Source organism: Carya illinoinensis, chromosome 15 (assembly GCF_018687715.1).
Source record: "Carya illinoinensis cultivar Pawnee chromosome 15, C.illinoinensisPawnee_v1, whole genome shotgun sequence".
Taxonomy (NCBI): Eukaryota; Viridiplantae; Streptophyta; class Magnoliopsida; order Fagales; family Juglandaceae; genus Carya; species Carya illinoinensis.
The window spans coordinates 6,353,615-6,474,175 of NC_056766.1; the positions used below are offsets into that span (position 1 = coordinate 6,353,615).

General features: G+C 36.1%; 12 protein-coding genes, 1 long non-coding RNA gene and 2 pseudogenes across 25 annotated transcripts; 6 read left to right on the forward strand and 9 right to left on the reverse strand.

Moving 5' to 3' along the window:
- Positions 1–13,240: 13,240 nt before the first annotated feature.
- Positions 13,241–16,042, reverse strand: LOC122297105 (heat shock factor protein HSF30). 8 transcript variants are annotated; one of them, XR_006238658.1, is made up of 3 exons: positions 15,627–16,042; positions 14,332–15,256; positions 13,241–14,233 (listed from the first exon to the last, which is right to left on the reverse strand). XR_006238658.1 is itself a non-coding variant. In XM_043106995.1 (3 exons), exons 1-3 carry the CDS (start codon positions 15,927–15,929, stop codon positions 13,971–13,973), a joined length of 1,203 nt encoding a protein of 400 aa, XP_042962929.1. In that variant the 5' UTR covers positions 15,930–16,042; the 3' UTR covers positions 13,241–13,970. The 8 variants fall into 8 exon arrangements, 6 of the variants coding, with proteins under 6 accessions (XP_042962929.1, XP_042962930.1, XP_042962935.1 ...); XR_006238657.1 differs by having other exon boundaries at positions 13,241–14,236; XM_043106995.1 differs by having other exon boundaries at positions 13,241–14,089; positions 14,476–15,256.
- A 10,326-nt stretch (positions 16,043–26,368) lies between these two features.
- Positions 26,369–27,482, forward strand: LOC122295660 (glutaredoxin-C6-like). The gene has a single exon (XM_043104744.1). The coding sequence runs from the start codon at positions 26,548–26,550 to the stop codon at positions 26,974–26,976; it is 429 nt and encodes a 142-aa protein (XP_042960678.1). The 5' UTR covers positions 26,369–26,547; the 3' UTR covers positions 26,977–27,482.
- Positions 27,483–41,582: 14,100 nt separating this feature from the next.
- Positions 41,583–42,774, reverse strand: LOC122295383 (annotated as a pseudogene).
- Positions 42,775–44,159: 1,385 nt separating this feature from the next.
- LOC122296600 (glutathione S-transferase T3-like) lies at positions 44,160–45,246 on the forward strand. Its single transcript, XM_043106402.1, has 2 exons — positions 44,160–44,579; positions 44,671–45,246. The coding sequence occupies exons 1-2, from the start codon at positions 44,160–44,162 to the stop codon at positions 45,244–45,246; spliced, it is 996 nt and encodes a 331-aa protein (XP_042962336.1).
- A 325-nt stretch (positions 45,247–45,571) lies between these two features.
- LOC122296601 lies at positions 45,572–46,819 on the reverse strand. The gene has a single exon (XM_043106403.1). The coding sequence runs from the start codon at positions 46,817–46,819 to the stop codon at positions 45,572–45,574; it is 1,248 nt and encodes a 415-aa protein (XP_042962337.1).
- Positions 46,820–48,098: 1,279 nt separating this feature from the next.
- LOC122295576 lies at positions 48,099–52,844 on the reverse strand (annotated as a pseudogene).
- Positions 52,845–54,325: 1,481 nt separating this feature from the next.
- Positions 54,326–62,568, forward strand: LOC122296262 (ATP-dependent zinc metalloprotease FTSH 4, mitochondrial). The gene is made up of 7 exons (XM_043105821.1): positions 54,326–54,589; positions 56,922–57,009; positions 57,551–57,814; positions 58,468–58,704; positions 58,791–58,915; positions 59,501–59,977; positions 61,300–62,568. The coding sequence occupies exons 1-7, from the start codon at positions 54,563–54,565 to the stop codon at positions 62,230–62,232; spliced, it is 2,151 nt and encodes a 716-aa protein (XP_042961755.1). The 5' UTR covers positions 54,326–54,562; the 3' UTR covers positions 62,233–62,568.
- Positions 62,569–63,113: 545 nt separating this feature from the next.
- LOC122297613 lies at positions 63,114–68,242 on the forward strand. Its single transcript, XM_043107723.1, has 7 exons — positions 63,114–63,315; positions 64,109–64,227; positions 64,493–64,575; positions 65,305–65,426; positions 65,953–66,117; positions 66,400–66,493; positions 67,387–68,242. The coding sequence occupies exons 1-7, from the start codon at positions 63,264–63,266 to the stop codon at positions 67,634–67,636; spliced, it is 885 nt and encodes a 294-aa protein (XP_042963657.1). The 5' UTR covers positions 63,114–63,263; the 3' UTR covers positions 67,637–68,242.
- An 866-nt stretch (positions 68,243–69,108) lies between these two features.
- Positions 69,109–73,157, reverse strand: LOC122296506 (UDP-sulfoquinovose synthase, chloroplastic). Its single transcript, XM_043106273.1, has 3 exons — positions 72,917–73,157; positions 70,134–71,218; positions 69,109–69,691 (listed from the first exon to the last, which is right to left on the reverse strand). The coding sequence occupies exons 2-3, from the start codon at positions 71,178–71,180 to the stop codon at positions 69,290–69,292; spliced, it is 1,449 nt and encodes a 482-aa protein (XP_042962207.1). The 5' UTR covers positions 71,181–71,218; positions 72,917–73,157; the 3' UTR covers positions 69,109–69,289.
- A 13,662-nt stretch (positions 73,158–86,819) lies between these two features.
- Positions 86,820–88,881, forward strand: LOC122297210 (acyl-lipid (9-3)-desaturase-like). Its single transcript, XM_043107190.1, has one exon. It carries the CDS (start codon positions 87,068–87,070, stop codon positions 88,409–88,411), a length of 1,344 nt encoding a protein of 447 aa, XP_042963124.1. The 5' UTR covers positions 86,820–87,067; the 3' UTR covers positions 88,412–88,881.
- Positions 88,882–93,702: 4,821 nt separating this feature from the next.
- On the forward strand, positions 93,703–97,161 carry LOC122295851. Its single transcript, XM_043105103.1, has 2 exons — positions 93,703–94,442; positions 96,943–97,161. The coding sequence occupies exon 1, from the start codon at positions 93,792–93,794 to the stop codon at positions 94,374–94,376; it is 585 nt and encodes a 194-aa protein (XP_042961037.1). The 5' UTR covers positions 93,703–93,791; the 3' UTR covers positions 94,377–94,442; positions 96,943–97,161.
- Positions 97,162–99,444: 2,283 nt separating this feature from the next.
- Positions 99,445–100,808, reverse strand: LOC122295377 (NDR1/HIN1-like protein 13). Of its 2 annotated transcripts, none has more exons than XM_043104384.1 (2): positions 100,664–100,808; positions 99,445–100,534 (listed from the first exon to the last, which is right to left on the reverse strand). In XM_043104384.1, the coding sequence occupies exon 2, from the start codon at positions 100,522–100,524 to the stop codon at positions 99,724–99,726; it is 801 nt and encodes a 266-aa protein (XP_042960318.1). In that variant the 5' UTR covers positions 100,525–100,534; positions 100,664–100,808; the 3' UTR covers positions 99,445–99,723. The 2 variants fall into 2 exon arrangements, with proteins under 2 accessions (XP_042960318.1, XP_042960317.1); XM_043104383.1 differs by having other exon boundaries at positions 100,634–100,796.
- Positions 100,809–104,301: 3,493 nt separating this feature from the next.
- LOC122297187 lies at positions 104,302–112,964 on the reverse strand. Of its 4 annotated transcripts, none has more exons than XM_043107162.1 (9): positions 112,605–112,946; positions 112,419–112,518; positions 112,211–112,331; positions 111,606–111,727; positions 111,369–111,490; positions 105,853–106,012; positions 105,422–105,536; positions 104,858–104,972; positions 104,302–104,766 (listed from the first exon to the last, which is right to left on the reverse strand). In XM_043107162.1, the coding sequence occupies exons 1-7, from the start codon at positions 112,756–112,758 to the stop codon at positions 105,500–105,502; spliced, it is 816 nt and encodes a 271-aa protein (XP_042963096.1). In that variant the 5' UTR covers positions 112,759–112,946; the 3' UTR covers positions 104,302–104,766; positions 104,858–104,972; positions 105,422–105,499. The 4 variants fall into 4 exon arrangements, with proteins under 4 accessions (XP_042963096.1, XP_042963095.1, XP_042963094.1 ...); XM_043107161.1 differs by having other exon boundaries at positions 104,858–104,977; positions 112,605–112,942; XM_043107160.1 differs by lacking the exons at positions 104,302–104,766; positions 104,858–104,972 and having other exon boundaries at positions 105,475–105,618; positions 112,605–112,963.
- Positions 106,645–111,362, reverse strand: LOC122297188. Its single transcript, XR_006238681.1, has 2 exons — positions 110,436–111,362; positions 106,645–107,270 (listed from the first exon to the last, which is right to left on the reverse strand). It is a non-coding gene; the product is annotated as an uncharacterized LOC122297188 (long non-coding RNA).
- A 2,732-nt stretch (positions 112,965–115,696) lies between the features above and the next one.
- Positions 115,697–118,013, reverse strand: LOC122295355 (pathogen-associated molecular patterns-induced protein A70). Of its 2 annotated transcripts, none has more exons than XM_043104361.1 (2): positions 116,983–118,013; positions 115,697–115,906 (listed from the first exon to the last, which is right to left on the reverse strand). In XM_043104361.1, the coding sequence occupies exons 1-2, from the start codon at positions 117,902–117,904 to the stop codon at positions 115,797–115,799; spliced, it is 1,032 nt and encodes a 343-aa protein (XP_042960295.1). In that variant the 5' UTR covers positions 117,905–118,013; the 3' UTR covers positions 115,697–115,796. The 2 variants fall into 2 exon arrangements, with proteins under 2 accessions (XP_042960295.1, XP_042960296.1); XM_043104362.1 differs by having other exon boundaries at positions 115,796–115,933; positions 116,983–118,011.
- Positions 118,014–120,561: the final 2,548 nt, after the last annotated feature.

Here is a 120,561-nt window from a genome sequence, read left to right on the forward strand (position 1 = left end):
AAGGACAATTTGTTCTGTGACCCTTGGACATTTGCAGTGTTTCGTATCTCTTGAGGGAGGTGGACTATTATTAGGCTATGATGATGGTAATTGATCGGAAAAAATAGCTAAATAAAATCTGTCAAGAGGACGAAATACTAAGATTGAAGGCGCAGAAAATGGAACTCGCATTGAAAGATCAAGATCAACGCATTATAATGATGAACGTGAGTTCCATGCCAGAAATGCATCGGTTATATTTCCAGCAACTCCAAAGAGAAATCATAGCAAGACGCAATACTGCAGCAGATTGAACATTGATTGAATATATTACCATTTCCAATTGTATTTCTTATTTTATGTTTCGGACAATGATAGATGTGTAAAAAGTAATGTAAATATTTTTCAGCATTTATTGTGGTATTTCTTGATACTTTTGTGTAAGTAAATTGGTCATTACAATTTCATAAACAATTAAAAATTACGTCAAATATAAAATACTGTTATATTCAAGGAAATACATTAATGATCTTTGATTACCATTAATATAGTCACTAATAATATTAAGAAAATGTAAATGCAAAACAGATTAACACAAACATAATTTAAAATAATATGAAGAAAATCTCATACTATAATGCGACATGCCTAAAGTTGAGAATATAATAGTCATTGATATTCAATTAGATCTTCTTGGAGCTGATGATGTGCCAAACTGTTTCTAATATGATGATGACCCTAGATAAAATCCGTAAGTTCAATTGTATGATTGCGCGACAATTCATTCAATGTTTGGACTCTCACTATCATCACGTTCGTCTTCAATGATCATATTATGTAGAATAACACATGCTTTTATTATATTTATTAGTTCATTCACTTTGAGCATTCAGAAAGGTCCATGAATGATAACAAATCGTTGTTGAAATATCCCGAATGCACGCTCGACATCTTTTCTTATATATTCTTATGCTTTCACAAAATTTTTCTTCTTATTCCCTCGTAGTGATAGAATCGTTTTCACAAAAATTCACTATTTGGAATAAATACCGTCAGTAAGGTAATACCCCATAATATAGTCGTTACCATTGATTGTGTAATTAATTGAAAGAGCACGCTCTTAGGCAAGTTCTATGAAAATAAAAGATCTCTCTAACACATTAATGTCGTCATGTGAACCTGGCACATCAAAAAATACATATCATATCCAGAAATTGTGATGACCCGCTTTTAAGTGTATTTTCGCTGAAATAATTGTTTTTATTTTAATTAATATATCAGATATTTTATTTTATTTTAATTGCGTTTTTAAAGTCGGTTTTTAATTTATTTTAATTTATTTGAGGTTGTGTTTTATTTCTTTTAGTTGTTTTTGTGGTTTTAATCTTTTTGGCGGTTTGTTTCTTTTCCCGGAGTGAGGACTGGACCTCATTTCTTTTTACATCTTTTTTTCTTTTTCTCTTTTTCCTTTTTCTTTTCCCTTCTTTTCTTTTTCTTCTTTTTCTTTTTCTCTTTCTTTTCTCTCTCCTCCCTCCCGCTCGACCCGGATACCCCCCCCCCCCGTGCTCTCTCTCTCTTCTCTCTCTCTCCCTACGCCGGCGTCACCTTCCCTAAGCCCTACCGCCGCCGTCCGGCCACCGTTCGGCCTCCCACCGGTCCCATTCTCTTCCTCTCCTTCCGGTCTACCTTCCCTCCAAAACCCACCCCCAACCGGCCGGCCATTTGGCCGGAAAAAGCTTCCAAAGGGCGCACGGATTTTGCTCCGATCCGCCGCCGTCGCTCCACCTCCGGCCACCATTTCTTCACCACTTCATCACCGACTCCTTGCCGTCCTAACCCACCTATTTCCGGCCTCCAACGACCACCGGAACAGCTCCTACGAGCTTAGTTTCCGTTTTGGGTAATCCGGCCATTTCCGGCCATTCCGCCGCCACCCACGGCCGTCCGTCACTTCCAATAGCTTCACAACCACCTCTAGACCATTCCCTATCAATTTCGTGACCTAGTTTGTCCCCGTTCAAAAGTGGGTTTTTCGGACCCACGGCCACAGTGAATTTTCACTGTGACGTTGCTGTTTTTCCGCCGTTTGCAACGCCTCGTGTTTTCTAAAATTGCCGTATAGCGCTGTAAGTATTTTCCAAACCCTATTTTCAGATTTTAATATATATTGCTCTTTCAATTTATTTATTTACTGTTGTTGGTTGTTGATTTCGGACTGAGTCCGAGGAGTTTCGGGGGTCGGATGGATGGAGGACGGAGTTGCTTGTTTATTTGATTTATGATCGTTGGTTTATTTTATTGTGCATTGATTTGGCATTACATGGTGCATGCACGTGTGTGTGGGTTTATGAGAAAAGCCTGTGTTTTGGCGTGAGTGTGTTGCGGGTGCGTGGGTATCACGAACCCAAGCCGGGATGGGTTATTATCTCGGTGGAGCTCCTCTGGTCACTCGGGAGCGGAATAAACTGAGTGATGTCCCCTGAGTTATCGAAAGCGATAATGGGAGCGGGACTAGGGGGTGCTTGGCTACGAACGCGCCGGGCGCGGAACCGGGCATCGGCCTACTCACCGACTCCGTGGCCCTTCGCTGGCGAGGGCTAGAGGATGCTTGGCTACGCACGCGCGGGGCGCGGAACTGGGCATCGCTCGTTGGGTGTCACATGCGTGGCGGTACTCTGCGGTGTGACACTGGAGCCAGGGTGTGCGGATGACCCCTAGGGGAGGTCATGGTGCATACGGTTAAAATTGGATAATGGTTTGAGATGTCAAATGTGTCTTTTGGCGTGCGTGGAAAACTTGTGTTTTACGGGTTTGTGCATTGGGCATGTTTCATGCATCTTGTTTGAGTTATATGTGTTTTTATCTGGTAGTGTTTGGGTTTTACTTACCTGCGGTACCATTCGTGGTCCCGTAGCTTTTGGTGCAGGAGATGAGGTTGAGGAGGAAGAGGCTGAGCCCGAGGATGCGGCTCCGCCGGGTTGCTAATGTTGTCTTTTTATTTGTTTAAAACTGTATTTGTGATATATGTAATATTTTATCTATGTATGTTTTAAACAGCTTGTACTACGTTAAGAAAAATTCTGGTACTTAGTTATGACTTTCTTATCCGCTGCGTGCCTCTCTGTACACAATTGCTGCCTTGCACACACTCGGCACCCGTCGATGGGATGGTGACCCGGGGTGTCACCATCCGGACGTCTCAATTTCCCCGTGTTCGGGCGTGGGGATTTTGGGGGCGTCACAGGTGGTATCAGAGCGGTTTGGCTCTGGGTAAAACCACAAGTCCCGTAGGTAGTACCAGAATGTTTTTAAAGTTGTGTTTTAAAGTTATGTTAAGTATAGTTGTTTTATTTGTTTTATTTGTTTATGTTTGTTTGCTTGTTTTATTTAGTTATGTTTTGGCATGCGGGTTTCTTTTGTTTCTCGCTGCGTGGTGCTGTTTTGTTTTGTTGGTTTTATGATGGTTTTTGTTTGTTTTCTTAAAGGAGGGTCAAGGGTGGTGTTGTGACAGAATTATGGGGAGACCAGGTAGACCAAGGAAAAATACTCAGGAACCGCAAGACAATACATCCAGGGATGACTCCATAGCCGAAGCAATTCGGCAGATGACGGAGTTCATGCAACAGAATATTAGGCCACAACAGGCAGGGCCTTGGCCACCACAAGGACCTTGGCCACCACAAGGGGGTCCTTGGCCACCATCAGGAGGGCCTTATCCACCATCAGGAGGGCCCTATCCACCGTCAGGAGAGCCTTGTCCGCCACAGGGAATGTATTGGCCACAACCAGGAGGTCCCTGGCCATATCAGGGAGGGCCTTGGATGTATCAAGGAGGGTCCAGTAGCACGGTGCAAGCTGGGTGCACCTATGAGCGCTTCTTGGCGCATAGGACTCCACACTTCAATGGGAATGAGGATCCACTTCAGGCTGGGAAATGGATCAAAGATTTGGAGAAGACTTTTGAGGTGAGTGGGTGCACTGAAGCACAACAGGTACTCTATGCCAGCTACCTCTTACAAGGTATCGCTTCTGATTGGTGGGATACCAGGAGGGTGATGTTGGAAGCTGAACTGGGATCTTTCGCTGCGGTGACCTGGCAGCGTTTCAAGAAGGAATTCAATGACCGCTTCTTTCCCGCATCGGTAAGGAAGCAAAAGGCAAGAGAATTCTCTAATCTGGTCCAAGGGGGCGCAACAGTGGAACAATACGCCCGGAGGTTCATAGAACTGGAGCGGTTTGCTCCTCATCTTGTTGCCACAGAGGAGCTGCGAGCTGAGCGTTTTCAGGAGGGACTACGCCCTGATATACGCCGTTTGGTGGTCAGCCATCGGATATCCACTTTTCAGGAGTTAGTGGATGTGGCCACCCTTATAGAGCGGGAAAATAATCTGTGTATGGGATCCCCTTCAGGGCAAAAGAGGCGGAGTTTTTCTGGTGAAGGAAGCAGCTCGGGTTCGCCTCAGAAGTTTGTTCAGCGGACTGGAACCCGATCTCAAGCATCCTCCAGTGTTCGCATGGGAGGACGTATGCCTGTTTGTGGGGTTTGTAATAGAGCTCATGAGGGCGAGTGTCGCACGAGTAGCGGACCCCAGTGTTATCGGTGCGGTCAAGTGGGACATATAGTTCGGGATTGCCCCGTCAGAGCTCAAGGAAGCCGTGGAGGTAGACACGGTGGAAGAACCAACCCGAGACAAGCAGTGCAAGCCCGGGTTTATGCTGTCACGCCCGGAGAGGTGGACGATGAGGCACCAGCGACCCATGATGCGGGAGTAATCACAGGTATGGATTAATTTAATCTTTTAAGTTGGATTTATTTTTGGTATATTTGGTTTCTTCGTTGTTTTTTTTGGATTTCATGGGTTGTGTGTTTGGTTCAGGAAGAGTCCGGTTGTATGAGTTTTATGCTTGTACTTTGTTTGATTCTGGTGCTTCACGATCGTTTGTGTCTTCCACATTTGCTCGGGTGTGTAACTTGGTCACGGAACCGTTGCCGAAGGCTATGGTAGTGGCGCTGCCCGACGGCGAGATGGTGTGGTGTTCCAAGGTTGCTTTGGGATGCCCGTTAAATTTTGAGGGAAGATTTTTGGATGCTGATCTGGTGGTATTCAAGCTGTTGGGTTTTGATATCATCCTCGGGATGGATTGGCTATACCGATATTCTGCGACTATTAATTGCAGAAGTCGGACAATTAGCTTTCAGCTTCCGGATGGTGATTGTCTGGAATTTGCGGGGAGTAGATTAAAAGAAAAGCCGATGATTATATCGGCGATACAGGCAAGAAGAGAGATTGCATGGGGAGCGGATGCATTCTTGGTTCAGATGGTGTCCACGCCGTCTGAGAAGAAGTCCTTGGCAGATATTCCAGTTGTGGAAGAGTTTCCCGATGTGTTTGTGGATGACTTGCCCGGACTGCCCCCCGTGCGAGAGATGGAGTTTGTTATAGACTTGGAACCTGGAGCGGCTCCTGTGCATAAGGCTCCTTACCGCATGGCACCAGCTGAATTGAAAGAGTTGAAGACTCAGTTGCAAGAATTAGTAGAGAAGGGGTTTATTCAGCCTAGTACGTCGCCGTGGGGTGCTCCAGTTTTATTTGTTAAAAAGAAAGATGGAACCCTTCGTATGTGCATTGACTATAGGGAGTTGAACAAGGTGACCATCAAAAATAAATACCCTCTCCCGCGGATTGATGACTTGTTTGACCAACTTCAAGGAGCAGCGGTGTTCTCAAAAATTGATCTGAGGTCAGGATACTACCAGCTGAGAATCAGAGAGCAGGATGTGCCGAAAACTGCCTTCAGGTCGAGGTATGGACACTATGAATTTAAGGTGATGCCGTTTGGGCTAGCTAATGCTCCTGCCGCTTTCATGGATTTGATGAATCGGGTGTTCCAACCTTATCTGGATTCCTTCGTGGTAGTATTTATTGATGATATACTGATTTATTCCCGAGATATTGAAGAGCATGTGTATCATCTTAGTCTGGTACTTGAGAAATTGAGAGAGCACCAGTTGTACGCCAAGCTCAGCAAGTGTGAGTTCTGGTTGGAAGAAGTTAAATTTCTTGGGCATGTAATTTCCCAGGGTGGAGTGGCAGTTGATCCCAGTAAGGTAGAAGCCATTTTGTCATGGCCACGCCCAACTACAGTACGCGAGATCAGGAGTTTCTTGGGGCTCGCCGGTTACTACCGAAGGTTTGTAGAGGGTTTTGCTCGTTTATCCGGACCTCTCACAGCTTTGACTCGGAAGAATACAGAATTTGTTTGGTCAGAGAAATGTGAGAGAAGCTTCCAGGAATTGAAGAACAGGCTGACGACGGCACCAGTGTTAGCACTCCCAGAACCGCATAAGCCGTTTGTAGTCTTCAGTGATGCGTCTAAGTTCGGTTTGGGTTGTGTCCTTATGCAGGAAGGACGGGTTGTAGCCTATGCATCTCGTCAGCTTAAGGACCATGAGAAGAATTATCCGACGCATGATCTAGAGTTGGCTGCGATTGTTTTTGCACTCAAGATCTGGCGGCATTTCTTGTATGGGGAAGCTTGTGAGGTATTTACTGATCATAAGAGCTTGAAGCATTTGTTTTCCCAGAAAAATTTGAATATGAGGCAGAGGCGTTGGCTAGAGCTAATCAGTGACTATCAGTGTGAGATCAAGTACCACCCGGGGAAGGCTAACATAGTTGCTGATGCTTTGAGCCGGAAGTCTCATTTGGAGGATGAAGCCGAACCGTCAGAAATGGATTCGTTACTTTATGGGATGAGAAGGCTCCTTATAGAGAGTTCGCAGCAAGTAGAGATTTTGTCTTCGGTTCTGGACATTCGGGTAATAGATTTTGAAGAATTGAAAGCTCTCCAAAGAAAGGATCAGAAGCTGCTGAACATCAGGAAAAGAGTCCGAAAATCTCGAGGGCCGTTGCACTATAGCATGGATAGTGATGGAATACTTCGGTTCCGAGATCGCAGAGTGATCCCAAAGGACTCAGATTTCAAGGAACGAATCATGGCGGAAGCTCATGCGGCCCCGTATTCAGTTCATCCCGGCAGTACAAAGATGTATCGAGACTTGAAGAAAAATTACTGGTGGGATGGAATGAAGAAGGACGTTGCCTTATATGTGGAGAAATGCCACACGTGTCGTCAGGTAAAGGCCGAGCATCAGAGACCTGCAGGTATGCTCCAACCCCTCCCTATTCCTGAGTGGAAGTGGGATGACATCACGATGGATTTCGTTGTGGGTTTGCCGAGAACACCTAGTGGGAAGAATTCTGTTTGGGTGATTGTGGACCGGTTAACGAAGAGTGCTCATTTTCTGCCTGTTAACAACACCGACTCTTTGGGTAAGTTGACCCGTTTGTATGTCAAAGAGATAGTTCGGCTACATGGCATACCAAAGACTATAGTGTCGGATCGAGACCCGAGGTTTACATCGCAGTTCTGGAAGAGTTTGCAGGCAGCTTTGGGTACTAAGTTGAAGTTCAGTACTGCTTATCACCCGCAGACAGACGGCCAGTCAGAGCGCACCATACAGACCTTGGAAGACATGTTGAGAGCATGTGCCCTGGAATTCCAAGGGGGTTGGGAAAATCATTTGCCGCTCATTGAGTTTGCCTACAATAACAGCTACCATGCGACCATTCAGATGGCTCCCTATGAAGCTCTTTATGGGAGAAAGTGTAGGTCGCCCTTGTGTTGGGATGAAGTTGGGGAGAGTAGGGTAATTGGACCCGAAATAATTCAGGAAATGCAAAGCCAAGTCCGGATCATCAGAGAAAAAATGGCGGCAGCTCAGAGTCGCCAGAAAAGCTACGCTGATACCAGGAGGAGAGAATTGTCATTTGAAGTTGGTGATTGGGTTTATCTTAAAGTCTCTCCCATGAGAGGTGTTAAGCGTTTTGGTAAGAAAAAGAAACTAGATCCGAGGTACGTCGGCCCTTTTCAGATTCTGGAGAGAGTAGGGTCCGTCGCCTATAGAGTTGCTTTGCCGGATTATTTTGGAGATGTTCATGACGTCTTCCATGTATCATCCCTGAAGAAGAGCTTTGGACAGCAAGAGCCACGTTTCGTCGACCCAGCAGGTATTCAGTTGCAACCGGATCTCACTTACGAGGTTGTTCCGTCGCAGATTTTGGATTGGAAGGAGCAACAGTTGAGGTCCAAGACGATACCTTTAGTTAAAGTGGCTTGGGGAGATCCGTTAGCTCAAGACTTCTCTTGGGAGCGAGCAGCGGACATGAGGGAGCAATATCCATATTTGTTTGAATGATGAAGGTATGTAATTTTAATCTTGGTCTCAGTTGGTTCATGTGCGTTTGTGTGGCTTGGTTTAAGTTGATGGTGATCTTGCAATTTCGAGGACGAAATTGTTTTTAAGGAGGGGAGGATGTGATGACCCGCTTTTAAGTGTATTTTCGCTGAAATAATTGTTTTTATTTTAATTAATATATCAGATATTTTATTTTATTTTAATTGCGTTTTTAAAGTCGGTTTTTAATTTATTTTAATTTATTTGAGGTTGTGTTTTATTTCTTTTAGTTGTTTTTGTGGTTTTAATCTTTTTGGCGGTTTGTTTCTTTTCCCGGAGTGAGGACTGGACCTCATTTCTTTTTACATCTTTTTTTCTTTTTCTCTTTTTCCTTTTTCTTTTCCCTTCTTTTCTTTTTCTTCTTTTTCTTTTTCTCTTTCTTTTCTCTCTCCTCCCTCCCGCTCGACCCGGATACCCCCCCCCCCGTGCTCTCTCTCTCTTCTCTCTCTCTCCCTACGCCGGCGTCACCTTCCCTAAGCCCTACCGCCGCCGTCCGGCCACCGTTCGGCCTCCCACCGGTCCCATTCTCTTCCTCTCCTTCCGGTCTACCTTCCCTCCAAAACCCACCCCCAACCGGCCGGCCATTTGGCCGGAAAAAGCTTCCAAAGGGCGCACGGATTTTGCTCCGATCCGCCGCCGTCGCTCCACCTCCGGCCACCATTTCTTCACCACTTCATCACCGACTCCTTGCCGTCCTAACCCACCTATTTCCGGCCTCCAACGACCACCGGAACAGCTCCTACGAGCTTAGTTTCCGTTTTGGGTAATCCGGCCATTTCCGGCCATTCCGCCGCCACCCACGGCCGTCCGTCACTTCCAATAGCTTCGCAACCACCTCTAGACCATTCCCTATCAATTTCGTGACCTAGTTTGTCCCCGTTCAAAAGTGGGTTTTTCGGACCCACGGCCACAGTGAATTTTCACTGTGACGTTGCTGTTTTTCCGCCGTTTGCAACGCCTCGTGTTTTCTAAAATTGCCGTATAGCGCTGTAAGTATTTTCCAAACCCTATTTTCAGATTTTAATATATATTGCTCTTTCAATTTATTTATTTACTGTTGTTGGTTGTTGATTTCGGACTGAGTCCGAGGAGTTTCGGGGGTCGGATGGATGGAGGACGGAGTTGCTTGTTTATTTGATTTATGATCGTTGGTTTATTTTATTGTGCATTGATTTGGCATTACATGGTGCATGCACGTGTGTGTGGGTTTATGAGAAAAGCCTGTGTTTTGGCGTGAGTGTGTTGCGGGTGCGTGGGTATCACGAACCCAAGCCGGGATGGGTTATTATCTCGGTGGAGCTCCTCTGGTCACTCGGGAGCGGAATAAACTGAGTGATGTCCCCTGAGTTATCGAAAGCGATAATGGGAGCGGGACTAGGGGGTGCTTGGCTACGAACGCGCCGGGCGCGGAACCGGGCATCGGCCTACTCACCGACTCCGTGGCCCTTCGCTGGCGAGGGCTAGAGGATGCTTGGCTACGCACGCGCGGGGCGCGGAACTGGGCATCGCTCGTTGGGTGTCACATGCGTGGCGGTACTCTGCGGTGTGACACTGGAGCCAGGGTGTGCGGATGACCCCTAGGGGAGGTCATGGTGCATACGGTTAAAATTGGATAATGGTTTGAGATGTCAAATGTGTCTTTTGGCGTGCGTGGAAAACTTGTGTTTTACGGGTTTGTGCATTGGGCATGTTTCATGCATCTTGTTTGAGTTATATGTGTTTTTATCTGGTAGTGTTTGGGTTTTACTTACCTGCGGTACCATTCGTGGTCCCGTAGCTTTTGGTGCAGGAGATGAGGTTGAGGAGGAAGAGGCTGAGCCCGAGGATGCGGCTCCGCCGGGTTGCTAATGTTGTCTTTTTATTTGTTTAAAACTGTATTTGTGATATATGTAATATTTTATCTATGTATGTTTTAAACAGCTTGTACTACGTTAAGAAAAATTCTGGTACTTAGTTATGACTTTCTTATCCGCTGCGTGCCTCTCTGTACACAATTGCTGCCTTGCACACACTCGGCACCCGTCGATGGGATGGTGACCCGGGGTGTCACCATCCGGACGTCTCAATTTCCCCGTGTTCGGGCGTGGGGATTTTGGGGGCGTCACAGAAATTATATGAAACAACTGCTTCTAAAATAATAGTTGGTTCACGAATATTGCCAGAGTACATACTTTTCTAGGCTACGGAACAATTTTTTCACTTCCAATGCATGCAATCAATGCTTCCCAGCATTCCTGAGAATTCCCGTTATTCACCAACTACAAGCAATCAAGCAATATCATTAGCATTTGAAGACCGCAGATATTCATATGAAAAAATACTTACTATTATCTTAGAGAATTTTTTGAGGCTCTCTATTACGATACTTTTACCAATATGTATGTATTCATTCATAAAATTTCCAGTAATCCCATACGCTAATATTTTAAGTGATGTGGTTATTTTTTACATACAAAATAAACTGAATCTTCCAGTATTATCTCTTATCTGGACGAAATATGGCTCGTAAGACTTTACCTCATTTAGAATACAAAGAAATAGGAGACGAGTCATCCAAAATCTCCTTCAAAATAAATTTGAGGGATATATTAAATTTTTTACAAAATAATCGTGAAATACGTGCTCATACCCCTAAATATGATCACATCAAATAAACTTACGATGACGATTGCCATGACACTTCGATGACTATCTATCGACCTTCTCATTAAGAATATCGTTATCATTTTCAGAAGATACGTATATCAATAATTTATGAAAAAATATACGAGCCATTTGATAAAAAGAGTGAGAGATCAAAAGATACAATACAATTTCAATTTTATAGATAAAATGAGACGAGTTTGTGAGAATGTGAATACTAACAATATACGTATTTATAGAGGAAAAAATTATTGTTACATATAAGATAAAAAAATGTTACTGTTTGAAAGAAGACAAAAAAAAATTACTATTTGAAAAAAAACAAAAAATATTATTTGTTAGATAAAGGATAAAAAATATTACTATTATAAAAATGACAAAAAATTTTATCATCAAATATGTAACTACGAATCCCCATTAAAAAAATTGATAAAAAGTACTAAATAAAAAAAGGTGACTATCACGTTAAAAAGTACACTAATTAAAAAAATATTATTTTTATACTACAAATTTTGATTTTAAAAAAATACTATATTAAATAGTTAAAATCATATAAATATTTAATAGAAAGTGATATTTGAAAAAAAATAATAAGACAAAAAAATTAATAGTTAAAATTATAAATAAAAAAGAGAAAAAAAATAGAAAAATATTATTTAATATAATAAAAATAAAGATAAAGAATAAGATGTAAAAACACTAACATTGACTTCATCAAAAGTTAATATATCTTTAAAATTTGATGAATATAAATAAAATTAAACTGCATTAGATTCGATAAACGTTTTTATCTCAAATTTTGAGTTACAATAATTCTTCCATTTTCTTTAAATTTGAATGACTACTATTATACCTTCATTCTTATATTTTATTATAATTTTAATATACAATCAATTTATTTTATTTCATCTCTCTCTTTTCCCTCCCCGCATCTTTCTCCCCCACTCCCTCCGCTTGCGTTTATTTTTTCTTATAATTTTCAGCACTTTTTCCTTCTTTCTATTTTCTTCTTCCATTTTCTACTAGCTTCATCGTGTAGACAACAGCTATAAATATAGCACTTATAAAATATTTTATCTTATCCTCATCTGTATCTTCGTCTGCTTCATTATTATCAATAAAAATCTTTTATACTATTTGTGGCTGGAAGTGTTTATTAAACAAGCACATACATATATATATATATATATATATATATATATATAATTGAGTGTGTGTGGATGTAAAAAAATAGTTGACAAAATATATTTGTTAATAATTAAATTGAGAAAAAAAATTAGTTAAAAATTAATAATTTAAATATTAAATTACATTATTAATATATATATATACAAGATTTAATTGTAAAATATGAAAAAAAAAATATTATTAAAAAATAATATTATATTATTATTTTAATGAATTCAATAACTAATCTAATATAAAATTATGAATATGAAAATTTTAAATTTATAAAAAATTTATACTTTTTACCAAATTTTAAAAATAACTTTGACAAAACTAATATAAATAAAGATGAATAAAATTTAAAAATAAATTTGACAAAATATGATTTTAAATTAAATTATAAAAATTTTTATAAGAACCTAAATGGAAATACTCTTAAAGATTTATAATTATTATAAATTAACAGTATATTTTTAATTTTTATTATTTTAGTTATGTGATGCTAACTTAGCTAAGGGAAATAAAATAAAAAAGTAATGCTGGAAATAGTTTTTAAGTCGACTCTTCTTTTTTTTTTTTTTTTATAAAAGTAAGTTATATTATTAAAAAATTATTTTATATTAATTTTAAATTTATCTACTTTTTAAAAAAAATATGTTCAAAACTTAGATATTTTAAGATTATAAATATCATTTTTTTTAAATATATAATTTAATTAAGAAATACTTAAACTTAACCAAAAATGACAAAAAAAAAAAATAGTATATACATGCGAAAATAAAATGTAAATGTATATATATATATAAAGATATATTAGTTTTCCTGATCTTTTAAATAGATAGGATTCGTTCATTTCTATTTTTCTATGAAATAAAATAATTCTTTTTATTTACAGTGTTTTTCCATAATTGCATCTTAAGAATTGGTCTTTAGCCCCAAGTTGGTCCAATTAGTTAATCTCTATTAACTCTTATGTAGTTTACTTTTATTTCTTATTGCCAAACCAAAGAAAAAAGAACTGGTCCTTTAAAGCTTGGTGCTTACCAACATTGATATATGCCTACTTTTCTAAGATCGAAGAAACTCCCCAGACTCCATTTTCTCGTTCTTATTCAACTCATATTAGCCCAATACCTTACTGGGAAATTGGGCTAAAAACAAGACCAATGCACTGCTTTATCATTATCCCCATCGGACTCATCTTCTTTTAACAGTTGCCATCACCAAGAAAACAAACAAGAGAAAGCCCAAACGGACTTTCTCGGCACATTAATAGAACTTTCAAGAAACTCGTTGCTTGTTTAAACGAGCAGCCTATGATTTAGCAAAAAGGGGACTTCTTTGTGTAAAAACTTCTGAAAATTCCCATCAACCACTCAAATCTTGAGAAGAAATTCATTCACACCAATCCATGGTGGGGTGTAATTTGCCAATTAATAGGCCAGGCTTTACTTATTCTCCATCCTTCTTATTTTCCCTTTTCATTGCAGAGAAGTTGAAGAGAAGAGGTATCCCCAACTTGAATCTCTGTTAGACTGTTTCTCTTTGGAACTTCCATGGCTTGTGTATTCTGAATAGCTGCAAAGAAGAATACGATATCCTGCAGTAGCTTGACCATTATGGGGAAAAATCTTACTCAAATGGAAGTAGGTGCGGCACGTGTATCCAACTAGGCAACAAGCAATGAGCTGAAACATATAGCTATAAGAGAGTGAAATGATCATCATGCAGCAACAACTGACCATACTCAGAAACCAAAATTAGTTAATTTAAAAAAAGGATAAATGATTATGAAAGCAATATTACGAATTTAAACCAGAAATTCTTAGTACATGGCTGATATCTACACGCATAGATATCAACCGAATCGAACTGTTAACTACTAAAGCTTGGAGTAATGGATCAAATAATTCATATATAAGCTGGAGACTGTAACTAAATCTTCGAGATGTGAATCAGTGAAGGAAACCCCTCCTTCGTAATTTCCCATGCCCAGTCCGCCTGCAAAATGCAGAAAAAGAAACAACAAATCACAAATTCGAGAACTGATTCAAGTGCAGCAGAAAAGTTAAACAATACTTGGAAAACTTAGTAAAGGATACAGGAGAGCTGGATATGTTGGTCTCTTAGCAACTCTCACCATCCCTGCTGCACGAGAAACAATAAATCATCCTCAATCATCCAGAAATTAAACAATGGAAAGCAACAAAATGACCAAACCAAATTTCTTGAAAATCATATACCTAAATGAGATAAAGGAATAGAGTTGCAGAGACCAACCCAACAAACAAAACACCACAACATCAATCAATATATCATTTATGAGTTTGGTCGTGTCTTCGACCTGAGATCACCCAGTTGATCTACAAGATCTTGCAAATCCTCACCCCAGTTGGCTGGTTGTGCAACCAAATCCTCTATTTCTGCTTCGATTTCTGATTGATAATCCACCACAGCTTCTTCTTCTGCATTTCCAGAAATCAAATCTTCATTCAGTAGCTCCTCCCATATTGTCTCGTTTACAAAATCCAAATTGCCGCCACTTCCTGTGGGAATTAAACTTGCAATTGGGTCTTTGATATCGCTGCTCGATTCATTGTCCCAGGAAGATAAGAGAAACGTCTCTATTTCTGACTCCATTGTCGCCAATTCGTCATGTTCTTGGCTTGTGTGGTCCACATCCAGGCCACTGCCTGCCGTGACAGACACCACTTCTTCCTGCAAATCCTCCGCACTGGGGCGTGCAGTCAGCCTCCGCTTTCGTCCTATTTCAACACTTCGCAGTTCTCTTCTCTGAGCAAATTGCTGGATGAAGGTTGGGTTGCTGAGTGCTTTAGCAAGAAAAGTCATCATCTGTTGTTGTTTCCTCTCAGTGGCTTGTAACCTATCCTCCATGGCAATGATTTCCTCCCTCGAATTCTGTTGCTGCTGTCTCAACTTTAGAATCTCCGCCATTAACAAACTTTTATCTCTCCTTAATGTTTCAAGATCGCCTTCCAAGCCATATTCTCCCAATTCGACACAAGCTCCTCCTCCTCCTCCTCCTTGTTGATTTAAACCTTGGCCGACATGTCTTCTCCGCTTGATGGTCTTCAATAAATGCCTTTGCCCTCCTAGAAACCCTTCATTTGCGAATTCCCATCGATCAGGATCAACCTTTCTGAAACCCTGCATCCAATTTTAACATTAAGGAGATGTTTTAGAGTCTTCGAAGCTAATTAACCTATACCAAATGGAAACCGAATAAGTGTAAACACGACAAACGTTCAGGAAAATTATCTGATCAGAATCACAGCATGCAGCCTAAAGAACAAAAGATTGTTTGACTACTACCGATGCAAAGAAACATTCTACTTTTGTAAACCCAGTAAAAACTCGAATTGATCGAAGCAAACGCAAAATGGAAGAGTAATATCCTTCATAACAACTTCAGATTACTCAAATGATAACGTGCTACGTGCAAAATCATAGAATTCAGTAAAATCATCAACTAAAGAATGCAAGAATGATCTCGATTATTAGGAGAGTGGATACTTACATATGTATTGAGTTGGCGAATGAAGCTGGAGAAGTTACTGTGCTTAAAGTACCGAGGAAGAAGAGTGGTGGAGAACTTGCTGGAGTCCCAAACGACGAAGCTGTTGCGAGCTGTGCTCCACGATACAATCGAGTCCGTCGAAGGGTCTTCCACCATATCAAAGGTCTTTGTCAGAAACGGAGGCGGCGCCACATCGTGCAGCCCCTCCATTGGCTGAGGTGAGAAGCTGGCAGACGAAGAAGACGTCGATGATCCCAAAGCACATGTCACCGTTTCTTCCTCCTTAACCATCACTCCTTCCATAACTTCCTCCTTACAGTGATAAAAGAAGTAAGAATGCGAGTTCTGAGCCTCGCAAAGACTGAAGTTGCTTTGAGAGAGTGTGTGTGAACCCGCTTTTTGAAACAGACAGGGAAAGTAAAGGAACACTTATATGGAGGTGGAGCAGAAGCTTCTAGAGAGGGATGGAGATATTTTGTTGGTGTCGGTTTTCATTTCGGAAGTCCGAAAGAAGTTTCTGATGCTTTGTCGCTTTACACTGGTCGGAAGATTACCATAGATTCTAGAAACTTCTGTACGTTTCTGAAATCTGCTGGCGGTCACTGATTAGAGTCACTGTTCTGTGGGGCCCTTTGTTTGCCACGTATTAAATTTACAACCGTTGGTTGGATGGATGGATAAGCCCGACTGGGATACGTCGATTTTATAATCGGGACGTGGATATGCCGGAAACGTATTTTTCTAACTGGAGATAATGATGGAAAGGAAATTAGGTGTAGAAATTACAGATATGGAACACGTGACACAAATTTAATGGTGTAGTTCAAACATCTTAATCCCCCCTTGAAAACATTTTTCAACATATAATATGGACCAAACTGTCCCCTGACAAGGGCTTTTTTTTTTTTAAATACTTTTTTTTTTGGTCTCAAAATCATTTTTAATATTATCCTTACAGAAATGATTTGTGCAGTCGGGAAATGCAGTCGGCGTGCAGTCGGCTGTATAAAAAAAATTAATACAGGACCTATATAAAAAAAAAAAAATTATTTTTATAGCTTTTTATAATTCATGCAGGTCTCCCTGAATATAAAATAATTTTTTTATAATTTTTTTTTATTCATTCCGTACAGCCGACTGCACGCCGACTGCGTTTCCCGACTGCGTGTAGCAAAGCCCTTATCCTTAACACCAATATCTCTAATTTTTTAATGTTTTTAATGTATATTTATTCTAGGCATTAATCTTCAATTCTTCTATATATAGACACATACAATGGCATGCAACCCGACCAACTCAGGCTGCATTTGGGTCTGATCCGATCCGAATCACAGAGCACCAAAACATGATCCGTTCCGACTAGAGTCGGATCAACCCGATCTAATACCAAAATGGGCACAGAACTCACCGACGATGGGGATCTCCACTGTGAACTTGGTGTAGCAAAAAATAGATAGCATAGTGGAGATGCCGGAGATGACAGGCCAATGCCGAATCACTGGCGCCGATGACATCAATGCCGAATCACATGACAGGCCGATGTCGAATCACATGCCGAATCCTTGGCCTCGTACCCCATAAGGATGAAGACACCGGTGCCGATGACACACCGATGCCGAATCACATGAGGTCCCACCACGTGAGAGTCTTCTTCATCTCCACAAGCTGCGCCTGCTCCATGGACCGAGTCAAGACCCAGCTCTGAAACGATCTCTCAGGAGAAATTCATGTGCACGAACACCTCCTTTTCCTAAGCCCTTCGTTGACCATTCTGTCTTCACCGCCAACAATAAAAAGTTTGAGATCCAGAAAGAAAACAAAGAGAAAAGAAATAAGACCGTGAAGCAAAGCGGAGACGCGTCAATTTTAAGAGCCGGGTTGAGCGAGTTGTACGGGTCGAAACCGACCACTAGCCAAAACCCTTTTTCTCAAATTGGATTGGGTCGGTGTTCACAGACGGACCGGGTTGCTTGGTTTCTTGCACATGCCTACATACCATGTTAGTCTTAGAATTTTAAATGAACCAATATGCTAGATAGCTCGCCCAGTACTTGCCTGGTTAAACTCAAATCAAACTTGAATGTGAAAACAAATACCCGCTCGACTAGTAAATGACATGTACCCAACTAAATTTGACTCAATTAAGGCTCGTTAAGGCCCGCTCATTTATGCTCGAGTTAACTCGTTAGATCGACTTGATTAAAACTCATTCATATATTGATAAATATATACGTACACCTATCATATATATACACACACACACACACACACACACACACACACACACACACACACACACATATATATATATGTATTAACTAATAATATAAGCATATCAATTTTATAATTACATATTAATATGTAACTTAATTACTTATGCCTATATATTGAAAATGCATTATAGCTATATTTTATAATTTGTATAATAATTAATCAATAATATTTAATAATTTCATATACTAGTACGTTGGAACCATATATGAAATAGATATATATTATTACATTATGTGTATGTATTAATTATTTATAAATTTTTCAAATCTTACAATTGAATATAGAAATTACTTATTAGTTGTATAAATTTAATATTAGATTTTTTATTTATCTAATTTATTAGTTATTAAATTTTATTAAAAAAACAACTCGAGCTCACAAGCTAATCTTCTCGAACTCGAATTAGAAGTTTAGCTTATCGAGTCGAACTCAAATGTTAAATAAAAATCTCGAGTTCAAGCTCAAGTTTTTTGAGTAAAATCGAGCCGAACCAGTCTTTCGACAAGCCAACAACTAGCTCGACTCGGCTCGGCTAGATTACAGCCCTATATGTGACACATATACACACACGCATTTCTTTTATTAATTAACGATTTATATATATATATAGGTAATTCCAAAACCATACACTAGAACGTATCGATATTAAAATATTTTATTCCAATACTTAAATCAAAATGATTATCAAAATAAAATTTAAAACATTGGATCAAACACTCAATTGATAAAACGCTTAAAACATGTCAGATAATAGGTGAGGATAAAAATGACAAGTTTATGACGAAGATCTACATTTGTCTTGACATATATGTTTATTTAATAAATAAAAAAAATTCAATATACTGCACCATCATCTCATTATGATTAGGTAATATCGTCCATCAGTTTTTGAATTATTCACAAAGTAGAATGAAAATGGAATATGGTAGAGCATATAGCAAAATACTTGACTGAAAAAACAAAGGTTAGAATGGGAATTTAATAGGGTCTGAAAATCAAGAATGCTGAGGCCTCGGATCTTAATAGTAGACTAGTGAATCAGTGATGAGGTTGGAGGAGTGGGATGGGCCGGGGATTTGAGCTAGTGATCGCCTAAGGAATTACATTGTCATGCATGTAAGGCCCTTACATATATATTTGTGATTGGACCTAAACCTTTACGTACCCAAAACAAAAAAATGGGCCATTTCAGAGGTGCAAGTTGTCTGATATATGTGGCTGTACATGTCACCAACTCACTTTTTTTATTTGATGAATATATGATTTATTAGATGAAAGTATGTAGTGTAAGGCTTCCTTATAGTATTTATAGTATAATAATTCTCTCTCACACACTCGTGGGAAATTATATCTCTTGCAGGTCTGATGACCAAGCATTCACATCAATTTTCTGTGCATGGAAGGGGTATTTCTCCCTATTAAGTGGCTTGGCTTCTGCCTAAAAAGCCTCCAGACCTGTGAGTTGAGTAAGCCGAGCCTGACCCAACCTCCCACGAGGAATGATTGTGTCATGGCAGATGTGGACGATGCCCCAACCCAAACTACGTGTGAGGAGGGAGTGTCGACAAGGGGCTACCTCATTAAATGTTATAGCATGGCAGCCCGAGGGGATAGTACCCTAGATAACTTCTTGCCTCCTATGCTCCTTTGGAAAATTCTGATTTTGGCATCGGAAGTTACACTACCACCCTTCTGACCTTTCTTCCATCTTTAGAGGTGATTTAATATCATTCCACGATATGATATTAAATAATAAATTTATAAATAAAATATAATAAATATTATTCAATTATCTAATAACATATCATATGATAAAATAATAAAAAAATAAATGATAAATAACGTTACTTGAAAAAGAATAAGAATATGGTAAGAATCTATGGAACATGTGATAAGTCAATATTAAACTATGCTTACATCTCACCTTCAAGAACTAATCCCTACTTTAAAAAAAATTATAAAGAAATAATAAGCAAAAAAATATAGCAAACATTTACATATTCCAACTATTTTTTTTTAAATAATACCTTTTGTCCAAGAAAAATTTTGTTCTTTATAGTAAATTTACCAATCTCTATTACATTATTAAAATAATAAATTTTAAACAATTATTTATTTAAGTGATGGACATAAAAACTGCTATCCTAACTTAGATTTATATCTTTGTTGAATAAAATATCCAATTTAATACAATTAGAATGATACACATACAATCTTTTTTTATAATTATTTGCATAACTTTATTTTAAATTTAAAAATATTTTTATAAAATACTTTACAAAATAATATCATTTTACAAAAAAATCTTAAATTTAAAATATGATTATAAAAAGTATTGTAAGGAAATATTACTCTAATTTATTTATATATTTATTTTTTATTATTTAGAAAGAAAAGGTGAAAAAAAAAAAAAAATGGAAGTAGCCACCAAGGTAGGGAAAGAGAGGACATGCGTTTTTGACGGAAACATGAAAAGGACACCTGCTTTAAGGATCACTCGGGATCTTACTTACTCACTTATCACCCGACAATGACTCATACCATGACGTCAATAATACCCTGCCAATTACCTGTGACAGTCACATCTGACATCGTCACCCACGTGTCATCTCACCCCCAGTTGAAAGCCCTCGCACAAACAAACAAACAAACAGTAAATATAAAAAAACCTTTTTAAAATACAAATAAATAAATAAACCCAGTGGCGCCGACGGGTTTTAATAGAAAATGGCATGAGGGGCTGTGAGGGGCCATAAACAAAGGCAGCTTCCAGCTCTACTTAATTAGGTAGGTACTCCAATCAACTTTAAAATTTTAATATTTTCCTAAGTATAATAATGTGTTAAAAATGCTGATTAATTGGGATATGCTACATTATAAAATAAATGGGTGATAGATTTGGAACGTGTAGAGTATAATCTTCCATATATTTATTTATTATTAGATTTGGAATGCCTAAAGTTTATACTAGATCTATAGTAGGAGATACTATATATTATATATGTGCGTAAATTGAGTAATTCAAGGGTTATTTAGTATTGAAAAATGATATTTGTAGTCGTGTATATGCAAACGACGCATAATCATTTTTAAAAAGTGATTAAATATGAGACCCATATGAAAAAATTAATCTTTTAGTAATAGATTTTACTATTTTTTAAAGTGACTGTACAGTACTTGCATACTTCACAACTGTATACAGCCTTACTCTTTAGTATTTAATATTGTTGAGAAGATTATTCACATAGATAACAATAAGTATTTTGAAGTGAATAATTTTATTTGAAGGCTTTTTTTACACCATATACCATCTACTTGATATAATGTAATTTATAAAATTCAAATTTGAATAGTATATAATGTAAAGGTTTTCAAATAATATTACTCTTTTGAAATTTATCAATTATCAAGACCCCTTGTATTTATCAAATCTTTTTGTAAATTCGTTTATTAACACACCAACCACACTGTCACGTGGAAATCTGTCACATCAGTTAACATAAAAATGTTGATATTTTAATCCAGAGTAATACTATTATATAATTTTAGAATATGCAAGTTTCGTATATTTCTTCTTAAAAAATAGATAAATTTAAAATTTATGTAAAAAATTATTTTTTTAATAGGAATCTCACCTTTTTTTTTCAAAGTGAGTGCGGTTATATGTAAAGCTTACAACTATAAGACTACAAATATCATTATTCTTTCATTTATTATGAGTAATGCTAAGTACACTATTAGGATGTGACGTGGATGTACATGTCACGCATATTTTATTTAAAAGAAAGCTGGGTTCATCATTTTAAAAATAATCTTTTTTTATGTAAATTTTATATTTATTTAATTTTTAATAGAATTGCACATAATTTATATACTCAATAACTATAAATTTAATTTATATTTATAATTAATAGCATAATTCATTTCTTAAAATAAAATATATATATATATCTCTTGCACTTTCTAGTATGTTTTAGAAATCAAATAAGAACTCCATAAAGAATTAAAGATTCTTATAATTTTCTCAATATTAGTCATTGTCAAGATCATGCTTTTGAAAACATGAAATGATAAGAATTATACTTAATATTCCAACGTCGATGTGTTTATTAATGGGGTTGCCAAGTCATGTTGACAGTACCAGTGCGTGAACCAGTGGAAGTGGCCCTCCCTCCCATACATGCATGATCATTGATACAAGCCTCAAGCTTCGAACCCTGTAAATCAAGGGCCCCACAACCAGTATCCATGACGCGATCGACCGAAGGCAAAAACATGGAGGAGGAGGGAGAAACAGAGGAAGATGGTTCACATGATATATATATAGTTGCCTGCTGCAATATAATTATATTTTATAGCAGCTTTTGCCGGTTTCTGCAGCATCAAATTGAATCTTTCTTTGGACGTACTGTACATATAGAAGAAAGAAAGAAGATTCAGTAGTAATGCCTGGCACCAACAGGCTTTAAAAAAATAGTCCTAGGGTTTCTCTCTCTCTCTCTCTCATCTTTCTGAACGGCTGATGTTGAGCATGACGACCACCGAAATACGGATATTGATTTTCAAGTGATCTGACCTTGTGCATGGTGACCACGAGTACCACTTTCCTTTCCTTCCATAAATAAAAGACAGACAGAAATCTGCAGGTCCACGCTTCCATGGCAGCATCATCGTCGACGTCACAACCCTAACTAGCTTTTACATTTGTAATTACGACTCATTTGCAACTCGCATCCAATCAAATGCAGGCTTCGTACGTACATTTGTATATGTGTTTGAGTGTGTGGATGTTTCTGATTTGACATTGATTTTTATCTGTGTGAGAGGGTTAATTCTCCTCCATCGATCCTCCATGGCCATCAAATCATGCAAATCAGCACCGAAAGCGTGAAAACAATTTCAGGATGTTTCGATTTGCCTTGTGGGGTTAATTTCTGACTGATATTCTTTCATCTAGCACAGCTAGAAATTGGGTTTAAACGTATAATTAATTCACCATGGCATCTTCATGTCCTCATGATCATGTTTTTCACCAAGTTGCTCGATCGTAAGATATGTCAATTTTCTTAACCGGTTGTCACATGATAGAAACAAGAAAAGAAAATGAAGTGTTAAATGATTAATGTAAGCATCTCCTTTTTGGGTGGTAAATACAAACACACACACATGTTCTCTTTTTCCATTCTATTTAATTTCTTTTGTCCTTTTGTTTGGTTTCTGATGTGTAGATGTTGGTGAATGATAGCCAAAGGGATCCAACTGAAAAAGCATATATATATATATGCATGCGTGTGTTGTGTGGTTAAGAACATTAATACTTTTTTCTGTTTTCCCCACTTTGATTAGCTTATATGAAACTTAATAATAGAGATCCACGTAATTTTATGGCCGGAATTGATTTCAAAGAGAGATAGATATAACGTATAGTTTTAGTAGTTCATTATATTGGAAAATCTAGATAAAGATTATTAGATTATTATGGTTTAAAAACGATACTAATGGCAACATCATATAACATTGTTAGTATTTTAATTAATTTTCCTATTGAAATATTTATTAATGTGACTAATTATTAATTTTGATAAAGATCTTTGGTTATACATTTAATATTAAGTTTGAAACTGGATTACATCATATATATATATATATATATGTTTTCTTCCATTAATTATGATCTGTATAAGGTACATGAGTTTGTTTTTTCGTCTAAAAAACCACTTATAGGATAAGATTAGAACAAAATATGTCTAAATTCCATCAATTTACGTTAAGAGTAATACCAGATACAAGTTTTGAATAAACAAATTTCATACAAGTCTTTTATAAAAAAAATGGGTTCCATTAATAAAGAATAGTTTTTTTTTATACTTTTTTATGTGGGGTCTACTTTTTTAGAAATGTTTGTATAAAGTTTATTTATTTGAGACTTGTAGATATCACTTTTCTTACGTTAATTTGATATATGGTTAAACGGGTTGTTTATTAAGGTCATTAAGCAACAAATTTTAATTTTACTCGTCATTCCACTATGGAGTACTACAATATATATACCTTTCACTATGAAATACCATTAATGGAAAATCTGAAGTTTTACTATTTTTGCTGGCATTGTTAAATATTATGGCCATATACTTCAACATGACGATTAGGATTGGCATTAGAGAAATTTGAATTGCAGCTAAGCATCTATTGAGAGAGACTTTGATAGGTACATATATAATCATGAACTTGCCAAGTTGGGAGTCAAGTTTTACAACATAGATTTTGAGTTTTTTGGGAAAAAAGAAAAGACAACGATGGATTGAATTATCAAGGTTGGATTTCTACTAAGTACTACAATAACAACATTCTTATTTACTAGACATTTTTTAGAAGATACTTAAATGAAAAATGATCTGTGCAAATTTTGCACAAGCCATTTTAGAAAAGAAAAATTCTATTTTCAAGACAGTGTGCTTTGGTGTATAGAGCACATATTTCGTATATAACAGTATTTGATTTGTAAGATAAAGTTTAAAATTTGAATATTATATATCAAATATTATATTTAAATATTATGTATGGTATGCTTTACACATCAATTTGAGAATAGAATAACTTTTAAAAAAATTATCCCATTTAAAAGTTTTAATTTTTTTTTAGATGATCATTTTAGCCATAGAGATCTCATGGAATTAAATCCACAAATCGATATGATTTGATATAGTAGGTTAGATTGTATAAAATAGATCTAACGTATTATATAAAATTATTATAATTTATAAATTTATTTTCATGACATTATTTTGTGATAGTAACGTTTATCTCCACTCTTTCTTTTCATTGTAAATCTCCATTTTTTTTTAAGTAAATACTCTAAGCCGGTTTAATCAGTAGGTTAAGTTGAGATGAATTGATATGAAAGTTTAAAATATTATATTTTAATATTATTATTATTTTAAAATTTAAAAAAAATTAAATTGAGATTTAAAAAAATTAAATTATTTATTATATTTTATATTAAAAATTAAAAAATTATAATAATTAGATAAAATAAATTCAATTAAGTTGAAGTAGATTGGCTAGCTAAACACGGCATAGAAAGTTGGACCATCCAAACTGTGGGTTGTCTTCCTTGTGCTGCTCCTAAATCCGGTGGAAATCTATAAATAATTATAAAAATATATATAAAAATATAAATATGAAAAAATAATAGGTGTAAAGTGGGGTCCAAAAGAGTGGGTGATGCAATCAATCCCTATTCATCTAAAAAAACATGTGGCAGACACCATACGTACCACCATCGACGGTGCGGACTCCTCCCAACACTTCCATCATTCATTATGACGGTGGGTCCCACTCCCCACACTACCCCCTTTCCCCAACTCCATTACCGTCACAGCAGCACACTGACATGCCAGGTGGACCTCCTTCATTGGCGCCTCCCACGATCTCTCCCCCAGCCTCAAGGGAAAGCAAAAGGCTATGCCACGTGTCGCTCTGGGAACGTCACGATGACGAGGAAAGTGTAGCTTCTCTCCGATGATTATGTCATCTTGCCGTGGGGCCTTTTGCCACGTCAGAAAGTCTTCCTTTTTTTATGTTTTCCACGACACTGGAGCCCCTGCTTTGGGTGACGTCAGGCGAGATTTAATTTTTAATTTTTATAATTATAATTTCTTTTATAATTTTTATTTTTACCGTTGGTTCGACATCGAAGTCAATGTGACGCAACGGGTGTGATTTATTTACTTATATAGTCTTGTTTAACAGGGCCATGTGATTGCCCCCACGCGCGCCACTCCACCGGCAAATATCCACGATTCCCGAACTAGCCCTATTTTAATGTTTATGTGAAGACTCTTAGCTGTTACCTCTTCACGCGCCTCACCTCTTCGTCCTATCCACTCTCCAATCAATTTTTGTTTTTTTTACGTGAATCAATGTACGGATTCAAAATATAACTTGAAAAAATATATTTGACTAGCACGTTTAACATTTTCTTTCCATAAAAATATTTTATAAAAAAATAAATTTATAAATTAATGTGACTTTATATGATATATTATAAAATTATTTTTATTATAAAGTTGATCTATCATATTATATAAAATTAAATTAATTTATAAATTTTTTTTTATGAATTTTTTTTTATAATTCTAACATTTTTTTTATTTATATTATCTTGAGTGTAAGTTATGAATGAAGATAAATAAAACTCCAAATATAAACTTTTACGTAAATATTCATAAATATTAACGTATCGTACACTCGATACGTATAATGTTATAGATAAAATTATGGATATACGTAACATTAGTCGTGACAATAACCACTCATGGAGAATAAACAAGGGCGCGTGGGAGTGGGGAATATCTCTGAGTTTCTGTATCTGACCACAAAAGTAATGAACTGGCAACGAAGAATGGAACCAAAGTAAGTAGAATACAGTGAGTTAAGTTAAGTAAGCACAGTAGTCTGTGATGTAAGCAACCACGCCATGACACCATCTTCCCCCTTCTCTCTTCCACTCTCTTTTATAAAACCATCAACACCCCTTCCACCCTCACACGCACACCCACTTCTTCTTCCCCCCACGCCCATCCCTCCCCGTTGACATCAATCCCACTATCTCTCTCTGTCGCTCTGAATCTCTCTTTCTCCGGCGATGCAAGGCCTCCGAAGTTGCTCCAACGACATCTTCAGTCTCAACCTTACCAGTACTTCCTCCACCTCCGCCACTTCCCTATCCATTGACATCGCCGAGTCCGCCGAGGCTCGAATCCGCCGCCTTATATCCGAGAACCCTGTCATCATCTTCAGCCGGTCTTCCTGCTGCATGTGTCATGTCATGAAGAGGCTCCTTGTCAATATCGGCGTCCACCCCACCGTCATCGAATTGGATGACGACGAGATCGCCGCGCTCCCTTCCCCATCCCACGATACAGACGTCGACTCCGACTCCCCCCGCACTCCTCCGGCTCCCTCCGTCTTCATTGGCGGCACCTGCATCGGCGGCTTGGAGTCCCTCGTCGCCCTCCACCTTAGTGGCAACCTCGCTCCCAAGCTCCGCGAAGTCGGTGTTCTCTGGGAATGATATTCGGTTCTCCGAGTCTCTGGGTTCCCTGCCTTATATTTTCCTCGTTGTTTTGTAATCGAAAACATCCTCTTTTTAAGGAAATGATTTTTCCTCTTTCTTTTCTATATTATTTGCTCTCGGTTTGACGGTCAATACTGATAAAAAAAACGCAGTAGCAGAAGAAGGAAGAAGAAGACGACGACGACGAAGAAGAAGAAGAAGAATATCTGCAAGTTTCCGTTCTTCTGGCGTTCCTTTGCGTGAGGGATACTCGCCCTCATAGATGCAACACGTGTACTTTTTAAAATACGTCGACGTTTCTTTTCGTTTACCGAGTCTTGATCTATTTAACTACGATAGTCGGTAGACTGGGGGGTCCCACCACGTGGGGCCTCTCGCCACTCATTAAGCAATCAGGACCGTCCATCTGTAATAATTGTCTGGTTATTTAAGTGTTTATTTTACTGTATTTTTCTGTTCTTTTCTTCTACTCTAAAATATATATACATTTCTTTATGTCCAAAGAATCAGCAGGTTTGTGTGGGACCGAGGAGCAATCATGGGAAGATCATGACCGTTAATCTTGTTGATCTGATTGATGTAAGGTGATGTTAGGTCGAGTCTACTTTGTGGGGTCAACAAATATTAAAAATAAGAAGAAGACCAAAACAAAAGATTGTGAAGATTGATAGATGTCAAAAAGACAGTGTGACAAAATTCCTCCAATTATTGCAATATTGGATCTTTTCATGACTAATATTGCAAATAAATGTTCTAAGAATTTAACCGATTTCATGTGTGCACTCCAACTAATACCATGAAGAATTAAGGCTTTAAATTTAGGCCTTTTAATTCAAAATTTGTGATGATTTAATCGGACTTAGGGTTTGATCATCACAAATTTTAAATTTAATTGGATTAAAAAACTTGTGATGATATAAATATGAGTTTGATCTGTGGATAGTGACTAGTCAAGTTTGGACTTCTCTTCCTATTTACTGTAATTCAAAGTTTTACCTAAAGGACTGTAGCTAGTTCAATATCAGAATTCTTAAAAGCTCAACAGATATGATAAATCTAGAATTTTGATCGATTTTAGGTTTGAATTTTGTTTTAATTAAGGTACTATAAATATTATAATCACATAGAATCTTAATTTACACAATTTCTTTTTTATATTTTTCTTGAAAAATATGAGGTGCTTAGATTCTCGTACATTTTGAAAGAAAATGTACCCAATTCTACTTATTCATAATGGTGGAGGGGCCGATTGCTTTCCTTTCCTAAAAAGTTTAATGGGCTTCACGCCATGTTATAAGGTAGATATTTGTGTTTTTGTAACAAAAAATCGAGAATAAATATTATTATATGAGTAATCCTACTTATAAATATGAGTTTTGCCAAGTATAAATAAAATGGCCTATTAATTTATTTAAAAATATTGATTTTTTTATATTTAAAATTTAAATTAATACAATTTTTAATAAAATCTACTTTTTAAATAATCACATTAGATTTATATATATATATTAATGCATAATTATGTTTATAATTAGATCTTTCCTATAAATATTACGAGTAATACTATTTATTATTTTATGATGTGATATTTAATTATTAAAAATTATTTATTATGTTTCACTTATAAATTTATTATCTACTTAAAAATAATTGATACATATGAGATAGAATGATGAGGAGAACTTGGGCACAAAAGGCTAGCTAGCACCTAAAAAGGGGCTGGAAAGACAAGACCAAATTTGTCACCTTCCCATCAGACAGTATTCAACCACCTTACTTATTGTTATAACTGTTTGTTGTTATTTTCAAAGGAAAAACAAACAAAATGAGAGCAGTGATCTCTTGATATAGATGCTTCAATTATCAAGGCATCTATATATATATATATAGCTATATAGCTTTGTATGGAGACATAGACACTGGCACATGATGAAAGAATGTAATAAGGAACCCACTCAGAAAACACAACCTAAGTTACTACTTTCACACTTTTGTTCAAGTTTAATGTCCCTGCTCCAAACAGGTTTTGACCTTTTTTTTATTTTTTCTTTTTTTTTTTCTTTGAATGAGTGGGCAGTACATGTGGGCTCAGAAGGCTAGAATTTTACCCATTTTTTGTTCAAATATTACCATGTAAATTAGTCATGTCAGTGTGAATTATACAAATACATAAGAAGTTTGTTGTGTAATATTTGTTTTCCCAATTAATTAGAGTTAATTAAATGCAACTTATTTGCCTTATGTATTAAAAGATTTTTAGTCTTTAATTTTTAATAATTAAGATTGATCTTAAATCAATAATAACAATTACAGTCGTGAGTATGCAAATACCGAATAATCACTTTTAAAAAAGTGAATAAATACAAAATTTATATGAAAAGAAATTAAATTTTGAGTAATGCTACATATAGTTGTGGAGTGTACAAACACCACGTAATCACTTTGAAAAATAGTGAGATTCATGATTAAAAAAATTATTATTTTTTTCATTTGGATTAGTATTAATTTATTTTTTTCAAAAAGATTATGCGACGCTTATATAATCACAATTGTAAATATTATTTTTTTAAAATTTTTAATAATAAATTTTACTATTTTTTAAAACGAGTACATAATATTTATATACTTTATAACTATATATGACATTAATCTTAAACTCAAGTGGCACAAATTGAAACGAGAGCATAGTTTTTAAAAATTTCCCATTTATTGGTTTGTTTTCAATTTGATAGCACAAGAAAATAAAATTGAGTAAAAAAATAATAAATTTTATTAACTAAGGAAAAGATATAGATGTGATGTGTGATAATTAAGGGCAAGAGTCCAACCCTCCCCACTTTACATCAATGGACCCATTTTTTTCTCCTTTAGATTTAGAAAAGACAGCTTTGTGATGACAATAGCGTCAACCCACCACAGCCACAGCCCAAAGAGTGCTTCCCTCTCCACCTTTCATTTTTTTTTAATAATTTATTATTTCTTCACCTCATTTGTAATCACACGTGTCACACATGCATTGGCTTCTATTTACCCCACCCATCCACTCATACCTTGCAACCCTTTACAGCTAGGAGGAGGGAGAATCTCCAAGAATCTCCATGAGATTCTTTCCCACAAGCACATTAAAATAATTTCGAGACGACTTTAAAAAATAGAGCATTTGATGTTCTTATGACAGTTCAACAAACGACATCACTACTCAATTCATGTATATTGAAAAGGTAAATAATTTTATTTACAATATATTTTATACATTTTATTGATATGATTAATAATATGATATAAAATAATTTATTTAATTAATTACATTAATAAAATATTTAAAGAATACGTAAAAATAATTACATGTAACAAGAAATAATATTTTACAATCATAAAATATGTACAAATTACACACTATTTTTTTTTTAAAAGGTAAATAAATTTGAAATTCACGTAAATACATCATTTAAAATTTTTAATTAGAAAAAACAAAATTTAGATTTATTTTATGAATTTATATTTTATTTTTTATTTTTTCTTCCAAATGAACAACCAATAAAGTTAAAATTACGCCGAGTCAAATCCGCGTGTGCAAGTGGCAAAAAGGTAATAGTGCAAAGAAGGAGAATGTAATTAATCCCTTATCTTATCATAATGAGAAATTAAGTGCAACTTTTTCTTTGCAATCAATTTATGTACATAGGGATTGACAAATATATATATATATATATATATATAATATAATATATAAAGGGTGATGTTAATATGCGGTTCAGTTTTGATCGCTGGCATGCTCATTAGTATAAATTTTATTTTTTATTTTTTGATTATATTTAAATATTTTTAAAAAATAAAAAAAAATATATTACTATATTAAAAATTATTTTCTTAATCATTAAGTAAAAAAAGAAATTAAAAAAATTAAATATATAGACGGTCAAAATAAAAAGACAAACTCATTAGACATATTAATATTTTATATACATATATATATATATAAATATTATAAAATAATATATAAAATGTATCATGTTTTGAAGTAATAAAAAATAAAAGAATTGTATGTGGAACACGAAAAGACGTGGAAGTTGGGCAGCCAAAGTGGCCCACTGAAAATTTGCTTAGGGGCAGGGAATTTAGGTGACGTTTTTGCTTAAAAGGTTCGAAAAGCCTCTTTTAAAAAACTTGGTGAGTAAATTACTTTAAATCAGAACTTTCCCCCTAGGTGGGGTTTTCATTTTTTTTTTCATTTTTTTAAATTTTGTTGTACATGAAATCTAGATATATAGTTATACAAAAACTTTAAAATTTAAAAATTTAAAAATTTATATCAATAATTAACATATTTTTTACATCAATATTGTGTTTGCTCTATCGATAAATAGACGTGTAAATAGATTTTATTTTTTATAATTTTATTATCAAATATATAATCAAGAATTCAATTTGGTCAAAACCCTATTTATTAAAGCTTTAGATCCCCTCAGTTAACACCTCCCCCATATAAATGTTTCAATGCCAAGTCAACGAGCTTACATCACTTCAAAGAGAACAAGCAGCGAGATTAACAGATTAACCGTTTTATGGTGATGAGATGAAATGAAAATTAAATAAAATATTATTATTATTATAAAATTTAAAAAAATTAAATTATTTATTATATTTTATATAATTTATTTTAAATTATAAAATAAGATAAAACGATGTTTATATCTTCTCTCTGAAGTCTCTGTCCTTTTTGTTTCGTTTTCCTTTTCCTTATCTTTTTTGCAACAAAGTCTTAGATGGTGGAAAGACAGTGGGCGGCGTGTCTCCTCCACATTATGGTATTATTGCAAACTAGCATGACGTATGGTGAATATTGGTGATAATGGTTGGGTATTGTCCAGTAGTACTAAATGCAATCTCCTTTAATGTGGGTCTTTAATTATTATTATTTAAAAATATATATATTTATCATGAAATTCTTTTGCCTTTAGCAGCAAAAGCATGGAATATTCTTTGTTCATGGGCTTTTGACTTCTTATCATTTATCATTAGGTTTTTAGTACGATTAATTATGTTTTGGGTTCACTTGACCCGAAGTAACGTCTGCAACTTTCTCCGTTTTTAAAGCTATCAACATCTCTCTTTGTTATATGGTATATTGTAAAATTATTTTTATTATAAAATAAATTTAATATATTATAATAAATTATATTAATTTATAAATTTAATTTTATATAATCTTTTTATATCTATAAATTAGATGAGGCTCTTGTTCTATTGGCTTGACGTCTTGTAGTAATGAAGTTATGCATAAGAGGACAATAGTCACAAGTTTGCCTAAAATGAGAGAGATAGTACACGTGTCATGGACTTACCAACCTCACTCTCTGACATGTCAGCTAACGTAACAAGAAGCTATTCAACATGCGTAGGCATAAAAAACATCCCCCATGCATGTATGATGTACCTAATCCATGTCATAAAGTAGACATGAATGAAGTGCAATGATGTAAAATACAAGAGCCTCAAAAAACAAGTGGCAAATGAATGTCATTATAAGTGGATGTGATACAGTAACTGCATTTCTCTAAGGTATACAACGTTCTCTGAGTGAATGTGATTCTCATCATTGCGTCATTGTAATCCACTTCCAACTGGTTTTGTTTTTGTCAAAGATCATATGTGAACGACCAAAACTAGTTAATTTCCTCCTACAGTCAACCCCAATTCATGACCAAAATGGCGGCTGCACCAGTAATTCTAAACATATTTGAAAGTGCCACACCACAAAATGAAGCTTTAAGTATCTCTGATCTGCCTTGTTTTAAATCTTCCTCAACCTGTAAAGGCTGCTTTGGTACAGATTTAGATTTATGGGAAATGCATGCCTTGTTTAGCCATGTGACCGACACTGATGACAAGCTTGCTGATGTGGGAGTATAGGCTGCCTGCCCTCTCTGAGCTCTAAGACTTCATTTGGATACTAAGAATATCTCAGATGATTCATAAATAGTAGTGAAATAATATTTATGAATAATAATGAAGTGGTAAGAGAATATTTGAGAATAGATGTAGTCCTAAACAGGCCCTAAGACTTGCTATACCTGTTTATTTCACTTTGTATCTGTCTTTTGTCAATCTCCCACTCACTCCAGGGCTTAGAATTCAAGTAAAAACTCTAGAAAATCTAAGCTCGTCATAAGCTGTTGTGAGCCAGATTGCTTGATCATCATCCTCCTGCATGCTATATACATCGAATATGACAACAATCCAGCACAGATGTCATGATTGCCCCAGCCACCACCCATCGTTTTCACAATGCAAACTCGGCCTTTGATTCTTCCGTGACAGTATCCCTTGAAATCCATCTCTGTTGTGTATGCTAGTCTAGAAAATGGTATATGCCTCGAGCCCTATGAACTTATGTGCAATATCAAGAGGATATATTAATATCAATGAGGCATGCCACACAGCAGTCTCACACCCAACATCTTAAAATTTTTAAGTGTAAAATAAAAGAGGGTAAAATAGTAAAATCACATATTTAAATGCTGTTAAAAAGTGCGGGGTTGACGTTTAGAATTTTTTTAAGATCAATATGGTACAATTGGTTGCAGCCCCTAGAAATAGAATTGGCAGATGCACAGAAAATGACCACTTCTTCAAAGTTTCCACTTCTTAACATGATTCTGTAGCGATCTTGGGTTTTTTTCTTTAAAGAGACTAAATCAAGACTCAGTAATTGAAAATGAAGACCGAAAACACCAACTCTGAGTTCCATTGTTGAACACATATTGGTTTGCTTCTGTAAAATAAAGAAAGAAAAATCACATAGGAGATGTTGTGCTGTTTATCAAATTCCAGCTCAACGTTTACTTCTATTTGATTGGTGGCCTTCTTCTATTTTTACGGAAAGTATTTGAATCTTCATGATCCAAGCATTAAGAGTTTGAAATTCCAACAATCTTGAGTTCCATTGTTGGACACATGCAGATATGTGAGCTTCTCAATCAATAGCCAAATTTGGATAAACTCTAGCAGTGATGCAAGCCTCCTTATCCCCACCGGCAGCCAAAGCTCTCAAAATCAATCTTATTAAGAAGATAAAATCCACACAAAGATAGAAAAAAGTTCTTAATAAATTGATCCACATTCTTATACCTGTATTTCTTTAAAGAATAAAGATTATTTAACACGAAAGAAATGGAAACTTCTTCCACCTTTATCTGGTAAGCAATTCACCAAACCATAGAGCTTATGAGGTATTCTGGATAAGTCTGTTCAAAACGAGAAAGATCTATACCATCTTCTAGCACTAAACTCAATACAGCTTGTTTAGTGAGAGTACAAAATAAGATAACTAAAGAGACAAAAAGGCATTCTTGCCATGTAATGAACCTCGTAAAAAACCAATTAGAACCAAAATGAAAACTATTCTACCATGCTTTGATCACTACACATGAGCACAACTCACTTTTCTTGCCGGCCTACTAAATATGCAAAAGAAGACTGCAGTTTGTTCTGATACCTACTAAATATGCAAAAGAAGATTGCCGTTTGTTCTGATAAATCTTTATAAGCCAAAACCAACAGACCAAGTAGCCGTCTAACGGACACCCAATTCGTCTCATCTTAGCACTGTCATAAAATGTATCGGAAGCATAAAAGAATTGGAGTCAGTAGGGGATTAAGAGGTGATTGCAACCTTGTCCATGCTATTCTCATAAAGCAGTGGGTCAGAAGTATTCTTGGTACTACCAAGTTTTGAATTTGATGGTTCTTAAGGTCATCTTCAGTGCACAAATGGAAGGTTTTTCCCCAGGAAGGAATATAGTTGAACCAGACCAGCAACCATTGATGTTGGACAGCATGGAAGGATTAAGGGTTGGTTCAAGATGAACCCAATGAACCCCAATGAACAAGATCATTTGATATTGAATGAACCCTTATAATATAATAGGTCTTGCGGTAAAATGAAGTTATATTAGTGTATCATAATTTTTAAATTGTTGCCTACAATTCTGAAGCTTCAAATTTGACCGGCAATTCACCTTGTTGTTCACTGAAAATATGGTTTGCCATGCTTCAAATAGACCATAAACCTAACAACCCACCAAAAGGAGAGTCCTTTCCCCCTTCAAGGAAACGTTTCTAAGTATCAATATAAAGTACATTTTCCAATTGGTCATATCAACAAGCATTTTAAATGATGTAGGGAGCTTTTCTGACAAGAGACGATTCTAAATAAAGGAGGGACGAAATTTAACGTGGTTCGGCAATTGCCTACGTCTACAACTGCTGTAATTTCACTATAAAAATAATTTTTACAGAAATCTCTCTCTCACCCACTTTGATGCACTTCTCTGCTGCACTCAGTCCGCACCCTTAAGCTCTCCTATTTATAGGAGAGCAGATCACTACGTTGCAGCAATTTGCTGCATGATGCTTGGGGAGGTGCCTAACAATACAAAAGAGCAAACGGTGCAACGGTGCATATTTTACTGTTCACTATTTTTGTCTCCACCTGCAACAATCTCTCACTTGGAGACAAATGAGTCTACATATCTTCATAGCAACTATCACAGCAACTTCAAGTCATGCTTTTAAGTACGAAGTCCAACTGAAGCTATACACAGCTTCAGTTTGTCAGCAGTAACTACTTTTGTGAACATGTCTGCTGGGTTCTCTGTTCCTCAAATCTTCTCAAGTATCAGCTGTCCACTATCGAGAAGAGATCGGATAAAATGGTATCGCAACTGTATGTGTTTTGTTCTGGAATGAAAGGCTGGATTCTTTGCAAGAAAAATAGCACTCTGACTATCACTGTGCAGAATACATTTTTCATTCTTCTTTCCCAATTCTTCCAAGAATGACTGCAACCAAACCATTTCCTTCCTTGCTTCAGTTATAACAACGTATTCCGCTTCTGTAGTTGAGAGAGCAACAATCTTCTGTAACTTAGAAGCCCAAGATACAGCTGTACCACCCAGCGTATACACAAATCCAGTAGTACTTTTTCTGTTGTCAACGTCACCTGTTAAATCAGCATCTACATATCCTTGTAGTTTTAAACCTGCTTTTGTAAAGCATATTGACGTATCTGAAGAGCCTTGTAGATATCTTAAAATCTACTTGACTGCTTCCCAATGCTGCTTTCCTGGATTACTCATGTACCTGCTCACAGCTCCCACTGCTTGTGCAATATCTGGCCTTGTACAGATCATGGCGTACATAAGACTACCAATAGCAGATGCATAGGGTATTCTGTTCATGCATTCTTGCTCTTCCTCCGTCTTTGGCAACTGATCCTTAGTTAGTCGAAAGTGACTAGCTAAGGGTGTGCTCACTGGTTTCGCCTTGTCCATATTAAACCTTCTGAGCATCTTCTTCACATACTCCTCCTGCGAGAGCTTGAGAGTATCATTAGACCTGTCTCTAATAATTCTCATACCAAGGATTTGTTTTGCAGCACCCAAATCCTTCATCTCAAATCGCTTTGACAACTGCCTTTTCAGTTTATTGATCTCCTCGATGCTTGACTCTGCAACGAGCATATCATCCACATATAACAGTAGGATAATATAAGAGTTGTAAAAGTTCTTCAGATAGCAACAATGGTCAGCCTGCAGTCTTGTAAATCCATTACTACACATGAAGTTGTCAAACTTCCGGTACCATTGTCGTGGAGCTTGTTTTAGGCCATACAAGCTCTTCTTCAGTTTGCAAACTAGATTCTCTTTTCCCTTCACTGAGAATTCTTGTGGCTGGTGCATATAGATGTCTTCCTCCAAATCACCATGAAGGAATGCAGTCTTCACATCTAACTGCTCAAGATGTAGATTCTCTGCAGCCACAATTGCCAACACTAGCCTGATCGTAGTCAATTTTACAACTGGGGAGAAAATGTTTGTGTAGTCGATACATTCTTTTTGTTGAAACCCCTTCACGACCATTCTGGCTTTGTAGCGCTTGCTACCATTGTGCTCTTCCTTAATTCTGTACACCCATTTATTATGCAAAGCCTTCTTACCTTTTGGAAGCTTAGTTAGCTCCCATGTCTGATTTGACATCAGTGACTCCATCTCATCTTGCATGGCTTTCTCCCACTTGATCGAATCTTTAATTTGTATAGCTTCATCATAACTTTCCGGTTCACCACTATCTGTTAGTAAGATGTAGTATAGAGATGGTGAGAACCGCTGTGGTGGCCTAATTGTTCTTGAAGATCTTCGAGTAACAGTGAGTGGTGTACGTTGTTCGATCTGTGTATCATCATTTTCTTGATCCTCGTTCTAATCAGTGTTAACTCGAGTAACATCAAAGTCAACAACCTCAGGTTTCTTTGGCTGTTCCTCAGATTCAGCTTGTGACTTAGCTTTGTACAGAATCTGCTCATTAAATATCACATTTCTACTTCTGATGATTTTACGATTTTTATCATCCCAAAATCGATAGCCAAATTCTTCATCACCATAACCGATGAAAAAACATTTTCTAGATTTGACTTCTAACTTGTTACGATCAGTAGAATCTATGTGAACATATGATAAACAACCAAAAACTTTCAAATGGGAAAGATTTACCTTCTTTCCGCTCCAGACTTCCTCTGGTAGATCGAACTTTAAGGGAACTGAAGGTCCCCGATTAATCAAATAGGCTGCAGTGTTAATTGCATCAGCCCAAAAACATTCAGGCAATCCTGAATTCAGCCTCATGCTTCTGGCACGTTCGTTAAGAGTTCTGTTCATGTGTTCAGCTACGCCATTTTGCTGCGGTGTCCCAGGAATAGTCTTCTGAAATCTAATCCCATTTGCAGCACAGAATTCTTTGAACCCTCCGTCGATGTACTCTCCTCTATTGTCTGACCTTAGACATTTTAACTTCAAGCATGTTTCATTTTCAACCATGGCTCTCCACTTCTTGAAAGTATCAAATGTGTCAGATTTATTTTTAAAAAATAAACCCATACTTTTCTGCTTGAGTCATCAATAAAGGAAACATAGTACCGCGATCCTCCAAGAGAAGTGACTGGGGATGGCCCCCACAAATCTGTGTGCACCAACTCCAACTTTGTAGATTTTGGAGTTCTACCATTTTTCAAGAAACTAACTTTTTTCTGTTTCCCAAAAATGCAACCTTCACACATGTCGAAATCAGTTGATTCCAACTTTGGTAACTTCCCCTTGGATAATAGTATTTTCATTCCTTTTTCACTCATATGACCAAGCCTTTGATGCCATAGGTTAGCATTTGCATCAGCAATTGCAATAGTATCTCTAATACTTGAAGTCATGTATAGAGTACCTGTTTTTGTGCCTCGAGCTACTACCATAGCTCCTCTTGTTATCTTCCATGTGCCACTGGTAAATAGTACCAAATGCCCACTAGCATCAAGTTGTCCTGCAGCAACCATGCACTTCCATTGGGCAGATTAATTGGTACATCTCCCATGCCTTCGATTTCCAATGCTTCACCATTTGCTAAGTACACCTTCCCGAAATCACCAGTGACATAATTCTGCATGATTTCTCGGTGTGCTGTAGTATGGAACGAGACTCCTGAATCTAACACCCAAGATTCAATTTGGTTGTCGACTGAAAGGAGTAAGGCATCTCGGAGCTCTTCTGTTGTGGCATTAACAGAGTCATGCTCATTCTTCTTCTTTGCTTCCTTACAATTATTTTTGAAGTGACCAATCTTGCCACAATTTCAGCACTGTACTTGTTTTCAGGATCTAGATTTACTTCTGCCTCTTCGGAACTTTGATCAGTCCCGATTTGAACTTCTACTAGCTCCTCTACCTCTCGTCTCGAGGTTTAAGGCAGAACTGGAAGTTGATGCTTCTCCTGTATCTCTTCTGCGAACTTCCTCACTAAGAATATGGTCCCAGATATATTGATACTTCATCTTTGTTTTGTCATAAGAATTGCTAACAGCTGTTCTCATGGCCTCCTAGCTTTTTGGCAATTGAGCTAGAACAATCAGTGCACGTACTTCATCATCAAATTCAATCCCCACTGAAGCTAATTGATTGATGATGGTGTTGAACTCATTCAGATGCTAAATAACTGGAGTTCCTTCTGCCATTCTCAAGTAGAATAGCTTGTACAGCAAATGCACTTTGTTATTGGCTGATGGCTGCTCGTACATGTCCGATAGAGCTTTCATCAAATCCGTCGTGGTCTTCTCCTTTCCCACATTGTGTGCAACTGATCTTGACAGTGTTAGTCGAATGACTCCCAACACTTGTCTATCAAGGAAACTCCAATTTTCATTGCTCATGTCATCTGGCTTTCTTCCTAGGAGTGGAAGATGTAGTTTCTTCCCATAGAGATAATCCTCTATCTGCATTCTCCAATAGGCAAAGTCTGTACCGTCAAATTTCTCGATACCAACACCTTTAGCTTCTTCTCCAGCCATAACTTTACAAATGAGTTCAAATTCAAACAAACAAAGATCACTGTTGCGTCTAAAACACTCGAATTAGCTAGAAACGAGTCCGGAATGATCCAAATAGTTTGTCAGTACTATTTGATCGTCGCGATGGAACTCCAACTGGCGTGATCTAGCCCAAAATGATCTGCAACACGTGGATGGTTCAGATCCAATGTACTAATGCTGAATCTCAAAATTTTGACTGTACGGATGATTCCGGAATGATCCAAATAGTTGGAAAGCACTATTTGATCATCGAAATCGGACTCCGAATGGCTTAGATCTAGCCAAAAAACAGATTTGAAAAATGGACGGTCCTAATCTGTTTGGCGTGTGAGATACACGCGCTTCACAGTGCACGTGACCAAACGTGGGGCGCGTGAGATACACGCGCTACAGTCTGTGTGCGCGTGGGGGAGAGTGAGGCGCGTGTGACACACGCGCCGAACCTCTGTAGGGCGCGTGGGGGGGTGTGGGCGCATGTCCTTCACGCGTCTTCAACCTCTGGAGCGCGTGAGGGTGCGTGGGCGTGTGTGGTGCACGCGTCTTCAACCTCCGGAGCGCGTGGGGGAGCGTGTGTTGCAGCAGATGCACGTGCCAATCTTCTAGGGGCGCGTGTAGGCTCGTCCGACCTCCATTTTCGATTCCGTTTGCCGCAACGGATTCGTCTCGACGTGAGGAACACCGTAGAGTTGTCAAAAATTGATTTTGAACAACTTGAATTTTCAGACACCTCGAACCAGTGCTCTGATACCAGTTGTAGGGAGCTTTTCTGACACAGAGACGATTCTAAATAAAGGAGGGATGAAATTTAACGTGGTTCGACAATTGCCTACGTCCACAGCTGCTGTAATTTCACTATAAAAATAATTTTTATAGAAATCTCTCTCTCACCCACTTTGATGCACTTCTCTGCTGCACTCAGTCCGCACCCTTAAGCTCTCCTATTTATAGGAGAGCAGATCACTACGTTGCAGCAATTTGCTGCATGATGCTTGGGGAGGTGCCTAACAATACAAAAGAGCAAACGGTGCAACGGTGCATTCGGTGTCTTTCGGTGCATATTTCACTGTTCACTATTTTTGTCTCCACCTGCAACAAATGAAACCAACACTTGTTCGATCTAGCAGAAAATATCGTTCCAAAGCTTGTATTTGGTGGGCCCTGATAGTATTTTATGACCAAGTTTGTGAGTATCTGAAACTACCGTGGATTTCCTGGTGCCTGAAACGTGAATGTAGCAAGGCGCTGAGAAAGTAGAAAGGAAAAAAGGACAAATACTTTAGCATAACAAAAAAGAAATTGTGGAAAACATACCATTTGGATCTTTGTATAAACTGCAGCCATTTTCTACTTACAGCATTTCAAATTAGAGGAACCAAGGACAAAGTCAACACGAATAAAATTGAAAGAACAAGAAAAGCTTATGATGCGAATAAAGGTAAGTCTGAAACAAAAAGAAGGATATGCTGGCATGGTGTTCATCTAGTGTTTAGGAGGTTGAAAGTAGCAGACAGTCCTGTAACTCAAAATGCATGAAGCTACAGCCCAAAGAATACATATATCCATCAGATTCAGAGCTCAATTATGGCTGTTGGCTTCACTTGGGAATGCCTCAGAATGAATGAAGTTTTTTCTAAGGAGAAATTGATCTACGTTTTGTTCTATTAATTTGTTTTGCTTTTTTTTTTTTTACAGAAGGGAGATTAATAAATACTTTCTATATCCAACTTGGATTTAGAATTTTAGACAGTAAAAAGTTCCATTATTTGTAGTATTCTAAATGCAACTATAAACCAGAGTCACAAGGGGATGAGTCATTCCATGGCCTTTCACATTGCATCTGAATTCAAGGGTTGGCCATTTAAAAACGAAGGCCACATGCCAATAATTAGAAAGATAATCCAGCAAAACCCAAAATGCTTACTTAAAACACCTAATTAAGTAACCCAAACTAATAGAGAACTCAAATGGGGATCAGAATGCCAAATATTTGATTTCCAGAAGCCCCAACTTTTAATCATTTTCAGATGTATCCTAAGATGATAAACATCAGAAAGTAATACCTGCCCCTACCTTTGCACACCTTACAATCAATCAAAACCGTATCTTGCACTGGGTAAATCAATTTTAAGGTAGAGTACTCTTATTACTGTCATGTTATTTTTCATTGCAGAAAAATGACAGGTATTTTCAGATACATGATCCATTATAAGGAAGAGTCCACCCTTTTATTCCAGTACAATCAAGACAAGCGACAAAGGGTTTCATAAAGAAAACAACTTAAAATGAAGTAAAAACCAGCCCAAAACCTACATCCCAACACTAGAGCTTGCAAGTACATGGATGCTTCATGAAAGCAGTCATATTTAGCTGGAATTTTCAATCACGAAATGTTTGATGATCTGCATCAACTCATTTGCTGCTTCGAAATTAGGATCAATGGTGAAGAAACCGTGTTGTTTTCCTTCAAACTCAATGTGCTTCATTTCCCCAGCATTTTAGCTTCCTAGCATAATCCTCGGCTCTCTCTTTCAGCAAATCACTCCCTCCAACTGCCACTAGAATGGGATCAAAGTCTATTAGTTCAAGATTGCAGCTTTGTGGCCCAAATGGGTTTACAAATGGGTGATCGGTAGTGTCTCCAGTTGATATAGATAGCCTCCCAAACCTGTCGATGAACTCCAAATTCAGAAAGGCTTCCTTTGGTTCTTTAAGCCTCAGGTTTTGTCCTAATTGTCCCCCCAAAAAATGGTGCTAGCAGGACATAACCTCTCACCTGTACCGGTGACAACTCCGACGACCACGCTCCGAGTCGAATAGCCGAATTATGAGCAATGTTCCCCCTGCCGTGTCAACAGAAATGACTACGCTCACTCATTTCCAATGGAAATTCGCCACGTCAGTCAGCCATGCGTCTGGTTCCTAAGACCCGGCTTGGGCTTGGAGTCACTTCACAGAAATATAACCATCCTCAATGGCAACCGTGAGCCGGGTCTGCGGAGCCAACCGATAGTCCGGAGAGACGACCACGGCTTGGAGCTCCAAAGCCAGGAGCAGATAATAGTTCTAACAGTTAGGCCACGCGCGCGACCCAATGCAAATCTGCCGCCGTGGATATAGTAAAATATGGGGAGCTTGGAATCGGAGTTGGAAGAGGAGGACCTAGATGCCGGCGCCCGCTTATATAGCCGTAGTTGAAAGTTGTTGACAACGTCGAAAATCACGTCTTTCCATAAGACGAAACCGATCTATGACGGGCACGTCGAAACTTGGTTTGGAGGAGCGAACAATGGAACCATCTCTATATACATGAAGGACACCTCTGCGTTCGTCAATTACGTAGGGAAGATTGGACATTTACCTCTTTCTCTCAAGCTCCGTGGAGAGAAGAGAACGAGAAGCGTAAAGAAGAGGAAGGATTAAAAAAAAAAAAAAGGGAAGAGAGGAAGAGTTTAAGATTTGGTTGCATTGGGGTGTTAAGTGGGGGAAGAGGAAGAGTTCAAAAGAGTTGGTTGGCATTTGGCTTGCTGCATACTGCATGGCATCTTGTTTTACTTCTTTTGTTTGTTTTTGTGAAGTGGGAAGAAAAGTTTTGGGTCCAAAGAGAAAAAGATGAAAAATTATACCTTTGCATGTGGAAGACACACATTTACCGATTTAATTTAAGAGAATTCAACATAAAACTCCTCTTACAAATAAAGTTTTAGAACGTCAGTAGTGTGAAAGATGAGTAAGAGCATTTGTAGTGGCCTCAACAAAGCTAAATAATAGCTAAAGAATAGCTAAAATGTGAAAAAAGCATCTACAATGGACTCAACAAATCCACAGTAAATTTAGCCTCCAACATTTTCACTAGCTAAATTTATTGAGTCAAATTCACTAGCTAAATAATATTTTTAATGTAAAATATTCTTCCCTCCCCGCTGCACCGAACAATCCCGCGTAGACCAATTTCGGCTCTTTCCCTCCTTTCATCTCCTTCACCAAAACCCACTAGATCCCCTTTCATCTCCTTCCCCAAAACACACAATTGCAACACAAAAACTGACCTGGAAATCTCAATTTCGGTGGCCGGAAGTCCCTCCCGAACTGCCTCCCAGCTCCAGCGTCTGCAGCACCGAAGGAAGAGCAACCGCAGCACCGAACGAGAGTTTGAGCAGCACCGGACGGACTCCATCGTCTCCCAGCTGCAGCACCGAACGGACGCACCGCCGGTAAGCCGCCGAATCCCATGCCTCCATTGTTGGGTCTCCTCTGTTTTTAATTTTTTTTTGTGTGATTTCTGGTGAAGGGCAGCACCGAACGGACGATTCTCTGGTGAAGGGCAGCACCGGACGACTCTCTGGTGAAGGGCAGCACCGGACGGTTGACACTGGCAGCATCGGACGGTAAATCCCAATCCATCGGCCAGTTCTCCTCTGTTTTGCTTAGTTTTTTTTTTTTTTTTGTTATGCATTTTCTGGAATCGACTACCGGACCGGATTGAGAAATTTAATTTTTGATGTTTGAACTTATTTGATTTTGGTGTATTGTGATGAAACCGAATTAGACAACCATAAATTCAGTAGTTGATATTTTGATGTATTAAAAACCGAATTAGACAACCATAAATTCAGTAGTTGATATTAAACATATTAAATATAAACCGAATTATGCATTGTGATGTATTGTGATGCATTAGACAAGTTTATATTTTTCTTGTGATGAAACCGAATTAGACAATATTTTTTTTTCATCCATTAGTTTATATTTTTCATATCTCTTGTTTAGGAATGGATCCATCCACTCACCGTGATGCTTACTTTACAAATCTTCTAAATAACAATGATTTTTTGATGAGTGCTACAAATGAACAAGAATTGTCTCCACCCCAAGTTGAGGTTATTGAAATTGAACCGAGTGGACGAAAAATACAACGGGGTAATAATTTTAGTAATGAGGAAGATTTGTTGCTTGTGGAGGGATGGCTTGAAACTTCCTTAGATGCGGTACAAGGAAAAGATCAAAAGCACACGATGCTATGGAAAAGAATTCATAAGTATTTTGAGGAAAACAAGAAATTTGACCGTTTACGCAACTACACATCTCTAATGAATCGGTGGTCGACGATTCAACAAGCTACAAATAAGTTTTGTGGTTACTTGGCTCAAGTCGAAGGAATGCATCCAAGTGGGTTTAACGAGCAAGACAAGGTATGTTTTGCACCTTTTAATCTTATTTTTTAACATGCTATTTTTTTTTTAAATCTTATTTATTTAGAACCATGGTCCTTTATGTATGTAGATTGGAAAGGCAAAGGTAATGTTCTTGGAGTTAGAGAAGAAGTCTTTTAACTTTGATCATTGTTGGCGGGTGTTAAGATTCCATCCAAAGTGGGTGGAACATATCGACATGGTGAAGCCGAAGAAGAAACCAAGTTCACATGATTCGACACCAAATTCAATAAATCTAGACGAAGATGAGGATTTTTATGTTGCATCTTCAAATTTGGAACGACCAATAGGTCGTAAAGCAGAAAAAGAGAAACGAAAGAGAAAAGAAATGACAAACTCTGACTCTCTTGTGGTACTAAATGAGATGGCGGAAATTAGAAAGAGTAAACTTGTGCTAATGCAAGAAGCACGTGATCATGACAATAAAATGTTGTGTCTTAGGCAAGAGGAAGTGAGTCTTAAGCAAGACGAATTACGTATTCAAAAAGAGAAGGTGCTACTTCAACAAGTGAAAACACGTCTTGAAGAAAAGAAAGAAGATGAAAGAATTATGACATTAAATACAAGTGCCATGCCTCCAATGCTACAACAATATTATCTTCAACGACAAATGGAAATACTTGCAAGTCGTGCTGGGAAAAACTAGCTGTATTTTTTGTTTATGTTTGTTAGAAAGATCACTTTGGCTTGACCATTATGGAGTAATGTTATATTTATGTTTGGACGATAATTTTATTTTCTTGTATTAAGTTTTATGGTTGTATTAAGGTTATGGAGTAAATTCATATTTATGTTTGTTAGATTAATCACTTCATATTGATCATTATGGAGTAATTTAATGCAACAAGAAATTTAATACAACCATACACTTAATACAACAAGAAATTTAATATAACCATAAACTTAATACAACCATAAACTTAATACAACAAGAAATTTAATACAACAAGACTTGTAAATACAACCATGTCTTATGCGGCACTATATTGTTGCCATAAGTGCTCGACGAGATCTGTTTGGAGTTGAGAATGGATTCTTCTATCCCTAAGAGCATGATGACGTTGAATGAATTCGCTAAATTCAGGTGTAGGGCCGGTTGACACTGGATCATTATATGTTTCTGGCAACTGATCATATTCGAACTCTTCTTCTCCATTGTCAGCCCGTTCATCTTCAATGATCATATTATGTAAAATTATGCATGCCATCATAATTTCATTGAGTGTTTCAATGTGGAAAAACCGTGCAGGTCCACGAATTATAGCAAATCGTGCTTGAAGCACACCAAAAGCATGCTCCACATCCTTCCGTGCAGACTCTTGGGCTGCAGCAAAATATTTTTTCTTGTTTCCTTGTGGAGCTGAGATAGTTTTAACAAATGTTGCCCATTGCGGATAAATTCCATCAGCAAGATAGTACCCCATTGCATAGTTATGACCATTAATAGTGTAATTAACAGTCGGAGTACGCCCTTGAGCAAGGTCAGAAAATATAAATGATCTATCAAGAACATTTATATCATTATGAGACCCCGACAACCCAAAAAAGGCATGCCAAATCCATAGATCATAAGAAGCCACTGCTTCTAAAATAATTGTTGGTTCATGGATATGACCAGAATACATACCATGCCAAGCAGTTGGGCAGTTCTTCCACTTCCAATGCATACAATCGATGCTCCCTAACATACCTGGAAATCCACGTTTCTCACCAACTGCTAGTAATCTAACAATGTCATCATTGTTGGGTTTTCTTAAGTACTCTTCAGAAAAAATTGAAACAACAGCTTTGACAAACATCTTTAGGCTTCTTAATGCAGTAGTCTCTCCAATCTTCAAATATTCATTCATAAAATCAGCCGCGACACCATATGCAAGTATCCTTAGAGCAACTGTTATTTTTTGAAGGGAAGAAAAACCAAGCCTTCCAGAACTATCTCGTCTTTGGACAAAATAAGGTTCATGGGCTTCTACTGCAGCTTGGATACGAAGAAATAGAGGACGACTCATCCGGAACCTCCTTCGAAAATATTTGTGAGGATAGATTGGAGGATCAGCAAAATAGTCGCGAAATAGATTTTGGTGGGCTTGCAATCGATCGCGCCTTATGAATCTACGTGTATTTTTAGAAGAACCACGTGAGCTTGATCCTTCTCCTTCCAAAACAAGTTGCCTCGCTATCTCAAATTCTTCGTCAGAATCTGAATCAATAAGTGTCATTTTGTGAAAAAGAGAACGATCCATTGAGAGAAAATGAGAATAAAAGGTTTCAAAGAGATACTTGAGTTGAAGTGAATGAAATTGTTGAAGAAATGTTATATTTTATAGTAAAAGTATATAACCGTTGGAGAATTATAGCCGTTAAAAAATATAACCGTTGATAAAATATAACCGTTAAAAAATATAGCCGTTGGAAAATATAGCCGTTAAAAAAAATAATACATTAATAATATACCCGTTAAAAAATATAGCCGTTGGAAAATATAGCCGTTAAAAAAAATAATACATGAATAATATACCTGTTAAAAAATATAGCCGTTGGAAAAATATAGCCGTTATAAATTTTAATACATCAATTATACAACCATAAACTTTAATATAACAATAATACAACCATATTATATTAATATAACAATAATACAACCATAAATTTTAATACAACAATAATACAATCATAAATTTTAATACAACAATAAACTTTAATACAACCATAATATTTAATATAATCATATTCAAATTACAATTAGAATTAAAATTTAATAAAAAGTTTAAAATCAATATTTTAATAAAATAGCTAAAGATTTGTTGAGTCTATTATTTGGTGTTACAAAAAGTGGCTAGCTAAAATTTGTAAAAGTGAAAACTTTAGCTAAATTTTAGCTAAAGTTTGTTGAGGCCACTACAAATGCTCTAATGCTAGATGGAGTGGTAGAACGTGAAAGTCTTGTATATTCATTTTTTAAAAAGTGAGATTCACTATTAAAAATCATGTTCTTTTTAATATATATATATTCGTAGGAAAAGGCTTTTTTTTTTTTTTTTTTAATAGCCGTCACAGCAGCATACATACGGATTATACTGATAAAAAAACATTGCCAACTCCCTTACAGGACATTGGTATTTTTCTTGTGGATCCATATTCGAGTATCATATAATTCCTCGAAGTTTCAAATTTGAGGGGAACTTCACCATTGGGTTTAGGAGAGGCCGAAGACAAAATTAGAAGCTGAACCGTGTGGGTAGCTTGACAAACAGAAGCAACTGAGAGCCTAAGATATAAGCTAAACCAGACACCAGAAAAAAAAAAAAAAAAACATGGGAGAGGTTGAACAGTTATCATATTCCGGCTCTCAATCTTCAAAACATTTTCTTCTGACGAGTTTATGATTTTTGAATACCATTATGAAGTCCTAGAAATTAGAATCAGATTTCTTGGAGAAAGAAAAATCTATTTTTTTATTCCATAATGCTACCACAACTTCTACCACCACCCATTTACTGCTCAAATGAACTAAAAAATAAATGGGATTTATGGGAGGATTATTGGCTTCATAATATCTAAACCAAATGAGATAAGAAGATAGAAAATAAGGACTGCATAATGGGGTTGTTGGAATTATACCAGCATGGATATAGGATCATATTACTTTCCATTTTTTTCAGATGGGACAATTTGAGCTCTTTTCATGCTCCATGCATTAAGACTTGAAATTCTAACACTCTGAGTTCCATTGTTGAATACATATAGGTGGGCTTCTTTATGAATAGCCAATGTTGGATAAACTCTGGCAGTGATGCAAGCTCTCCCATCAGCGCCAAAGTTTTCAATAACTGAATGGTCTATCTGAAAAAAGATAAAAACCAGACACAAAGTATCAGACAATGAACTTAACCCCCCCAAAACACCCTCCCCAACATGCGCACACAGAAGTCTCGGTTCTGCTTGTCTTCAAAGAAGAAAATTCATATAATATGAAGAGAAAATATAACAATTTATACATATTAACTGCTAAGAAATTCACCATCCCACAGAATTTATACGGTACTCTAGATAAGACTGTCAATAACATAAAATATCCATGCCATCATTCATAGAACTTAGTGCAAGCTTTTCTTGAAAGACAAAATGAAAACAAATCCGGATTATTTTCTTCTTATAGCGTGATATTGAATATGAGCAAGTGAAGAATGAACTGATAATTAACCACATACCAGGCTTCTTAATGATATTTTCCTTTCCCGAGGATCCAAGTTGATAAATACTCCATAGGTGGTTCTATCAGTCCCGTCCCCCAAAGAAGATCTGTTGAAGTTGTTAGTTTCATATCCATGCAGCTAAGAGTTAAAATTTCAAATGAGAGTTAATCAGAAACCCAACCTGCTTTGATCACTACACATGAGCACGAGATATTTGTCCTGCTTTCTAAAGATGCGAAAGAAGACTGCAGTTTGTTCTGTCAAGTCCCTAGAAGCCAAAGCCAACAAACCAAATGGCCCACCTTTGCCTGTAAGAGATGCCCCCTTTGGACAGAGCACTAGAGGATCAACCCAATTTGGGTCTATAAACTCAGTTTCATTCAGATTGGGAAGATCGAAAGAAACTTCCACGTCGGCCTTCCATGGAGAAAAAAAATGGAAGTCTGTTATTTTTTAAGCAAGGAAAATTCCACTCTTCATCCTTGTCATTTGTCATCTTGGTCGCACTATTTGATATGTTGTGTTAAGCGTTTTTGAAGTCAATCACATAGATGCAAATCTCCTTAAAGTACGGCACATCAGCTTGTGCACTAACCGACATCATTAATACAATAAATAATTGGGAAAAATCAGTTACCTGTGAAGCTGTAATCCCTGAAACTTCAAAAACTGAACCACCCTTGAGCTCCATATCATTGAAAGCCACTTTATTAGCTCGTAGTTTCTCTAGTTCTTTGATTGGCCACTGCACTAACTGTTGTCCAGTCCTACTAAGCAAAACGCTTCTAGGAAATGCCTAAAAAACAAGGATTCTTGCAGTCATGTAAATGAACACTTTTGCCTGTCTGGTAGAAAGCTTTATGACAAAGATTGAGTTTGCTAGATTGCAGTAATTTTGATTAATCACTTCTGCTATAAAGTACACCAACCGATCGAAATACTTTTGAACGTTGCCGTCTCATGGCAGGCATGAAGTAATTTTTCATTGCTAGATTAGCTTGACAGTTTGGTAGGCTAGGAGATGGCCTGATCTGCCTAGATGAAAAGACAAACCAACCAATTTCTTTCATTTCCATGAAGTATGTCTATTTAAAGCCACCTAACAATCCAAAGAAAACTTAACCCACTTATGAGCCTTGGATTAGTTAATGGTACAATTGGAAACTTAGAACTTCTATCTCCTAAACAAATCCGGATTGACTCACTACTTCTCTATACTCAATCGGGAGCGCTATATTATAATTCTATCATTTGCTGAGTTGAATTAAAAAAACTCAAACTTAGATTACCTGAATCCCGGCCCATCCTCTCCTAATGGCATTTAATGTGGTATCAGACTCGCTCACCCAGGCCCACAATATCCTCCTTTTCTTGGCACTGTCAAAGAATGTTTTGGAAGCGTAAAATTTCCCATAGTCATATCGGAAATCAAAACCACCATCCAAGAAGTCGGTGTCAACCAGAAAGTTCTGTTTTGGGCGTGTAATTTCCCAAAATGTAGTAGTCATGACCATTGAAACTTGCCTTGAGCACGTGCTTGGTAAATTCATCTCGAACAGAGGTGTCAAGTCCTGTTCTGCTGTTGACATTAACAGGGTAAAAATCAGGACACTCCCACATGCCAGTTTTTGATGATGAGTGGAGCGGACTCTCACTCCTAGTCCAGCTAACAAAGCCTTTGCTTCGATATAGAATTGCCATTCCACTACCATTTATGAATCCCCCAATGATGACCCTCCATAATCCATCTGGGCCTTTCCAAGCAGTTGTTGGGTCTCTGAAATTACCAGGATCAATACCATTAACGGGAGTCATTAGAGGATTATAGGACGATTTCACCCATTCTCTCAGCAGTGGGTCAGAGAGATTCTTGGGGACTGCCAAGTTTTGGACTTGGCGGTTTTCTAGGTTGATCCCAGTGTACAAAATGGCTGGTATTTCTCCAGGAAGGATTGTAATTGAGCCCGACCAGCAGCCATTGCTGTCATAAGGCTCCGAGGGGTTAAGTGCAGGCTCAAGCTGAATCCAATCAACGAGATTATATGATACTGAATGACCCCATGAGATGTAGAACGCCACAGCAGCGTGTGGATTGTATTGATAAAACAGGTGGTAAACTCCCTTATAATACACTGGTCCTATAGTAAGACGATTGATTTTAGTAAGTAAAAGGTTTAATCAAATTAATATTTAATAGTCTTAATACTTTTGAATGGTTGATTCTTTAACAATTAATATCAGAGCAAGGATCACGTCATGAGTTTATGTTACGGAGAGAGCAACTTATACGCTGAATTAAAATGTCCTAGTATTATATATGGACATGGTATTAAGTTATTAAATACTGATATATGAGTGAAGTCACCAAAAGAGAAAGAGTTACCATCGATTCTATATCAATAGAGTGGGCTGATACAAACGTTGGATTCGAAAGTAAGAAAAACTTGAATAAAAATATTATAAAGTTGAAAAATTGTTTGAATATAATTTTTTAATATTATTTTTGTTTTGAAATTTAAAAAAATTGTATTGTGTTTTGTATTTTATTTGAAAGTTTAAAAAAATTGTAATTAGGTAATGATTAAATGATAAAATTAAAGATTTTAAATTGAAAAGTGTTTTATATTTAAAAAATAAATTATGATAAATTTTAAGATAAGTCGATATCATTTTACTTTCCAACTGTAAACTAAATTGTCCAAAATTTTACAACGTGAATTCCATTCCATCAAAATTGATGCATTGTAATCTCGAACTATCAAAAGTTGACACTTTGCACTTTAATTCAGTTATGGTTGTTGAAATGAATTGAAAATAGTTGTCATGGCACCCTTCACAGAACTTGTTTAATCGCTAGTTTTTCTTCAGAGGGTGTGGCTGCAAATAATTGTTTACATCCATGAGGTATTGAACATTAGACCTTAAAGAAGGTGATATCCCAAGACTAAAACTTTTACCACTTGGGCCAATTGCCTGAGGTTAAAAACAATGGCTATATCTTTTTTATTTAAAATTGAATTTATTGTAAAAAAATATATAGCAGGTCAATTGGGTTACAGACTCGTATGACCCATGACTTGAATAACCTAAAATGACCCGAGTAGCTGTTTTATTTTTCTATAATCGGGTATTAATCGAGACAATTTCAGGTCACCTTGAACCTTATTATGCCCGATCATTTCCTTATTTTGAAGCATTGAATTCATAGATCGTGTTAGAAATTGACATATCTAGTTAGTTTTATGAGGTTGAGATTAGTTGTATCGGTTGATTTGTTTGAGATTTGCTTCACACAGCTTAGATCTAAATGATTTCTCCAAGTTTCTAGCCCAATAGCCAAACGATTGCCTTGGCAACCAACCCACATTAAGTACGGGTAGGCAATAGGAGAGGGTGGGAACGAAGCCAGGCAGGCAAGTAGCCACCTTGCCCAAACAGAAATGAGGGCTACAGTGGGTGGCTGAAAATTCCTTAAAAGGAGTCGTTTGTCTTTTTTTTTTAACAAGAAAGTTCATGAATATCTTAAACATGAATCTAGCTTGAGGAACCGAGGAATTAGAAATGGAAAGGGATAATAAATGCATCGTAACAAAAGGAAAATTGGGAAACATACCATTAGGATCTGTGTTCCAACCGCAGCCATTTACCAAGAACAAGTCAAGTTACAGGAACAAAGAACCATGTCAACAACAAAAACAATACAATAGAAAGAAGAATAAAATGCATATAGGATCAACAAAGAGATGAAGATAGAAACAAAAGAGAAGGTTTTGCAGACAAACCATTCATCCAGTTTTCAAGAGGCTGGAAGTGGTAGGCCGTCCTGTAAGGCTGCTCTTGATCTGTTGGAAGTGATTGAAGTTTCCTATAAGGGTGATGATGAGAAGCTTTCACTTCAACTCCATAGCCAACCAGCAAAATGCATAAACCAACACCCCAAAGAACTCCTTTATCCATGATCAGGTCCAGAGCAGTAGAGCTTGATGATGATGGCTGTATCTTCCTGTCATGGAAAATTAGTCCCAAGTCTTTTAATAGTTATCAGAATAGGACAGAAGAAAAATCAATGTGTCATAACTTGAACATTGGGCTAAAGACTGAACCGTAGGAAAGTCAGAAAATTGACAACAACCGTAGGCTTATGTTGCAATAAATGAGTCATGGGCTAAAGACTATTCAATGAGCAAAAAAGAAAAAAAAAACTTGGTCCTATGTGAAAATGGAGGCTTTTAGTTTTCACATCAAGTATGCAAAAAAGTAATTGGTATTTTGATTTTTTTTTTAAAGTTACAATCGGTATCAAAACTCTAAAAATGTGTTAATACACTGATTTATGTGTAGCAAAATTCTAAAAATAATCAGACTACTTTCAACTCGAGCATCATTATCATCATCATCATCATCCCATCATGCATAATGCGTTGATGTGGAGAGCCATTTCTTGATCGAATCGAGAGTTCTAATAAAAATGAAAGCAACATTTGAAAGCTTGATCGTATGAGAGAAACCTGTGACATAAATGATTCAATGTTTTGAACAAACGATTTTATGACATCCTCTCATTCTAATCCTATTTTATGACATTTTGGATGCAGCAAAGAAAGGGGTGCAGATAGTATAGGGACGTGTATAGCTGCAAGTTTGGGCTGCTGCATGTTGCATGCAACAAAATAATACAATTTTCATCGAATTTTGTTACGTACAGTTATTTTTATGTATTTATTACGTATTTCACAGATATAATTGGTCAAAATAATTATTTTATATTAAAAAAATATACAGCTAATCGCATTAATAGAGTGTGTAAGAGAGTACATAAAAGTGACTGCACATAAAATTTTTATTTTTCATAAAAAAATAAAGACAAAGTTACAGTAAAAGAATAAAGATGGTCTAATTTAGGAAACAGATTTTTTTAATTGTTTAATCAAATTAAATGGTTTAGTCTTAAATAGAATAAATCTATATAGAAAAGTGATAACTCTTCGAATAAATATTATAAAAGTAAGTTTATAAATTAATGTGATAGACATTAAATTTATTTTACAGCAAAATAAGTTCTAGAATCTGACGTAACACATTAAGTTATACCAGTTTATAATATTAATTTTGTAAATTTTTTTATAGACCAAACATTTTTCATCTGTATGTGCCAATTATATCTTGATGTGTAAATCTGTTATATCAATTTACATAAAAAAGAATATTGTGATTTTAATAATTTGAAATAATATAATGGATTTGTGATAATTTTCTTAACATAAAAATATAGAAAAATTTAATTACAAACATAACTGTATATTAATATGTGTATCAATTTAATGTGATTTGTTAAAAATTAAATTTTATTAAAAATAATATTAATTTAAATTTTGATTATAAAAAAATAAATATTAATATATAAATTAGTACGCGACTTTGTTTATACGTAGTAAAATTTCATAAATATACGGAAGTGGGTCAAAATATCCTTTAATAAAGGGTCAATATTGACATTTCGCCAAATCCTCCAAACTTTTCACCTGGATTAGTGATGGTGGAGAGAGAGAGAGCTCAGCATTACACGGCCTATCTACATCGTTCGATTATTCCTCCGTCTCCAACGTACGCGCTCTCTCTGTCTTTCATTTTCTCCTCGTTTTCTTCCTAGCCGAAGCACATAGTTATACCACGCATAAAAGCTTTAGAGGGGGAGAGAGATAGAGAGAGACAAAGAGGAGTTTCGCGGGAGGGAAAAGGTAGGACTTGTTGGTCTCTGAAGAAGAGATGGCATGGAGGCGCCTCATCACTCAGGTTTCTTGAATCCTTGCGCGGCTCGTAAATTTTAATTTTTAATTTTTTTTGTTTTCCGTATAGTTCCGAAACTATTCGTTTGAATGGATTATCCATAATAAAACCTCTTTTGGAGGATTTGTAAAACCCTAATTTCGATATAGTTTTTCAGCTTGTTAAAACGAGTCTTCTAATTAATATTTATTGTTTTAGATGGCTTTTTATGATTGCACCATCTGAACATGATATCTGTTGCAGTATGTGGGTCTTTTTTAAATTGAGTCCTGGTGTGTTTTTTTGACTAGGAATCTAATCGAGTCCTTGTGTATTTGATTCGGGAGCTCTATGTTCTCGTTAAGTGCTCGGAATGCTTAGAAAATTGAAATATTCATTTTCTAAATCCCTATTTTTAAAAAGTTTTGATGGATTTCATGGGAACTGAACAGTGGGTTAGCTGAAATATCTGGCTGCTTGAATGCGAAGATGAGTCTTTTTTTTTTTGGGGGGGGGGGGGGGGGGGGGGGGGGGGTGTGAGGGAGGGTGGAAGCTGGCATCTTTCAGTTAAATTGGAATTTTTTTAATTACTAATCGTATTCAGTATATGATTTACTTGGCTTTACAGCTGAAGGTTCGTTACACATACGAAAATTTTAGCTTTTTGCAGCAGTCTTATAAGCCTTTTAGTTACATTGCGAGTTTTTTGCTTCTTGTCATTGAATATCTCAGTTCTCTTGTAGTATTACCTTTTTTTATTTTTTTTTATTTTTTATTTTTTATAAGTAAACGATTGTATTAATAGAATAGGCATAGCCCAAGTACATAAGATGGTATACAAGAGGAAATACATATTGTAACGCTCCAATGGAAGGCCCAAACCACATGGACTATACTCCAAAATGACTAGTCAATGATACAATTGGAGCTCCATTGAAACTTTATAAAGAGCAAGAACTTCTCATTCCCAAGTAATGTGGGATCCCATACACCAACTACCATTATCCTTATTATATGGGGTATTACACCTATCTAGGATGGAGAAAAGGAAACAAGAAAATCGTGAAGGTCTAAACTATCAAAATCTGTAGTTATGGCCCATAGGAATAACGTTCCAACAAAAAAGAGTTCTAAGATCCTTAAATGATCACACCTTGTCTTCGAACGTCCTGTTATTTCGCTCATGCCATAAGCACCATAGAATACAATAGGAACCATCTTCTACATGGCTTTGATTTGTGGAATACCTCCTAGATTTGTCCAACAATCCAAGAGCGCCTCCACTGTGGCGGGCATAACCTACGCTAACTCTAATCTGCTGAACACCTCAACCCATAACGCTCTAGCAACATCAAAATGCAGTAGAAGATGATCCACAGTTTCACCGCTCTTCTTGCACATGTAGCACCAGTCTATTATGATCACCCCCACATCTTCGCAAATTCTCCATTGTCAAGGTCTTTCCCAGTGAAGCTGTCCATGCAAAGAAGGGTTGGCCCAGGGCAGCGGGCTTGGGTTGAGCTGCAGACATCCTGGATTTGATTCTTCACTAACAGTTGGCCTAGATTATATGACCTTTCAAAAAAAAAAAAAGAGTTGGCCTAGACTATATTACCTTTCAAAAAAAGGAGGGCCTAGATTATATATAAGACATTTATAGCTGGTTGTGTATCCGGGGCTTATTCGATGGGGGTGGGTCCTAAATGCCCTACCTTTGGTCAGATCCCAGGTCCTAAAAAGAAGTGTTACCAGATATTTTATTTTATTTTACTTTTATTATTATTATTTTTTACCTCATTAATGGTGAAAAGACCTGCTATAGTGTTAAAGTAGAATCCCAATTCCCAGGAGAAAATTTTTCATCTCCCCCCCCCCCCCCCCCCCCCCCCCCGCCCCCCCGGCACTTGTATTGCTATTGGTTGCTGGAGTTGAGATTAGTTTGCTCGTGTATTAGCAGATTTTCTTTGTCAGGCTGTTTCTATTAGCTAGATGCTCTCACAATTTTATATCCTGTCTATCTCTCCGTTGTTTAATGACATGGACATGGGTTTTCTAGATGTCAGTTCCAGAATCTAAACACTAGGGCACAGATATATAGTGTCTCCTTGTTAACGAATACCAACATATAGTTTCATACATCTATTCATGTACCTGTGTACTTGGGCTATGTCTTTTATTCTTTCCAATAAAATTATCGATTGCTTATCAAAGCATAATATAATTCTGCACTATTTGCTGAATTCTAGTGAATTCTTTCTATATAATTCTGCACTATTTGCTGAATTCTAGTGAATTCTTTCTGTTGGTTTAATGTGAACTGTCGAAATCTATTAAACTTGATATTCTTTGTTTGAAACAGGTTTCAAGGCACCAATCTGAGTTGGGACAAGTTAAGAATTTGTTTGTGAGGACTTATTTCCCTGTCAATAAGTTTGGACGTGGTGGAGGTTTGTGCACTTTTTAAATCGTAATTTTTTTTTTAATTATTTCCAAATATACATGCAAGTACGAGCTTGCGTGTTTTAAGAAATTCTGTCATTGATTGCAAAGTAGCTTTGCTGTAGTTAATATGTCTTTTTGAGGTTTCAACGAGAAGAATACATAAAGGTTTTAACCTAACATAAGACCCTTCTGTTCCATATCATTGGCCTTGTTAATATAAATTCAACTTCTTAAGATGGTGCCATTTGAAAGGAAAAGTTGCCAATTTCCACAATAACCGTTATTAAATTAAACTCAAGAACACAAGTAGAAAGGGGATTTTACTTTTCAAAAAAAGTAAGGGTTACTTGGGTCCATTGATTTTGCAAAAAGGATAATATTTTTGGCATCTTAAAACGGAATAGAATACCCAAAATATTGGAACAAGTATTTCATCTATTGCCAAGAAAAAAAGGGAGCATTTTTCTTCAAAGGAGTCAAGCCTATTTTCTACAGTTAGGTTTTTAGTAGTTGATGAAATTTTCTGATCCTTTCTTTTATGTGCAGGGAATAGGTTTTTAAGTGCTCAAGAGAGGTATCAGTCTAGCTATGTTGGTAGTCTGGCTCGCAGGGTACGCGATGTAGATGAAGCTAGCGAGGTTGCACATCTTAAAGAACTTTACCATAGAAATGATCCTGAAGCAGTAATAAGACTATTTGAAAGTCAACCATCTTTACATTCTAACCCTTCAGCACTTTCCGAATATGTTAAAGCATTGGTCAAGGTTGATCGGTTGAACGAAAGTGAGTTACTCAAGACATTGCAGAGAGGTAGGTATAGGAATAGAGTTGCTCCTTTCATTGTAATGACTTCTGCCCTTCTTTTTCTGTGCTGTATTTCCTTTTAATGTTGTTTTGTTAACTTGATGGCCTTATTTATCCAGATGGTAAATTTAAATATCACTTTGTATGGCTGCCTGTCCTTTCTACTGTAGAAAACATATTCATTCATGATTTGTGGAGATTCTGAGTTATGTTAGTTTTAGGAAAATAAGGATGCTGTTGTCATGATTTACTTTTGTCTTGTAGATAAACGAATATAAGATCAAAATTATGTATGGTTTATTCTTCCCCCATTTCTGCAGTGGCAGAAATGAAGATATCTTCTTAGAAGCTCATGTTTCTTCTTGAAAGCCCATTGGGTTCATGGTACTCCTTGGGCCTATGCATGCGTTGCTTGAACATGAGTGGTTCTCTAATCTAAAACTCAGTTTTGGACTCCTTATCCTTCTATATCTCAACAGATTCTAAAGAGTTCTCATAGGTTACCATTCCTTAGATTAGGTGTTCTTTGTATATCCCTAGTGTACTTGGGTTGTGCCGCTAGCACTTTTTCAGTAATATGTAGCGCTCACCATTTTCACCCTTGTTTGTCTTTCTTGTGCTTTTGAACTGATGAGCAAAACGCATCTTTAAATTTGCAGGCATTGCAAACAAAGGTAAGGAGGAAGAAAGTATTGGTGGTCTTTCCGCTCTTAGGAATGTGGGAAAAGCTACAAAAGATGGTATTCTTGGAACTGCAAGTGCTCCTATTCATATGGTAGCTACTGAAGGAGGGCAATTCAAAGAGCAGTTGTGGCGTACAATTCGCACTATTGCACTTGCCTTTCTCTTGATATCTGGTGCAGGAGCACTCATTGAGGACAGGGGAATCAGTAAAGGTATTACTATGTTTTGATACTACAGGTGCTTCTTCATGTTAAAAATTTGGTGAAAAGATTTTTTTTTTCTTGTTTCCACTTTTCAGGGCTTGGCCTACATGAAGAAGTGCAACCTAGCTTGGAATCTAACACAAAATTCAACGATGTAAAAGGGGTTGATGAGGCAAAGGCAGAGCTTGAAGAAATTGTTCACTATCTCCGAGACCCCAAGGTTAAATGCATTCTTTTAACATTTGTATTAATTGCCTCTCTTTTCTCTTTATATCTGCATTGGTTGTGTTAATTCAGTACATGTGCGCATTTGTGTTGGAGATGAACTTCATGCTAGGATGGTATGAAATACATGTTGGGCATGCAAGTTGTTCACCATATGCCCATTTTTCCAATTTAATCGCTTACCAAAAAATGATTTTTTTTTTTTTTTCATTTTATCGTGTACCTGGATTGCACCAACGCTAGTTGATTAATAAAGTTTTTTGCTCCTTAAAAAGTGTCAGTAACTGAGTCCATGCTATATAAATCTCATTACATTGCACTCATAGTCAAGTATTTGTTAGGATGCCAACAGTAGTCCCTTCTTCCTATGCTTTTATGATTCAGGAAGTGTGATTCTGTTGCTTATTCAGTATCACATGTCTAAATTACGTTTGGAACCTAATATTTTCTAGCCTAATTTTGCTGTTCTTATTTCATAATGACTACCGTTTTACATTTTCTTCAACTTGGGTATCTTGTGGCCCTTGTTTATATCTGCATTGTATTTTTTTGTATTTTAAATTATTTTTTCTTGTGCCAGCGCTTTACTCGTTTAGGTGGCAAGCTCCCAAAAGGTGTTTTGCTTGTTGGCCCACCTGGCACTGGCAAAACAATGTTAGCTAGAGCTATAGCTGGAGAAGCTGGGGTACCTTTCTTCTCTTGTAGTGGCAGTGAGTTTGAAGAGATGTTTGTTGGTGTTGGAGCTCGAAGAGTAAGGGATCTTTTTTCTGCTGCAAAGAAGCGGTCACCTTGCATAGTATTCATCGATGAGATAGATGCCATAGGAGGAAGTCGTAACCCGAAGGACCAGCAGTACATGAAAATGACCTTGAATCAGTTACTTGTTGAACTGGATGGCTTCAAACAAAATGAGGGAATTATAGTGATTGCTGCCACTAATTTCCCAGAGTCATTAGATAAGGCCTTGGTGAGACCTGGGCGTTTTGATCGTCATATTGTTGTTCCTAATCCAGATGTTGAAGGACGAAGGCAGATTATGGAATCCCACATGTCAAAGGTATACTTTTTTCACACTTGGAAGGAATTTAAGATATGTATTCTTGAAGACTAAGCTTGGTTGGCATTGATAAGCAGTCCTGTTTTGTCGTTGTCTTTTGTCGTCACCATGTCCATGCAAACCCAAATCAACTTCCTCTATTAGTGGAAGGAGTTGGGTGGGAGGTGAAAGAAATGAGGAACAACAGCTTTATCCCTCCAGTTCTCGTATTGGTAGATCGGGAGGGTGAGGAGACATATTTGGTCAATATTTTTACCCATCAACTGGTCGAATAAAACAATCAAGCATAAGTGGTTATATGGCTATGAAGCAGGAGGGGTGGGAAATTCAGTATCTGTCCCATTTTTCTTATTCCCTTTAAGAGCAATCTTATCTTTCTCTGTTCTGTTGCAGACTTTTGAACATGGTTTAATTCTTTTTAGTCCCCTTAGAACTTTGGGCTGGACATGAAATTGATAAGCACACGCCCACATGAAATTGTATTCTGTTACATTTACATGCTTGACTTTTGAACATGGTTTAATTCTTTTTAGTCCTCTTAGAACTTTGGGCTGGACATGAAATTGATAAGCACACGCCCACATGAAATTTATTCTGTTACATTTACATGCTTGGGACAACCATATAATATTTGGTGTCATGGTAAGTTTTTTAGCCTCTATTATACTGAAAAAAGAACTTTTTTTGACCCTATGATATCCTAATCTTTGTGATGAGACCTCTGGATTGGGTTTTGATGGCACTCAAAAATGTTTTTTTCGAGTACTAAATTTCAATAAAAAGTGCGAAAGGCGCAATCCAGGTATACAAGATGCATACAAGAATATGCCACACAAAATGTAATGGGAAGCTGTTTCCCTCGTGCAACTTGCCAACTAGTCATACTGTTTTGTCTTGTTTTATTAAAACTTCATTGGTTCAAAGGTTTTTGCTGCACCACAAGAATTACGTGTGTAGTGTTTGAGAATGCCTATCAAGCCAGTGGCACTCACATTGGCATGTCTAACCCACTTGTATCATTATGTTACCTAGGCAAAAATGAAGTGGCAGTCGACAGGTAAAGGCTTTCCAGCAAGTTAATCTTATGATTTATTCACCACAACAAGAGGGTAGATTTATGAATCTCTACAGAGGAGCCCCCCTTCAATACTTTTGATAGTAGCATTATTTATATTCTCAGGAGTCAGATATATGATATAAAATGGCATCCTCAATTTTTGTTGGATGCCAATACAGAGGCATCTGGTTCTTCTTTATGACAAATATTACAAACTAGTAGTAATTCAAATTCATAATAAGTTTTCAATTTGCTTCTTTTGCAGGTTCTTAAGGCAGACGATGTTGATTTGATGATTATTGCTAGGGGAACTCCCGGGTTCTCAGGTGCTGATCTGGCAAACTTGGTCAACATTGCTGCTCTAAAGGCTGCTATGGATGGTGCTAAAGCAGTGAGCATGGCTGATCTAGAGTATGCAAAGGACAAGATTATGATGGGAAGTGAACGCAAGTCTGCTGTGATATCTGATGAATCACGAAGGCTGACAGCTTTCCATGAGGGAGGCCATGCCCTCGTAGCTATCCATACCGATGGGGCTCTTCCGGTTCACAAGGCAACAATAGTTCCCCGTGGGATGTCGCTTGGCATGGTTGCCCAATTGCCCGACAAGGATGAGACAAGTATCTCTCTCAAGCAGATGCTTGCCCGCCTTGATGTATGCATGGGAGGACGGGTTGCAGAAGAGCTCATATTTGGAGAAAGTGAAGTTACTTCTGGTGCATCTTCGGACCTTCGGCAAGCAACTTCACTCGCAAGAGCAATGGTTACAAAGTATGGTATGAGCAAAGAAGTTGGGCTTGTTTCTCACAACTATGATGACAATGGCAAGAGCATGAGCACGGAGACTAGGCTCCTTATCGAGAAAGAAGTGAAGAACTTTTTGGAAAGGGCTTACAACAATGCGAAAGCCATTCTTACCACCCATAGCAAGGAGCTTCATGCACTTGCTAATGCCTTGCTTGAGCATGAGACACTTTCGGGAAGTCAGATCAAGGATTTGCTGGCCCAAGTCAACTCTCAGCTGCAACAGCAGCAGCAGCAACAAATGGTTACAACACAGAGTAGTACCTCACAGTCCAACCCGGTGCCACCCTCACCACCCAATCCAGCTGCATCTGCTGCTGCAGCAGCAGCTGCAGCCGCTGCTGCCGCAACTGCCGCAGCCAAGTCTAAGGGCATTGCTCCCGTGGGATCATAGCATGACGGAAATAGAGTCTGATCCTTTGCCAAGTGCCTAATTGTCAGATTCAATGTGCATATATTAATCAACTTACCAGCCTTCCGTGGAGTACTGTAGTCTGTTTGGTGCACCGTGAGGTTTTATTGTTATATCACTGTGACTCAAATTGACTGAATACTATTGAAGGAATCAATTGGCAAGTGAGTCTAGAAGTTATGAGTAAGAAGACGACTAGAAGTAGATCTGCCGTTTTTGTTTTTCCAAAATAATATTTTTCTTGTTTTAATTCTTTTTTCTTTTGCTCTCATTGCATATTATACAATTAATAATGACAATCGCTTTTCTTGGGACTGATATTAGAGCTCTTTCTGTTTTTCTCCCCAAATCATGTCATTTTTTGCTTCTAACTTTCGCTACATGAATACAAGTTCGAAGAGGTTATGGTCAATATACGAATTTTTATTTTTATTTTTTATGATGAGAAATTTCAAAAATACTAATTAATTTTTATTTTATTCTCAAATTATCGTGTAGAATATATTATTACATCATTTAAATAGAAAATTTTAATTTATAAAATTTTAATTTTAAAATTTATCTTTAATAGCAATCTTTTCTTCTAATTTTAACCCAATTCATCTAGGGTTAGTTTTGAGATGAGATGATTTTAGATTAAAGATAAAAATTAAAGAAAATATTATTTTTTAATATTATTATTATTTTAAGATTTAAAAAAGTTGAATTAAAATTTAAAAAAATTAAATTATTTATTATATTTTATGTAAAAATTTTAAAAAATTATAATAATTAGATAAAATAAATAAAATAAAATAATTTTCAAATTCAAACGGGGCATTAATTAAATAAAATAAAGAAGTCGCCCTCTGATTCGTGGGCTAAAATGCGCGCAAAGGGGACCTCTTCAGTTAACGCAGTGCAATATTTAGGCAGTATCGAAACTGAGAAGCAAATCAGCCACCGCGTTTCTCCGTAACCCGGTCGCATTCGTCCTCCCTCCGTCTCGCCATTAACAGGCCCAAGGCGAACCCATGTCGATAACTCAGCCGAGTCCGACTCAAGAAGAACGAGCCCAACACTTTGGTGAGCCATATTCTCTTCTTCTCACAACCCGAAATTCTTTTAGCTATCATCTGGTATACAAGATTGATTGAAATTTGCCAAGAGTTATACCCATTAGACGGAATATCCCAAATTCACGGTCTTTTTAGGTGATCGAAGGACTCCTTATGAGTTTTGTGATATGCATGAATCAGCAGCATGATGGATATGGATTTTTATCGGAGGGTTTCTATGGTTAGTTACCCAAGTCAAAGAATTTTAGCGGTGGATATACTCCATTTTTTTCGTTGGGCACTGGTTGTCCGGAACAAAGTCATTTTTTAATCTCGGGATGCACAGCCCCTCGGAAACGGCAATAAGTTTCCACAAGTACATCTCGAATAATATAAGAGGAAATTCTCCAGTTGGATGGCCCATAGAAATTGTTGAATTTACTCATTATCAGTTGCTCGCATGAAAATTAGTGTTTAGAACTAGCTCAACGTTGTTTGTGTTCCTGGATCATTGATTATGCGGCTAATAGCTCTACCTTTTAAGTTTAGTCAGTCCATTTGGAGTAAAGAAGCTTAAGAATTTGCTTATGTATCCATGCTTTTACCCCTGTAAATAACTTATCAAGGAAACAGAGGTATCTGGTCGATGGGTTTGCTGCTTTGGCGTAATTAATTCATGCACGTTAAAGCATTTTCGTTACCGGAACAACAAAGCATATGTTTTACCAATAGTCTTTTTCTCCCTGTTTTTAGTCTTTGCATATTATTCTAATAATTCAATTTGAATTACACCCTCGTCTTGTTTTGTAATATCTTTACAGAGACCCATCAGCGGAGAATTATAATAAAAAACCAGCATGGAGAGAAGCTTGTGGGAATATTACATGACACAGATCAAAAGGAGCTGGTTATATTGTGCCATGGGTTTCAATCCTTGAAGGTTGTTACACTTAAAAGAATATAATTTGTGATGTTCTAATTTATGAGTGTCTTCGGGAAAATAAGTTTTCCATTGTGGGATTGAACTCTGTTTCGCGTTTAAGATTTTATGGTTATTTGTAGAAATCGTACATCTTTAGAACTATGGTGTTAGACCTCTTTTTTTTTTTTCACTTTTTTTTCCTTTTTTCCCGTGGAAGTGTACGATTTCCTTGTCAATACGTGGGTGGGTTTATCTGATAGATTAGTTGTTTGTTGATCTCTAGGAACGCATTCCCATGGTGAACCTTGCTGCTGCTCTAGAAAATGAAGGAACCAGTGCCTTCCGTTTTGACTTTGCTGGCAATGGGTAAGCTGTTTACTTAATATTTGCATTTACTTAATTATGTAAATTTGTTAGTTAAAAAATTACATAAAATTTGTGTAATTACGAATTTTGTAATGTCTCTTTTCTTCAAGCTTGAATTTACTCTTTTTGGTTCTTGTGTATGTCCCAAGTACCTGTGAGGTCAATTAATGGATATGCTTTCTATGACAAGTCATATATATACTTGTGATACCCCTATATGATAAAATTAAGGATATGTGGTGTATGGGATCCCACATTGCTTGGGAATGAGGAGTTCTTGCTCTTTATAAGGTTCCAATGGGGCTCCAATTGTGTCATTGACTAGTCCTTTTAGAGTATAGGCCATATAGTTTGGGCCTTCCATTGAGGCGTTACAAATGGTATCAGAATCTATCCCAACCAAAAATGTGGGACTTGAGCCGTGCCACCTATAACAGACCCGACGAGGACGTCGGAAATTTAGGGGGGTAGATTGTGATACCCCTATATGATAAGATTTAGGGTAGGTGGTTTATGAGATCTCACATTGCTTAGGAATGAGGAGTTCTTGCTCTTTATAAGGTTCCAATGGGGATCCAATTATGTCATTGACTAGTCCTTTTGGAGTATAGGCCATGTGGTTTGGGCCTTCCATTGGGGCATTACAATACTTCTTTTCAAATTATAAATGTGGAATTTTGGAAAGAAATTTAAAAACCAATTCTGATTAAATGATGCTGCCTGTCCCAGGGAAAGCGAAGGTTCCTTCCAGTATGGTAACTACCGTAGAGAAGCTGATGATTTACGAGCAGTAATCCAACACTTCCATAGGAAGAAATATGTAATAACTGCAATTGTTGGGCACAGTAAAGGTCTGTTAGTAATACATATGAAATCTATAGAATCAATCTAATAACTGCTGTATAAAGAGTGAATCCTAATAAACCATATCTGAAGATGGGGGAATTTCTTAACACTCACTCCGATCCGATCTTATTGCTTGTTCAGGTGGTACCAAGATGCTTATTTCTTTTTTGCCCTGGTGAAACGGTTATCATCTCGTCATTGCTAATGGTTTTTTTGTTTCTTTTGCTTGTCTATAATTTTCCTTTAGTTTTAGGGCTGCAAGGCATATATTACTACTGATAACTTCAATTTATGCTCTGATTTTTTCTTGTGCAATGACAAACCTAGTCGAAGGAATTCACTTCACATTCCCTAGGCAATGCATTTGAAAGGGTTTGCCTAGAGAACATTTGTTGATTAGCAAACAAAAATATAATAACTGTCATTGCTTCTCTGTGGTGCCTCATTGGTTTTTGCTATAATAGAGTCTGTTTTAATGATCAATTTTTGAATTTGTTTATGAAGTCCTTTATGCTTCAAATGTTCTGGCAGGGGGCAATGTGGTGCTCTTGTATGCTTCAATGTTTAATGATGTTTCGATAATTGTCAATATTTCTGGCCGTTTTAATCTGGAGAGAGGCATTGAAGGCCGCTTGGGTAAAGACTATTTACAAAGAATCAAGCAAAATGGATTTATTGATGTTAGGAATAAAAGAGGTAAGCAATCAAATGTGATTAATCTAATGGTTTTGTCATAGACATCATTATATTTGTCCATCATTTAGTGATGTCCAGTTTTATTTTATCTTCCTTGTTCTACATTGCTTGGAATTTTGTTATTACCTTGGATTTCAAAATTGAGTGTTGATCTAAAACTTACAAGCATGCCTTCTTCATAACTACAATAACTAATTTTTCAGAAGTTATGAATTTAGAGGTACCTAGGTTTTATTGATTTAGATTATTGCAGCTTCTTGGTTGACATTTTCCTATTCCCAGGGATTTTTGAGTATCGTGTGACTGAAGAAAGTTTGATGGACCGTCTGAGTACAGATACTCATGCAGCCTGCCTTATGATTCAGCAAAACTGCAGGTCAGTGAATACAATTTGCTTCAATGGATCATATCTGCAATGTTTGTGATGTTGCATAATCATTTCCATCAAGTTTGAAAAATAAATGTCGGGCACAGTGCTCTTGATATTGTATCTATAATGTGCCTAGTTTATTTCAATTTATATCAGTCTGTTTATGGGGAAAACAACCAACTTTTGCTTGAGCTGCCAGCATACACCAACTGGAAATGTAGGATGTTTTTTTGAGATGGGTCAGGCATGTCAGTCCTTGACTCATGAGCGTGGGTTTACTTATGCTCTTTCTTCTAACATATGTTACGTGGGGGTGTTTCTGTGTGCGTGTTTTATTCTTTTATATTCTTCAATTAGTTACCAGATTCTTGTTGAACGTAGAAAAGCTTCTAAGGATGGAATCAATGATTTAATCACTCTGATCTTTTTTTATAAGTAGAATTAATTACTCTGATGTTCTAATGGAGTAAACTTTCAATATTTGAGTGCAAAACCCAGTTAGAGATTTTCGTCCTCGACTTTTTAGTGGAATATGGTACTTTCATATCTCTACAAAGCCTCTTTTACCCCCCTAACGTGGCTGTTCATAAGCCATGTACTTTTATTACTTGCAGCGTGCACATGCAAGACTCACCCACCCATGTGGTGGATGAAGCACACTGGAGGTAGTAACATTAATGGATACATGGTAGACCATGTGTCCCTCCCTGTTATGGGGTAGAATACTGTAGAAAATTATGCATGTGAAGGTAATGCAGCATATAGAATTTTCTTTGCCATCTTGTTGGGGTATGTAAAATATCATCCCGATGGACTTAAACTTGATTAAAAATATGCTTCTACACGAATGTTACATTCTCACCAACATCTAGAACAGTTACTGATGGTGTCTATTTCAGGGTATTGACAATCCATGGATCCAAGGATAAAATTGTACCGGTTGAGGATGCCCTAGAGTTTGCCAAGTTCATACCTAATCATAAACTACACATTATACAAGGAGCCGATCATGAATACACTTCACACCAAGATGAGTTGGCTGCAGTTGTGCTTGATTTTATCAGAGAACAGTTTCATCAGGACAGGGATGCATCCACGCGATCACTGCCACCCACAAAACTTGACAGATCAGTAAATTCTCGATTGTGACACATTTTCATTAATATAATGAAAATACAGAACTGCAGGACAATACGAGGGATTGGTGGTTGAAATACATTGGGAGAATGCCTCTATGTGAATAAGTGAGGATTACCCTACGTTGTATTGACCTCAACTACAGGTTGAACCAGCAGGGTTTCTTGCTTGGCCACTCATCTGGAATCGGAAGTTGTTGTCGGTCGTAAAATCGTGTTATAAGTATGATTCATTAAAACAATATGAAAGCTCAGAAAAAAGAAAACATAATCCCAAAGTCTAGTAAATGAATGATATGATCATAAAAATCATAAAAATAAGAATGATATGATCATAAAAATAATCACTAAAAACTCCAGCTCTCAATCATCCAACCACAATTTCATTGGACTGCTGTCAAGTAGCCATGAAGAAGCTGGAAGAGATGAAAAGGGGTTACAGTTTTGTTAGTTGCGTTGTAACTGTCGTCGTTTACTTTGGTGGAAAAGCTGTAAGTCGTGTTATGTGAAAGTAGTAATTGTTGTGATAGAACGGTGTCCTTTGCATTAGTAGAACGGTGTTCGTTTAACTTTGAATAATTGTGAAGGATCATACGATGAAGATTGATATTCATCATCAGTTTTCTCTCTCCTTTTTCTCTCTCTCTCTCTCTTCTTCTTGGAGATTGTCGTATTACTCACTGAAGCCTGAAGGTCCTCTCAATCATCCAACCACAACACGCTTGGCCGTTATGGCTAGGTTCTAAAGAAGAGTAATGCTACACAACCTTCCAATCTCCGCACATCACTTTTTTTTTAATTTTTTAATATTTTTTTGAGTTTATTCTTTTTAAATTAATTCAATTCTTTTATTCATTATTCATATATTAAATATTTGATCAAATAAAATAATAATAATAATTAAAAATAATGTGATGTGCGAAAGTTGTGTGAATAGTAAGAGGTTGTATAGTTTTTTTCTCTAAAGAATCGTGAGTGGTGGTGTTGGGGATTGCTGGTCCTTGAATCTTGGGTTTGGTTCTGTTTTTGCGGCTGTATGGTCGGGTTGACTTAAGGTTGTTCCGTTGGCAGTGAGCTTAAAACTATCACAATGTAATGTTTGATACCAAAAATCATGCGATAGACCGGAGGAAAATGACTGCCACAGCAGCACAATCTTATGCTTTCAAGGGTTTTTTATGGTAATGACTTCAATATATAAGCAAATCTAACGTATAGAATTATAATTATAACGGGCAATAGAGCCCGTAAATGGTTTTGGGTACATATTCATTGGCTAAGAAATTATCATGAAAAGCACTTTCCGATGCATTTCGACTTTGGGATTGCGATACTGCGCCAGGAAGACACGGTGGGTGATGAATGATGATACACTGAACTCGACCAGTTCGGAGCATTGGGTAGAGCTTTTCACACCCTTATCCTCTAAATATTGGGTTGAGTTTCGTCACACGTGACTAGGTACCTAAAGCATGTAACAGTAGATTATCCATTTCCAAGATTGCATCTAAGCAATCACAGCCAACCTTTAATTTGAGAGTTCAAAAAGGTGCAACACAACCTGCCACAAGAGAGAACAAAAAGGTAGATACAAGGTTGTTGTTTCTCCAAGTTTCTATTGATAAAGACATTATTGTGTCTTCTACTGCAAATCACAACTATTTGATCACGCTGCAATGGTCCTTGTCTTTACACCAATTTTCCTCCATGAAACACTGGGCATTATCTGCTTTGTGTCAACACGATCCTTATACTTGATAGCAAAATTGAGCAATGAGTCCAGAAGTGAGTCAGAAAGAATGTGAGGTTTCAGTCCCAATTCAACAAGTTTAGTGTGCTTGGGGTTGTAGTAATGTTCCTCTGCCTCTACTCTTGGGTTTGGCACAGAAATGCTTTGAACATTAAGGCCAAGCTTCTCTCCAGCTTTTGTAACAAGGGTCGCAAGGTCATTGATAGAAAACTGCTCCGTGAATTGGTTGAAAACCCGAAACTCACCAGGCTGTGCGGGATTTGCAATGGCAAGCTCAACACACTGAACTGTGTCTCTTATGTCAAGGAATGCCCTGGTCTGGACACATTAAAAAAACCAACTAATTCGTGAAAGAAATTCATATACATTTATAAGACAGAACAGCACGAATAACCAGAAAATTGTAGCATATGATTGTAGATTCTTCTTGTCCATAGCATGTTTCACCATGTCACGATGAACAGGAAACATTAACCTTTTGCAGTTCCTGTTTACCCAATTTCCATCCAAAAGCTTTCCATAAAAGCAACTTTGCAGAAAGATTCATCACTAAAATTTTTTACATAAGAAATTCCTAAAGAGTTGATGAAAGACGCTTTAATGTTCAGTAAATTGCTGGTTCTACAGATTATCAGTCGGGAGATTTTCTTATGCATAACTACCATAATATATCATCTTTCTCATAGTTGCTTCCAAGTATTCACTTTTGTATTTGGGAGATGCAGCAATACTATGGTTCTATTGAGTAGATGATTCTTACCTGGCCCCCTTTGCCATAAACAGTAAGTGGATGACCTACAGCAGCCTGAACACAGAATCGATTCAGTGCAGTTCCAAACACTCCATCATAATCAAACCTGTTACAAAGCTCTTCATGCATCTCGGTCTCATCCGTCCTCACCCCATAAACCACTCCTTGATTCAGATCAGTGGCTCTGATCCCCCAAGCCTTGCAAGTGAAGGCTATGTTATTTGAATCATGAACCTTGCTCAGATGATAGAATGAGCTAGCTTGCTTGGGGTAAGGCAGAGTATCTGTTCTTCCATTATGAGTAATTGTAATGTAACCCTCCTCAATGTCGATATTTGGAGTCCCATATTCTCCCATGGTCCCTAGCTTCACTAAATGACACTGCTCCCTAAATTCTTTTATGGCAAAGAGTACATTGAGGGTCCCAGTCACATTATTCTGCTGTGTATAAACAGCTCGTGACCGGTCAATCATGGAATAAGGGGCAGATCTCTGTTCCCCAAAGTGGACAACAGCATCAGGTTCAAACAACTTGAAGGTTTCTGATAAGAACTCAAAGTCACAAATGTCACCAATGTAGAGTTCGATAGTTTTTCCGGTGAGAGATTTCCAACAGCGGAGGCGGTTGTGAATTGAGTGGATTGGAGTCAGGGAGTCAATGCCAAGCTGGTGGTCAAAAAGCCGACGTACAAGGCTGTCAACAATGGCAACCTCATAACCTTTGTTGGATAGGTGGAGGGCAGTGGCCCAACCACAGTAGCCATCTCCACCAATGACCATGACCCGCTGTGGCTTAGATGGCTCTTTCAAGGTCTGATGGGAGCCAGAGCTGGGTTGAGTTGGGCCTTCCTTGTTTACAGGAAGCGTGGTTGCATGGACTGTATAATTTCTTTGATGCTTTTCTCCTCGTGAGACAAGCCTTGTAAATGGAGATTCAGATGCTTGCAAAGTTAAAGAGGTGGGAAATGCGCTTAAGTCTTGTTTATATGGCAAAGAGTAAGGTTTGCAGCCAGTGGAGACTTTTATGGAGCACGAAGTTGAAAGTAAATGCGCCATCTCAAAGTTTGCTTCCTCCAATCAGTATGCACGTAAACCTGCACAGTAGAAGCTGCAGAGATTCAATGTCTTGGTGACTTTATGCAAAGGGTCAAGTAATCAACTTTACACAAAGTTGCTGGTGGCCACGTGAATCCATGGAGGAGTACTTTTGAGGAAACTATCTACCTACCTACTCACTTTTGTCACATTTATGACAGTGATATCACCATGTATGATCTATCTATGGGTTGTGGGTATAAATGCAAAACTGCCAATATTTCATTGTAAAAAATGAGCAAGAAAAAAGTGAGATCAGAAACTCACCCAAGCACCAAACTATAATAATATTTGTCCCCTTCAAATCCTTCTTTACAAAGAAACGAAAAAAATTACAAACATACGAAAAATAAAACAAAAATAAAAGACAAAAGCTAACTTCGAGTAAGCAGAGCCAAGCCATAACCAGAATAACTTCTATATATATATATATATTTATAAGTATATATATATATAAAGGTTGGCTGAGATTAGGTACACAAACAAAGACTTGCTATGTAATAAAGGAAGGAGTGGAAAAACAATAACTCAGAGAGCAGGTTACATACAAAATACAAGTAACATTGGAAGTTGGAACCAGTCAATCTTCCACCTAACATTTACACCATTGGAACCACATAAACTATGATTTTTTTTTAATCTATGGTCTAGCATGGAGAGAATTGGGATTGGGATGGAAATTGTCTATCCTTGAGATGTTAGTGGGGTCATAAAGCCTAGGAGGTGAGAAAACATGCTCAGCTGAAATCATGTATTGGGTTCTGGATATTAAGATTTAAGACCGTATTTCTGAAACCCATGTTTCATTTTGTTCACATGAAATTGACAGAATGACTTTGCTATTGGGTCCTCCAAGTTTTGGGAAGACAGCAATCTTACTAGCTTTGGCCAGAAAGCTTGAGCCAGCTCTATAGGTGAAAATAATACCGTTTCAGCTTCAATCCTTTCTTGGATTTTCATTTCTTAGCTCTGTTTTGGCACTTCAATCTCGTCTCTAACTAGAAAAATGCGACTTGTCATTTCAGTTTTCTGGGAGGGTGACTTATAATGGCCATGACAAATACAGAGTTTGTACCTAAGAACTGCAGCTTATATCCGTCAATATGATCTCCATATTGAAGAAATAACTGTAAGGAAAACATTGGCCCTCTCAGCCAGGTGCCAAGGAAAAATTACGAAAATGCCATGCACCTGAAAGTACTTAGGAAAATGTTTCGAATTGACTCCCCGTCAAAGGAGTAATCTTCAGAATGAAATATCAAAAATAGATGAAAGCCATGCTTTCTTCTCACTTAATCATCGAATATGTGCTCATTTTGGTCATTCTGTTTCAAGTTTACAAGTTTTCAGGACATTCATTTGAATGTCCTATTTAGTTCACAATGTCAATCAGGTCCGTATATAAGCTTCTTATATATGAGCTGAAATTCACTATCCTAAAGTTAAAATGAACTAAATAGGACATTCAAATGAATCAGTGGTATTTTCGCTTCTCTGGAACATCACAACGAACGAGTGAACCGCGCGCTCACACACACAAAGGCAAAGAAATATTTGCTAATAACCCCAATTATTTCTACAAACTTCGAAGATCTTTTAGCTCTACTTAAAGGCCAGCATCGCAAACGTAGATGATAATCAACAAAAACGTAAAGATAAGAAAAAATTGCAGGAAGTAGTTAAAAGAGAATTATCACCTTGATAGGACTGCCGGGGCTTGGTCTAGAACTTGTAACCCAAACGAAATGGAGAGATGGGTGCGACTGAGTGAGTATCAGCCTGAACGAACGAAGGGTTTTTGAGGGATCGAGGCACAGAGTGAGGTTTTGCGTTCTACGGGAAGAAGGAGGTATATTCGTTTTATGCCAAATAGATAATCTCAATGCGCAGATAAGAGGGACCGAACATGAGCTTTTAGGCGAGGAACTAGTGTTTTCCATGTTACATTTCAATGTTTCCTGTCTTTTCACTTTTGTCATCATTTTCATCGTTAGTATTAAATAATTAAAATTATTTATTATATTTTATTTATAGACTTATTATTTAATATCACGATATTGAAAAAATAATAATCAAAATATAATAAATAATAGATTCTTCCTTAAATGAAAATGAGATTAAATCTTGACCACTATGATGGAAATCAACGGTGCAGAACATGCCACATCCGCATCAATTCAAAGTTTCAAACGCACGGAAAGAGAATTATATTTATATTTATAAGGTGTACAAGTTATATATACTTTCTTTTTAAAAAATAGATAAATATGAGATTTTTGAAAAAAAAAATATTTTTTTAATAATAAATCCCATTTTTTTTCTTAAAAAAGAGTAGTGAAAACTTACACACACTTAAGTGTTGGAAATTGGGCAAAAACTCATTTATGAGAGTTTTAAATTGGTATTGCAATAATTGTAATAAAAATACATATAAAATATGGCAATTTAAGCTTGTAAAATTGGTAAAAATAAATTTAAAAAATAAGAGCTCTTACGTGGCAGATCCTTAATGACTCGTGTAAAAAAAGTGAAATCACTCGACCGGTTGGGAGCTTTTTCCGTTACAAAAATGATTTACACATAACATTTTTTACAACTATGTTTTAAATGAGGGGTATTTTTATAAAACAATTTATAAAAATAATATCATTTTACAAAAATATCCTCATCTTATAACATTATTGTGAAATGTTTTGTGAAAATACATTATATGTGTATCATTACTCTTCTATTTAAGTTATGAAGATTGCATAACTTGTGAGATTCGTGCACCACCTCATAACTTACCTTGATCATCTCAAACCGGTTTCGCCTACTTGTGAGTCCCACTCACTATAATAGTAATATAATAGTAATAAAAGAAATACTTTAATTACAAATTGATTATATAAAAATAATCTTACAAATTGACGTATCTTAATGTGTTTCGTCAAATTATAAAGTTATTTTTATTATAAAGTAGATATAACGGATCACATAAAATCATGTCAATTTATAATATACTTATAGACTCCTTTTGTAGATGTAACAGTTTTCTATCCATAAAATTACTTTAGAGTCCCCTCAAGCTCACTCTTTTCTTTTAACATCATCTTGCCATGCTAAAACTTTTCCTAAATTAGGAGCTTTCATGCTCGCTTGGTCAATGATGAGAAGAATAAGTTCTCCAGCAGTTTTCCACGCTTCAACTTACAACAGTGCACTCCTATATATTTGAATCTTCTTTGTAGCCAACGAAACAACAGCTTCCTTAACATTCTAAACCGTTGTATCCATCTTGTTTACAACAAACTATTTTCTTAGTACCAATTCCGCCAAGAGAACTTGAAATCGAACCATTAATATTGTTGTAGCATTGGAATATGGTTATTTTGGGCTTCCAACCTTCTGGGTGTACCAATCGTAGATTGAAGACTTAAGGTTAGTCATTTTGGTCCTTTAATTGAAAAAATTGGGAAGAAAGTAGTGGGTTGGAAGAGCAGGCTTCTCTGTCAGGGGGGTCGGTTAATTCTCTTGCAGTCCTCTCAAGCATGCCTTTGCATTTATTGTCGGCACTTCATGCTCCAAAGCTCGTGTTTAAAAAGTTGCGAGGCTTATTTGTAAATTTTTGGAGGGGCGAACAGAATGATAAAAGTAAGTAGAAGTGGAGGGCTTAGAAGACGTCATGTGTGCCGGTGGAGGAGGGAGGTATAGGTGTGAGCGGTCTAGAAGATGTGCAAAGATCTCTCTTTCTTAAATTTGGTTAGAACTTATTGACTCAAAATTTTGGGTAAATTTTTTTCGGGCCAAGTATGTAAAGAAGGGCATATAGTGCTTTGTGGTGAAAGTAGTTCGGGCTCCCTGTTTTGGAAAAGGATCATGGAGGTGATACCAATGTTGTTGGATAATACAAAATGGAAGGTGGGGAAGAGTTTTTGGAACCTGGGCTGTTGATCCATGGAACTAGTGGGAGCGTGGAACCCACTCTACAAATTCAGGATTTGGTGATGAATAATAGCTGGGACATGCAACGGATTCAGGAGTTAATTGGAAGCTAGAAGGCATGGGAGCTAGTGGAGTCGATTGGTACTTTGAAAAATAAAAAGGATACCTTATTATGGTTACATGAGAAGAATGGATGTTTCTCTACTAAATCGGCATGGGAGGTAATTAGAGTAAATGGGCCAAAGTTTGATTGGGAAGAATGGTTATGGCATAATTTCTTGCCAAAATGTGGAAGGTAGTTTGTAGTCGTTTAAGTATAGATGAACAGATTCGGCATCTTGGGATTTCTTTAGCATCTTGCTGTAATTGTTGCTTGAGCCGATAGGTTGAAACTTTGGAGCATGTTCTTGGCAAGGGTAAGTTTGCAATCTCTATTTGAAAAAAGGCGTCGACAGAATTCGAAATTCCATTTATTCTTCAGCAAAGTTGGAAGGAAAAGGTACAAGTATGGTTTAATCAAGCATCTTGACAGTCACAAGTGGGTATATTGTTGGGGGTACTACCTAGCATAGTGGTGTGGCATTTGTGGAGTAGAAGGTGCATGGCGAGAATGGAAGGGAGGGCTAAGTCGGTCTTGGAGGTGTGGAGCTCAATTAAATACTGGGCGCAAATCATGGCTACACTGATGGTCAAGGTACAACAACTGTTTGTTTTTTTATAAAGATATTTTGAGGAACTTAAATGTATCGATAATAGCGAAGACTACCGTGAAGGTGAAGGTGGTGCAATGGATTAAACCAAGACCTTGGAAGTTAAATATGGATGGTACTAGTTTTGGAAATCCCGGTCCAGTTGGGGGTGGTGGGCTGCTTCGGGATTGTGAAGGTAAGTTGGTTTTTGGCTTTTCAAAATTTTTTGGTTCATGTTCTAATAACAAGGCTGAGCTTCGAGCGGTTATAGAATGAATAAAAATTTGTTCTCAGATGGGACATATGTGTATAGATATAAAAAGTGATTCTTTAGTGGTTGTCTTGTGGATATTGGCTAGAAATTGTACAGTCTGGTATCTTTGTAACTATTGGGATGAATTAATGGAACTTCTGGTGGGTTTTAATTACTCTATTAAGCATTTTTTTAGAGAAAGGAATTAAGTTGCAGATGCTTTAGCGAAGGGTGGTGCTTTAGCGAAGGGTGGTGCTTTGGGGGAGAATAAATTGTTCACAGATTAGTTACAATTTCCTCGGGAAATTAGGTTGTATAAATTGGATAAGATAGGCACGGCGTATGTTAGCCGTAGTTGGTAATTGTATAGGATTCTTGGTGGGGTTGAGTTTTTTGGATTTATTTTGAGTTCTATTGTTTTTGTTGGTAATTGTATAGGATTCTTGGTGGGGTTGAGTTTTTTGGATTTATTTTGACTTCTATTGTTTTTGTATACAAGTTTCCTTCCGTCATAAGTGAGGATTTTTAATAAAGTGTTGGAAGTGTCACCTCTACTCTTTTACCTCATTTAAGAACTTTACTTCCATTCAAATGTCCCATCCTACTGTTATTTTCTATTATCAAGCCGGTGTAAGTAGTATATTATTTACATCATTTAAATAGTAAGATTTGATTTGTAAAATTTAAAATTTATATTTCAAATCAAATTATGTCATATAAGTAGCATGTGATGTAAAAGTTTTAGAATAAGAGTACTCTTTCATACAACCATATCTTACTTGATTTCATCAATGCATCAAAAACTGATTCAAGCCAGCAAAAAAGAAGTGAACTTGATCTCCAAAACCAGCATACTGACATAAATTTATGCAATTCAAGGCTTCAAGCTCTTCAAACCTTAGCAACAATGTGTTTGCAACATGTTCATCATGAACAACCCAATATTAATTGGTATAGTTGAGAGTCCTGTACATTGATTTTGATGGACACGAGCACATAAAATATCCAGTACGAAATTAGATACTCCTCTGGCGTGGTAGCACTCCTGGTCCTACGCAATAATCCATGCATGTGCCCATCCTCCTCTGTTCATTTCCAACCCCACAACACGTCCCGACGTCGGATAAGAGGAAGGGAATGCTTGCATGCCATGTCCATTTGCTCCATCAAATAATTTTTTTTTTTTACTTAATAATTTTAAGTGTCTTAGTATATTTTTTTTATTTTTTAAAAATATTTAAATATATTAAAAATTGTAAAAAGAAAAAAAAAAAATGCAAAGGGTGGCACGCTGAACGGTATATGCTGAGCGGCATAATAACATCACCATAAGAGGGAAATACTAAAATTCCAACTTCTTAGACCTTATATATTTTATGAAGGATAATGCTAGCACCCTTAAATTAACATGTCACGTTGCATGCCACGTCAGCAGTCAAATAGAGTGGACATATACAAGCGGCACTAATCTCACTTTTTTTATCAATAAAAAATAATATTAAATACAGTTTTAGAATTCACATATTTAAAAAAAGATAATACTCATCATTTTACACTGTATATTTTATATATTTTTATTTTTATATTTTTTATTTTATTTTATTATTATTAAATTAATTGAACTCTTCCATTTATTATTCATACATTATATATTTATTATAAAAAAAATTAAAACAAGTATATTGTGGTGCGTAGAGAAATAAGTAAAATTATTCTTTTCAATAATATCGAGGTAAGCTTCCATTTTTGGTTCTGTTATACAGTTATAGCATATCCAAGTGGCATATTCTGATATTCTTAAACAACCATAAAATTGTGTTGGGGTTCAGACGTGACACGCACACTTGTGTGTCTTCCAAATGTACAAAAACGTTGTCGTATTATTATTACTATGAATATGATTAGGTAGGGTTTGTAGAGGCTCCAAGCAGGTAAAGGAATGTGCTGCTTCCTATTTTTGGCATTCAAACTCTAACGTTCCAAGGTTCCTTTGATATCTATCTACCGTTCAAACTCTTTCCCTCTCCCTTTTGAAGTTGAAAATAAAAACATCTTCAACTACTTTAACTTGAATTTAACATTTAAAAAATATAATTAATATTTATAATTATGGAGTGCATAAACATCACGTAATTCTTTTAAAATAAATAAATACATATGGGGCTTATATAAAAAATTAATTAATTTTTTAATAATAAACCCTACTTTTAAAAAAAATTATACGATATTTATGCACTTAACGATTATATTTAATATTACTCTTTAAAAAATTAATAATTAGACAGGTACTTAAAGAAAACATTATGATCAGAATCTGCATGCCACGTCTTTATATACATATTTTGGGTCAACTTTCTATCCCAAGCCAGACACATTCTGATTTTGTCACCAAACCAGATTTGCCCCAACATGCCATATCATATTATATATATATATATAGGAAAAATATACACAGCAGCTTCACACTTTTTTACACTATTAAAAAATATAAATTTATTATTTTACCATCTTCTATTTTATACTTCAAAAATAATGATGTGTTAGGTGTGAGGCTGCTGTGTAGCAGTTCTCATATATATATAATATTTCATATATTATGAAAATTTAACAAAATATGCTCTTATCCAATATTGTCCCACTACGATGAGGTGTCATTATCTATCGTCTACTTTAGAATTTTTCTAAACAAATAAAGTACGATCCAAGTGGATAAAAATATGTCACATTTTATATAGTGAGATGAGTGTGTGATTTGTCATCTTATTCATATAAATAAGTACATAATTATTGTATATACAAAGATTAGTGCAAAAGATAATCACAATATTAAACATAAAACATGATTTTTATCAAGGACTTAATTGAAAATTCGATATTTGAAGTGTGATTGAAATCTAATAACAGAAAGTCCAATGAGCAAAATCTTATTGAAATCTACAAGCTTATTTTGTTTTATTTGAAGGATGAAATTTGAGATGAGGGTTTTATAATTGAAGTTGTAATTTACTAATTTGAAAATTTCAAGGAATTTGAATGGATTTGAGGGGGAATTTTGTTATTGGGCAAAATCCACCCATCGATGTTATTACCTTTATGCCCTTACTAATATTATTGTCACTATCACTAATATTTATGGTAGATAAATAATAATTGCAATCCTTAGAATGTGTAAATTTCACGTATTCCATTTGAAAAAAATGGATAAACATGAAATCTACCTAAAAATATTATTTTTTTACTGGTAGACCCCACTTTATTTAAAACAAAACGGACAGAATTTGTATACTTTAAAATTGTATCTAGGATTGCATTTTATGGTAAGTAATAATATAGTAACGTTATTATCATCATAATCACCATCATTATCATTTTTTCCATTATTATGATCATTATATTTACTATATTATCAAAAAAAAATTAAATATGCTCAATTCCTCAATAAAAATAAAATAAAATTAGTAGGATATAAATTCTTATCAATTAATCACTTTATCAAAGCAGCTCAAGAGTATTAAAAAAAAAATGGTCCATATTTCCTTTTTTTTTTTGTGTGTTTATTAAAAAAATAAAGAATCACTCTCACATAGACATTCATACAAAAATGGATTTTGGTTAGTTCCTATATATCCATGTGCACAAGTTCTCAACCATGCACTGCTCATCCACAGTTTTTCCACTTGGCAATGAGTGTTCTTTCTGTCCTTCAACTTCTTCATATATTTAGTCTCTTGCGCTTAGTTCTCTACTATTGAATAACCCTACACTATGTATATCTAACCCTTACCCTCTTTAGATAATTTCATTTCTCTAAAATTCGTTACCCATCTCTTTTATTTCTTCTTTCCTTTTTCCTTCATATTATATATATATATATATATATATATATATATATATTTTGGCGAATGAAGTTACAATTCCCCCTTTTGCCAACGAAGAATTAGAGGGAGACGAGCAAAAGCTATGTGCAAAGCGACCAACAAAGGAAGGACGCAGAAGTAGGACGGAGGTCTAGACAAGGTTCTCGAGGGAGGAAGCAAGCATGCAATAGGCCAAAACCTCATAAGGACAAAGGGAGCGTATAATTGACTACTTGCATAAAATTTGCCTACGTAAGAGAAATGTGAGAAGACCCACTCCCACCACCACCACCACGAAGACGACGTCCACAACCCAATTATAAATGCCTTGGGGAAAGTTAAAACTGTTTAAAGATATCCGTTATATGGTTCACACTTTCTTCATCTCCCTCAAGTCCTTAACTATATGCGAGGTATAGATAGATAGTACAAGAGAAAATGTTAAATATATTAAAGAAAAACTTATAAAAAATTTATTTCTCTACATGTCAGTCATTGATACGTTGAAAATCATGAAATTTAAAATTTAAAATTTAAATTTTAAAGAAAAACTAACAAAATAAGTTTTATAAGTAAAAGTATAAGTATATATAGCACTACTCATAGTACAAAGTGCAACATTCAAGTTGAGACATCCATGATCCATGAATCTTTAGATGTGAAACTCGCCACATGAGTTTGTTGAGGAATGTGGAGTCTGGTCCACACCGCTCGAGCGGAGGCATTGGCCGCTCGAGCGAAGTTAGGCAGAGTCGAACGCTCGATGTTGGCTCGACAGTGAGCTCGAGCAGGAGGAGTTCGCTCGAGCGGAGGCATTGGCCGCTCGAGCGAAATCAGGCAGAGTCGAACGCTAGACGTCAGCTCGACAGTGGGCTCGAGCGGGATGCGGAAGGGAAGTTCGCTCGACGCGCGCTCGACACGCCGCTCGAGCGAACATACGATTTAGGGATTCCGCCGTTTGAACTATATATATGATTTTTGCCTCTTTTGTCTGTAACAGAGCAGCTACGAAAACACTGTGGATGAACAGTGTTGTGACCCATCTTGTAGTGTGATTCCTTAATAATAAAAATCCTCTGCAGCTCCCGTGGACGTAGGCAATTTGCCGAACCACGTACATCTTGTGTCGTGTGTGATTGCGTGTGTGATCGTTTTCTCATTCGGTGTTATTTTTCAATTCATTGTCATCGTTTTTCACAACAATTGGTATCAAGAGCTAAGGTTCGGGTCTGAGGAGAAACGATGGCTGGAGATGAATTGAAGGTATCGGGGATCGAGAAGTTTGATGGCACGGATTTTGGATACTGGAGGATGCAGATAGAGGACTACCTCTATGGGAAGAAACTCCATCTTCCACTATTGGGGCAGCAACCGGAAAAGATGGATGATGCTAGTTGGAATCTGTTGGATCGACAGGTTCTGGGGGTTATTCGATTAACCCTGTCGAGATCCGTTGCACACAACGTCATCAAGGAGAAGACGACGGCGGATCTCATGGCGGCTTTGTCAGGTATGTATGAAAAGCCGTCAGCGAATAACAAGGTACATCTGATGAAAAAGTTATTCAATTTGAAAATGGCAGATAGTACGTCTGTTGCACAACATCTGAATGATTTTAATACTATCACAAATCAATTGTCGTCTGTTGAAATTGAATTTGATGATGAGATACGTGCACTGATACTATTGGCTTCATTGCCAAATAGTTGGGAAGCCATGAGAATGGCTGTTAGTAATTCTGCTGGTAAAAATAAACTGAAGTATGATGATATTCGTGATTTGATTTTGGCTGAGGAGGTGCGCAGGAAAGATTCAGGCGAGACCTCGGGTTTGAGTTCAGCCCTGAATGTTGAATCTCGAGGGAGATCACATGACAGGAATTCAAACAGAGGAAGATCAAAATCAAAGTATAGGGGCAAGAGCAAGTCGAGGCCTGGTCAGCAGGCAACTTGCTGGAATTGTGGCAAAGCTGGTCACATAAAGAAAAACTGCAAAAACCCCAAGAAGACGGAGAATGATAGTGCTAATGTGGTAACTGAAGAAGTACAGGATGCACTATTGCTTGCAGTTCATAGTCCAGTTGATGACTGGATACTGGATTCAGGGGCTTCCTTCCATACATCTTCCCACCGGGAACTAATGAGGAATTATGTTGCAGGTGATTTTGGGAAGGTATATTTGGCTGATGGTGAGGCTTTGAACGTAGTGGGGATGGGAGACATTGACATTGCACTCCCTGGCAAGAACAAATGGACCTTGCAAAAGGTCAGGCACATTCCTGAGTTGAAGAAGAACCTCATTTCTGTTGGGCAGCTTGATGAGTGTGGTCATTCAGTGGTGTTCTCAGATAGCACCTGGAAGGTCACAAAAGGAGCATTGGTACTAGCTCGGGGTAAGAAAACTGGTACACTTTATATGACTACTGGTTTAATTGACACTATTGCTACTACCGTTGCAGAGAGCACAGCAGATTTGTGGCATTGTAGGCTTGGCCATATGAGTCAGAAGGGCATGACGGAACTTCTGTCTAGAGGCAAGCTACCAGAACTGAAGACAGTTGATCTCGGTATGTGTGAGAGTTGTGTTATGGGGAAGCAAAAGAAGGTCAGCTTCTTGAAAAGTGGCAGGACGCCAAAGACAGGAAGACTTGATCTTGTGCACACAGATGTGTGGGGTCCTTCTCCAGTTGCATCTCTTGGAGGTTCTCGCTACTATATTACGTTCATTGATGACCATAGTAGAAAGGTATGGATTTATTTTTTGAAACATAAATCTGAAGTATTTAATGTTTTCAAAACTTGGAAAGCCATGGTTGAGACAGAGACAGGCTTGAAACTGAAGTGTTTGAGGTCTGACAATGGTGGTGAGTATGTTGATGGCGGGTTCAAGGAGTACTGTGCAGCTCAGGGTATCAGAATGGAGAAGACCATTCCTGGGACACCACAGCAAAATGGAGTTGCTGAGCGTATGAACAGGACCATTAATGAGCGTGCTAGAAGCATGAGGCTGCACGCTGGACTACCACCCACTTTCTGGGCAGATGCAGTCAGCACTGCCGTTTATTTGATAAACAGAGGGCCATCAGTTCCACTGGATTGTGGATTGCCTGAGGAGGTTTGGAGCGGGAAAGAGGTTAAGTTTTCTCACCTTAAAACCTTTGGTTGTCTTTCTTATGTGCTTGTTGATTCTGATGCTCGCAGTAAGCTTGAGGCTAAGTCAAAGAAATGCTATTTCATTGGCTATGGAGACGAGGCATTTGGCTATCGTTTCTGGGATGATCAGGGTCGGAAAATCATAAGAAGCAGGAATGTGATTTTCAATGAGAAAATGATGTACAAGGATAAGTCGAGTACAGTTCCTGCAGTAGCTCCTCAGGAGTCTGAGTTTGTAGGATTGGATGATCTACCAGAGGTCACAGTGCAGTGTAGAGATGAGAGTGACGGGGAGAGTGGGTCCAGTACACCCATTCCTATTATTCCGCAGGCAGTTTCAGAACCGTCTACTCCTACAGTTGCAATTCGCAGGTCAGTTAGGACTATACGTCCCCCACAGCGTTTCTCACCTACTTTGAATTACATTCTGTTGACAGATGGTGGAGAACCGCAGAGTTATGAAGAAACCTTGCAAGATTAGAATTCTAGCAAGTGGGAGCTGGCCATGAAAGACGAGATGGATTCCTTGCTAGGGAATCAGACATGGGAGTTGACAGAACTTACATCAGGGAAGAAGGCATTACACAACAAGTGGGTGTACCGGGTGAAAACTGAGCATGATGGCAGTAAGAGGTACAAGGCTAGACTTGTTGTAAAAGGCTTTCAGCAGAAGCAGGGTATTGACTACTCTGAGATCTTTTCTCCTGTGGTAAAGATCACAACTATCAGGATGGTACTGGCTATGGTTGCCACTGAAGATCTATTTCTTGAGCAGTTAGATGTGAAGACAGCTTTTCTTCATGGAGACATTGAAGAAGACATCTACATGCACCAGCCTGAGGGGTTTGTGGTACAGGGAAAGGAAGGTTCAGTTTGCAGACTGAAGAAGAGCTTGTATGGCCTGAAACAAGCTCCTAGACAGTGGTACAAGAAATTTGACAACTTTATGCACAGTGCAGGGTATATTAGATGTCAGGCAGATCACTGTTGCTATGTCAGGCATTTTGGCAATTCTTATATTATTTTGCTGTTGTATGTGGATGACATGCTTATTGCAGGGGCTAGTATTGATGAGATCAATAATCTGAAGAAGCAGATGTCAGAGCACTTTGCAATGAAGGATTTGGGAGCTGCAAAGCAAATCCTTGGCATGAGAATTGTCAGAGACAGAGTCAGAGGTACGTTGAGACTCTCACAGGCTGAGTATGTGAAAAAGGTACTCAGCAGGTTCAATATGGACAAGGCCAAACCAGTTGGCACACCCTTGGGAAGTCACTTCAGACTCAGCAAGAATCAGTCACCAGAGTCAGAGGAGGAACGAGATTACATGAGTAAGGTTCCTTATGCCTCAGCCATTGGTTCACTTATGTATGCTATGGTTTGTACAAGACCGGATATTGCCCATGCAGTGGGAGTTGTGAGTAGATACATGAGTAACCCAGGAAAGCAACATTGGGAAGCAGTGAAGTGGATTTTGAGGTACCTAAAGGGTTCCTCAGAAACCTGTTTATGTTTCTCTGGAGAGAGCTTGGAGGTGCAGGGCTATGTTGACGCTGATTTAGCTGGAGATATTGACAGTAGAAAGAGTACCACGGGCTTTGTTTATACACTTGGTGGTACTGCAGTGTCATGGGGTTCTAATTTACAGAAAACAGTTTCTTTGTCTACAACAGAAGCTGAGTATATTGCAGTGTCAGAGGCTGCAAAGGAGATGGTATGGCTACAAGGCTTCTTGGAAGAATTGGGTAAGAAGAATCAGAAAGGCACTCTCCACAGTGATAGTCAGAGTGCCATATTCCTTGCCAAGAATCCAACATTCCATTCCAGGACCAAGTACATTCAGATCAGGTACCACTTCATACGGTCATTGTTAGATGACGGACAGTTGTTACTTGAAAAGATATGTGGAAGCAAGAACCCTGCTGATATGTTGACAAAGGGTGTTACGCTTGAGAAACTGAAGTTGTGCGCAACTTCAGTTGGTCTTCTAGAATGAAGACAGGAGCAGTGAGTTGCAGAGGTGGAGGATATCATGTTTGAGGAAGACGGAGATACAGCGAGTGTACCAGTCTCCAAGTGGGAGAATTGTTGAGGAATGTGGAGTCTGGTCCACACCGCTCGAGCGGAGGCATTGGCCGCTCGAGCGAAGTCAGGCAGAGTCGAACGCTCGATGTTGGCTCGACAGTGAGCTCGAGCAGGAGGAGTTCGCTCGAGCGGAGGCATTGGCCGCTCGAGCGAAATCAGGCAGAGTCGAACGCTCGACGTCAGCTCGACAGTGGGCTCGAGCGGGATGCGGAAGGGAAGTTCGCTCGACGCGCGCTCGACACGCCGCTCGAGCGAACATACGATTTAGGGATTCCGCCGTTTGAACTATATATATGATTTTTGCCTCTTTTGTCTGTAACAGAGCAGCTACGAAAACACTGTGGATGAACAGTGTTGTGACCCATCTTGTAGTGTGATTCCTCAATAATAAAAATCCTCTGCAGCTCCCGTGGACGTAGGCAATTTGCCGAACCACGTACATCTTGTGTCGTGTGTGATTGCGTGTGTGATCGTTTTCTCATTCGGTGTTATTTTTCAATTCATTGTCATCGTTTTTCACAACAGAGTTGGCATGAAATGTGTTTTTTATATTTTTATAACCAGAGTATGTAATAATTCCTAAAGTAAGTGACATATTTCAAGTATTGCTGTTTAACGTTTTTATAAATTATGACACGTGAATGATGCGGGGCATAAAAGAATTCAAATAAAATTATAGTATCCAAAAAGAGTAGTGCCGTGGTAGGTGGTTAAAAATACAATATTATTACCAACTATGAAAAACCATAGGGCACAAGAAAATGAAATACAGATAGAAACGACAGGAGTAAGAGCATTGACAATGTGTTATTTATTTTCATTTTTATTTTTGAATTTAAAAAATACGTCTTTAAAATGGTCTATATTGGTTTATTCATATCTATAATTATAAATAACTATGTATAGTTCTTATTCAAAAATGAAAATCTCATTTTCCTTCTTCAAACTATATTTTATTGTTTTTTCTCTCTCCTCCCAACTCTTTCTTTTCTCTCTTTTCTTTTTTCTCTCTCTCTTTATTATTTTATTATTATTTGATCAAAAAATACATAATCCAATATAAGAATTTTTCTTCATATTCAAAATCAATCTTCAAAAGATATAATTTTACATATGAAGATAAAGAATACATTGCCAATTGGCCTAGTTATTGCAAAGTCTAAAATTTAGTTAGAATCTCACATTTTAGCCATAACATCCATTTTTAACTAAATAAGTTCGTATTGGACCAGCCATCTTAAATGTAAAATAATAATATTATATTATATATTTTAATAATATTTGATTAATTTTTTATATTTTATAAATACACTTCATATATTAATTAATAATTTTATTAAAAAAATAAAATATAATAATTTATTTCAATGTAGTACTTATATGATTTATTTCAATATGATAATTTATTTCAATGTAATAAAAAAAGAGAGAGATTAATAAATAAAATAAAATAGTTAAATAAAGGTTAAATAATAACTTTCCAATAATATAAAACTCTCTTTAATTTACTGGAATTCAAATATTTAGTTAGTTCATTATCAATGTTCGAACGAGGGTAAAAGTAAATTTTCTCTCTCCTTTTTATGAAGAATGAAAAATGTGTAGGCTTTGAAGTATCTGTGGCGCATCTTGAATGTTGCAGGCTGTAAGTACCAAACCCTTTAACCTCGACCTTATATATGCCACCCTCTCGTAGTCCCCAATTACCAAAACAGAAGAGAAAAAATATTCGAAGAGATATCCAGATCGAAAGATCCCTTCTTTTCTCTCATGCCGTAATCATTATTTAAACAAAAAGTCTCTTCCTTTCAAAAACCCAGAAAGGAGAGAAGAGAGAATAGGGTAGGCTTCGGTCGCAGATTTCTCTATCCCATCAATTTCCGCTTTAATGGCAGAGTCGAAGAGGTACATTTCTCAGGAAGAGCTTCGGAAGCACGATCATGCAGGAGATCTGTGGATCTCACTCCAGGGCAAGATCTACGATGTTTCAGATTGGCTTAAAGACCACCCAGGCGGTGAGCTTCCATTGCTCAGTTTCGCTGGCCGAGATGCCACGGACGCGTTCGTTGCGTACCATCCGGGTACTGCATGGCAGTATCTTGACAAGTTCTTTACCGGGTATTACCTCCGTGACTACTCTGTTTCAGAGGCTTCTAAAGATTATAGGAAACTTGTCTCGGAATTCTCCAAGATGGGTCTGTTTGAAAAGAAGGGACACGGAGTGTGCTTTACGCTTTGCTTGATGGCAATATTGTTTGTTGCGAGTGTTTACGGTATTTTGTGCTCTGATAGCACGTTGGTGCATCTGGTTTGCGGGGGTTTGATGGGGTTCCTCTGGATACAGAGTGGCTGGCTTGGGCATGACTCTGGACACTACCAGATAATGGCCACCCCTCGGTTCAATCGCTTCGCTCAGGTTCTTACTGGGAATTGTCTTGCAGGGATTAGCATTGCCTGGTGGAAGAGGAACCACAATGCACATCACATTGCTTGCAACAGCCTCGATTTCGATCCGGATCTGCAGCACATGCCTTTCTTTGTGGTATCTTCAAAATTCTTCAACTCGATTACTTCTTGCTTCTATGAAAGGAAGATGAATTTTGATTCATTTACTAGGTTCTTGGTTAGTTACCAGCATTGGACGTTTTATCCTGTGATGTGTCTTGCTAGGATTAACTTGTTCGCGCAATCGTTCTTGTTGTTGTTTTCTAAGAGAAGGGTGTCCAAGAGGGGTCAGGAGATATTGGGTATGCTTGTGTTTTGGATTTGGTACCCTTTTCTTGTTTCATACTTACCCAATTGTGGTGAGAGAATAATGTTTGTTCTTGCAAGTTTCTCAGTCACGGGGATTCAACATGTTCAGTTCTGTTTGAACCATTTCTCGTCCTGTGTTTATCTTGGCCCGCCGAGTGGAAGTGATTGGTGTGAGAAGCAGACCATGGGCACGCTGGATATATCTTGCGCGTCTTGGATGGATTGGTTTCATGGTGGGCTGCAGTTTCAGATTGAGCATCATCTATTTCCTCGTCTACCTCGAGGCAATCTCAGGAAAGCCTCGCCATTTGTCAAGGAACTATGCAAGAAGCATAATTTACCTTACAACTGTGTGTCATTCTGGGAGGCCAATGTAATGACAATTGGGACACTCCGGACTGCAGCCCTGCAGGCTCGTGATCTTGCCAATCCAGTCCCAAAGAATTTGGTCTGGGAAGCTGTCAACACTCATGGATGAGAATCTGAGATGGGCATCTTTTGAAGGGCATCTTTTGAAGCATTCTAAGAATTTGACATTGCAGTATTCCTGCCTATTTGACATCGGTGTTAAGTAGGTGCGATAACTTCATTTCGATTGGTATCTGAGGCTGTTCAACCTTGATTTCAATGGAAGAATAATAGTCATATTTATCATTGCTTAGACGCTTCAAACAGTATTATTAGGTCTGCATGTTTGTGAGATCGGCTCGTGCCCTTTGGAATTGTATGACTACCGATATTATTCCTCATCCTCTTGTTTGTTCTCAACGCCACAGGTAGGGATTAGTGGAATGTAAAGTAATCGTGTTTTCATAAGGTATTTGCATTTGATCGCTCTTAGGAGGCTTTGAGTCTCTCCCAATATGTTGTTTTGTGTTTGTGTTTGGAACTCCATTGTCGTTGAGACCAATGGTGTGATCATTAGATTGGCATTTGTTGTTTTCCTGATTTGCGTATCTTGATATTGTATTTTCTCATCTCCAACCTCATTCTAAGATCAGTTTTACTTTCATGTTTGGCTGTCCATCCTGTTATTCCTCGTTCCTGATGATTTGCCCCTTCCTGTTATTAGGTCTGAGATCAATCCAATCTTCTTCAGTCATATAAAAAGAAACCATTGGACTTTCTATACTTGAGATTGCTCTGTTGTAGGGGGCTAAGGATGTGTTTGGATAGTAAATGATCTCATATTATGTGTGAATGGTAGTGAAAAGATTGTGAAGAAGTAACGATAAAATATTAGTGAATAGTAAAAAATAGATAAAAAATAATAATAAAATATTAAATAATACTAAACACAGCCTGTTTATCAAGACAATTCTGAAGCTTTTCATTTCCTAGGTTCTACAAAAAATATCTTCCTATTGGAAATTTCCAAACTATCCTTTTTCTTGTTGGGTTCTTAATGCTGTCCTTGAACGAGGGAAAGTGCTTCAGGATTACAGCTCAGGGTGGGGCCTGGTGGCTCCCTGTCGTATGAAAAAAAACACGAACTTTCTCTGTAACTTCGTAACAAGAGGGTACTGAGGCTCTTCAGTCTTGTTTGTTTTCGCGACTAAAAATCAAAATTTTAAAAATTTTTCAAAGTTTTTGTACTGTTAGTAATTTTATAAAAATAAATGTATATTTTGATCTACTAGTTTTTATCTCAAAAGATCTCAAGTTTCTTCTCAAGTTTTCTTCTCAAGTTTTCATCTTAAAAAATCTTAAGTTTCTTCTCAGGTTTTCATCTCAAAAAAATTATACCATTAGTAAATAAATAAAGGAAGGAAGTAGCCAAAAAAAGAAAAGACAAAATGGTTAAAAAAAAAAGGAAGCAAAAAAAAAAAATTCACCATTGGTAAATAAAAAAACAAAATAAACAGAAAAAAAAAGCAAAAAAAAAAATTTTTTGACCAAATGGTTAATAAAAAAGGAAGCAGTAAAAAAAAATGCATCATTGGTAAATAAATAAACAAAAGAAGCAGCAAAAAAAAATAAAAAAAGAAGTAGAAAAATATAAATAAAAATTGCAGCATTGGTAAATAAATAAAATATTATAAAAAGTACTACAAGTACTTGTAGGTCCTATCATATTAGTAATTATAACAAAGTCAAATTAATCTCATCTCATCTCTAAAAATAAACACATATTTCATCTTATCTCATCTCATCTCAACATATCTCAAAAATTTTTATCTCATCTCATCTCTAAAAACAAACACATATTTTATCTAATCTCATCTTATCTCATCTCAACATATCTCAAAAAATTTTATCTTATCTTATCTCATCTGTAAAAACAAACGAGACCTTAGTTGAATTTTTTTCACTGATACGACTGCAGGGAGAGCCAAAGGCCCAAAAGACCCTTATATGTGAACAAAAATGATATAGATGCAACTATTTTACAATTTTTACACAACTTGTGTTTATTCTATGATGATTGCCGTGCACAATAAAGGACAAAAAGATTTTAGGATTATAGCTCTGCAGATTCTTGGGTTGGTTTGTAGAAGCAATTTAAAAAGCCTAAGCTAAAGGATTCCACACAGATGAAGATAACATATGCCAAGGGACATAGCATTAGAATAGTCTCAACTTCATTGAAATCTGCCCGAGGTGAAAAATATCTCCTCATTTTGACGTACTCTCTATGCGCGCCTGTCGTCTGAATTGTTGACATCACATGCGCAATTGTCGCATCTTTTAACTTTTAACTCAAAACTGGTGACCCAAAACTACCGCTTTTTTATTTCAAAACTTGAATGCAAGCCATTGTTCATGCCAAACACATGTGTATGTAGGTATGTATGTAGGTAACACAACATGCAAAATACCACCACCCCAATAGAACAAGATCACCATAAACAAGATAGCCTTACTTGTTTTGAAATTGATCAAATCATACTTAAAAACTAATGAGCAACAATCATGAGTCTATCTCTTGAGATATCATACCAATTTTCCACCAATTAAATTCAAAGTTTGTAGCTTTTTTTCTTTTAGGGTATCATCCATTCATTAGTCTCTTGGATTATCATATCAATTAACACTTTTGGTTGAATGGATTTCTTGGTTTAGAAGAATTAAAACCATGTCAGAAAATCTTGAAAAAGGGATAGGAAGACTTTTTAAAAATAAACTGAATCATGTAGGTTCCAATATATTCAGAAGTCAGAACTGCCTCCAACACGTCTCCAACACGTCGTCCCTGATCTTTCTGCAGTGCATGATATCCATGTAGGCAAGCATATATTGCTTTCTTCCCCACTCTCTCCCTCAAATTTCTCATATCGATTTGCTACTGATTTAGCAGAAGCACCGGCAAACTTTGAGGCATAAAACAGCCCGATCTTTCCATGTGATGTGTTTGAAAAACAAAGAAATTAGTAGTAGCAGTGCTGGCAATCACAATCGCCCCCACCATAACCCAAGCATGCGCCTAATGTAAATACCAACGCATGCAGAAAATGTGGAGATAGAACATTGTCCTCTCGCCCCATTTTCCCCCTCGCATCATGGCCAAGATGACTTTCTCAATGCCCACAAATTAGTTGGCATCCTTAACATCTTGAAGATGACTGAGAACCTTGATCCGGCAGCAAAAGCCAATGCCATGAAAACCCTCATTTACGAAGCCAATGCACTTGCTCGTTACCCCGTTGGTGGCTGCTACCGCATTGTTTCCAATCTAGAGCGCCCCATCTTGCTTTGCCTGATAGAATACAAGCTCTTGCTTCATCAACTTGCTGTTTGTCGTGTGAAACTGGCACCGCCTATTGGAATTCATGACGATGACAAGAGCATAACGTCTCATCTTCAAACGGAAGAACAAGAACGATGCAGCATCATTTGATTTTGATTGACAAAGGCAGCCCTTGCTTTTGATCGATAAACATTTCTGCTTAACAAACAGCAGTAATGACAACACAGATTTTGAATTGCATTTTAATTTAATGTACGTTGAACATGTTAATTGAAGATGAGGCTATCAGTACTGTGATCTGCTCTGTTCCCCATAGATCTTGCTGCCCTCCATATGCACATTACTGCTAGGAATATGGTGACTATGAAAAAATTGAACACACATTTTTGTTTCCGTTTTGCCTTTAAAATGTACTTGTAATGGACTGAGTATGTGCAAGACAACCTATTTTTAATTTAAATGCCCTTACTATAGCATGAGATCATAGTGTAATTACCTGCACAAGATTCTGTCATCTCAGTGTTACTCTCTATCGGAAGCTTTAAAGCCTTTTTAATTTCAAATTTTAATTCTTTATGATCAGGTCGATATGGCGATCTAATTACTCGAAGTACTGATTTCTAACACATAGGTAGAACATCTATTGAGATACTATATTTTAAGAAGGGCATGAACTTAGTTCTAATTAACCAAATGCATGTAAAGGTATGTATATGTATGCATTTCTTCAAGTGTTAGAAGTGTAAAATACAGTAGAAAATTCAAAAGCAATGGAAGAAATCATAGCTAAGTGTTGATGTTTTTTTGGGCCTCAAGAGTATTGGTCAAATGACCCTCTCCTCTCATATAGTTGTTCTTGGGGGTAGTGTGTTTGAGGTGTTCATTCATGACTTAAGAATAAATTGCAAGAATAAAGAAGATCGATATTTATACATGGTTCGCACTAAGGCCTACAGCCACAGGTATGTGGTGTAAAATTCACTATCAGCTGAGTTTGATATAAGCTCTCTATCCTCACTAGGCTCTACAATTGCTCCCATGGAGTTCTCTCTAAGAAAAATAATTTTAAGCTCTCTCCCCTTCCATTCAATATCCAAATGAAGTCAACAACTCTCCTATGCTACCTCCCCTCTTTTCTTTCTAATCCATCTCCTCCACCTTTATGTTTCATCCTTATTTTATGTTTAATCAACTTCTTGTCTTTGTCAGATCCTCTCTCTCCCTTCTATTTTAACATGGTGGGTTTCAATTTCTCATGGACTTTTGGTGGGCCTTGCACAAAGTGCTCATTTTACCTTCAACAATAAGTGTCATTGTTCTTTTGTAAGGCATCTATTTGAGGTATTATATGACATCAAAGAACCTTATAAACCTTATCTTAGAAGATTTCTTATTGAAGATTAATGATAGGGTTAGTCATTGTAATCCACTATTGAAAGGTAAAAGTTCTTTGTTTTTTATTATTTGTTTCCATGAAAACATTGTCATTATATAGAACATAAAGCCAAAGCTATTTTATCAGTTAAATCAAGGTTTACAAAAAGGCAAGAAAAGTCTTTGGTTTGAACGCTAGCTATTGCTTTCTTGGCTGTAACTTCTCACTCATTTCTTGCAAATAAATCTTCTTCTTTTAGGAATCAGATTGAAAAAACGTACCCTTTTTATCCTTTGCAACACTTCCTACCTAAGTTTTGGCTTTATGTCTACCTCACGGCCACATGGTCCAACGTTAAATCTAACACGTCATCATCCTCCTAGCTACGCTCCTACGTGGCAAACCTCCACGCATGCGAACGTGGCACGTCCTCTTCAACCCCTTCATAACGTTATATATATATATATATATATATAAGATAATACGTATAGTGTGTTCAGTGTTGTATGAATTTGTCATTTATTCTGACCGTTTATATATTTTAATTTATTATTATTATTTTAATTTAATAATTAAGAAAATAAATATTAGTGTATTGGCATATTATTTTTAGTTTTTAAAAATATTTAAAAAATATGAAAAAAAAAATTAGAAAGTAGGACACGTGGGCGGTTCCTACACTCTTATATATGCATATATACAGTCTTCACCCATCTCGCTCAGTTCGTAGCCTGTGCTTGTATCTTCAGTCGGTGTCGGTCCCCCTTTCTCTCTGTATCTTCATCTCTCTCTTCCATGGAAGGAAACTCAGAGCTGTCACCCGAATCAGAAACAACAGCTGGCATCATTGCCGGAAAGTTGAACGAACTGCTGACGGAGGATGACGGCAATGACGACCTGTCGTCAGAGTTGTTCATCAAAGAAGAAATGGTAGCAAAGTTCATGCAAGAGCTGTACAAGGAAATCACGTGTCCCTCTACTTCCACTAACCCCAACAAAAAGGCGAACGATTTTCCGCCACCAACACTGTCTTCTTCATCTTTGTCGACCTCGTCATCGTTTGCATTGACAGTTCCGTTCGCCGAATGGAACGGCAAGAGTGAGAGTTGTGGGACGTCGGTGTCGGATCCGGTGTCCACACTGATGGCAGGCATGGAGTATTTTGGGCCAGCGGCCAAGATGGGTTCGCCGCAGAATGGGTTTTGTGGGGGCGCAGTAGAAGAAGTTGGAGGGTGTAATTACAGGCCGGTGGCGGTGGGAGCAAAGGAAGGTTTTGGGGAGAGCCAAGTGGACGGGTGTGATGTTGGGGAGTTGGATGATGAGTGGCTAGGAAGGGTACTCAGCTGGGACCCATCGCTGCTTGAGGATCACTGCATTTGAAAGCTTGTGCAGGTCCCAAAAAGAGAGGTTCCTGCCTTCCCTTCCTCTGTTTCCTTTCACTTTTTGGTAAGCTTTCTACTCAGCTTCCTCTCGTGCCCACAATGGTATGTACCAGTTTACTACTTTTGGCGTGCTTTGTATGATGTCACCTTACTAATTATGTTGATACTTTCATGGTCAATGACTCAATACTCAGGCTTAGCAACTTCTAGCTTTTCTTCAAAGTGAAGAGAAATGCTAAATAGTGTTAAATATAGGGGTGAAAATCGACCCTTTCAGTGCGGTTTTAAACTGAATTTAATATCTAAACACCTAACTCTTAATTACTAAATTTTTCTCAATTCAAAACCTATTTACACATAAGATCAACAATATTTTTCAATCCAATACCTCTTTACACATGAGACTTACAATATTTTTTCAACCTATCATAAATATATATAAATTCATCTTAATATTTAAATACAACTAAAATCATTTTGAATAGTTTTATAAAATTTATTCAATTATTTTAACTCACTACTATTTATAAAAAACTTAACTCATTTTAACATTCAAACGAGACATTAAAGTTTCGTTCTTAACCTTGATGAGTTGTTTGATACCTTGTCTCGAGGTGGCTCTTACATCCTCATTAAATATTTAAACTTCAAGTAACGGATGAAGATAACTTTATAACCAGCTAATAACAAGGGTTCATATTCATTTGTAATTTTTTTGTTTTTTAATTTTCGGATCTAAACGCCAAGGCCTGCGAAGTATTGTTGGGCCCAGACTCTTCCTCGCTGGAATGTTTCAAGTCATATATATAGTCGAAAGGTTAAGCCCATCAACAATGCTCTAAGAAAAAGGGTAAGGATATATAGCCTCATTCAATACTCTTATGTGACACGTTTTGTATTAAAATTCTTGAGATAGTTTTTTTCGAGATTTTTTTATAAGTTGGAGCTCTTTGAAAATATGTTTGCGTTGAGAATGTTTTTAAATATATATTTCTTTTAGGTTATGAGAAAAAAAAAATTGTACACTTTACTCTGTTTGGATATTGAAACGAGTTGAATTCTTTATAAATAGTAGTGAGTTTTGTGAGGCTCGCCTGAGATGAGTTTAGATATGTTTAGATGTTAAGATGAGTTTGGATGTGTTTATAGAAAGTTGAAAAAGACTGTGACTCTCACGTGTTAAGATATTTTGAGTTTAGTGATTTGAGAGTTAGATGTTTGGATGTTAAATTCAACTTAAAATTAATGTCAGAGTCTAAGTTCCAAATGGGCCTCTTTTTACATTTTTTGTGAAACTTGTTTTAATTTTTTGTTTTGTCAACCAATAGAATGTTTAGATGATTTATTATTTTTTGTGGGGAAAATGTTTTGGTGTTTAGAAGATGTGTGAATTTTTTTAAAGTATCATTTTTAGTTTCTAGGACGTATTTATTTACAACGTACTTACGTTTTTAAGGCTAGAAATATTGCTATTTACAAAACATGTCACACTTGATTAATAAAAATTATTTTTTTTAAATATATATATAAACAAATTAATTAAGTTATAGAAAAAAAAAAACCCCCTGAAAATGTGGACGAACGAAAGGTGTGGATCAGAGAAAACAAAACAATAAAGAAAATACATATATTTTAAGCTAGGCAAGAGGGAAAAGAAAATAATAAAATGTAGGAGTAGATAAAGTCTCAGTCCATTCATCCTTATTATATTATTCCCTCTAATAAAATAACACTCCACTCTATCTTATAAAATTCAACAATGTCAGAACCCATTGATCATCTTTTATCCCTTCAATAATTAGCCAGTAAAGTCATTTTTAGCTTCTAATTACCACACATCCCAAAGAATATAAAAGAAAATAAATCAAATGTGAATTCACTTTTTGTCCTAAAAACTTGATCAGTTAGGCTCCGTTTGGAAGTTCAGTATAATTTTTAAGCTTAGTTTAACATTTCAAATCACTAAATTCATTTTAATTCAAAACCTCTTTACACGTGGAACCTATTTACACGTGGAATCTATAATCTTTTTTAACTCAATATCTCTCTATACACAGGATCTATAATTTTTTTCAATTTTTTATAAATACATCTAAACTCATTTTAACATTCAAATATATCTAAATTCATCTTAGGTGGCCTCCACAAATCTCACACCATCATCTTAACTCATTACTATTCATAAAAAATTCAATTTATCTCAACTCAACTCAAGATCTAAACGGGACGGCCTAGATTCTCTTTTAATGAATGAGTATTTAAAATGTGAAATATTTAATTAAATAATAATAGAGTATATAGTTATAATTCGAACTCAAGATCTCTGTTTTGATATAATGTAAAATCATCATAATAAAAATAAAGAAATTTAATTATTAATATTATATTATCAAAAGAGGCCAAATTCAGAGCTGTAGAGCAATGGACAATTCTGAAACCCAGAAAATTTTAGAAAGGCATATTTTTGTTTGTTTGTTTGTTAGTTTGGATTCATGGAAACCAAAACAGAAAAGGATTATCCTAATTCCTATCCCTTTTGGCCTTTTGCGTATCTCGATGGACAGCCACTTAAAGTTAAAGGCACGTGCATGGTGTGATCAAACTTTCTGGGATATATGGGGAGGCGTTTTCAGATGATGATAATGAAGAAGAAGAAGAAAAACCCTAGCTGGATCAGGATTCGGGAACCCTAACGTAATTTACAACTTCTGCACAAATTCCTACTGTCCCTCTCAACCAGACCAGAAATCACGTGTACCGAATTTAGCAAACCCCTACTTTTCAGCGTCGTGCACTCCACTTGAGATTTATTATTATTAATTTATTTTTTATTTTGCATGCACTTGAGGTTTGTTAATAGGAAATGAAGAAATTTATGACCTAATTTATCTTATAAAACAGTTTAATAAGAGATAATTACTTATTACTTATAAACATATCTAAAATATTATTCACACACAATATAGACTTTTTTCTTCAATACTCTCTCTCTCTCGTGTAGGCTAGTATTTTCCTGATCATTGTCAATAGATAAGAAATGTGAACCATCATTCGTCCTCTGGTAGACTCTGATATCATGAAAAAATTTATGAGCCTAACTCATCTCATAAAACCGGTTCAATGAGAGGATTGTTTGTTGCTTATAAATATGTTGAATACCTTGTCTACAGGTAATGTGAAATTTATTCCTTAACAAGAAAATATTTAGATATAAAGTGATTATATAAAAGTAAATCCATAAATTGATATCATTTGATGTGATGCATTGATTGTAAAGTTACTTTAATTATAAAATAAATCTAATTGATTCTATGAAATCACACACATTAATTTGTAAGTTTGTATTTTGTGTAATCTCTTTGTGCCGTAACAAATTCATATATCTATCATGTTTATACTATTTATATAAATATTGTAAGTTCTACTTCATATGTTTGACTCTCTTTCAACGTAATTTTAGAATCTGAGCAGAAATTCTAAGATATTCATCTCATTTTTTTTAATAATATTTAAAGGAGAGAATATAAATTTGATCTTAGAAATAATATTGTCTCGCACACTTTCCTTTAAAAACAATGAGAATCACCATGTTTTACACTATAACTATTATCATTATTATTATTAGACTCGTGCATGCATGAGGTTTTCAATCATATCTATCTTACTCAAAGCATGACTTCAAAACTGCCAAGGGATTACACTTTGCAATACATGATTTTCTTTTGTTGAGCTTAATATCATTATTAGACTCGTCATAGTCAATATCATAATCTTTGATCTTGAAGAAAAGAAAAGAAGATTTCGGTTTACTATTCATCAATAATCTTCTATTTATTTTTTTCTTTACGTTGTGAAATCATTTGTTTAAAAATTTTAAATTAGTAAAAAATATAAATTTAATTATTTATATTATATTTTTAATAAGCATGGGCGATAGATTTAATTTTAGGAATACTTTATTCCTAAAAAAAATTATTCCTAAAATTAGCATTTACTATAAAGATTATTAAAAGAAAAAAATAATTAAAAATTCTTATGCTCTAAATTAGATATGGTTTGAATAATAAAATGAGATGAAATGATTTTAGATAAAAGTTAAAAATTAAATAAAATATTATTAAAATATTATCTTTTAATATTATTATTATTTTAAAATTTTAAAAAATCATAATAATAAAATAAAATAAAACACTTTTAACTATCCAAACGTATACTAAGATGAAACCATCAAACCTCGGAGAGACGAATCCAAAAGATGAAAGGATTTGGACTTACTACATTACGTGGGAATTGCTATGCAATCAAGAGTTGACTTTTGACAGTCCAAAACTTTCACATTCCACATCAGGAGTCATTGATTTCACTACTTTTGCAGTGGTTTTGAGATTGGGATGAAAAGAATTCTCGACCCATCCTATTTTATTATTATAATTTTTTAAATTCTTATATAAAATATAATAAAATTTTAATATTTTTAATTTTAATTTAATTTTTTTAAATTTTAAAATAATTATATTTTAATATTATTTTATTTAATTTTTAATTTATATCTAAAATCATCACATCTAATCTCATTTCACAATCGAAACAATCTAAAACTAGATCATCTGATCATCATTAGCATTCATGGTTTCTCCAACAACACCCATTTTATTCACTTTTGTTATTTTTTGTTTGCTTTTCCTCTTCCATTTGTTTTTCTTGTGGTTCCTATTAAAAGTTAAAACAAAAAACAACAAATTAAAGAAAAAATGCCTCCTAAAGACACAGCCTCACACATCTTGTGGCACTCTTTTTCTCTTTCAGATTTTTGCACGTAATGTTCCTTCAAAATTTCTTGTCATGTTTTCCCTGTCGGTTGCTCTCTTCTCTCTTCTCATTACAAAATCATCCCAATTCATGCAAAAACATACACAAAATAAAAATGAAAAGATAAATGCTACGGTAGATCTTACCATAATTTTACAATATATCGATTAAATCATTTCTCAAATTAACCCTTTTCAACGCAGATTACAAACAAAATGAAAACCAGCCATGCAAGGAAATAAACAGAGTCAGAAAGCTACCAATTAAGAAGAATTGAAATTATGATGGAGTTGATAACAATTCCAGAATTGCTTACAGCATCAAACTTCTAAAAAATTAAAAATGAAAACTTTACTAAAAGAACTCTAATCTTAATACCTTTTATAATCTTCTATCAACCTCAAATTGTCAGCCCAATCATCATCTTTGAAACTTATCAAAAATCCCATTAAAAAGAAAAAAAAAAGAACAAAATTAAAAAGAAATATAAAGAGCAAAGCAAACCCGCAAAAAGAAAGAAAATTTAATGATAATTATTAAAAAGTCCACTTCCAGATCTTGATCCGTAGATCGACCTTGCATTTGGAGCCAGAAACAGAAGCCACCGACGGGGACTTGGATTTCGGTGCAACCCCGTTGATACCCTGACAAGTTACCCTAATACCCACCTTGTTGCTCTTCATCCCTCCCAGCTTCACCTTCACTTCGGTGTCCATCTGAATCTTCATGGGGACGCCATTTTTCCTCTTCAGATCCGACCTCAGAGCCGTCACGGAATCCGTGTCCAGATCTCTCGACACCGCCAGGATTGTTCGAAAAGTCGTCTCGTTCTTCTTGTCGCTGACGAACGCCGGGATAGAGCCGTTGGCGATTTGGACTGACTGTGAAGATAAGCAAGAGAGGGCGAAGGGTTCGTAGAAGAAGGTGATTTGGGAGTTCGGATTCTTGGAGAAGATAGTGAGGTTGAGGAGGGAAGAAAGATGCGAGGAAGAGTCTGCGGTGGTGGTGAGGTTGAGCTTGGAAATGCGGAGGGATGAGACCGAGAACTGGGGCCGCTGGGGGTGGTAGATGACGTAGAGTGCGACGCCAGCTATGGAAACGAGAAGAGTCACCACGAGGAGTACAAGGAGCGACCAGAAGCAGCAGCAGCAGCACAGGCCACGTCCGCTGCGTCGGCGTCGGTGGTTTTGGTACTGGGGTGGACGTCGGTAAGGTTGCCGGAGTTGGGGCTTGCCAGGGGCAGCAGCGGCAGCTGGGTTTGTCGTGTTATTAACACCGGCTGTGGTGGTGCCATTAATGGCGGTGGGCTTGGAAGAAGGGTAGACTCTGTCCGTCATCTTGCGATTTCTGCAGATACAGAAGATCTTTAAAAATTCATTCAAAACAAATAAATAAAAAAACAAACGAGAGAGAGATGCATCGAAAAAGAGAATTCAGAAAGATTACTTGAGTTGCTTGCTTTGGTAGAAATCTCACCGAATCGTGCAAACTGGCAAGAACAGAAAGGAATAATCTCTCTCTCTCTCTCTCGTAGTTTCTGAGATTTTTCTTCCTACGGAACTGTCTCTGTGATTTCCTTTTCTTTTTACTGTCACTCTCTCTCTCTCTGTGACTTAAATGCAAAGATTTTAACATTTTATTTATATAAATATTTATTTAATAATTATGCGATGTGAACTGTACATCTTACACGTTTTTTTTTTTTTTTTGTCTTCGGTGCTTAACATGTGAATGGAGTGAAATTCGTCAGAAATTTGTGGGGTCTGTCATTCTTTTGTTGTATTGCAATTATGTGGCAATTTAGCATATAACTTTATCTTGAAGGATAATTTGTACTTATTTTCTTGAATTACCATTCTTTTCATGTAAATATTTAAATTACCTAAAATTTATTTTCAAATTATAGGGCTTAGAATATGGAGAGTAGATATATGAATTTATAACTATCCATTTTATGATATTTTTGGATTAAATAATGTATGTAATAGAGACTCTTAAAATACTTTATTATATTAAACTAAAATATTGGAGGACGTCTCACGAATCTAAGTTAAAAATAAAAAAATAAAAATAATATCAACATAAATATTGAACAAATTATATTTTAGTTTTGATAAATTATTAGATCCCAAATATAAAAGGGATGAAATGGGATTTGGGTATTTGTCTAAATATTATAAGAGAAATAATAATTACAGTCGTGAATATGTAAGTATTATATAATTATTTTTAAAAAAATAAATAAATATAAAATTTACATAAAAAAATTTAATAATAGATTCAAATTTTTTTAAAGTGACTGTATGATACTTGTGTACTCTATTATTATATATATATATATATATATATATATATATATATATCATTACCCATGTTATAAATTATTAATAAATGGAGTCCGGATTTTGGTATGGTCAAAGGTCAAATAGAGGGAAGGCAAGAGTGAGAAATGCCACCGACAAGACTTGAGATTTAATCCCAATTATAGTTTATGATCCATTCATTACCTAATCGTGATTAGAGTTTGCATTAACTTGACTTCAAAGTCAATTAAGTACTTTTTTTTTTTAATTATGTTGCTTTCGAGGTTGATTTTTTCTTTTTTACGTTATTTTATAAAAGATACATCTTAACTTGAAAGTGCTTCTATACGTTTTTTTTTTAATAATTTAATTATTACATGTATGTAAAAACATATGTAGTTTATCCACGGATTGATCTCACAAACTGACATATTTTTATATGATAAATTTATAAAATTATTTTTATTATAAAATAGATCTACTGTATCATATAAAATGATGTTAATTTATAAATTTATTTTTATAAAATCTCTTTATAACTATAATAATTCTCGTGTAAAAATATAAATTAGGTTATATTCATTGATTACTTGTTGTTAATTATATAATATTTTGGGATAGGTTAAAAGTACAATTTATTTATAATTTAAGATTATCTAATAATTATTTTGTCTTAAAATATTGATATAGTGGAGTCGAATCATTGATTATGGTTATAATTAAATAGTAAAAATTAATAATTATTTGAAGTTTATCCACAAATTTAAAACTTTAGGATTGGGAAAAATAATCTAAAATAATTGATTAAGAAAATATAGACAAAAAGGCAAACTTAAAGATATGATTATTAGAACTAATCAAAAGACAGCTTTAAAAAAAGAAAAGAAAGAACAAAAGACAAAGCTGAAGTGGAAAGATGGGTTTAGTACTTGAGAACTACCGACACTCACAAGTGTAGAACTTTCAAAGATTAACTTATCAAAAGTAACAACACTTCTACGGTAATGTTATTCATTATTTTAATTTTTATCATCTTCTCATCTTTTTATCTAATATTATATTATAAAATAAAAATAATAATAAAAAAATAAATAATGAATAGATTTTTTTTAAAGATGTAGTCCTAACTCATTTATAGCAACAAAATTAATTAAAAGAAATGATATTTACAGTTTTAAATGTATAAATCTTATGCATTTTTTTAAAAGATAGTTAATGAATATGAGATCTATATAAAAAATTATTTTTTTAATAATAAATCTAATTTTTTTTTTTCAAAAAGACTGGACGGGACTTACACACCTTAAGATTGTATCTAACATTCCTCTTTAAAAGATAATGAGAAAAAATAAATAAATAAATTTTAAAAAAAATTTTAGCAAATAATTTTACATAAAATTCAAAGAGATAGACAGTACTGTGGATCTCAACATTCAATTATAAATGAATATTTAGATTAAAAAAAATTAAATAGAATGAAAAAATAAATATGCAAACACATTGTGAAGAATCACATAAATATTATTGATGGATCCAACTTTGTAATAACTGTTTGAAATAAATGAGTGAATGCTAAATAGAAGAGGCAGTAGCCTCAATCTCAATGATGCAGCAGTGGAATATTGATATTAAAGTACACTACTTTCAGATTGCAAGATTGGAGAGTAATTAGGTGGGTGAATCCTCCAAATATGGAAACGCACTAGGCAAAATGCTTTCCATGCAGGTCCTTTTCCTTTCTCTGTATTATTCACTTTTTGGGCATGAGGGTCCTATTTTGCTGAGGTAGCTGTAATGCCAGCCTGTGTGTTGAAGTCCTTGGTAACTGTCTTGGCAGCCACTCGAGTTTTCAATCTTTGTTAATACATGTTAACTACAAAACCTCTTGGTCTTGGAGTGTCAGTTTCCACATTTTCTCTGCAAACAAACACATTGTGGAGTGGATTACGATCATTACAAACCGTATCTCTTTGCTTGGGATCAATTCTGTCGAGTTTAACAATTTATCTTTATTTGCAGTGATCACTATGGTTATGACCTGGATTCTGGGGAACAAGGTGGTTCACAACCAAGAAAAACCCAATATGATGGCATGGATCAACACAATGAAAACCACACAGGGATCAAAGGGAGGCATGCGGGCATAACCCTCGAGCTACAAGCAAAAAGGCCTAAAGCTGACAACTTCAAACTGAATATTTATGTCGCAATCAAGCTAAACTTCTACATGTTAGCAGCCATCTGCAATGACGATGAAAGACTTCTACTTGAGGATACTTATAGCATGGAGAAGCAAGAGCCATATTACTAGCATTCAATGAAGCAAAGAAGCTGGAGATGAAGCAGATAATCCCTGAAGGTGACTCTTTAGATGTAATCATGGCAAACATGCATGGGCCAGATTATGGCGGATTGGCAGATCTCACCAATGGTCAATGACATCATGAAGATACTGAGAGACACAATCTCGTGGAGTACACAAAAAGTCCATGGAAGTGGTAACTTTGTTGCACCCAATATTAGCCAAATGGGTCGGTGCATTCCCATCCCCAGTTACCTCTTAGACCCTAGTTTTGCGTTCAAACTCCATGACGACTTGACTATTCTTGTAATATTTGCTGAAAAAAGTAATCATAGTATCTAGCTTCCAAATTGGTAAACAAGGATGGGCCGACTTCCACAAGGGAACTCACCTAAACCCTCAGTTCTAGGATTTAAGATGGAAACTAAGATCGCAACAAAACCACAGTGAATACAAGTCACACATGTTGGAAGAACATCATAGATGTGGGCAATTAATTACACAGATGATGAAGTAAATGAATGCTTTAGAGAACAGCATACAATTGTATCTGATTAGGAATTATAGTGCAAATCATACATCAAAAGCTAATTTAAAAGGCATCTTCCTGTAGCCACATGCAAACACATTGCAGCTTTTGTTTTCTTTCAAACTTTTGATCTGGGTACTAGAACATATCATGATCTGGGTAATAGAAAATTATGTAGATACAAGGGCAAAATGGGATTTATACAAGAGAACTACAAAAATGCATGTGAAAGCATGTGTATGTCATGTAAGCACCCCGTGTGCCAAACATGTATCAAACTGTTAGCCAGCAATACCCATCATTGCATTGGATGCTTGGAACATTGAATTCATATTATTGGCAGACAAAAGTAGAATAAGTACAACATATCACGGCAAACAAACTCAAAAAGCTTGCAAAACGTTGAAAGTTGGATCTTCTCTGACCACCTTCATGTCTCCTTAACCTGAAACCAATCATAACACACCACATTACAGACAGAAAACCATAGCCATTCTCATAAGAAAAGCGTTAAAATAAAAAGGAAATAATTTTACTTCTGATGATCAGTAGATCCCCCCTCCATGTGCTGTGACTGTAAAATGGAAAGTAGAGAGTTCCACTTACAGTGGCACCAAGCATGAAAAGCTGTCAATCATTACTTCCTAAATCCTACACTGTCACAAGGCAATGGTGAAAATGATGTTAATAATCTGGTTATCGATCACCAAAGTCCAACTTCAAAATGAAGCACACATCGATAATATTATTTTCAAAATTATAAATGCTAGCGATCAAAATCATGTTGTGAACCATGCGGGGAGTGCATTTCATGCAGATTAGAAAAGGGGGAAAAAGCCCTCAAATGCTTTCAATATTTACTCGAAAAAAATGGTAGATCTTATGCCATCTGGTACTAAGTGCATAGGCAAAATTGACCTGGGATGGAAATCTCTGTTGAAAGGAAAATAATGGAACCAGCACTGATTATGTTTTGATTGAAAAAAAAAAAAAAAAAAAATCATAGTTCTGGACAATAATAGGGGAGAAAGATCGATGTGACTCTCCCTTGGCAATGATTTTCTTGACAAAAGTTGAAGATAGTAGAAATCACTTATTACCTCAAATAAGCTAAAATCCTCTGAAAAATATCAGTCATCCACTAGCTAATTCACCATGCTTGCCTTCATTGGTTGTTCCTACTCTCTTCCTGGACGCTCTTTATGATCACCTAATCTGTTAGATATCCCACTAATACGTCAGAACAAGAAAGATCCCCAGACTTCGTCTAAGCTGCAAGTAACAATCTAGAATCGACCTACAAAATAACAATCTAGAATAAAAATGGTGAGAAGATCAGAACAAGATATCAAGTAGCACTTTTTTATCTTTATATGTTGCCCAGAATTGCGCTGATGGTCATAAGTAAAAAAAAATATAGCAAAAGGGAATTGGAATAACAGGTTATGATAAGAGTTGATCATGCTGTTAATATCCCAAATTTGTTCCTTTTTTTTTTTTGAAAAAAAATATAAACAGCTAAACTAAGTACCGTTGAACTTTCATCCTTCTATACATTAGCATCACACTGAGCAGAACAGGAACCATTGCTAAACATAAATGCTCCAAGGAGTGCCCACTGATAAGGTATCGATTTACATAGTATATTTTCTTGTCAGCAACACCTTCAAATTTGGCTAGAACATGTGCTCCTGTACCAATGTGTTTCCAGAATTTTAATTATCCAACATACATGGGCGAGGCATTGCAAATGTATTATAAGATAGTAACATCACAGTTTTCAAAACTACAGCAATTCCTCCCGAACAATATATTGGCAAACTGATTGCAGGAAACAAACAATTTTATTAAATGGATAAGGAAAGAAAAGAGAGAAGAAAACGAAATAACATAAAGTAAGTTAATTTTTCAGATTCAAATCAGATGAAAGAAGTTTTATATCTAGAGATGCCTGCCAAAGAAAGAAGGGGGGAGTGAACCTATGATTTCACAATTCTGAAAAGCAACTATCTTCAGTACCAGTCCCTTCCACGAACTAGCAAAAGAAATCAATAAATGCAAACTTGTAGGTGACATCATTTCCTAAGCTTTTGCAGTAAGCATGTGTAATTTTTCCAGAGCACAACACATGATCTAAATGGAGATTTAAATTACTTCAACAAAGAAACAAATAGTTCCAGCCTAATATTGCTGCACAGCCGTCTGATTACTCCCAAGGATTATTCTTCTCACTAAATTAAATTGCCACAATCAAGAAACAGATATATCCAGCCTAATCATAGCTGATATAACTGCCCATTACTCCTAGCTGCAAATACCTGCCCATCACTCCTAGGAAAGATTTTTTCACTTTTACCCTTTTTCTTTACAGATATGCATGACATTGGGGACATATCCTCTAGAACCCAAAAAATGCTGAACAAAAAATCACCTTTTCAGTTATAGGTATTGAAAACTGAAGCTTTGACACTCCCAAAAACTTTTTTTTTTTTTATTGGCACCAGGTGTAGGGGAACAGAATCTGGACTAATCCCAGGGGTCCGGACTAATCCCGGGCATCCTGACTAATCACTTTTTTTTTTATTAGCTCCCAGAGACTTCGGGAGGTAAATTTCAAGTATTTAGGTTTTCACTTTCAAAATTCCATGAACTACTTCAATTTTCAGCACTGAATTTCAATTTGCAAGAATTTAAATCCTCCAATACAGGATATTATTTGTACAGTTCTATGCAAACTAATAAATTCTAGACTGAAAAAATAAAAAGGAAATAGAAAGTTTTAACCCAACATGAGTGATGAAGGTTTCTGTCAAGATCAAGCCTCATATGCACAGATGCAAATGTCTCCCAGAACCTGATGCCTAGTTAGCAGCCCTCATTGGGACAAAATAAAAGTGGTCACTTTGGAATAGCTTTAACTCAAACTGATCTCTTTGAAGTTTCATAAACCTTTTTTTTTTTTGAGAAAAGTAAGAAGATATATTCAAAAGAATAGGCAAAATGCCACGTTCAGTACAAAGAATGTCCTACACTACGTAGGATCAAAAGAAATAAGAAACTCATGTAAATTCTGGCCATTAAAACTAACAGCAATAGCCCAAGTACAGAGAGTTCTAAAAAAGAAGACTTTCAGCTCCTCCATTGATCTCTCTTTATCCTCGAATGTCCGATCATTGCGCTCTTGCCACACACACCACATAATGCATATCGGGATCATCTTCCAAATTGCCTTAATCTGGTTGTTGTCCCTCAGACCTGTCCAGCTAGCAAGAACCGCCACAACTGATTCCGGCATAACCTAACCCAAGTCTAGTCTACAGAAAACCTCGTTCCATAACCCTCGAGCTACCTCACAGTGTAATAAAAGATGGTCAACAGATTCTCCCCCCTTCTTGCACATGCAACACCAATCTACGATGATCACCCTTCGTTTTCTCAAATTATCCGTTGTGAGGATCTTGCCCAAAGAAGCGGACCACACAAAGAAAGCCGCTTTGAGGGGCGCCTTGTGTTTCCAAAGCTTTTTCCAAGGAAACTGTGAGGGTTGCCCTTGTGTTAGAGCCTTGTAGAAAACACGGACTGAAAACATACATTTTCCCAACGGTACCCACCACAACGAATCTAGAAGCTGAACACTTGGTTTGGTTGAGTACAAGAGGCTGAAAAAGGCTTCAAAAGTGTCCATTTCCCAATCTTGAGCAGCCCTGCTAAAACTGATATTCCACTGGATTTGCTCCCCCATGACCACCATGACTTCCGCCACTAATTTCTCTGTCGCTTGCAACCAAAAATAATGTCGGGAATAAATCCTTAAACGCACAATTACCACACCAGGTGTCATACCAGAATTTGATCCTGTTTCCCTCTCCTAAACGAAGCCTCGTATAGTGAGAGAAAACCTCCCATCCCTGTCTAATATGTTTCCACAATCCCACGCCATGAGCCCCTCGCACTTCCTTAGAACACCAACCACCCCATAATTCTCCATACTTATTTTCAATCACCAACTTCCAGAGAGCTTCTGGTTCTCTATGGTATCTCCACAACCACTTTCCAAGTAGCGCTTGATTAAAGATTCTCAGTTTTCTAATGCCCAACCCCCCACTCGAGATGGGCTTACAAACTTGTTCCCACCTGACTAGATGAAACTTGAACTCCTCTCCTATTCCGCCCCACAAGAAGTCATGTTGTAATTTCTCAATACGAAGTGCCACCCTTGCTGGAATAGGGAACAGGGAAAGAAAATATGTTGGGAGGTTAGATAGGGTACTCTTTATTAACGTTACCCGACCCCCTTTTGATAAGTACATTCTCTTCCAACCTGCTAAACGTCGCTCTACTCTCTCAATCACTGTATCCCATAACGAAACTGCTCTCGAGGGGGCCCCCAACGGAAGGCCTAGATATGTCATGGGGAGTGTAGCAGTCTTACACCCCAAAGTATTCGCCAAGTGTCTTAGACGCTGAACACCGCCAATAGGCACCATCTCTGATTTGTCCAGATTCACTTTCAAGCCTGACGCTACCTCAAAGCAAAGTAGGAGTGCCTTCAGTACTCTAACTTGGAGTTGGTTCGCCTCACAGAAAATTAGGGTGTCATCTGCAAACAATAAATGGGAAATGTTAATACTACCCCCTCCTGGGGTTCCAATCAAGTAACCAGTCATATGCCCATTTGCAACCAGGACTGAGATCATTCTGCTCAAAGCCTCCATTACAATGACAAAGAGTAATGGGGACAACGGATCTCCCTGTCTTAGTCCTCGTGTGCTATTGAAAAAACCAGTAGGGTTTCCATTTATTAAGACTGAGAATTTCGCCGTAGAAATGCACCATCGGATCCAAGTACGCCATCTCTCCCCAAAACCACACTTCCCCAAAATGTCAATTAGAAAGTCCCAATTAACACGATCATACGCCTTCTCCATGTCTAGCTTACATATAATCCCTAGATGACCCGCTTTTAATCTACTGTCCAAGCATTCATTGGCGATGAGAACTGCATCTAGGATCTGTCTGTCCTTTACAAATGCATTTTGAGGCTTTGAAATAATCTTTCCAACGATCTGACTAAGGCGATTTGCCAGTACCTTGGATAAAATCTTATAGACCCTGTTGACTAGGCTAATGGGACGAAACTCCTGTATATTCTCGGCTCCCGCCCTTTTTGGTATTAAGGCTATAAAAGTGGCATTTAAGCTTTTCTCAAGCTTTCCAAACGAATAAAACTCCTGCAGCACCTCCATTAAGTCCTCCCTTAGGATCTCCCAACAAGTTTGGAAAAAACCCATAGAGTACCCATCTAGACCCGGAGCCTTGTCTCTCGCCATTTTCCTTACCACTTCTAACACCTCTGCCTCTTCGAATGGCCTCTCCAAACGATTTGAGTCCAAAGGTCCAATGGACTCAAAAGCCTACCCCTCTAGCTTAGGCCTCCACCCCACCTGCTCAATAAGAAGCTGTTCATAAAAACTAACCACGTGATTGTTAATCACTTGCAAATCCCTGCACTCTGACCCATCAATCTTCAGCATCTCGATGTTGTTGGATCGCCTGTGAGAATTGGCAACCCTGTGAAAAAACTTAGTGCTACGGTCACCTTCCTTCAGCCATAAAGCTCTAGACTTCTGCCTCCACGAGATCTCTTCCATTAGAATGATCCTCTCGAGCTCTACAACCAAAGCTAATTTTTGGGTTTGTTCCTCCTGATTCAAAGGTCTTAACTCTTGAACCCTTTCTAACTCTTGTATCTCCCACTGCTTTGTTTTCTTGAGTTCCCCGATATTGCCAAAGGATTGCTTGCTCCAAAGCTTTAGATCTTGTTTTAAAGCCTTTAGCTTTCCAGCAAAAACAAAACTATGAGTACCCTGAATCTGGTATGAAGACCACCACTGTCCGACCCTCTCCACAAAGCCTTCAGTTTGCAGCCACATGTTTTCGAACTTAAAATGTTGCTGCCTTCTTTGAATTCCCCCCCCCCCCCCCGGTCCAGCATGATGGGCCAATGATCCAAGCACAAACGAGGCAATCTCTTCTGCCACACCTCTGGATAGTGAATTTCCCATTCCGGGGAGATTAGAAATCTATCTAACCTAGACCATATCTAACATAAACCTTGATTCAGTTCTCCAATCTCGAAGTGTTACTTGAACCTCAAAGCTAGAAAAATCACTAACAGGAAACATAAAATCCATAGAATGCAAATTTTTTGGAATAAGAAAAATGGATATATTGTGAGTACTGTCCAATGCACTGTAGCAGCATAAGGAAGCAATATTCTGTGCTAATATAACTAGGTTACTCTAAGTTTTTTTTTTTTTAATTCAAGCTAATGTGTATGGTAAGGATTATCTTGATCTAAAGTTACCAGGGTTTTAGGGTTGAATTATCTTATATTTAGAGGTTATGACAACCATGTAAGAGAGTCTGACTAGTATTACAACTATGTTAACTTCCTGAATTTGTATTAGCTTTTCTTTTGTCTTTAGAGAGATGTAGGTATTCCTTTGTATACGTCCTGTGGCTTTGCCTATTCTTGGGAATAAAGTTTCCTATTAATTATAAAAAAAATTAAAAAATAAAATAAAATAAAATAAAAAAATAAAAAGAGTATTACCAATATGAGTGTAACTTCACATGTAATGACAATTAGTTTGCAAAAAATCTGCAATCCTCGTTTTACTAGAAATGCACCTTTAGCATATTGTATAATAAATTGATCGTTACTTGTAAAAAAAGTTAGCAATAAATTCGCCTTATCCTTGTTCCATGCATATAGATATTTTCAAAATAAAAACATCATGCTCAAATAGCTTTCAAAATATTTCTAGGTGTACGAAGTACCATTTCACACTGTCCCTATTTATTTATATTTTATTTTTTCATTTTAAAGCATATTTGCTTTAATAGAACTTTTTCTCTTCAGTTATGTTGCCCAAAACACAGATGGTTGCAGTAGTTTCCCAAGGCAAAATCACTAAACGAAATTAATGTCTAACCATCTTAACAGATTAGGCCAAAATGAAAAATTACCAGGACATGACATACCTGCTGCAAAAAGCCAATATCTAGCATGAGTATACTGGGATCGGAACACATACGTCATGCCTGGGATGGCTATTGACGGAATCAACTGGAACGCCATGCACAACCGAAGATCATTATATGCTCTGCAACCGACCAGCAAACCATATTCAGCATTGAACTTTGACATAATTCAAAACAAAGTTGGTGGAAGTAATCAAACTGGAAGGTAACTATGAAAATTTAAAACTAAAACCTCACCTCCCATAAGCTGCGCTAAGAAAAGCAACTAAAAGGAGGGTACATAGAGAACTTAATCCAATCCTCTGACTCACTCTTTCCACAATAAAACTAGAGTAAAGTGAGGAATACGCGATCATCATCTGCATATATTTTTAAAAAAAGTAAGCATAAAGCTTGATCAGGAGATCATCATCTTCATATTATGATGCACTTTAACATGACTAAAATTAAAATACTAATAAGTGCAGCAAAAATAGGAATTCCTGAGAAGCGCATGTCCTCTTATTATTATTTTTAGTTACTTTTTCCTCTTTGTGCCATTGACTCCCCTAGTTGATCAATCAAGGAAACCGAAAAACAGTATCCATGTTAAATTTTTGTAACTATGTGCTGTATGTTTCTGAAAAGAAAAAGGAAAAATAACTGCATTGAACAACGATTTTCAACCTTCCCCACCATTCGGTTAGGCCGACTTCAGCTAAGACCTTTTTTTCGCATAACAAGTAATAAATAATCAACATCAGTCTCTTTTCCTTTCCAAAAAATTCTCAGAATAAAAATGAAGATACTGAAAATAATAAAAGATAAAATTGAGGGTTCTAGAATAGTGTTGTAATGCTCACCGGCAATGTATCCCACATCACTCTACTTTCGTCGGGCTTCATATGATAATAAGCAGACCCAAAAGCCACCCCTGTTATTCCAGCATAGAATAGTGCCCAACCCCAAACCTCTCCTGGAAAACTACACCAAATCCATTTTCAAACAAAACCCACAAAGATTCAAAACCAAGAGCATACCAATAAAAATGATCAAATAAAAGATCACAACCTGATGTTAAAAAAATTTCCTTGGAGTGAGAGAACAAAACCCAGAACACCCACAACCAAAAATGGGAAATTTGTAATCACATTCAACGTGTTAGGCACTCCTGTCAAAACCCAGAAAGAAAAGAATCAAACAATACGCAGATAACATACACATAGATACGTATAGTCAGGTGAAGCGTTTGATTACCGAGAAAGTTGCGCATGTCAGCGAAGATATGGTTCTTGGAAGAGCGAGGGATCTTGGGGGTGGCCAACATGAGGAAAAGCAAACACAGCAATGCTCCTCCCCATATCCGAGTTCTCTTCCCTCTTGCAATCTGTTGATTCACTGCCCAAACCATCTCTCTCTCTCTTCTTTCTGAGTGAAACCCTCACTTCCTTTCTCCGTCCCCGTGCGCACTGTTTTTTTGCTATATTTTTTTGAAGAGATTCGAATTTCGTCAATGCAAATCTCATTTTCAGATTTCGGTGATGTTTACGTAATTCCCATTTATTTACTTTTTACTGATGAAAAAGAAAGGGGCGCTTTTTGCTAGTTGTGGCACCATCGCTCCTGTCACAGCCGCGTTAGGTTGTCTTGGACCACCAGTCGTTCAATACAACATTCCTATTTTAAATTTATTGGGATATAAATTTCAAAAATCCTATAAAAATAAGAACAAAAAAAAAAAAAAAAAACATTTTGCATCTCAAACTATAACTCTATTTTGTACTCAAGATCATCAGTTTACACCTTAAAATATCAAATTATAATGATTACTTCCCTCTGTTAGAAGGTGACAATTTCCAATATTGATAGGTTTAAATGTAAATGGATAGTATTTGTAAATTCAAAAATTCTATGTATAATTATTTTTACATATTCTTTTGTGTACTTTATTAATATAATTAGTTGCGTCATATTTTATAATATAAAATAATTACTTTGATCAATCAAATCAATAAAATGTATAAAAAATACACAATAATAAATATACATAACAGAACTCAATTATTAAAATAATTATCAGTCAATTATAGTTTCGGAAATTATATCATAATTTTCTTGTAAAGGGGAGAAAATAATTTAAAATTTATTAGGAGCTATGATCAACAAATCTTATCTGATTATAAGACACCTTTTTTCTCATTTGGGTTGGAGGTTGTTGTTGAAACTAATTATGAGCTGATGAGATTTATTAATTTCAACATAATTTGTTGAATTATTGGGATAATTTTTTGTTGGTAATATGTAAATATTATATTGAAAATAGATAGACATTGGTAGGTGTGAATCCTAATACAAACTAATTCAATTGAGTATTGCAGATGTTGGTTGTCACTTAAAATCATTGCACGATGAACAAAAAAGATGGGAGAACAAATATGTGCGAGATGCGAATCATGTGGGGTTGGCATTCATAAGCAACCAGCACCCTTTTACAGCCTTCAACTCATTTAAAAATAAAAATAATAAAATAATTATAAATTGATATACTTTGACGTGATATGTCACATTGTAACATTAGTTATGTAGTAAAGTGGATCTAATGAATTATTTAAAATTACGTCAATTTATAAATTTATTTTTATGAAATCTCTTTTATAATTATATCACTTTACTTTAAAAAAAATATTCATTCATCATTTGATTATGGGAGAAGCATGTAAATTTTAATGAAATAACACTTTTTTAAACCTAGACTTCTAAAAAGACTTGTGCACCTCACATAGCTAATGAACACTTATTATTATTATTATTTTATAAATAGTTTGAAAGAAATTTCCTCTAATTTAATTTGAAAGAAAACTTTGTTCTATTTATCATGCGTACACCTTACGTGTTTGGCGGGATGGTTGTGAGGAAGAGATGGAGTAGAGCACTAGGGAGGCTATCTATCCCCACGCAACTAGCGGAGCAAAGTCAGTTTATTAACAATTAGAATCAAGTAGATCTACGAGGAAACAATAGAAGACTCGGTTGTGTTTGAGAACACAACTGTTCTTAGATCTTCTTAGACTAATTCATTACTATTTATAAAATATTAATTATTATTTTAATATTATTCACAGATAATTTGAGATATTCTTGACATCCAAATGAAGCCTAAACAAAAGAAAATACAAACAATCATTCCCTATAATGCCAACAGGTGAAGGGGGAGGAATAATTGGAGAAAAGGAATGGCTAGAGGACGATAGCTCCTCCTACTCGGGCCACCAGTCTAAGGCAAAAGTTGGAGTTTCTACAAGGAGGTTCAATAAAATAGTATAGTGCCATGAAAGGGGGGTGATGGGAAGGGAAGGAGGAGGGCCTCCTCGTTTGTTTGATTGCAGGTGAGAGCTACAAGCAACACAAAAAAGTTGAAAAAGATTGAATCGTACAAGGACACAAGTTTTATGGATTAACCCCACTTGCATGTTCACTTAACTCCAAGAAAATGAAAACGAAATTTTAAATAAGCACTAATGAAATTTCCATGGAAAATTTAGATGGGAATATCAAACAAGTGGAAGGTAGTAGAAGTTGGGTTACTGACCAAAATTGATCCTCAAGTCATCATGTATGTAGTGCATGTAAATCTCAGTGTATTTAATTTCGAGACTCGTATTATTTACGGGCAGCGTTTAATACTATAGGATTCACAGACTGTGTTTATGTCTTTGCCAATTTTCAGTCACAAAAAGAGTTTTGCCATTCATCTCCGCCATGTCACTCTAAGGGTTTACTCAAAGAGCTTCATTAGAATGCTTAATGCCACCATGATGAGAGCTTTAGCATATAATATAGATGACTTCATGATTAAAAAAGAAAAGTAGTTTAAACAAACACGTTAGGCATATCCAACCAACCATTTTGAGGGTTTTTTTTAAACACTAGATCCCTATTGCCAAGCTGGCCAATCAAAGTTTGCTTCTTTCTAAATCCATCCGTTATTCTTCACCACTTCTTTCTAAAGGATTTCTAATCTTTCATTAGCCATTTAACTCCACACTCCTCTTATTTGCTCGAATTCTTTTATTGCTGAAACGATAAGATTTGATTTGTACGAAAATTAAATATAATTTTTCAAACATGTTGCTTCCATTAGAAATTTAGAATAGGTCTTGAACCAATGAAAGACAAAATACTAAGTTACATGCCAGTTCGGGTAGCTATTATTATTCATTATTTTATTATTATTTTTTATATATTTTTTATTAGTTTGTATTACTATTTAATATTTTATTATTATTTTTCACTAATTTTTTTTTTACTATTTTCAAAATATCTAAGATCAGCTCACTACTCAAACGGAATTAAGCTAGTTACAATAAGTGCTTCAATTAATTTTTTTTATAATTTGGACTCACATTGCTTCAAAAATAAATATGTGACGTAAAGGCTAAAGCACACCCATCAAAGTGGCCCCTCCACTCCTACTGAGAGATCCTCTTTGCACATTAAATTGGAGTAATCGAGCAGTACCCAAAGAAAATCTCCCACGTGCAAACACAACCAGCAAATACCTACCCATCAAGGATGAGCAAGATGCTCTGAACCCAAACAAACCATTTAAATATTAACATGTAACGTAAGAATGATGTCTGACCCAAAATGGTCCCCAAAACATAAGCTAGTGTTGTTATGTGATTATCATACTTGAATTTGAATCCTCAAAATTTATGTCCATACTTCAAAGATTAAGCTGAGATTGAGACATATAAAATAGATTCTACAATATCTTTTAAGTATTTATCGAACCTTTGACGTTGTTCGAAAAATTCAATCATACAGTTATAAATACTGCGAGATCTACTTTATACTTCATAGGTCTACTCCCTCTCATCATCTGTCATGCCTTTTCCATTTAACAAAAAAAAAAAAAAACTATATGTGAACTTTTTTACATAATTACAATGGATCTTACAAGATATACCCACTTATAACTAACAGAGTTCTTATTTTTAGCCTTGAGTGGCTGTTTTAATAACTAGTCAGAAACCTAAATGTATTAGCTTTTCTGCAGACTTCATCATGATAAAATGGAAATAAGGAGGCTGTAAGTGGCAAGTGGCTTTCCCTTGTGCTCATTATTGGGTGCTCAGAATTGTCAGTTTTTTTCTTTTCTTTTCTTTCTTTTCTTTTCTCTTAATCATTTTCTTTTCTTTTCTCCCAATCAAGGATTGTCAGGTTCTTGTATTAACACTAATGATAGAATCATAAAAAGAAATATTATAATATTTATTGTGAATTTAATAAAATAAGATGAAGTTTTTGTATATCTCTATGGGTCTAATCTCTAAAGTTTGAAAGGTAACTCTAATTCTCAAAACTACATAAAATTATAAACATTAATTCAGCAATTAATAGTATGAGTCCAGTAATAAACATAAAGGCACAATTTAAACAAATAGTTTAACAAACATAAGCAATAGAACTCCATCACTTCCAATAAACCCCTACTTTTTTTTCTTTTTTGTTTTTGAACCCAACAATTTTGCTTTTTTCTGGAATAAAGAAAAGATACTTTAAGTTTAACCAACCCCCAAATTAGCAAAAAAATACAAAAACACACCCCTAAAAAGTAATTTTACTCACTTACCAGTTCCCCTGTGGATCAGCTCCTTGTACCTCATAATGGAGTCCAGCCTCTGCAACTTCAACTGCTGCTTGAACCTGTTAATGAAATCGTCGGCCTTGGCGTCCACCTCGTTATCGTCAGACTCGGCCCCTCCAACCTTACCTTCCCTAACAGTCGCCGGCCGGCGAGTCTCAACCATTTCGTCCTCTTGGAAATGCGCAAATGCAGACTTGGAGCTTGCCGACTTCTTCATCTTCCTCGACAGCTTTTTCGGCACCTCGCCCGACGCCGGCTTGGTATCGGACTTGCTTCTGGTAACGTGTGCACTCTGTAGCCGGCCGAAAATCTCATCCATGGACTGCTCCTGGTATTGATCTTGTTCTTGGTCTTGTGTTTGCTCATCTTCTTCATCATCTTCTTCTTCGCTTCCTTTTAGCTCTTGAGAACTGTAATGGGCATCGAATTCCTGGGTTTTCTGCAAACCGGTGGTGGTGTGAGACTGTACTGTGCCGGGCCCTTGGTATAGATAACTGTAGAAGTTGATGGATTTGAGCCTCTGAAGCACAGATGGAGATCTGGTGAGTGAGAGTTCCTCTTGTTCATGGGACTGCTTAAAAGCGTAATGGGTCTCTGATTCTGGGGTTTGCTCGAAGGTGGTATAAGGTTCCTGGGATCTGTAGGAGTAGAAGTTGATGGATTTGAGCCTCTGCAACACAGATGAAGATCTATCAATCTGTAGACGTTGCGGCTGTTCTTGGGCTTCTGCCGCTTCTTGATTTTGTTGTTGTTGATCGCGGTGCTTTTGGTTGCCAAGTCTTGAAGTTATGATAATGGTGATAATCATGAGATTGACGAGGAAGATGAGAACAGTGGATGTGAACCAGCTGTTCATGGAAGCCCAGATTGAAGGTGTAGAGGAAGTCGATACGGATCCCTCAAACATGGCTTTTGCTTAAGAGTAAGAAAATTGCAGAGAGAGAGAGAGAGAACTCAGAGAAGAGTGTCCAGACTCTGGTGTTGGGTTAATCTGGAATTGACTGGGGAGAGGAAAATGGGGATATCTTGACAAGGGGAAAGTATATTTTTGTACATTAAATTAACATGATTTTCTTAAATACTTTTTAGATTTTTAAAATTATCTTTATATCTTAAATTATCAATATTTTCTTAAGAATATTTTTATATTTATAAAAGAATTACATAAAAATAATTTTACAAATTAATATACTTTCATTTGATCTGTTATATTTATTTTATAATAAAAATAATTTTATAATCTGATGAATCATATCAAACTACGTCAGTTTATATGATTAATTTTGTGTAATTTCCTTGTAGTTAGAATTTTTTTTTTTAAATATTTTTTATAATCTTAAAAGTATCTTTATATTTTTAATTATTTTTTTATAATGTAGTTGAAATAATATTTCTAAGACAGTTAGTTTTGGTTCGGATAGTAAAGATTTTTCAATTTATCAAATTTCATCTTATCTCATTTCAATATATAAATATTATAAATATAAACACTTTTCAATTTCAATTCTTTAACTTTTTTATCTAATTATTAAAAATTTTCTAAACTTTTAAACAAAAAAAGGAATTCAACTTTTTTAAATCTCAAAATAAAAATTATATTCTAATAATATTTCTATTCAATTTTTTCTCTCTCAGTTTTTAAAATCTCTTAAAACATATAAAATCAAACTATTTATTATTATTCACTGATAATTTCACTATTATTCACATATCATCTCATTTTATTTTATTTCACTATCTAAACGAGACCTTAATCTATAATTGATGGATACATGACATTAGTATTAAGTGACAATCACATTATTAACACGAGAAATGTTCATTGTCATAAATTAAAATAATTTTATATAATAAGTTAGATTTATTTTATAATAAAAATAGTTTTATAATCTAACATATCACATTAAGTCATGTCATAAATTGAAATAATTTTATATAATACGTTAGATTTATTTTATAATAAAAATAATTTTATAATCTAATATATTACATTAAGTCATGTCAGCCTATATATTTATTTTTATAACATTTTTTTGTGACTAAAATATTTATCTATTAATTGAGATTAAAACTCTAAGTTAGAAATTTAAGAAGTTCATTTTATACAAATGTTTGCTGTTTTTCTCCATTAAGGAAAACGTGTTGGTGTGTGATGGCCCATGGGTCTATGGGAAGGGAACAAAAGAGAAGGGTGGGTGTGAGTAAATAAATGTCAGGTCGTAGTTGGATTTAAAAAAATGGAAATGATATTTACAGTTGTGGTTATACAAGTGATGTGTAGTCGTTTTGAAAAAAATGAATTAATATGAAACCTACATAAAAAAAAACTAACTTTTTAATCGTGGACTCCACTCTTTTTCAAAACAATTGCGCGACGTTTACAATTTCACGATTGTATATAACATTGCCGTTTAAAAAAAAGTGGACAAAGGTTGGAATGGCCACAGAAGATAAAACGCAGCGTTCATCTAAAAGTTTTTTTTTTATTGTTTTTTCTGAATTGTAAATAGTAATATACCATCTAAAATATCAAAAGATTTAAAAAGATTGAAGGTGGGATATGGGGTTATTACAGCAGAATCAGACTAATCTTTATCGATTCTTATCCAATTCTACCACTCATATATAATGTATGAGGCAAGCGTCAAAACATTTTTTTAAGAATAGTAATGAAATAATTTAAGTTAAAATATTTGATTGAATTTTGAAAAATAAGAGAGACAAAATTAAATAAAAATATTATAAAATTAAAATTTTGTTTGAATATAATTTTTCATATTATTTTTATTTTAAAATTTGAAAAATTTAAATTATTTTTAATATTTTGTTCAGAAATTTGAGAAATTTGCAATGATTAGATGAAAAGATTAAAAATTTGAAATTGAAAAAGTGTTTTATATTTGAGTAATGTTTGAAAAATACTTGTGTTCCCAAATGCAACCTAAGGCTCTGTTTGGAAGTTAGACTGAAATTCAGTTCAGTCTAATTTTAAGTTGAATCTAACATTCAAATACTAAACTCTCAAATTACTAAATTCATATCAACTCAAAACCTCTTTACACATAAGACCAATAATCTTTTTCAATTTTTCATAAATACATATAAACTCATATTAATATCTTAACACATCTAAACTCATCTTAAGTGGGCCGTACAAAACTCATTTCACCATATCAACTTACTACTATTTATGAAGAATTCAATTCATCTTAACATCCAAATGGGGCTAAGCTATTATGAACAAAAGTATCAAGCATAAATCTCATCTAATATAGTCTATTATAAAAACTAGAATCTACAACTTGTATAGAACATATAGAAGTGGGTTCTCTCTACTGTAGATCTCATCTTTCAAGGGCATTATTTTTTAAAGTACGACCTCACATTTCATCCAAGTAGATGTAAGCACAAACCAAATTACATGTTAATAAATGTTCCTTGGGATCCACTTTGGGTTAAGAGGGTTATATTTGTAACGGTAAATACTCTAACTATAAAGAAATTATATAAAAGTAATATTATAAATTGATATGATTTGATGTGATTCGTCAGATTATAAAATTA

Coding starts and splice junctions, on each gene's coding strand:
- LOC122297105 (XM_043106995.1), bottom strand. CDS start 15,929: ATGGAAGGAGTGATGGTTAAGGAGGAAGAAACGGTGACATGTGCTTTG. Junction 15,257..15,626: donor TTCGCCAACTCAATACATAT/GTAAGTATCCAC, acceptor AATTGGATGCAG/GGTTTCAGAAAGGTTGATCC. Junction 14,090..14,475: donor TGCACAACCAGCCAACTGGG/GTGAGGATTTGC, acceptor TGCATTTTGCAG/GCGGACTGGGCATGGGAAAT.
- LOC122295660 (XM_043104744.1), top strand. CDS start 26,548: ATGCAAGGCCTCCGAAGTTGCTCCAACGACATCTTCAGTCTCAACCTT.
- LOC122296600 (XM_043106402.1), top strand. CDS start 44,160: ATGGATCCATCCACTCACCGTGATGCTTACTTTACAAATCTTCTAAAT. Junction 44,580..44,670: donor GGTTTAACGAGCAAGACAAG/GTATGTTTTGCA, acceptor TTATGTATGTAG/ATTGGAAAGGCAAAGGTAAT.
- LOC122296601 (XM_043106403.1), bottom strand. CDS start 46,819: ATGACACTTATTGATTCAGATTCTGACGAAGAATTTGAGATAGCGAGG.
- LOC122296262 (XM_043105821.1), top strand. CDS start 54,563: ATGGCATGGAGGCGCCTCATCACTCAG. Junction 57,010..57,550: donor TAAGTTTGGACGTGGTGGAG/GTTTGTGCACTT, acceptor TTTTATGTGCAG/GGAATAGGTTTTTAAGTGCT. Junction 57,815..58,467: donor ACTCAAGACATTGCAGAGAG/GTAGGTATAGGA, acceptor TTAAATTTGCAG/GCATTGCAAACAAAGGTAAG.
- LOC122297613 (XM_043107723.1), top strand. CDS start 63,264: ATGTCGATAACTCAGCCGAGTCCGACTCAAGAAGAACGAGCCCAACAC. Junction 63,316..64,108: donor AGAACGAGCCCAACACTTTG/GTGAGCCATATT, acceptor ATATCTTTACAG/AGACCCATCAGCGGAGAATT. Junction 66,494..67,386: donor ATGATTCAGCAAAACTGCAG/GTCAGTGAATAC, acceptor TGTCTATTTCAG/GGTATTGACAATCCATGGAT.
- LOC122296506 (XM_043106273.1), bottom strand. CDS start 71,180: ATGGCGCATTTACTTTCAACTTCGTGCTCCATAAAAGTCTCCACTGGC. Junction 69,692..70,133: donor TTTATGGCAAAGGGGGCCAG/GTAAGAATCATC, acceptor TAATGTGTCCAG/ACCAGGGCATTCCTTGACAT.
- LOC122297210 (XM_043107190.1), top strand. CDS start 87,068: ATGGCAGAGTCGAAGAGGTACATTTCTCAGGAAGAGCTTCGGAAGCAC.
- LOC122295851 (XM_043105103.1), top strand. CDS start 93,792: ATGGAAGGAAACTCAGAGCTGTCACCCGAATCAGAAACAACAGCTGGC.
- LOC122295377 (XM_043104384.1), bottom strand. CDS start 100,524: ATGACGGACAGAGTCTACCCTTCTTCCAAGCCCACCGCCATTAATGGC.
- LOC122297187 (XM_043107159.1), bottom strand. CDS start 112,758: ATGGTTTGGGCAGTGAATCAACAGATTGCAAGAGGGAAGAGAACTCGG. Junction 112,332..112,418: donor GGAAATTTTTTTAACATCAG/GTTGTGATCTTT, acceptor GATTTGGTGTAG/TTTTCCAGGAGAGGTTTGGG. Junction 111,728..112,210: donor TGATGTGGGATACATTGCCG/GTGAGCATTACA, acceptor AAATATATGCAG/ATGATGATCGCGTATTCCTC.
- LOC122295355 (XM_043104361.1), bottom strand. CDS start 117,904: ATGTTTGAGGGATCCGTATCGACTTCCTCTACACCTTCAATCTGGGCT. Junction 115,907..116,982: donor GCTGATCCACAGGGGAACTG/GTAAGTGAGTAA, acceptor CTTGATGGGTAG/GTATTTGCTGGTTGTGTTTG.